Raw genomic sequence first — 144,179 nt, 5'->3', positions numbered from 1 at the left:
GTAGTTTTTCACCAGGTTTGCACACACTGCAGGAGGGATTTTGGCCCACTCCTCCACACAGATCTTCTCTAGATCAGTCAGGAAACACGGAGTTTGAGCTCCTCCAAAAATTCTCTATTGGGTTTAGGTCTGGAGACTGGCTAAGCCATGCCAGAACCTTGATATGCTTCTTACAGAGCCACTCCTTGGTTATCCTGGCTGTGTGCTTTGGGTCATTGTCATGTTGGAAGACCCAGCCTCGACCCATCTTCAATGCTCTAACTGAGGGAAGGAGGTTGTTCCCCAAAATCTCGCAATACATCCCGGTCATCCTCTCCTTAACACAGTGCAGTCGCCCTGTCCCATGTGCAGAAAAACACCCCCAAAGCATGATGCTACCACCCCCATGCTTCACAGTAGGGATGGTGTTCTTGGGATGGTACTCATCATTCTTCTTCCTCCAAACACGTTTAGTGGAATTATGACCCAAAAGTTCTATTTTGGTCTCATCTGACCACATGACTTTCTCCCATGACTCCTCTGGATCATCCAAATGGTCATTGGCAAACTTAAGACGTGCCTGGATATGTGCTGGTTTAAGCAGGGGAACCTTCTGTGCCATGCATGATTTCAAACCATGACGCCTTAGTGTATTACCAACAGTAACCTTGGAAACGGTGGTCCCAGCTCTTTTCAGGTCATTGACCAGCTCCTCCCGTGTAGTTCTGGGCTGATTTCTCACCTTCCTTAGGATCACTGAGACCCCACGAGGTGAGATCTTGCGTGGAGCCCCAGTCCGAGGGAGATTGACAGTCATGTTTAGCTTCTTCCATTTTCTAATGATTGCTCCAACAGTGGACCTTTTTTCACCAAGCTGCTTGGCAATTTCCCCGTAGCCCTTTCCAGCCTTGTGGAGGTGTACAATTTTGTCTCTAGTGTCTTTGGATAGCTCTTTGGTCTTGGCCGTGTTAGTAGTTGGATTCTTACTGATTGTATGGGGTGGACAGGTGTCTTTATGCAGCTAACGACCTCAAACAGGTGCATCTAATTTAGGATAAGAAATGTAGTGGAGGTGGTCTTTGAGGGTCAGAATTCTAGCTGATAGACAGGTGTTCAAATACTTATTTGCAGCTGTATCATACTAATAAATAGTTAAAAAATCATACATTGTGATTTCTGGATTTTTTTTTTATTATGTCTCTCACAGTGGACATGCAAAGCCGATGACAATTTCAGACCCCTCCATGATTTCTAAGTGGGAGAACTTGCAAAATAGCAGGGTGTTCAAATACTTATTTTCCTTACTGTATATATAGATAGGTATGTGGGTATGTGCATAACAAGTATAGACAGAAGTACGGAATAAAGTGTCCAAGTGTGATCGTCATTAAAGTGTCTACGTGCTGGTGTTAAAGTGACACTGTGCACATCATTGTGCAGCAAAGTATACATTATAAACTTAAAGTATATAATGTGTCTTCATATAATTAATGTCAATTAACAATATTAAAGTTAATGAAATTAAATAGTTATTTGACATGCTAAAATTAAGTAACCCTAATAATCCTGGGGAAGTAGTAGCTCAGTAGTTAAGGCTCTGGGATAATGATAAAAATTGGGCCCTTGTGCAGGCCCTTAACTCTCTGTGCTCCAGGTGCACATGACCCCAGCTTCAAAACATTTGATATGCGAAAAAATACTGTAATTTTCACTGTAATGTAAAAAGCAGCTTTTTATATATATATAAATGATTTGTAAAAAGATATTGGTTGTTTAAATGTCTGTATCGCCCCTGTGCCATGATCTGAACAAGAAATGCATGAATAATAATAGCTCAATGGTTAAAATGATGGAATTCTGATTGGAAGGTTGTGAGTTCAAATTCCAGAAACACAAAGCTTAGTTGTATGAATGAGATCAATATAAGTCACTCTGGATAAAGGCATCTAAACTTATACATTCATTGATACAACCGCTTTATATCTGTAAAGCTGCCTTGAGACAATGTCATTTGTTAAAATTTGAATTGACAAAATGCTATAAATTGAAATGTAAAACAGTAAATAAATAATAGGAATAGTTAATACTTTGTGAGTAGCTTAGGAAACGCCATCGAAATGGATTCTGATGTGTTAGTTAGAAGTGATGAAATCATGCTTTTTTCCATGAAGGCTGTAGATCTGGACATGTATAAAAGGTGCCAAAAGGCCATATTTGTGTTTAGCTATAATTGGCTGAACAGATAATAGACAAAATAATCATCTCAACCAGACATAATAAACATCTGCTATAGTTTATTAACACTTCAAGTTAACCGGTGTTTTGAAAGTGGTGTACAAGAAGTGGTATTTGTTTGACATTTATCTGAGCAGCATTGGCTGTTACGGCTGTTGCCTCAGGAAGATGAGTTGGGGGGGGAGTTGAGAGAAAATGAGAAAATATGGCTGGTCCTTTTCAAGGTCCCACACACATCTTTTTTAAACTGTAATATATGTTTTACAAGATGTTTACTGCCCTTTCTTTCTCCTTCCTTTCCCTCACTGCCTCTTAAGATTCAGCATAACTGCACTCGCGATCTCACATGCCTCGCGTCTCGCCACTCTCTTACTGGCTGTAAATGCATGAATGAATCATTAAAAAAAGCAACATTCATCCAAACCCTTTCCCAGCCTGCCTGTATGTCTTTTGATTTGCTCGGTTTGTTTATTTTTATCCTCAGCGTGACCGTAAAAGCCAGAATATTCTACGACCGTCACGAGCCGAGAAGGTTGCAGCTCCTTGGCTTGCTTTGGCCCTGTCTGAATTTGTCCGTATTAAATATGGATGAGCGATTACAGGTGAAGCAGGGACATGACGACTGAATTCGAAGCCACAACGTCGTTCCACCATGCTGGCAGGATTTTCCCTCTCTATTTTTTCCCCCCTCTACCTGTTCTGTTTGTCGTTTAGGATTAAGTGTTAGCACTTGCCAGATGCAGCCTGTTGTAATTATGAAACGTGTTTTGAGAGATCTTTCATCTCCAGCACTGGGAGATTAAAATATTTTTGCAAAGACATGATGGAGTTTGAGATGCTGGGGAATCATTTCGGCAGGAAAGAGAAAGTTTGTATTTCATTTTACACCACAGCACTGCCAAATTCTGGATCCTGATTGTTCAGAAGGTGTTATTATTATTGTAGCTATAGTAACATATTGTATATAGAAAGTATACCATTCATGAAATGAGTCTCTTATTAACAGTCAGCGGTTTAACTGTAACTTTACATTTTCAGCAACATGACAAGCTGATTTTTATTTTTGTCTTATAAACTTGAGTGAGCGAAACAAAAACAGAAAAAAAAACAGAAGTGTTAAGATAACAGTTGTTTATAGCCCAATTCCTGTTTGTAACAAACTGCCACATGTAACCATAAATGGAAAAAAGCGTAGGAGGTCTTTCAGAAATGAATTAAAGATTGTATTTGTTTGCAAATAGCTGTGGCATAAACCGAATGAAACACTTTAGGACATTCTTTAATGGAAAAATTATCCACTTCAAAATGGTAACAGTATCTCTGCCTTGTGTCTGGCTTTAGCACACCAGTCCATCACTGATTATTTTCCTATAACAGCACGCCCCAGGTGTTCTATCCCTTACTTAATCTCAACTCAATCTCTTACCTTAACATCATCTCTGTATATTTTAACCCCAACAGGACTTTTTGCTACGGTTAAATCCTGCACCGAGGAGAACTCGCACGCCAAAATGTAATTTCCCATCTCTGCTGTTGTTTAGCAGCTGTCGGTGGCCCTGAGCTACAGAAGCCCGTTTGGAGCCATTAGCAACTTCTCCAATGAGAAGCTTTTACTCCCCCCCCTCCTCCGTGACTCACTCAGAGACGAACGAGCACAGATCGAAAAGGTTCTTTTGAAGGTAATTTACAGTGCCTGAGGGTGGCCTCCATCAGGCCATGGTTGTTGGTTCTGCTGAGCTTCAACTATTCGAAGGGGAAATGTGTGGTTTGGTGTGTATGTGTGCAGTGAGGAAATCCAGATGGAGGTCAGAGCCAGAGAATTCCAGAGGCCTGATGTACCGGCCGACTGGGAGACAATGCTTTTCCCGCATCGTGTAAATAGCGCAGGCCGTCTTCCCTCCCACCTCATAAAAAATCTGGATGTGTTTATGCCCTGGACGGCTCAGCCAAAGCGAAAGTCTTGTCTCACGCTCCCCTTTTCTCTTTCCTCACTGTACGGTTCTCCAGAGACGGGGCACAACGGCACAAATGAGTTTGACAGACAGCCATGCTGAATAAAATGGGTCATGGCAAGAGATGCGAAAAATGGCGGGACGACACCACATGTAAAGTGCAGATAAAGTATGCTTAAGAGAATATGCAGATACACTATATACTTACTGGTCAATTTAATAGAGACGTTTGTGCCCATGCTTTTTTATGCGATTACCTAATTATTATTATCGTATGCAGATACAGATCAACAGCTATATGTTTTACATTAAACATTACAATAGGGCAAAAATAGCAGTGATGTCGATGACATTGTCACCTGTGCCTGAAACAAAAAATAAATAAAAATAATAATAATGTTGCAAAAAACATTCAGTGAGTGACAGTTCTGCTTTTATTTTATTACTGTATTAAAGTACATATTTTAAGTATTAGAGTATTTGTATTTTAAGAATTTTTTTTAAATGTGTAATATCTTACTCCACTACAATCTTCCCCTTGTGAAGTGAACACACAAACTGTGTTAATAGAGAAGCTGTGGCGAGAGCACCAGCGTAACCCCACAATTCTTGTGAAAGTGTGCAGTAGTGTGGAGTAAAGGTTCCCTTACTGTTTTTCTGTAATAATAGAAAACTTGTCCTTATGTGCAGTTGAATGGAATGTTAAATTGCATAAATAAATAATACACATTTAGTTCTCATAGATCGGTACATTAACTTTTGATACTTTAGTTGTTTCAAAAGCAATGTCCAACATGACTTTAATTTCAACAGCCACTGTTTGCAAATGTGGTTAGAAGACAAACATCTCGGAATGATACTAGAAGGATAATGTAGTAGAATATGGATAATCAATTATAAAAATTGAACTTTTGGGACATACAGTACGTCCCACAACAATTTTACCATATATACCACAACAACTTGTGCAATTTCTTTTTAATGGTACGTTTCAGGTAGAGTTTTCCATTTTTGATTATATAAACATTATGGTTGAATTTTTTCATGAAGTTAATAAAAAAAAAAAAAGTTTAAATCTTAAAGTGAAGTATAGTAAAAGGACCCACAATGCACAAATTGCCCTTCTCCTGAATACTTTCACATGTCAGGAAGCTTTACTTTACCTTCGACCTGTTACCTCTGAAGTGCTGACACTGGTGACTCCTTCAAAAAATGCTAAATAAATGTTCTTACAAAAAAAACAATATTTCAACAATTACAGACATTTTTCTAATCTGTTTATATGGAGTGTCTAGTATATAAATCGTTGTGCGAGTTGTTACTATAGAAACGATAACATATTAGAACAAGCAGCTGTCAGAACAAATGAATTCTGACCAATCAGAATGAAGCATTCAAACAGCACTGTGGAATATGTTTCCTTTGGCTCGAATCGGAGTACGGTTTTGGCAGGCTTGCGGCTCAAAACACTGGCTGCTGCTCTACATCAAGCCGGAGGGATTTCTTTCTCTTATTTTTCTTTTTTAACTCTTTGTCATTCGGCGTGTGTTTGAAAGTCTACAAACGAGTTTTAAATCTCGGTGGTGTGGCAGCGCTCCATGCCACCCTTCAGAAGCAATCTGAAAACAGATGGTTTCCAAAAGACTGAGAAGAATGGCAGGGGTTACTTCATAGCGGAGGAATCCGCTGGCTGGAGGGGTGGAGGAGTAGTAGCTCTGATTAAATAATTACACCTGAGGCTGTGAAGAAATGAGTATATTCAAACACCCAAGAGAAAGTGATTATTATGACTTATTATAGTCTCAAAATTCCAGTGTGATGATGATGATTATATTATTATCATCAGTAGTAGAAGAAAGTAGTAGAATAATTAGCGTTATTGTGTTTGTTGCTTTTGCCATAGTAACAATAATACGAAGCAAAACGTAATAACTATAATAAGTCAGCTTGACAAGTAATGTAATTTTTTTTGTTTGTTTGTTTTTCAGGTTTTGTGTCTGTCTCGTTTGCGAATTGCATTTGTCTTAGGTTGCCTGCATTACCTTTTCTGATTAGTTTTGTGCAACTGCTTTTATTACTGTTATCATTATTATTATTATAATTGCTAATTAAATTTTTTTATTATTATTATTACCACACATCTCTATCAGTGCAATACAGTTTTGCATTTGTACTCTCTCGAGAAAAAGAATAAAAAATCGCCAGCAATCTTGCGCAAAGAAGGCGGCCATTAATTATTAGGCCGAGCAGATGATGTGTTAAGACAAAGCGTCAGAATATTCCTCACATCTTTTTCCAGTCAAAGAGACCAACAGAGAAAAAGACATATGAGGCCATGAATTAAAGAAACTGAAGCGCTTGAGACGGGGGGAAAATACAGAGCTGACAGCCACATTATGAACTCCTAAAAGTGCGGATTAAGATACAGCGGCGTGACTGAGAGAGTCTGCGCCCAAAAGTGGCGGCGAGAAGGAAAGAACAAGAAAGGGAGGGAAAGGCAACACCTGCTTGGAATTAATAGAGCTGACATTCAGCATCTCCAGCATGCTCGGCCCATCTAGCTGCTCCTCATCCATTTCTGTAATCGCAGCCCTGCTAAATACATCATACTCGATTTCGGTAGGAACACGTCCTCGCCGTTCCCTCATTCATTTTCTTCTGGACATTTTCCTCTCTTTTCACCGTGCACCATGGCATTTCCCCCTCACTCCCCTTTCTCGCAGAGCACGAGGTGTGATCATGCTCTGCTGGAACAGATGGTGGTTTATAGGGACCTGCTTCCTATATAGCCTTCGAATTGGCTGTCAGAAAAGCGCTTTTTTATTTGTTTTAGCTGCGATATTCTGCTGTATTCTATGCCAGAGGAATGCTACTATTGCTTTGCAGTGTGTGTACAAGCTGTAAATGATGGTTATCCTCAATCAAAAGGTGAACATATAGTCTAGAGTGAAAAGGCCATGATTACTTTTCTTTAGGGCTTCAGAACAAAGGGGTACATTATTACTTTTTAAATGTAGATGTGGCATTGCATATACTTTAAATATTCATGCATTGCTTTTTATTATTATTATTATTACTATTATAATAATTATTATTATTATTATTGCTGCTAGTAGCGGTAACACTAGCAACAGTAATAATTCTTTTCAAGGTGGGAATTCCCTGAAGATTGTAGTAGTAGTCGAAGTATAAGTAGTAGTTGTATTATTATATAATTATTATATATTATTTATATATTTTTTTAATTTTTTAGTAGTAGTGTTTTTATTTGTAGTAGTATCAGTAGTATTTGCTGTAGTAGATTTAACTTTTTATTATTATTTCTACTAGTGGAAGTAGAAATAGTAGTAGCTGTTGTTTTTCTGCAGTGTTTTTGGATTTCTTATTATTATGATAGTTTTAGTATTGTAGTATTTGTAGTTTCATATTGTAGTAGTAATAGTAGTACAGCAAAGTGAAATACTTACTTCACATTTTCCAGTGATGTTAGGAAGTTGAGGTCAGAGCAAAGGTTTGGCCATGATAAAACAAGCCTATAGTACAGAGGTTTAAGGGCTCAAAGGGGGCAGTTTGGTGATTATTGGACTTAAACTTCTGACCTTCCAATCAATAAACATCAATAAGACCTAACCCTTGAGCTACAACTTCACAAGTAGTAGTAGTAGTTGTAGTTGTTATTACAGTAGTATTGTATTTATTAAAATAATTAAGGTACTTTTACCTGTCACAGGTGCATTACAGCACAGTGAAATTCTTTCTTCGCATATCCCAGTAATGTAGGAAGTTGGGATTAGACCACAGAGTCAGGGATGTTACACCTGTAGAACTGAGGGTTAGGGGCCTTGCTCAAGGGCCTAAAAGTGGCAGCCTGGTGATATTAGGGCTTGAACTCCTGACCTTGTGATCACTAACCCAGAGCTTCAACCACTGAAGTAGTTCCCTGTATTGTTGTATTACTGGCAATATTTTATTTGTAGTAGGAGCAGTGGTAGTGGTAGTGGTAGTAGAAATATGTATTATTCTAATTCTTATTACAGCATCACTTCAGTATTACTCTAGATTTTTTGTGGCGCTTTCATTAGTTACTCTGCCACCCTGCATTCACATCATAGAAGAGAGCTTTGGCCCACATTCTTTGTGCACTAACTTGATCTCATGCAAAATTCATCTCATGCAGAATTCGAGCGAATCACACTGGATTTCATACAAATTAACTCATTCATAAATGTCAATTGTTCTAGAGCTTAGAGCAAAACCCGACAGTGTGCTGCTGTCTCTTTCTCTCCTTGTGGCCTTAAATGATCACAAGGCAAATGACAATATGAATTTCAGGGCATGCCAAAGGACAGCGGGGTCGTTGCGTGATGCATTTCAGTGAAGTATAATTAGCTGATTGCTGATGATGTGCCTTTTATACAGGAAAAACCCCAAAGAGGTTCAAGCCGCTGTGAGAAAATCGAGGCCAGACAACCGGGCTTCTTATTCAAATCGTGAAATAAAGTGCTGTTGTAAATTATGCCAGCGTTTCTGAATTGTATGAATTCAAAAAATACTTTAGTGAAATTGTCGTCTGCAAAAATAATTTTGGCCCAGAAATGAGCTCCAAGCAAAGCAAATCAAATGAGGTGCGATTTGACTTGTAGGTAACAAAGGGATTGAGAAATGTACAATTTAATAAATTTGCATTTAAAATACATTTGTAGGTAAAATATTTGGATAAGGGTGCTGTAATAAGCCTATCCATTACCTATATGACCTATATTTGTAGGATAAATACGTGTTCGAATTGTCGGGTGTTGTATCGAGTACCTGTACCTTCATCCGTCCTTAGATTCCATGTTCAGTACAGAACCATTTAATTGTATACTTGTCCTTTTGTACTGCTGACCTGTCAGTAACACAGAATCTCATGATAACGGTGAAGTTTCTATGAGAGTGGGGCCCTTCAAGTGAACAAGACTCTAATTACACCGCCAAGTGAAGCCCACTTAATGAGCTCTCTGAAGGCAATCTCAGCCTATGGTTGCTAGCCAGGCTCACAGCACATCAATATTACAGTAATAGCTTCTTCTCAGCACCCTCTTCGAGCAAACTCTTGTGCTTGTCTCCAGCACCGGCGTGTAAAGTAATTGCTGTACAGTCTTACGAGCGCTCTCTATGCCGTACACTGCGGTGCGTTTCCTCTTAGAGATTTCACATTGAAAGCAGTTTGAAGAGGAAAAGGCACACTAATGCTTTCCCACCGGTCACATTCAGGTGCTGCAAGACTGCTGCATCTCATTTGCTACATACTGTTATTACACCATTTCCCCACTTAACTGTTTAATTGCCTAACTACAGAGCATTGTTAGGAGTTGGGTAGCGGTGGTCATGTGATCCATAAAAAACGATATCTGCGTTCGTTGAAAAACCCACCGGAGGCCGATCCTGCATGTGTAATTATCAAGCAAGTATGGAGAGACGATTTAAATCTGAGAGCACGCCGGTTTGCAAGCGATGTCAGACCTCCACACAATCAGCTAACACGATCATAATATGCATTAACTCGTCCCCTTTTGGTCTGTCAAACCCTCCTCATCGCTCCCCGACCTGAAAACCTGTTTACATGACAAATTGACGCCTAATGAAGTAGCAGTGGGGGTTTCAGGGCTGCGTGGCTGTTGCGGTCGCCTCCACATATCTGAAGCGTTAACTTTATTTCCTGTTGAACGGTGAGCACCGAGACTGGCCTCACAAATGGGTTTAATCAAGCCGGACCTAATGCAATTCGAACGCATGCATTGTTAGCCAAGACTTGGCAGGACTCACATGTCTCTGCCTTGTGGGGCTTAAGGCTGCTTATCGCTTCTAGAGCAGGAGAGTGTCAAGATGGATTCGATTTATCGCAGGTTCGCTTTAGCGCAGCCAAAGAAACGACACCAAGAGGAGCTCCTTTCACTCCCCGGTGGAAAAATAAAGGAATGTATGGAAGACGGAGGCACCAGCACGGGAGAGAACGCTGCAAGAATTCAGAGCTGTCAGCTGCTGAAAGGCTTGATCAAGCACTGCAGGGGGATTGCGGGATCCTACATATGATTTACATGCCAGAGTCGATTCTTGATTTAATTATGTAGTTTACAACTGCGTACGCACATATACGCACGTATGTCATTGTCATGTGTAATGAATTCCTGCGCTGTCAGATTTCTTCCCCCGAAATTGCTGTAGACAATTCCCAGTATAACCACCCTCTCCCAAGCATGTCGCACTCCAGCACAGAATACGGAGCTCATCACGCTATGCCTCGATTGATTTTACAGGCTGATGCTGTGTCTCTCAAGAGTCTGAACTGATTATCCAAAACATGGACAAGTAGTTGTTTTCCTGCCATTGACATCGAGTGAACACCATCAAGTAAGTCCATGAGACAAAGAGCGCTAGGGCCAAACATGACGCCTACATATCTGATACTCATTATTTATTTTTTCCCGAGCCTGGCTAGTGTGCTTTTCTTTTTGCAGACGTGACATACAATCCAAGTAGGTTATCCAAACTTACTTAGAAGTGAGACAGACTGAGGGTTAAGGGCCTTGTTCTTTGTCAGTCCTATGATTTAAACCATGGCTCATGAGAACTAAAGCCATGTTTGCATTATTAAAAATATTGGCCCCGGCTGTTTCTAGCTTCAGTTTCGGTGTGGAAAAAAAGACATATGACTCAAATATGACACTGATTGGCTGATTAGGAAGAACTGATTTTGGTTTTTAATTTTTTTATGTATCACAACAAAGAATTTTCAATGGCTACAGAAACTCTCCATGACAACTGACATAGTGCTACATATAATTTTTTTACTTATTCCAATGGTGTCAGCTGACAACAATAATGACAAATGGCATGGTTATTTCATGTCATATGTTATGACACCATCTGCCTGTCATGTAATTTCACACCAGACTGTGACATAACACAACCTTATGTCAACTAAAGAAATGCTTGTAAAAGAAGAACAGGAGTCAAACCGTTCCACATCAACTAATACGTAAGGATTGTGTTTGACCCATCATGTTATAAAGACTGATTTTGTCAACTCTGATGTTGGTATGTCATGTGACATAGATTTCTAGGTCGGGTTGGGGGTTTGAATGGCATAGCATGTTATGAAAGCTGACTTTGAAGTTAGACAGCATTATGACACAACCAAATGTCCCCAAAACAATTGACACCTATTGGAAGAACATGAAAATTGACACCTATTGATATAACGTGTTAGTTTGCACGTTTTGGAATAACATTACAATTGGAAGTTTTTTAAATGTTTGTGAAGGTTTATTTGCGAAGTTCTCATGCGGACGTCCGTGGTGTTACGAATACAGCCCTTCAGTAAAAAGAAAAAAGAAACAGCCACAGAAATGTCATTTTGGGAAAACGGTCCGAGCTAAATTGCTGCTAATTTTGTACAAGTATGTCAATGAGGAAATAATTTTATCTTTACTTGTTACATTCTTAAGCTCCAACTAACCGAACCCAACCCCCTCGGTGCGCAAAACGTTAACCACAGCACATACGATTCAGATATAGCTCCTTCTATGTGACTAACCATCACTTCAGTTAATGACATATCTGGAAAGTCTTCTGTATGTGCCAAGTTTGTGTCACCTCAGCTATGTCTCCATTTAGAGTGGCTTCCGCTCTCTCCCTCGGTCTATGCCTCTGGCTCTGAGTCAGAACACTCTCGGCTAGTGCATAATCCCACTGACAACCGAGCAGACATATTAATGAGAGCAGACAGGAAAAACACACAGTGCTCATCAGCTCAGGGATTCGGAGTGTAACCGCGAGCGTCCGGCTTTTCCACGAGTGTTTAACGTTAACACATCGCCTATACGTCCAACATGGAAAGCCCGACGGGGAGGTCACAGATATCAGCTATCGCTTTTTTATTGGATAGGAAGTGTACGAGGATTCACTGTATATATGAATATATATTCATGCAGATTTTTGCACTGTGCATAAGACAATGTGCTTTAAACGTCCTGAATAGATGATTGTTTTTAAAAAGTTTACAACTAAAAAAAAAAAATCTATAAATTAACACAATTTTTCTTTTTTTTGCCTTTTTCCTTTAATTTCCCAGTATCCTTTACTTCACGCTCACTCTCTTAAATACATAATTTTATATTGGATTCACTGTAGACACCGAATTATTCAACACCCTGTATTACAAGGGGTGAAAAATTTATTAGAGTACAATTTTTTTACTTATTATTATAGAATCGTATCTTTTTTTATTATTATCACATTTATACAAAAAAAAAACTATTATTTCAGGGGTTATTATTTAATTTTGGTTTTGCACCTCTTAATTTGAGTCAATATCTGTCTTGTCTCATTATATGCTTCGGGATTTGAGTTATTAATCATTATCTTTGGATTAATAACCCATTGTTTTGAGATATTATCTAATAGTGATGGCTTAATAAACTAGGGTGTATATAAGTTTATTATTTCATCATTAGCTCTGTTAAAATATTATCTATATTTATTTTGGTTTGATATCTTTTTACAGTTATTAACTCATTGTTTTGTCTCAATGGGACTTCATATCATTCATCTGTTTAATGCTTATTACTTAAGTTACTTCCTAAATTTTAAATCATGCTCTCATTATTTCTTGTCTCCGTTTGAGACAAGAAATCTCCGATCTCATTACTTCAATCTAATTAACTTATTTAATTTTTATATATTATATTATATTATATTATATTATATTATATTATATTATATTATATTATATTATATTATATTAGGGCTGCCAATCAATTAAAATATTTAATTGCGATTAATTGCATGATTGTCATGAGTTAACTCATGATTTATTGCAACTTAACCACACATTTTTATTTGTTCTAAATGTATCAAAAATTAATACCTTTCAAGTTTTTACTCTAATCAACATGCACATGGACAAATATTGATGCTTTATGCAAATGTATGTTTGTTATTAGTGAAACCGTACTCAACATAGAGCATGAAGACTAAAAATTCTTGTAAATGCTTTGAAGTAATTATAGTGTTTTAAATTACGTAAATCATCAGGACACCAAACATGAATATTTTTTTAATTGCTGGATCTGTGCATCAGGGCGGATTTTGCTGCTTGATTTTGGACTTGGAGCATCAATAAAATAAATATTTTCTGATTAAAAAAATTATTTATCAGTGAAGTTTTTTTATATCTCAGTTAAAAAATGATGTGAATACATGTGTTTAAATTTTGCCTCTTTTATATTAATTTATTTATATTTTGATTAAAAATGGTCAAACAAAAATGCAAACTTTTAAATCATATATATATATATATATATATATATATATATATATATATATATATATATATATATATATATATATATATCCTTATGTCTGCCATTTTCATTTTTTCATTTTACAGACAAAAACAAGTCATGATTTACATTTCACACTGCTGTCTTTAGAATCCTTGGTTATATAAGTAGTTCTGGGGAGAAGCATTGAATTATTAATCTGTGCTTGTCACTTCTGTACTCCTCATTTCAGATTTATTCCTAATACTTTTTATATATGAAGACCTCATTAACTCGCTCATTTAGTAAAGTCTAGCAGGCAGACAGTCCTCTGTGCATAAAGTTAAAGAGCCATAACAGAGTTTATAGGACTGTGACAGAGCTCCGGGGCTCTGAGTTACTGACAGGAAGGTTGTCGGTTCAACCAACTGCTACTGTTGAGCCCTTAAGCAAAGGTCCTGACTCTTCATCTGCTCAGCTGCTCATCATATCATAAAATATCCTTCCAAATGAGCTGTATTAAAATCTGCTGCTGTCACAATACAAAGAAAAATCTTTTTTTATGGATAGTGACAACTCGTTTAGAGTTACCTATTATTCAGCATAGTTACAAATGGCGAAATTGATATTTAGACATGTTTTATATATTAACAGTAAAAGCAAAAAATCTCAACAGTATCTGAACTGTTCACCTCAACATTGATCAGAGATTACAGGAGTGCACACATCCTTCACTCCAGTAGAAGTACAGATACTCATGTTTTAAAAGACTCTGATAAAAGTTGAAGTACTGACTACACTTTTTTACTCAATTTAAAGTAAAGTAGTTTGGCCTCTGACATGTACTTCAGTAAAAAGTGGTCATTATCACGACATGTTTTAGTGTCACGCTGGTAACTGGACCTCACATCATGTTAATATATTAATACAAAACAGTTGAATTTTGTTACCTAATGAATGTATTCAGGCTGAACAACCAACATAGAGAACATAATCAGAGAAAAGATGATGATCAGGAATGTCTCTGTTCTCAGTCATGTTTACATCACTGACTCCCTCTGTCTCATCCACGTTAACCCCAAACTTCTTGTTGCCTTCTGCCGTACTCATTGTTAGCTTCATAAACTTGCCTGGAAATGATACGAGTGGCAGACTGACAATGACAATGAAATAGGTTGATGGACTTAAAATGGCATGCAGTGAGAAGAAAAAATATATAGAACATGTCACCAAAACTAAAGTTTTTAGGTACTGATACCAGAAAAATCTACTTATGTACCAAAACACTTCATTACTTTACACCTCTGATACTGATGGAACTGTAATGAATATAATGAAATAGAGGAGGTGGTAGTTCATTGGGTAAAGAACCCTCAACTGCTCTGCTGTTAGTCGCTCTGGATAAGGTCGTCTGCCAAATACCGTAAATGTCAATGTAAATGAATGGACGTTTGGTGCCACCCAGATGAGTATGGATTCCCTTTTAAATCTGGTTCCTCTCAAGGTTTCGCCCTCATACCATCTCAGGGATTTTTTTCCTTGCCACTGTGGCCACTGGCTCACTCATTAGGAACAAACGTATACATTCTGGCTTTATAACCTCTTTAAAACTGCTTTTAGACAATGTCCATTGTTAAAAGCGCTCTAGAAACAAATATAAATGTAATTGAATGTTTTTTAAAGATTTACTCATTGCCTATTTTTAATCAGCCATCCCAGGTTAATAACCAAAAGCTATTTTTGAGTGTATCTTCTACAAGGTTATAAGTAATACACCATGTACTTCATGTACTTGCGTAAATGTACAAATCCCCTGCTTACATATTACTCCAGGAATAATAAAAGCTCATTTTACATTTCTGCTTGAGTAAAATTATAAAAGTACTTGCTTTTGAATGCCTCAAAATTCAAGAAACTGATCGATGAGAAATATATTAGAAATCTTTAGGCAATTCAACATTCCCTTCTTCTGCAAATTGTACCTTTTATAAGGAGGTTTACTATAGTAATATATACACACAGTAAAATAACCCTCTACACTCCACACACACACACACACACACACACACACACACACACACACACACACACACACACACACACACACAAACTCTCACAAAGACCATGGGGTTACATTTGTGCTCTTCTCATCTGCCACAATTTAAGTATTTGCTTAAAGGTAGTGATGTATTTTGCATGTATTTTTCTTAAATTAAATAGAATAAAAAGTAAGATATTGCGTATTAAAATGTAGTGAAGAAAAAGTTTCCTCAAATGAAAATACTGTACAAATATTTTTACAAAATGTACTTACAGTAAGAGTAAAAATACAGTAAGTGTAAATACAGTAAGAGTAAAAATACTTTCTCGTCCACTAATAAGGTGCTGTGTAACTATGCTTATTAACATATTTAGCACATTTCTTATCGTAGTGAAGCCACAGTGTTCTAGACAACATTAAAACCCTTGATTAAGTTGGCTGTGTTTCCTGCGCACAGCATTGTAGTTCCTGCAGAGATCCTTTCACAATAGGTGTAATCTCTCCTATTTTTCTCTCCTTCTGTAGTCTGACACTGGTTGTATTTGCACAAACAAAGCCCTGGAACGACATAAAATTGCATTACGTTTCAGGAATATTCAGTCCCACGATATCACCTCGGCTTACGACGAGTAACGTACACACACATGTGCAACGTCAGCTCTGGATCTAATTCTCCACGTTTGGTTTGCCATATTGAACCCCTTGTATGTGATGAATGCACAATTCATCAGGATATGGCGCATCCCCCCAAAGAGTCAGTCGGAGTGCACTTGCTGATGCAACACATAGCGCAGTAAAACACGGTATATTCTAACCGCATATTGGACACCTCAATTTGTTTGCATGTGATGAGATTCTGTAGTCACACGAAACAAGTTTAATGACATTACGCTCTCATGTGCATTAAATTATATGAAGCTCTTTTTTTTTTTTTATATATATTTTCAACCTCTTCATGGAGCTGGGAATACGAAAGCCTGCCAGGCAGCATGAAAAGTTTGTTTATTACTGTCATAAAATTAAATAAAATCATTCGCCCCGACTGAATACGGTTGAGCATATAATTCAATTGTTTCTTTTTCCCTTCTTATCTCAGAAGGGGGCAGCAGAAGGTCAGCCAAATAATTTGACTGAAATTTTCACCTATTTTATCAAATTAAAACGTAAAAAAATCTGGTTTGCCCGCAGCCATGAACTCGTGATCCATGTGCGCGATGTGACGACGGCTTTAAAAATGGCCACTCCGTCTTCATTATGGATGCTTATGGATTCCAGTGTTTTGTCTCTCTAAACAACAGAGGGAAATTTTTTATTCAAGTGCAAAGATAAATAAAGCAATGAACATTTATAGTGTCCATGAACATCAGGTGATATAGTGTTTTTTTACCTCTCTCTCTTTCTGTGTCTCGCTCTCTCTTTTCCTGAATCTACACCATGCCAAATTCCGAAATCCATCACAGGCATCCCTGGACTATTTCAAATTCTCTAAGATTAGCTAATTCCATTGCTGTGTAATCTGCATCTGTTGACCTTTTCCTGCAGCACTGGATCCCTTGAGACGGATTAAGCCTGGGATTAAGAGCTGTCACTGAAGATGTATTATCAATGTAATACAGTCCTGGATGCCCAGAGTACAGTGTTTAATACACTCCGAAGCCTGGTTTATACTTGACTTGCACGACTTTGTTCACTCTCACCCGGAACACCTGAAGGATTAGAAGTGCCATCCATTAGATGCTTCTGACGAGCCTTGTAAAATCTTTAGCGATTATACACCAGCTGCTTTTAACACTTCCAGGATATTTGCAGCCATGTTGAGGTTTTTTCTTCTCTTTAAATTTTCACCGACATCCTGACTCTTCTCATGAGCACCGTATCACAGTGCATGCTCTTTCAAAGTGCAAAATCTTCACACACACACACACACACACACACACACATATATATATATATATATATATATATATATATATATATATATATATATATATATATATATATATATATAAGATACAGATTTATGGGTACATTTGAAGGTAATGTGAGAGCTTTATATAAATTTAAAACACTAACCACAATGCAGTGGAATTACTATTAATGCAAAAAAAAAGCTAAAATAAATACTAGAAAAGAACCTAAATACAGGATTTAATAAATAACTCTAGTGTGTTTAGTCTGTTTAAGATCATCAGTTGGCATTTGCCTATTCTACACTCCCATCTCAACATAGTTTACACTAGTTCACTCGAATACAAGAACAGCAATATCTATACACATAGTAAACTATGTACGGATACACACACATACAGTATATGTTTATATATAGTGTAGCCTTTCCTCAAATCTATACAACAATCCTAACAACAATTTTCTTTACCCCATGGCCTGTTTTTTTGCTCTAATATACATTGTCAGCGGTGAGGCCTGCTGCAGAGAGGTGTGTGCCTTTTCAAATCATGTCCAATCACTAAACCATTCCACAAGTTGACTCTGATCAATGTGCTGAAACATCTCAATAACAATCAAGAGTAACAGAAGGCAAAGAAGCTCATTTTCAATTGCTGTTGCAAAGAGTGTGAATACTTATGTACATGCAATGTTTCGGGGTTTTTTATTTAAACTAATTTAGAGACATTTCTAGAATTCTGCCTTCACTTAGACATAATGGGATACTAAGTAGTGTAGATACATGAGAAATCAATCTGGACGATTGTAGTATCAAGTTGCAGCATAACAAAAAGGAAAAAATGTGAAAGGGGTTCTGAATGCACTGTATATTTTATGTTTGTCAAGCTTAATGTGACTTATTTTCATTGATTTAATTAAATAGTAATTTCTATACAATGTTTAAAGTAGCTATTGTGAGGATGAAGAATTGTGTTCAGAACTGAATTATGACCAATTTTATAAATCATCTAGTTCAATTACATCCACTACATTTTCTAGCTCCGCCTCTGTTCTCCATTTTTATTTTATATAATCTGTTTGTCCAGATAAAAACAAAATCATAAAAGGCAGGTGTCGTCTAAAAAGAGAATAGAAAGTGTTCCACTTCTAGTTCTACTCCTGGTTTCCATATTTGAAAGCATGCCACTATGATGAAAGTGATGCCTGGCCACTTCACATAAAATTACATCTAAAACAGCTACCAGAAACTGAGGTACAAATATATATATATATATATATATATATATATATATATATATATATATATATATATATATATATATATATATATATTCTTTTTTCCCAGACATTCAGTTGTAGATTTGCTGGTGTGCTTGGGATCATTGTCCTGTTCCATAATCAAATTTGAGCCAAGTTTTAGCTGTCAGACAGATGGCCTCACATTTGACTATAGAATACTTTGGTATGTAGAGGACTTCATGGTTTACTCAATGACTGCAAGGTGTCCAGAGAGCTGTGCTTGAGAGCTGGTATGGGGCACTGTGTTCATTTTTTTTCCAAACATGGCACTGTGAATTAGTGCCAAATATCTCCACTTTGGTCTTGTTTGTCCAAAGGACCTTGTACCAGACGTCTTGCGTTTTGTTCACACAACAAGACTTATCATGCTGCCATGGATTTTTAGAGACCATGGCAACCCTCCAAACAAACCATATTTGTTCATTTTTTTCTGTACAGTCATGAACATTTTCCATGAGGCCTGTATGTCTTTTTCTTCTCTTTTTTTTTTAAATAATTTCTCTGAGTATTGCAGTCTGACCTTGGTGTGAATTTGCTGGGATGCACTCTGGGGAAAATTGGCAAATGCTTTAAATGTTTTCCACTTGTAATCTTCCTTACTGTAGAATGATGAGTTTTAAATAGTTTGGTAATGGCCTTACAACCCATTCCCAGATTGATGGGCAGCAACAGTTGCTTGTCTATGTTAATTGCTGATATCTTCTTTCTTGGCTCATGGATTTTAAATATGGGCTTTATTTTTGTATCATTAAATAAATAGATCCATTCCATGTAACATGTCATGTATTGTTCATCTAGTTTAGAGATGTGTTTGTTTAAATTTAAGGCTAGCTAAGGACCCGACTAAATCCTGATACATTAAACCTTAGAATTCCAAAAAGGTTGTATACATGACTGTATATATCCAGTTTAAAGCTGCCATTTAGATGTGTGTGGGATTGTTTAGCTATGCCTACATAAATAGATTATCAATCTTGTCATCTCAGTGTCTTTGATGCAGCCGAGGTAGGAGAGGTCTTGCTGATCTTAAACATGGAAACTTCTCTTTTGCCAAGTAAGCTACCTTAATGATAACAGCAGTGCAGTACATTTATATATCCTCAAAACAGACGCTAAATATATATTCTGCCAATATTTGTTTGCTGCAGTAAACATTCAGACGTTACCACTTGAGTAAACAAGCTAAAGAATCCTTGTTACAGGTAACATGTACAAAATTATACATTTCTTTTAAAAGTCTGTTTACATTTTGTTAGTGACTTCTGCTAAACCCACCTGAGTGATGGGAGGTCTGGAAAGATCAGCTCCTTGGAATAGATTAAGGCTGTATTTATAGCTAACAGTAAAATGATTTGTTGTTTGTTAAAGCTTGTGTTCTTCATAAAGCAGTGTTGCAGGTAAACACATCTAACTGTAACACCTCATAACTGCAATGCTCCATAATTGGAATGCCTTACAACTAATATGTTTCATAAATGGAATGCTTTACACCTGTATTGCTTCATTATTGTAACCCCTCAAAACTGTAAAGCTTCATAGATGAAACGCATCACAGTTGTACTGCTTCCTAAATGATCACCTAACAACTGTACCACTTCATTTCTGTAACACCTCACAACTGTAATGTTCCATAATTGTAACGCCTCATAACAGTAACAGATTATAACTGTAATGCTTCATAACTGTAACACCGTATAATTGTAATACTTCATTACTGTAACATCTCACACTTGTTATGGTTCATAATTGTAACACCTGACAGCTGTTATGCATCATAAATGTAACACCTCACATCTGTACCACTGCATAATTATAATGCTTAATAATTGTAATGCCTCATAACTGTAACACCTTAAAACTGTAACGTTTCATAATTGTAACACCTCACAAGTGTTATGCTTCATCATTGTAACGCCTCACAACTTTTGATTTTCATCACTTCAACAACTAATAATACATTTTAACTTTAAAGTGAATAACATGTAGCCAACTTTAAGCTTTATTTCATTACATGATTTGAATACTGTATATGTAAATTTATGCCACAAGGGTTTTGCTAGTTGTTAGATCTCAGTGTTTGGATTAACGTATGCTCATAGTGCATTAAGTCAAAACATATAGAGTACATTCACCCTTAAAATGAATTATTATAAAGCAGAAAGTGGACTCTATGCTTGTGTAAACACATGAAGTTCTAGTAAGGACATTAGCCTGGTATGATTTGTTGCATTTGGACAAGAGACTCTGTTTGGTTTTGTATCTTAATTGGATTTGTTTAGCTCTGAGTGTTGCTTGGATTTTGGTGTATGAACTCATACTTGGATAGAGATTTGGATGGAGTTCATTTCCCTTATTGTTAATAAACATTGCACGCTGCACTTGGGTCCAACTTCCTGAGCTGTATCATGGCAACATTTATGAGTTTGAAAGCTGGATTTGATTAATCTGTAATTATTGTTTAATTGTGAAATCTTGCTGAATTGTGCACACCTAGCTCTTCCGCATGTTCTAATTGGGAGGGTTTAACAAAATGTGCATCCTTTTTTATCATGCACGAAGAATGTTTTTCTATTCTCCTGATATTGGCCAGTTATAATCTCTGGATAGCGGAAAATATCCTCCTTTCTGAAGACTTTCCTGTGGTGGAAAACCCCTTACAATCAGAAAAGAGAATTCATTAAAAAGTAAATAATGTACAAGTGGAGGAGTGATAGTTGACACAATGGTTATGGCTCTTCCCTTACCCTGCTTGTTCCATCATCAATCACTTTACATTCAACATTTAATTTGTACAAAATTAATAATAAAATCTTCTGTGAATGCAAGCTCTTTTAAGTATATAAGCTCTTTTGTCCCAGTCTTCCATGACAGTTACATCTGATAAGAATAAAAACATGATTAAGGTCTTTCAGTAAACCAAAAGAGCATGTTCCCTGTGAATCTCTGAAGTCCTCTGCCTCGTAAATTAATCATAGTATGTTCTACGTGGCTGTCTCCACACTTTACTGATCGGATATAGATGCGCTTTGCAGATGTTACGCACATGCCACGTGCTTTTAGCGCATTCCAAAGTGCATTTCATCACTCTGCCATCATATCATTTAGGGTATGGATGTGCACATCTTTTTTCTCTCTCTCGCTTTCTTCATGTCTGAACTGAAAATGTGATATTTATGTTCCAAAAGAAATGAACAACAGACTGTTGGTTTGAATCCCTTGGGAATTTAAGTCTTTTCCAGAAGAAAGTTCTACAATCTGTGGATGGCAGCAATTTCCACAAACTCTGCATTTATTTTAAAACAATAACATGCTGTTTGTCTTTTTTTTTTATTCTAAACTCTACTTTTATTCTTACTGAAAAACAGATAAGAAATGCTGATAATAACTGAATGTGAAGTTGTTTTTCAACAGAATTCAAGATTATTATTATTATTATTATTATTATTATTATTATTATTATTATTATTATTATTATACTATTACATGATGCTTGCTATGTATTTATTGTAGGTTTTCAATAAATATATTTCAAAAGCAGAAAGTTGACAAGTTGAACACTTCCCAATATATATCCTTGATTCCTCGTACCTTTAACACCTTAAAACTATAATACCTGTTACTCATAACTGTTACACCTCAAAACTGTAACGTCTGAAAATTTTACTGCCTCACAACTGTAACACACCAACCTGTAAAACCTATTTGCATTAACACTATAGAATGTAACATCTCTCACAACTCTTACGACTGTAACACCTCATGACTGTAACGTTTCAAATCTGTAACACATTACAACTGTTACACCTCATAACTGTAACACCTCACAACTGTAACATGTCATAACTGTAACACATTACAACTGTAACACCTCATAACTGTAACATGCCATAACTGTAACACATTACAACTGTAACACCTCACAACTGTAACATGTCATAACTGTAACACATTACAACTGTAACACCTCATAACTGTAACACCTCATAACTGTAACACCTAACCAATAAAACACCTGAAAAATGGACTGCCTTACAAGTCTAACACCTCACAACTTTAACAACTTATAACAGCAACACCTCACTACAGGTCTAACACCTCACAACTTTAACAACTTATAACTGCAACACCTCACTACAGGTCTAACACCTCACAACTGTCACATCTCATAACTGTTTCACCACATAACTGTAAGGCCTCACAACTGTAAAATCTCATAACTGTAACATCTGATAACTGTAACACATTACAACTGTAACATCTCACCAATAGAACACTGAAAAATTGACTGTCTTACAAGTGTAACACCTTGTAACTGTAAAATCTCACAACAGTAACATTGCACAACTGTGACATCTCCTAATTGTTAAACCTTCTAACTGTAACACATTACAAATGCAACATCTCACAATTGTTACACTTTATAACTAACTGTAACACATCACAACTGTAACATCTCACAACTGTAACACCTCACAACTGTAAAACCTCATAACCGTAACAGCTCAACTGAAATATCTGATAACTGTCTCATAACTGTAACACCTCACAACTGTAACATCTCATAACTAACATTTCATAACTGTTACGCCTCAACTGTAACACCTGAAAACTCTAATGCCTTACAACTATAACAACTCACAACAATAACATTTCACAATCATTCACAAAGTCTAAAGCTCATAAATGTTAATGCCCCACAAATTTAACACCTCACAGATTTAATGCCTCATAAATATTACACCTCAAAACTCTAATGTCTTACAATTCTAACACTTCATAACTCTAATTCCCCACAACTCTAATGTGCATTGTGCCTGTGCGCAATGCCACACAGCCACAGCTGTGCACCATTAGAATTCTGCACAAACCTAATAAGTGTGAATCCAGTCTATATTTCTTCATCTAAATTTCCCCTTCGTGTTCAAACAGCAGCCGGTGTGCTCCTTCTGACTGTTTGTGATGAATAAATTGGTACCTACATTGCCAAATAGAAGGAGGCTGCATACATCAGAATGTACCGAAATTTCAAACAAGCTTTATTTTCTTTCTCTCTCACCATTCTCTCTCATATTCTGTCTTTCTTTTTTGAGTCAAAATGGCGTTTGGAGCTTCGGCCACACTGACTTGGGTCTCGCAAATAAAATTTCAGAATGCTTTATGTCTGTGTGTGTTAGCGAGACATCTGGGTTTGAATTCAGATTTTTTTTTTCAAATAAAAAAAGGTTAAACATGCTGTATTCAGCTTATACAAGCCATGAGAGATGGCAAGCTGTGTATATGAAGGAGGAATGCGAAGCGACGTGAGCGGATTACCACACTCCTCATCAGAGAGCGCTCAGGTTTCAGCTCATGTGGCTAGCTGCTGTTCTGCATGCCAAATCCGTAAATGAACCTGTGCATCATATACCAGTACAATATCATGAAGTGGATTGTCATGTGCAGAAGATATTCAGCTCAGAGCTGCAGCTTGAAGATATTACATGATCAAGTCAAAGGCTTTTACTTTGGTTTGTTCCGTATGCAGCTTGTGTCTTTGTCTTTCTTTCATTTGGACGTGTACAGTACACACAACACAGTTAATCAATTATGCTTAGTCATTAATTTTTTTTAATACATATTTGAGTACTTTCAAGTTCTTTTTTTTTCTTCCACTTTTACTTCAGTATATTTCTAGAAGCAAAATGTAAACTAATTTGTAACCTTCATTGGGTTCAGCCGTTTTCTTTTTTATTATTTTAATATTTTGCATTTGTTCACTAGTGCTTTTTTCTTCTTCCTTTTTTATTAAAAAATTTATTACAAAATTTATTACAAAATAAAAATTATATTATTGGTTGCTTATTACACTCTTACATTTTTTTACTTTGACATTACCTTCACAGAAAGAATATAATTTATTTATAGATTGATAGATACAATAGAAAAGATGTTACCCCATGTTATGTCCAGCAATTGCACATGTAATCCTAAACTAAATAAATAAATAAACATAATTTACTACATTTTCAATTAAACAAGAAAGTTGATCATACCATCTGCCATACATATGTGGGGGGGAAATCCCTTTGCGAAAAAAAAACACGTGTAAATGTGTAAATAATCAAGTTGTGCTGAATAGAATCACAGCTGAAAATATAACCAGATGCGCTACACTTGAAAAAAGAATTAGTCACAAAAATTCCAAATGAAAATCAAAGCACTACATTTGGAAAAATAAATTGCACATTCGCTATATTCCCAAAATAAAATACAAACACATGCACTATACTTGGAAAAATGAATGGTCACAAAATTCTCTAATAAAAATAAATGTAAAAAAGATAAAGAATGTAAAACCATGTGTACCGCACGGCAAAAATTTTCCTTTCCAAAATTCCCAATCAAAAAGAAAAATTAAAACAGATGCACCATATTTCTAAATGAAAATAAAAGAATATGTACTCAATAAAAAAAAAAACAATGCAAAAGGACAAAAAAGTCCTACTGAAATTTCACTACATGTAAAAAAAGAAAAAAAGAAAAGTCTCCATCAGTGAACAGTAATAACCTCAACAATAATTGAACTATACTGAATGGGCATTTGGTGTCACCCAAATGAGGACGGGTTCCTTTTTAATCTGGTTCCTCCCAAGGTTTCTTCTCAGTGAGTTATTCCTTGCCATTATTACCACTGGCTCACTCATTAGAGATAAGCGTTTATGGGAAGAATGTATGACATTAATATGTACATTTTTAATCTTTTTAATTCTGTAAGCTGCTTTAGGACGATATCCATTGGTAATAGTGCTCTAAAAATAAAGTTGAATTGAATTAAATGGTGTCATTTTTCTGCCTGTATAAACCACTGGCTGAAAAGAGACTGAATATGAGCAATTTTAGACAATTTTAAATCTATCTGGACAAGCGTGCAGTTTCCTGTGTAATCTGTTTTTTTTTCTAAAGGGCAATGAATTAAAGCGAGTGCTTTAATATAAATAAATATCATGTAGAGTCGTATATTATTATAATTATAATGTAATGAGTTTGCAGTTCAACAGGTGGAACCAGACATCAGGTTTTAAGGATTATTAAAAGGTCTTCTTGGCAATCGCAGCCACTGGAATGATAGAGAAGAAGCACTACAGGTGGGTTTTTCATTCTCCTGAAGTAGCTGTTATACATATGAAAGGTATTTGCAAGTCTGGAATCATATCAGTCCTCTAAAGCAATGCAGTGGCAAAATGGCTCAGTGAATCTCTGATATTTCAATACAAACCAGAATTCCAGAGAGAAATGCATCTGAGAATGAAGATTACGAAAGAGTGGATGTGTAGCCTTAGGAAGGATAAAAGTATCATCTGCTATTATGCGTTTAGTTTAAATGAAATAGAAATGGTCAGTAACGCCGGTACATGAACACAAACTCTGCAGATGTGTAGATTTGATGGATACGCAATCCGAGTGAAGACTTTCTATGAATGAATATATAAATGTTATGTAAAAGCAAACCGAAATTAAATCCAGATGAAAAACAAGTATGAAAAAAAAAGGAAAAAAGGAGCTGTACAGTGGCTAGTGTTGCTTCCTCACAGCTCCAGGGTAAAGGGTTCGAGTCTGAGTTCAGGATTTGGTCTGTGTGCAGTTTCACATGTTTCTCCGGTTCTCTGGTTTCCTCTTACCTTCCAAAAACATGCTAGTTGGCTAGTGACTCTAAATCATTTCTGTGTGTGTGTGTGTGTGTGTGTGTGTGTGTGTGTGTGTGTGTGTGTGTACGTATAATGGCCCACGAGGGACTATTGCCTCATCCAGGGTGTATTCCTTCCTTATGATTTTCCCAGGGTAGTCTTCCGATCCACCACGACCTTGACCAAAATAAAGCTCTTACTGAATTAGAAGATTAGTCGTCCCTACAAAAAAAGACATCAACAATAAACAGCAGGATTGGCTGAAGTCGGCCACTTTTCATCAGCTGTGCAGATAAACCAAAGGTGATTTATAGGCAACTTCAAAACGCAGCTCATCCAGCAGTTGTGTTTAGAGGGTAAAAGACCTTCAGAATCTGATGGTTTAAACACACATGCAGAGTCTGCTCTTTTTTGCTTTTTTGAACAGCTGGGTTTTGTCCTGAGAAGTACCGCACGTAGCTACGAGCTGTGTCACATCCGAGCCTCGGTGCTTTACGGTCCTAGCAATTACCATTATTTGTTTACAATGATTGTTTGTTTATTGGAATGATTTATGAGTAGATACTGTATGCTGTATAATTCATTACCTTTAATGGGTTTTTTGGCAGATTGTGATGATGGAATCGAGTAGGACATAAAAACGTATATGAATTGTGTTGTACAAGTTATTTATTTGGTAGCGCTTTTGAGAAACTTGTCCAGTTTAACATTTACAGGAAATATATAGTCAAATAGTCATGGAGTCCTTATATTGATTGATTTTGGTTGAAAAATATGATTTATTTTTGCTGGCTTAAGATTTCCAACACTCTCGACAAATATGAAGCTTTAAACAAAGAAATTGGCAGTTTAGTGTTTATGGTGCTGGACTTCTGATTGGAAGGTTGTGAGTTCCAAAATCCAGCACCAACAAGCTGCCACTGCTGGGCCCTTGAGCAAGGTTCTTAATGCTCACCAGCTCGGTTATATAAATGAGTAATCAGTGTTAGTTTAATTCAATTTCCGTTTTTTTTGTGTAGACCTTTTAACAATGGACATTGTCTCGAAGCAGCTTTACACAGATAAAACAGTAATAAAGAATGAATAAGTTTGTTACTTATAATTGTACATTTTGTCCCTAATGAGTAAACCAGTGGCGACTGTGACAAGATAAATCTCCCTGAGATAGAATAAGGAAGAGACCTTGTAAGGAACCAGACTCAAGAGGAAACCCATCCTCAACTGGGTAGCACCGAATGACCATTTATTATAGTTCATTGTTGTTAAGGTGTCACTATGGACTGCCAATTACTATAAATGTAAAAGTTTTAGGTAATAATAAATACACTCACTGCAATACCTTTACCCATATTTATTCATAAGTATCCATTTATAAAAGTAGAGCATAACATATGTTCATGCAGAGGTACAGATTAAGATCTTCAGTTCATGTTCAAACATCAGAATAGGGAATAAATGTGATCTCAGTTATCTTGACTGTGGGATGGTGTTGGTGCCAGACAGGCTGAAACTGCTGATCTCCCGGGATTGTCATTTACATCAATTTCTAGGGTACATATAAAGGAGTAAAAACAAGCAGAAACACCTTCATGATAAGAGGCTGGAGAATGACCAGGCAATTATGGTTCCAGTTCTAGAAAGCCATCTACAGTTACACATTCACTTTTGTTGCTTTTTTTATGCTTTTTGCATGCACTTCACAGCACAGTGACATTTTTTTTGCATATCCCAGCGATGTTAGGAAACTGTGGTCAGAGCACAGGGTCAGTGCCCCTGGAGCATAGAAGTTTAAGGGCCTTGCTCAAGGACCCCAAAAGCGGCAGCTTGTCAATGCCAGGGCTTGAACCTCCGACCTTCAGATCAGTAATTCAGGACGCCTTTAACCAAAATGAAAAATGCTTTAAATCCATTCTGATACTGATTCATTAGGACTCAGATTAAGTCCACCATCAATTCATAAAATTCTTAGAAAGAAACGTGTTAATTGAAGTAAGAGTTTGGTCTTTAAATGTCATTTAAAGACTGCTTTAAACTCAGCTGTTCTGATATTAAGTAGAAGATTGTTCCACCACCTTGGTGCCAGAACAGAGAAGCAGTTTTGAAGCAGGTCTTTCTTGTACCCTAAGAAATTGAGGGATCAGTCAAGTGGTGATTAAGGATTGGAAGGAGCGGGATGCAGTGCAAAGTGAGATAAGTGCTGTGAGGTAGAAGTGAGCGCAAGCATCAGTGCTTTTAAATCTGGTGCTGGCAGTGACAGAAAGCCATTTGGGGGTAGTATAGAAATGGGGTGATGTGAGAGAAGGAATGATTTATTTTTAAACAAAAATGCATTTCTTATTGTATTACTTTCAATCAAAGTTATTAAACTGATGGTATTCTTAGTTCCTGACCTAATGCAAAAGATTCAGCATAAATTGTTTTGACTATAAAGCAATAAAGATGAGGATATCTCCCAAATTCCATAAATGTGAACGATTATGATAATTCAAATAATCAATCATTACAACTGTGGTGTACAGAAAAGCATCTTGTACAGAGGTGGCAAAAGTACACACATCCTTTACTTACGAAGAAGTACAGATAGTTATATTTACCATTTTCTGCTAAAAGTAAAGAAGTTTGGGGTCTGATTATGTGCTTAAGTAAAAAAGTAGCCATTACTACTACCTGTTTAAGTGTCACACTGGTAACTGGACCTCACAGTATATTAAAATTAGTGCTGTCCAATCAACTAAAATATTTAATCACAATTAATCACATGATTGTCATGAGTTAACTTGTTTTATCTGTTCTAAATGTACCTTAAATTAATACTTTTCAAGTTTGTAATACTCTAATCAACATAGGCATAAACAAATATTGCTGCTTTATGCAGATGTATGTTTATTATCAGTGAAACCAAATTAACATAGAGCATCAAGACAAAATATTCTTGTAAATGTTTTAATTTAATTATGGTGCTTCAAATTATCATCAGGACAACAAACGGAACTTTTGTTGTTTCCACACGGACGGTTAATGAGGTGATACCGGCAAAACTGTAACTAACTTTCACACGGATTACAAAATCATAGAATATTTGTTTTTGTGAATTTGTTCATTTAAAATGAGACATTCAAGCTTTCTATTCATATATTTATTATGTCTGTGAGACAAGTATTCACTGAGATTCAGGTTGTTTTATTTACGTGTCTGTGAAGAGAGATGACAGACGACAGAGAGCGCCCCCTGTCTGTTTTCTTTGTTTTACAAATACAAATAAATGTAGACTCTTTACAGATTCGAATGATGTATTGCTCTGATCTGTACGATCAAAAAAAGACAGAATAATTGAATTTGTTTCTGCGTTATGAGGAAAAAAATAGCCACAAAACTCTCTGCTGCGTTTGTCGACTCCAGAGGGTTCATTGCCGGATCATCATGGCTGATTTTGGTGCTTGATTTGTGAATTGGCGCAATGTTTACTGATAAAAAATAATTTCTATGTGTAGTCGGGTTTTTTTTATATCTAAATGTTGCATTGAAGGTTTTAGTGTTTGATGTGAAAACAAACTGTAACATGTATCTACAACAATTTCATGCATTTTTCATCTTGTTTTGTCTGAATGTGTTACAAGTGTTCCTAATAAAGTGGCCGGGGAGTGTATATGCTTACATAAATGTCTATTATATTTCATTGTGATTGGTTGTGAAATGTGTAACAATGCAACATGCTCAGTACAATATCATAATATATTTAGACCGCATATGATGTTTGTGTTTGTTTGTGTGTGTGTGTGTGTGTGTGTGCGTGTGTGTGTGTGTGTGTGTGTGTGTGTGTTAGTGTCATTTTTCTGATTGTAATTCGTCTTTTTTTCTTCACTTCATTATAAGCACAGTGGGATTCACCATCACTGCTCAGTCTAATGAGTATCAGATGAAGTCCAGCGCGTGCGAGACTGATTCATTTCGCAACACAGTCTGAGAGCGACACCATGTGGTATAACATGAAATAACAGCAATACTTTTTATTTTAATTAATACAATTATTTGTACTTTGCACTTTTCTGGCCACAAGTTTCAGGATCTTGAATGCTGCAGTCTGGTCTTTTTTATTATATTTGTATGTGTCAATTTTCAGCAAGAAATCCAACTTTTTGGATATGTCTAAGTTCACACGGTAAAATATAATAAAACCAAAAAATAAAAAACTCCTTTTTTTTTTACATACATTTAAAAACACCATTTTCACATTGCTGTTTTTGGCTGAAGCTTCATACGTTTTTGTTTTTTTTTTGTTTTTTTTTTACAGAGCAGCGTTATAGACATGTAAGCATTTTCAGATGTGGAATGCATTTTCAGATTGTGAAAATCTGAAAAAATTGAAAATGCAAATTGAAAACAGAATTGCAAGTTTAGTGAAACATAATACTGAATCCCAATGAGCTTTCTAGAACAAAAACATGAATTTGATCAAAAAAAATATTAAACAATTTTATCTGTAATAGTTTTTTATTTACATAGCTGTATTTAATTTATTTAAATAATCCAGTCAACATATAAACCAATAGACCATCACCAGTCTGTTAGTTGACTGCTAATCACTGGCCTAAGTCAACAATGATTGTTGATAGTCATCTATAAACTCTAAAACTTTCATTTGTCTTCACTTTAGTTCAGTTCCTTGTCCTCTTCAGCTTAATTGGATAACCCAATGAAGTGTTTTGTTGAAAAATTTCACAGTGAGTAAGTGAAGTAATCTCACTGTAGCTGTGTTCTGTCATCTGACATGTTGGTGAAATGTCTTCTTTCTGTGAAAATAGGCACTTGAGACATTTACTGATGAATCGTTCCAGACTCCCTGCAGGGTGCTAGAAAGTCTGGCTTGCAAGATGTAAAGGCCATTGCTTCAGAAAAAAGGTTCTACTTGAAACCACAAAAAAGAGACCCTTAAGCCTAACATGTCACTGTAGTTCATGAAAAGTCGTCGTCGATGCTGCATTGTAATGCATTTTTCAACCGAATATATAAATGATCTTTTTTTGATCTAAGATTCTGAGGTTTTGGAAAGAATTACAGACTTCCTTGTGTAACTGATTCTCTTCTTTTTGTTTTATTCTTCAGTTTATAACTTTTTGAAGAGCTAATACTAGTAAAATACTAGTCACTGCATTAGTCTTGTAGGTTTATGTTTTGACACTAGAGGGCATCGTTGTTCCCTCATATAGTTTTCATGACCAGTTTACTAATCATGTTATTGCTGCCACCTGTGTCTCAGTCATTGTATTTTTAAGATTACCTGAATTGTAGTCTTATTGTTTGGTGTTTAGTTGTGCTAAGACCAGCCTCAACCTAGACCTAGTAAAGAGATTAAATTTTACATCAATTCATGACACGTTCAGACCCACGTTCTGTCGCTAATGGTAGCTAGCAGCGAACAAAAACAACTCTGTAGCGTTAAATCTGTTAATGACATGCCTTGAAAATGAAAAAAATGTCATACAAACTCTAATTTTTCCTCAAAATCTCAATACATTTCTCTTGCTGTACTGCCCTCCTGACTCATTTCGACATTATCCCTGAGGTGGCTTGCGTTCATCATGTTAATTGGTTAATATTTAATATTGGTTCTCGGTTTGATGGTTGTCGTAGGAGAAGTCACACTGCAGGAAAGTGTCTGAAATCTTCAAAAATGGCTAGAATTAAATTTTTTCAGAGGAAAAAATATGATTGCGATGTCCAATAATCGGCTGTCGCGATCAAAAACTACAGATTTTAGCCTAGGATTAACTTGTCTTTTAGGATTTAAAAAAATTCATCTCAGACGACCAAATCATGGCTAAAATCACAAAGTGTGCACCGCGCTCAAGGCTGACAACACACCAGACTTTCACTGTGTGAAATTTGTTCTGCTAATACAGACAGGTGTTCAAAATATTTTATTGTGTATGCATTATTTTGATTTTAGCGCCTTTTAAAAAGGTTTCCATTGACACATAAGAAAACACCAAACTTAAACTTAGGAAGAAGATCCCCATTGCAATGCGAATTTGGTCTCCATCATTGGCATTCAATGCATTGGCATTCATAGACACTGAAATAAGTTTGTTATTCTTGCCAGTTGGACTGTTGTTTTTTGTGTTGTTGTTGGTGGGTCTTCTTCTGTTGGATTATTTTTATAGGAGATCATTTGCTTTGCGATATTTATTTGGATTGATTTACCGCACATTGTAGAGAACCTTCACGTCTTGTCTTTTGTAAAATTATGAAACTAAATTCTGCCATATTGAGTTTATCTCCTCAGTTTTTTTAATAACAAATTTTATTTTTAGAACAATTTTGTCCCAAAACAGATTTTGAGAGATAAACTGAATAAGAATATACATTTTTATTAAATTAATATGTCTTGGCTATGATATACATAATAATAATAATAACATAATAATATTGTATATGTAATTTATTCATACTACCCTCCATTATACTGAACTGGTTTGTCTCTCTTTTGTACCAAACCTATAATAATCAAAGCCCGGATTGGGTAATGCGTCCATTTATATAGTGAATGAAATGTTCTTGTTGTAATGAGTTTACAGTTTACATGTTGAAGAATGTCTGAGGAATAAGTCTGTTTCTGTTAAAGCAGCTGTAAACAGCCTTTTCCTTCACCAACCTCTCAACTTTATTTGGAAAGTCTGCCATACAATTTCCTGTGTACACTGCTGCTTTGAAATGGCAAAAGCGAGTGCATTAATATAAATTAAATATCATGTAAAGATTAATCTGAATCTCAGTCATGCATGTTACAAAGTTTGTATGCTATTTGTTATTATGATGATGATGTAATGCATCTGTTTTTTTTGATCTGGTGGAACCAGGTGTCAGGATTTAAGGTTTATTGGGAGGTTTTTCCTGGCACTGTGTTGATAGGGAAGATGCACTACAGCTGGGCTTTTCATCCTCTTGAACTAGCTGCTATACATATGAAAGGTATTTGCATGTCTGGACTCACATCAATCCTCTGATAAAATGTACCAGCAAAATGACTCTGTGATTCGGTGATATTTCCAAATTCAACGGGAAAGAAAATTCCAGTAGTGCAGCTGACAGAGCTGATTCTGTGGCTCAGAATCCTTAGTTTAAAGTGAATGAACTGGATCATTAATGCCATTTATATGAACACAATCTGAGCTTTTCCTTAGCCTTGTCGTTGATCCTGGTCTCTGTAACACTCTGGTATTTCATTTCTGAAAGTTTTACAGACTGTTAGATATGTGTGTTTGATCCATTAAGAGCTTTGAGGGCTTTTTAAGTAATAGAACGATCAAAGACGACTGTCTCCCTAAATGTAAATGTAATTTGTGTGCTGTATGGCTTGTGTCAAAGAATTTATGTGCAAAACGAAAGACAGGAAAGATGTGTTTTTAGAGCTGTGGAAAAGTGCCAACAAAAATCAATGTGAGAACTTCTTTAAAGCATTGTGAATGTTACAGTGCCCTTCAAAAGCACTGGAATGGCAAGATCACTTTTCTTCCATAGACAGCTCTTTGGTCTTTGTGATGGTCTGTCCATTTTAACAACAAATGCAGCCTATATATACAAAACCCAAGACTCAAAACCAGTCAGTTATTAAATATTTCAACATCTAACTACACAGCTTGGCAACAAGAAACATGTCGGATCACATCGTAAAAATTCACTGGCCAAATGACTCAACAATTCACACATATTTCAATACAAATTAAACTTTCACAGTATAAAATCCGTCTGGGAGTGCAGATTATAATAAGACTCCTGTCAGTGGCTTTGAATCCTTACGTAGGATAAAAGTAGCATAATCAGCCATTACGTCTTTAGTTCAAAGTGAATGAATTGGGTCATTAATGTCATTTATATACATGCTAACCCTGCTGATGTGTCTCTTCAGGGATATCTATAACCTGACAAACATGGAGGCCTGAATTTCCTCATAGTAGGTCAACAGCAAAAATCTGGCATACAGTAAAATATCAGGAACAGTCCAGATTTAGGGAAAGAGGCAGATTTAATTGAATATATGTTTGAAAATAATCAGTAATAGGGTGATATGTTTTTTTGTCAATGGTATAAAATATTGTATAATAATAAACAGGCAGCCGTGTTGTTCCAGTCAACAAGTTACATTACTATAACATTACCAGGAAGTGCTGTTATTATATGCTGTTTATTATATATTATAACACAGCACTGTCACATGGTAGAGCTTTCTATGTTTAGGATGGACTTTGAACTTTTTACAGTTTCTTGAACATCTTAATGTTTTTTGTCTTTTTCTGTCGAGTGACTAACAGTAGGGACAGTTTAGTCACTGTAACTATGCGACTGTAATATACAGGCGTTCTGCATTAAACCATTCTGTATTTCAGTAAATGCGTAAAGTAAATCAGCTTAAGTATTAATTCAATATAAATAAAACTACTTTCCCTTCTACTTGAGTAAAAGTACTTGCTTTTGAGTGGATTTAGTATCCAAAGTTAAAGTATCGATCCTTCAGAACTATATTTTAATAATGGATGCAGTTCAGCGTTCTGTTCCCGCACACATCAGACTTTTATAAAGCAAGTTTCTGTATTTTCACAAAGTGAACTCCACACACACTCTCACCAGAACCATAGGAGTTACGCTTGTTCTCTCCCCACAGCTTCTCATTTAACACACTGTACTGTATGGGATTTCTTCAAAATAGAGAGGAACGGCATGTTTTTCTGAAATGTAAAAGTAAGATACAGTATTAAGCATTATAATATACTGACAAAAGTTTTTCAACATTTAAAAATTTTTGAAGTTCCTTACTTAAGAACAGTAACAAAATACAACCCAATTCCAAAGAAAAGTTGAACGCTGTTTAAAATGTAAATAAAAACATAATCTCATAAATCCATATTTTATTCATAATAAAAAGATTTGTCTGGCTGCAGAACAGCTTTCCCCTATTGCCTCGGTTCATTTTAACTGAGCCTAGTTTTAGAAGAAGGCCATGTTTCTGAATCATGCTCACATATGGCTTCTTCTTTGCATAATTGATGAGTCCATGCAGTGATTTTCATTAAAGAATCATGTTTGAAAAACATGTCTCAATAGCAACAACACACAGTAACCAGTTTTTTTTATACATTTATAGTAGCACATTTAATTATTTGATTAGAATTAAAATGAGACTTTCAGTGTTGAGCAGGAAATTACCATATTAATATAGAACATACATTTCCATGATGGTTCAATGCAGTTCAATTTAATTCAGTAAATTTTTAAAAGATTATACTGTTCTATAATAAAATGTATACACTTGGGGCCTACAAGTTTGTTCATTATAATTTTAAGTTTGTCCCTTATGAACACTCAGTGGTGACTGTGGTAAAGTGAACATTTTCCCCTGAGACTGTATTAGGAAGAAACCTTGAGAAGAACCAGACTCAAAATGGAACCCATTCTCATCTGGGTGGCACCAAATGTCCATTTATTACAGTTCCATCATTGTTGAAATGTACTGTTCAGTGATGTGTCCTGGTTCTAATAAACAATTATTCGAAGTGTCTGAGATTATTTATGAGGATAATCTGTGTGTGTGTGTGTGTGTGTGTGTGTGTGTGTGTGTGTGTGTGTGTGTGTGTGTGTGTGTGTGTGTGTATGAATGGTGGCAAATTGAACATAATTGATAGACAAACATTGATAGATTGGTGTTGCATGATTCCTTCTCAGGCTGCTTGTCATGTTTTCTTTCATCTGGTGTTTAAGGGTCAGAGTTGCTTGAGCTTGTACTGTGCTCTTCTTCTTCTTCATTTTCTTTTTCTTTTTCTTCTTTATTTCTAGAATCTAACATGTAGAAGCAGCATACACTAAGCAAGTAAAGCAGGAAGTTAAGAGCAGTCAAAACAACCACAACTATCAGTCTAGTCTTAGGCCAGAGTCTCAGAGTATCAGTCTCATCCTGGCATGACCCAGTGCAGCCGATTTGACCCTGGCTGACTTGGACTACAGGCCAGCAGGCACTTAAGTACGTGACCCCAGCAAACAGATTAAATCCTTTCACCCATATTTCATTGTGTTTGTTTTGAAACGCACAGTGTATGATGCTGATGAATGTGCATATGAAGCACGTGCAATACACAGCCAAGCTCCATATCACAGCTGGATGGTCTTCGAATGACACGCTATTGGCGAGGAGGAAAATGATGGCACTTGCCGTGTACGTCTGAGACACCTGTAACAGACCTGGTCCAGAGGCCATATAGCATTTCGACTCGATTAGCATGATCCAAACTTTCCCCAAGTGCCCCAGCGAAGCCACACAGGAGAAGATCTCGGCAACTACGCTGTGGCTGTAGAACTCGTCGTTTTCCCGGCCTTTTAAAAAGTAGTCCGGAAAAACGATTGACGCGTTAAGACAGAACAATGCTGCATAAATGGAGATTGTTGTGTGAAGATTGCACCAAAATATCGTCCTGACACACTTGAGGAACATGAACATCTCTATCAGTAGGATCAGAAGACTGCTCATGAGGCTGAAGGTCCAGCAAAACATGCACAATACACCGACTTCTCCATCCCATCTGCGACTCCATGTTATGAGGGTAAAGGATACACAAGATGATAGCAGAGCAGCTATATGTGCCGTGTGGGTATACACCATGATCCAACAGCAAAATGGAACAATCGATGAAGGTCGGGTCAGTGCGCTTAGAGTTAATTCAGGTGTATTATGATTTTTCCACGGAAAAGCTTCACGCTACGCATACAAGATAGCATTGTTTAAATCAAACCTGAAAGACTTTTTTTGCTGTAAGAAAAACATACAAAGCAATTATGTGCCTGGATTAAATAGCTAGTGTATTTTTATCACATAGCCTACACATTATCCATTAAAATGCAAAACCTAACAAGCTGCACAATACTATAGTTATATTTTATATAGTTTTATAAGATATAGTTTATCATTCATATATCATAGTCATATTCTTTTATTATGTGTGAATGAATTATAGACTACACTATACTGTATTGCAAACATGGGTTAATATGAAACCGGTGTGAATAAAATGATGTTTATTCAGAAGTCTAAAAATTGAACAAGAACTTTTATTTCTTAAGTGTGAAAGGGTATTGTTTCATCATGTTCCTTATTTTTAGTTTTTGCTTGCAAGTGTATTTGATTAACACACAAAAACACTCTTCATTAGTCTATCAAAACTGAGTTTAATTAAGCATTTTGTGTATTTTCAATTGATCCTGGTACCGATAGCATTTTTTTTTTCGTGTTTTACAAACTGTGAAGATGTGCGTTTGATATATATTTATATTATTGAGTGCTTTGAGGGATTTTTAAGGGACTGGCTAATCGTGTTCTATATGGCAAATCTTAAACTTTGTAGGTGAGATAAACTTCATTTAGTTGTTAGCTCAATTTTTTCAAGGAATTATTAGATTTACAGTCCCTTCTTTAAGGACTGAAATGGCAATACGTGTTCTTTTCTGCTCTTCTCATATATACAGCTTTTTGATCTTAATGTCTTAATGTTGATTTTAACAATAAATTACACAATACATTTTCACATGTCACAAGAGTAGACATTCAGAGCTATTAAGTATTTAAACATGCAATTGAACCGCACACAACTGTGCAACTAGAAACATATTTAGCCACCTGTTCCAATATTTTTGATCAGTTTAAAATGAATGGATTTAATAAAAAAGCTTTGATGTTCTAAGTTGATTAAACATGTAGATGTAATTACCAGTAAATGAAAGCTTCCAGTCTGTTGTTTCAATCTTTTTTTTTTATCTGCACCTCCCATGTTTGTACATGAAATACAAAAGAACCTGCCTTACTGTTCCAATACTTTTGAAGAGGATTATTTGGCTTAATTACAAAGATAAAACAAGTTATTACTAGTATACAAGAACGTTTTAATGATGGACTCTTTTGGTGGCAGGAATTCTTATCCTTTTCTACCTTTCGGTTTGTATATTAATAAGTCAGTCTGGTTGGAGGATTAAGTTATTCTGCTTTCATAGCTGTGGGACTGCCTTTCTTTAATTTTGCTTCCTATATCTCTATTCATTTTATTCAGTCAATGACTATAATGTGGTAAAAGCACTACAATATTACATACTGAAACATATTACAGATATCTCTGATAAGCTTTCCTTCATTTTAAGGATATTACATTAGCTTGAGAATGTTTTAAAAGACACTATAGCTACGTTTGTTTAGGAATACTCACTTTTTTGCAGGCGAGGTTTGAGAAGTCAGGTTTCCCCAATCCAGACTTTTTAGTCCCCACCCATAACTAGCAATATAACACTTCTACATCATATGATCTCCTCTCCACCCAGTGTAATTAAATAAAAGAAAATCACAGCAATAACACTGTCTAATGTAATAATGCATCAATTTTGAATCATGTTTTGGATGAAAGATCAGAGGTAGAATATATGTTTGCTGTTATTAAACCCTCCACAAGTGTGTTAGTAAAGTCAGGTTCTGATAGTTGAGGTGAGGAGGTCTGAGGTGCGGGCAGTATTCACATTTATCCCAAAGCATTACATTTTTCCTTCACTTGAACTAGGACACTTAAACCTGTATGTAAAGCATAGCAATGCCTATGTGCACAAAGCCAGCTTCATGAAGTTCTTGAGTGGCCTGCTGTAGAGCTGTGATCTCAACCCTATTAAACACCTTTGGGATGATTATGAATGTTGACTGCACCCCAGGCCTTCTCACCTCACCTACATCAGTGCCTGAATTTACTAACACTATTGTGGCTGATGAAGACAAATGTCCACAAGCACACTCTTAAATGTAGTGGAACATCTTTCCAGATGATGTGGAGCAAATCATAAAAGCAAAATTGGGACTAAATGTGGAATGTGATGCTTAAAAAGCACATAACACACTTTGTGTCTGCAAACTTTGGAAATATAGTATATGTTGGTCTGCAAATACTTTAAAAAGAAAATGAAAGAAACACACACACACACACACACACACACACACACAATCCAAATGCAAAACTTTATGACAGTTATATATTTAATTATATAAATGGAGCAAAGGGCCACAAGTTAAAATGTGACATTTCAATTCACTTAACACTGAAACAAACAAGACCCTACTGGGAATAAAATGGTCTGAATACATTTATGGTGGTGTGTAATGGTAGTTTAATGGATAGAGATGTCTCTAATAGTATTGGAAATCTTATTTAATATTATTCTAATGGTGATCATTTGTATATTAAAGGCACAATATGTTTTCTGTTGGCACTTTGTAGTAACCCAAAACGGAGCCTTTCAGGAAAATAAGGAAACTCGTTGAAATCCCATTATTAAGGTCCATTACTGTAAGGAAACCATAAACACTTTTCTAATCCTAATGTGTTGTTTTTCCCAGCAGGGTAGTGCATAGGATGAATACAAAATTTTAAATTCAGTCACTGAATACTGGTTATTAAGCACAAAACTTGTGTTTATGATAATTATTATAGGTACAGGGTTCAGTTTCTGACAGCACACCGATGTGTAAATCTCTCACGTAAAGGTAACAGTGAAAAAAAGCAACATTGTGAGGCAAAGATATATGACGAGAGATAGATATAGATTTTCGCATCAAAACAGCACAAATACACACAGGCACAGTTAATCATGTGGATCTTTCACAAAAGGCAACAGTGGTTGACAGTGGTAGGCAATTCACTAATAATTAATTCGATCACGATATTTAAAGGCACACAATACATGGGAAAATATACGGTGACATCCAGAAAGGGACAAATGCTGGGAATTATCTTGTGAAACAATGATAATTTTAGTAACATTCTCGCTAGGCAGTTCCTGCTAGCTTGAGCGCAGTTTAAATCTGAGAAAGAATCTTGCTTAGTTGTGGCATTCGACATCATTTTGGCAAAATTTGGTGTTTAAAAAACTGCCAGGAAAAGGCACAAATGTATATTGACTAGAAATGAGGTGTGACTGACATGCTAAAGGTGCCTAGCTAGCAGCCTAATGGCACGCTAGTAACAAGGTAAACTAGCCTGCTTATGCCAGATTCCTAGCTTCATATATTGAAGCTGTACTATTAGAAGTAAGCTAAATAGCAATGAAATTAATTAAAAAATAAACTAATTATTTTTTAGTTAGATTGAAATGACAACACGTTGCCAGATTTACCGATTTACTGAAAATGTGTCTCAGATATATGTTTTTTCCTTCACAAGCTTGAGAAGGAATCATTTATATCTACAGCTTTTTTGGACTGGAATAAAAAAACACAAACATTACAAACATTATTCAAATTTATCAGCAGATATGTTTTTTAATAACCATCCAATGTCTTGTTTTTATTTTCTTTCCCTATTTTTGGCCAAATTTCCACTCAGATGCCATCATTCCAATTTGTTTTATAGAGGAAATTTCGTGATATGGAAATTGACTACTGGAACATCCCATTTTTGAAAAGATAAAACATTCACTGGTTCTTCTTGTCGTTTCGACCTTTCAAGTACGGACAAACACGAGACGTGCTGAGTACACAAGGTCTGCCAAATAGAGCAGGAAGTTAAGACCTGTCAGAACAGCTATGATCACTAGTTTATCCCAGCTGCAGGGTTCCTGAGTGTAACCACAATCTCGTGGCCTTTGAGACTGTCTGTTGTATTTACTATCGAACTGGAACACGGGCCAGATGATGGTAGCGCTGAGGTACATTACAACGGCCAAAAAGGCGTAAGCAGAGAGGAAACGGGCGAACGGGAACGGAAGGAAGCCGGTACACTCTCCGACGCACATCACTACAATAGCGGCGGATATGATGAAACAGATACAGTACACAGCCATGCACCATTTCAATCCTGGGTGATGATCGTACGACATGGGATTACTGATAAACACAAAAATAACACTGGCTACGAAGGTCTCGCAGACTTTCAGGAGGCCGGGCACTGTCGCCATGTAGGCAGCCACTTCACCAGGCCGTGCCCGCGTCATGCTCACCTCCACTAGGTACGCCACTGTAGCCAGGCAGGAGAAAACAGTGCTGACGATCCTGTAATCACGTGTATCACTGGTATAGCCGGAGTAGGTATTCTTTAGGAAGTACATTGGGAAGATGATGGAAGCGGAAAGGCACAGTAGACCTGCATAACATGCCAGCGTGATAGGAAAGTTGGTCCATGAGACAGGCATCCGCGCTTGAAGGCTCATGATTTCCACGAGTAGCACCAACAGTGTGCCCACGAAGCTGAACACCCAGCAGAACATGCACCAGTCAAACATGCCGCCACGTGCATACGCCCCGTGAGCAGCTACGCTGAATGCCACACATGTGAACACCAGCGCAGCCAGACGGGACCACATCAGGCGTGAGGTCTGCAGCACTACCAAAGGCATGATTGGAAATGGATAATGATTTCTTTCAAGCAATAAGATTTAATCAAATAAGTTGGCCCAATGCTCCAATGGTGTGCAGGGTGGAAATCATAAATGCCTTTCACTGATTGGTGCAGGAAAACACGCCTGGTCTTCCTAGTTCTTGGAAACCTGCAATCCAAAAAAAAAAGGCAACAAGGTCAACATTAAGTAATAAATCTGTGGTCAATTGTAATTCAAGTCACATCGGTGTTTATACAATTAACATTCAAGTAGACTTAATTCAAACATGTACAAGATCAGCTCAAGCTTCGACTGAGGAACCACATTGGAGATCATCAATGACCACAATCATCCAAATAACTATTTGTTCAGTCTGAGAAAATCTGTTACTGTTTTTGTTATTGTCATATTACATTTCACTTCAAGTTGTATTCTGTATATAACTATGTTTGTGAACATTTTACAAATCCTGCAAAATTAGAAGAACGAGGAAGCTGCTTTAAAGCTACAATCTGTATTGTATAAAGTGCTATATAGATAAAGGTGACTTGACTTCTTACTTTCAGGTTCACCAACATTAACATTTGCGGGCCAACATGACACACGTGTGTTGAACCGTGATATTTTATAGAATATCAAAGGAAGGTGGAGGGGTTTTGAGTGATGACGCTGTCTGGAATGTGTTTACATTACACTGAGATTGGATCACAATGCGCCCTCGACTACCTCTGCCTGGGATCCAGAACAGGCTAATCGGATAACATTCTGATCAAAAGCACATTTACACCTTTCTCTTCCCTTGTGCACGTGTACAACATCTGGATACAGGTCACGTGGTAATGCCAAGTGTAAACGCAGCCTTAGATTGGTCACTTCAGTACTTGTTTTGTGCACAGTTTCATGTGCACCCTCACGGTGGAGAGCAAGAATATGCCAGGCGTATTAACCAAACAGGGCGCTAGGGGGTGCCATATCACCAGTTTAGAATTTTTTATACTTATGATCATTAATATTATTGAATAAACGTAGTTGTGTTTTACCTTTTTATGTCTGGAAAAGGTTTAGGATAAAATGCTTAATATATTAGGATACTTCCTGTAATGTCTTACAACCCAGAGGAATAGGAAGGAAAACTGTAGACTACGAGTAGAGTAGTAATGAATATATTTTCTTAAATAATATCAATTATTTTATTTTATTACAAAATGAATAAATAAACATAAAACCTTTAGAAATCCTATCTTCCATAGTCGCTATGTGACCCTGGGTGCACTTTACACTTAAGTTATGTTTTGACTAGCAGTAGTGTGCAGAAAAGTCATAGCTCAACAAGTATTTTTTTCTTTTAGAAGCCAATCAGCAACTAAGGCTGCACGATTTGGGGAAAATGTCATGTTTGCGAATATTGTGTTCAATACTGCGATAAATCTCAACTGGACAAAATGGACTTACATTTTTGTGTGTTTAATTAAGCTAGTTTGTATCAAATTTGACTTAAGACGGTTTATTTTTGAGTTTATTAACTCGAACATGGTTTCTTTACCCATAAAAGCCTATAATAAGTTTAATAAGTTCAACTAGTGGTACCAGCTGCTAACTACTAAAAACCACTGACCCTGTGATAAGCGCTGAATCATCGCAGAAACCATGTGCACTAAGAAACACCACATCACACACCCTATATCCTTAGATGGAGAAGCCTTATTTTATCCTGCTTTCATTTGTATGATTAGTAGCCACGAGCTTCCACTTTAATTTGTCTCTTGATTGTGGTTTAAAAAGTTACTATGCGCAAACACGCCATCTTTATTGACAGAGCTGTTCATATTTACACCTGAACTTCCTCTCAAACGTTGCACAACTCGGTGAGAGTCATGAACATGTCAGTGCAGTGCAGTGAAGTGCAGTGTCACTTCCTCTTTGAGCCTGGAATGAGTACCTCGTGATGTTGAGAATCTATCTGAGCACTATCAAATGCGGTGGAACGGACGAACCCAATCTAGGAATTGATAATTAGACAATTACATGAATGTAATTATGGTGTAGAATCACAGCAGAGATGTTTACAGCTGATTGGGTCTCTACACTACAGGTAGCTTAATACAGGGTCCTGATTATGTACAATCTACAATTGGGCTTTAAGGTCTAATTGTGTATACTGATGATGTTTCTCTCCATTAAACAAAAAACAACTGGATCCTTGTGGGTTTGTAAAGTAGCCTGTATGCAGCTGTGACACCTTTATGTACTTATTTGTAGCTTACATTTATACCTTCATATTACTTCTTTACTGAGCAGCTCAAGAACTTTGAGGATGATTTTTAATTGTAATTAATATTAAGTCTACCACAATGGGTCAGGACCACAGGTTGCAGTTAATCACAGCACAACAACAACACAATGATGGAACTGAAACGAATGGAGATTCGGATGGGGATGGGTTGCGTTTTGAGTCTGGTTCATCTCAAGGTTTCTTTCCTGTTGCATCTCAGGTAGTTTTTCTTCACCATAGTTGCCACTGGTTTGCTCCTTAGTGACAAACTTCCAATCATAAGAAACAAACTTGCAGATTCTTTATAACTGCTTTATCTCTGTAAAGCTGCTTCGAGACATTCATTCGACTTCAACTTCATTGAATTGAACTTCTGAAGATTGCAAGTCATTCTCTTGTTTCATCAGCGATTTCCTGCTCTTTTTAAATTTTGTTATTACGCATATATTGTAAAGGCCCTGGGATGATTTATCGACTTCAAATGACTTATTTTTTTAGGTTTCCATGAACTCCAAAAGAATGTGCACCATAGTCAAAAGTTGACCTTCATCACAAGCAGTTTTAATACCATACTCAGTCTGCATATTGTATTCTGATTGGCTGGATGGGGAGTGTTCAAACCACAGGAAATGCCTCTTCATTTATTCATCACTCTATATGAATGCACTTCCGTATAAACAACTGTAGCCATAGAAACATAGTGTTGCAGTTGCCTAGAGAGAGACACAGATTGTAAACATTTCCTACTGAACTTAACGACCTAAGTGGGTGATTTTTTTTTTTTTTTTCGTTTGACTTTTATAGTGAATACGGAAAATTCTGATAACGGCGCAAGACAAGTGAGAGTCAAAGTGGGAACTGTAAAGGACACAAGGAATTAATATCCAGCTTGATTATTAGTACGGACATCACACAGAAAATCCACACATGCACAATCCACAATCTTTCTCTCACATCCTCCTTATTCAATTTCATTTATTAAAATATGAGTTTTAACTATGAATACGATTTCGCACGGGCAGGATAACAACCTGTAGATTAGACTCATACCTTGATTTATTCAACTTTATAACCGCTTTATTTATGTAAAGCTGCTCTGAGACAATGTCCATTGTTAAAAGCACTCTACAAATGAATTGAGCTGAGGAAGGGGTTGTCCGGTGATAAGATGGACTTCTAATAGGAAGGAAATGGCTTTAAATACCATCACCATCAAGCTGCCACTGCTGGGCCCTTGAGCAAGGCCCTTAACCCTCAATTAATCAGCTGTATAACTGAGATAACTGTACTGTAAGTCATTCTGGATAAGGGAGTCTGCCAAATGCCATAAATGTTAAAGCGAATGCTGTAACTTAATGACTCTGGAATGAATGGAATGAGACATGCATCTGGTGGTTATTCAGTCGTCCATATCCTGCATTACATGCAATTCAATTCAATTCAATGTATATTTGCCAGACAGAATATTTGACAGTTCAGTGGTTAAAGCGACCCTAAACTCTTTCTCTTTCAACGGTGATGCATAATGGCGGACCCCAACCTCCTAACAAGCTTTGCAAGAAAAAAAAACGATTGATAACATATTAAGGATGCTTTTTCCTTCAGGACGGGTATCTCATATGTTAAGGATCTGTATATTATGTTCATAGTACATATATATTCATCTGTATATTATATTTATAGTACATACATCTGTAAATTACTGTTTATAGTCCTATAATACCATTTTATTTAATTTATGTAAATCATGTAAACACAATATATCCTGCTCTGGTTACACCCAAACTGCATTTTGTTGCCTAGTACTCTTACATGTGTAATAACAATAAAGTGGACTCTAATCTAATCTAATCTACATGGTGGGTTGTGATTTGACTAAGGACCTTCTGTAATGTAAACCATGAGAAATATTAACAATTTCATGTGCATCTATTTTCTTTATCTTGGTGTGTCAGTGTGTGCATGGATGATGTGATTGAAAGCGGATGTGGTGAAGGTGTGGCTGAAAAAGCAGGGTCATGGAAACGGTGAAGGAAAGGGTGGGGGGTTATGGGCAAGGCTTGTGTGTGTGTGTGTGTGTGTGTGTGTGTGTGTGTGTGTGTGTGTGTGTGTGTGCGCGCACCCGGGTGTGGTTGATGCACAGGGTCCTGCGAGAAAACCAGAAACCATAAAACTGTTTCATTCCGCTATTCAAATTAGGAGGTCGAGTCAAATTTAGTAGAATAGGTGTGTGTGTGTGCGTGTGTGTGTGTGTGTGTGTATGTGTGTTAAAATGTTTCATTCCTAAAGCTGATACTCATGCGCCTCCCTGTGTAACGGTGACAGCAGTTACAGTAAAAGTTTTTCTCACCTTTTTTCTTAAAAAAAAAAAAAAAATTCACAGAAATAACACAGAAAAAAGGATAAATCTTACCCCTTTTCCGTCTGTCTTTCTTCTCTAGTGGGCTTTTCTTCAGCAGGAGATCGGTGTGGTATGTGAGAGAAGATATTTTCCCCCAGACTCTGCTGCTCTGCTTCTCTTCCTTTCCAGGACTGTTAGAGGTCCACGCCCAGCAAGACCAAATTAGGTTTGCGCGCACACACTCACACACACACTCACACACACAAACGAGAGCACTTCTGCTCTCTGCCATTCTCTTCCCCAGACATGTTTGGATAAGTCATGACCCTGTGCATTACTTCTGTATTTTACATGCAGTGGTGAAATCTGCATTCTCATTGCTCAGAAGGTATTGATCCATCTTCTGCAGAAGCAGATCTGACGTCACTCCGTGCTTCAAGTGTTTTCTTTTCCACTAGTATTTTATTAATGCATGGTGAGGGGGATGGTAGTTTCCATGTTTAACTCACACCTCTGGGGTTGGGGGAATTTTGGTTTGATGCCTCCTGTTTTCTCCTAATGCTTTGGGGGTTTCCTCGGGATACTCAGGTTTCATCCTATAGTCTGAGGACAATTGTTGTAGATTGGTGTTTTCAAGTGGTAGTGTTTGAATGATTGTGGAGCCTCAATTTACTTGGGAAAGGATCCAGGATTCTGACATAAATTTCATGACAAGAAAGAGATCTGTGCATGTTCCTCTGTTTAATGGTATGAAGATTGACGTACTGAGTTATTTTACAAGAAGTAGGTTCCCTAGTTTGTGTGACTTCATCTCACGAGGTGGTATTATAAAAGTTTTGAGACTAATGGTGCTATTCTGATCACGTGTGTTACCACTGCGATTTCATCATGGACAGCAAGTTAAACCAAAGAGCAAATGTGAAATTCTATGTGAAACTGGGCAAATCTGCCACATAGATGTTTGACATGACATACATTTGGCATCATTTTGAGTGGCACATGTGCTTCAAGAGCTTAAGAACAACACTAGAAGAGGACAAGAAATCAGGAAGACCTTCAACAGGATCAATTTCCCAAAATAATCCCTGAAACCGTTCAGCAACTTGTGCATGATGATCATCGGAGAACAATCCACGTGATCTCACTTCCGAATAAACCATTTGGCTCCACTCACCAGATTTGGCTCCTGCGGACTTCCCCCTCTGTCGGCGTTTTGACAACGTTGCGGAGATCCATTGCAGATTGCAATAGCTGCTTCGAAAAGAAGACTTCCAGGACACATTCCGGAAGTGGCATGAATGCTGGGACCGCTGTATTTCTGTGCAAGGGGGACTATTTTGAAGGTGATAGTGTGTAAATGTAGATAAATAAAGTACCTTCTTGTAAATAGAGCCAGACTCGAAGCCTTTTAATATCACCTCGTATTATCTTTCCTTGCAGCTAGCTCAGAGACAAACCCAACACATACGTATGAATGTACAGAAACTTTCTTTTCATTGAAAAATCCTTCCTTAGCATAAATATCAGCTTTATTTCACACTCTTGGTCTCTGGACAGTTAAAATACTTTGCCATGCCTATAGTAAAACTCACCAGAAGTGTTCTTAACTAATTAAAGATTTCTTTCTAATAGATAATATTCCAGCCGACTGTTTGTTCTCCAAATAACACTTGAATAGCTTGGATGTACTCTTTGTTAGGTTTGAAGCAGGAGCATACGGTGACTGCCAAAAGATTGGAAACCACAGCAATTCCATCTGGACTGAGGCTCATAAGAACTTCACCATACGATAGCAATTAGCCACAGTCCAGAGAAAATTGCATGGATTTCCAATATTTTGGCAGGCACTGTATCCTCCTGTTTTGAATAATAAGCCTATTAAGAATCGTTTTAAGCGTCATTAGACAACAGCATCATTTGTTGGTAGAGCAGATATAATCAAAGGATATTAACATTTGTGGAAGGAGTCTCCAGTGTCAGTGTTTTTTCTGCTATGGGAAAATTAGTTCAGTGTTTTTGCATTGTTTTTCAGAAAATTAATGATTGTTGTTTAAAGATGCTTACTGCTGCTTTAATGTATGTATCAGTTCATAGACATGAAAAAAAATTATAAATGGTAAAACAACTTATAATAACAATCCAAGTCCATTGTATTAACTTAATAAACTGCTGTAATATAAGAGAAATAAAAGACTTCTGTTAAAGAAAGTATTCAACTTCGTAATTATTTTGCTTTGCGCCAAGCTTCATCGTACCATCGGTTAAATATTTTTTGCTTTGTTCCTTAATTATTTATTCCTCTCTCATTGCTCTTTGCACACACATTTATATGATTTATTTCAATTCTTTTATTGGCCAGCTTCTATTGCGATGGTGCTTCACAAATGAAGTAGATTTGCTTGTAGAAGCTGTTAAAGGATCCGTTTCCATTTAAACCCCTGTTCATTCAGGAAGTAACAGAGTGCTTCAACAATACATTGAGTGCTGCAAGATTTTGTGAAGAAAAAGCACATTTCCGATGAGCAATAAATGAGTTTCACTTCAGGCTCTTCATCCTCCTGCTCTGCTTTGCATGCACAGCTGAAACAGCAAAGACTATTTGTGTTACATGTTGTTAGCATACCTGGTTTGTGATGCTTGGTACATATTTTAGGAAAAATGCTTAGACTCTTAATTAGTCAGCTGTTGATATGGAAAAAAAGAATCTACACCAACAGAAGTTGGGGTTTAACTGAAAAGATGACTGGAATAATCACAGTTTGTGCATTATTTTGACCTTTATATTTAGTTTAGGTTACTTTGGTCCTAAATAAAACATTTACATTGAGATATTTTTACTCCTAGGTTTCTGCTGACTACGAACTGCTCATAGTGTCTGATGAAAAGCTAACAAAATCACTCCTAGACTTTAGATACCACACAAGACCACACAAAAGTGCTTTCCACATTCCACTATTATTGTAGTGTCCTGCCACAAACAGGCTAAAGAACAATGTAGGCTAATAGGTGCCACCAAATTGCTTTCCATTCCACGTATACATCATTTTTACATTTACATCATCGCCAACTCCAGTCGTGTCCCACCTCATGAAGATTATGGACCTTCAAAAAAGTAGATGCCGACCCCGCGAACATCCTGAACCATCTAGAGACGTACCGGTGCCATTTGGATTACAACTCGTGCAGTTTGGACATTGGACCTCTTTGCGTGTTTAAAGGCTCTGGCAGGAAACTGGTGTTGTATAAATGATGATCTCAAATGTTGAGCTACTTTATGAGTTGCTCAGTAGCTCCTGGTTCCATAATCTCAAATGACTGTATAAGACTGTGGAAAGGACATTACTCATAATCTTATACTCCAGTGCTCGTGTTAGTTCTCACTCTCCAGTGTTCTGTATTGTTTAAAGTCTATAATCACACTCTTGATATTACACAAATAAGGATGGGTTACCCTTTTGAGTCTGGTTTCTCTCAATGTTTCTTCATATTATCTAAAGGAGTTTTTCCTTGCCACAGTCACCATGGCTGCTCATCAGGAATAAATACACATCGTTCACCTTAAGTGTTAAATTCTCTAAAGCTGCTTTGAGACAATGTCCATTGTGAAAAGCGCAATAGAAATAAACTTGACTTTTTCCCCCTACTTACTCATACTGTGTTTTTTTGTACATCGTTGTCAGAGCCAGGACACAAATTTGCATCATCATCATGAGACTCAGACACTCCCTATTGGAGCCACAGGAAAGGTCACTTGCAAAGACAAATTAGAAAAGTTGTAAAACGTAAAAATGTTTTAATAAAAACCCAAATAAAAAAAATACAAAATTATTAAAAAAAAAAAAAAAGAAAAGGAAAATAAAAACTAAAAAACCCATACTCATGGTTCAGGAGTTTAACCTTCTACAGCAACCTCATGTTCCTGTTGAAGCATCCACAGGAATGTGGATGAGTGGTCTCCAACTAAAGAGAGCAATGAGTTGTCTCCAACTAAAGAGAACTCCATCCAATAGTAAAGACCAGCAAAATTTGATTATAAACGGCTCTATGTTCATGCCGTCTTCAACATTCTGCATGGGGCACAAGATGATCTTGGCAAACGTTCAGCCACGGTCACAAGAATTTAATATCCAAGAGTAGCAGCAGTGCCGATCAAACAGATGCACACACGTACACATGACTGCCAGGTGGAAGTACATCAGATTAAACCCAGTACACCTTGAATCTCCTCCAGTGCTCGAATTGAGTCAATTTGTATGGGGGTCCCCAGTTGTTGTGTAATTCATATACTTTTTTACTAAAATAATCTTGGGGACCCCCTAAGTCTATTTTTTTACTTGTTATGGGGGGTCCCAAATGCCTTATGGGGGACCCAGATCCCCCTAGCCCCCCTCAATTCGAGCACTAATCTCCTCCATTAACGAACCAAAATGGCTGCCTGTGTCACTACATTACACACACACACACACACACACACACACACACACACACACACACACGTCCTTTCTCAAAGTCATCAGCTGTCTCCAGCACTCAGGGCCACGACATGGATGGCTGGCCTTAACACAACTAAACACCAGGAAAAGAAACCAGACACTCGACACAAGTCAAAACCACTATGGAATGAAACACAAGAGCAATGACACTAATGTCAGCCAAAGCTCAATGGACGTAGGCAACAATGGCGGCCTCTACTGGCAGAAACGCGAAAATAACCAGACCATTAATGACATTGTATCCTTAATAGACGTGTGTGTGTGTGTGTGTGTGTGTGTGTGTGTGTGTGTGTGTGTGTGTGTGTGTGTGTGTGTGAGGTATTTTTGTGCCTTATGTTTAATGGTGTAAAATTATTTGAGTAAATGTACTTTGTTACTGTACTTAAGTTATCTTTTGCTCTTTATTTTATCTCTGTTTAAGATGTCATTCAGCTTCAAAACTCCCCTACGCACATCTGAGCAACTTTTTACTTCTGCAGCCTCATTTTCAGACCAAAAATAAAATTCCAAAAACTTTGAGAACCAGCTTTGGTTGAGGATGAATAAAAACATTGCCCATCTCTGAGACTGAGAGGTGCATCACATCACAGTCAGCTCTGAATATTTGGTTTTATTTGATCTAAAATTATTTACTTTTATTTGTCCATTAAATACTGATGTTTCTTCCACTTTGTGACATGAGACATTGAAATTGCTGACTTTAAATAATAATTGAAGTTTTGCATTAAGGTATCTATACATTTACTCAAGTATGATTTTAAAGGCGCTCTTTAAACCTCGTCTTATGTTTTTATATAATGCCATGTGCATCTTAGTATCTTTTTTGTTGTCAACATGTGCTTTCTTCATGTTCTCCTATTTTCACATACCTCCCAAAAAAAAGGAATCCCCCAAGATGGACAGAAATACTAACCAAAAAAAATTATATATTGTAAATATACTGGAGCCTACTGACATTCTTATTATTAAAAGCAAAGACTTGTCATGTATAATATTGATTGCTATTGTTTCACTTATTACACAGAATATTTATTTACTCCTGCATAGACTGGGACCCTATGTGTGCTCACCACATACTGTAAGTCCACCTGACCTTCTTTAAAATATATGCTAATATGTAATATCTTCTTTGTCAGGATCTGAAAGCTTTCATCTAGGGTTTTGTTAATTTTTCCGTTTTCCTCCACCAGATGTCGCCATTTTGTTCTTGAGTCTCACATCAGCTTCTATTGTTTCCATCCGAGTAAACATGCGGTCCCTTAGTTACTATTGTCCAACTTACTTTTTCTCGATCTTATAATGATGATAGCGATATGGCAAAATTGTAAAAATATCAAAAGTTTCGTACAGCAGGCAAACCTTCGACTCTCAGTTTTCAAATTACGATGGGGTACGCAATGCTTCTCCATCGCCTTTGTCTTTGAGAAAGGCTTTATTTAAGATTAAGTTCCCAATTTTTTTTTCTTTTTGGAATTGTGGACTTTCTGTTGCCCTGAATCTTTTATTTATTTTTTAGGAATTATATTTTGCCATTTTCTGACTAATGGATGTTTAAAGAAAAAGAAAATGGATTTCCCCACATTTCCGAGTGTGTTTCTGAATGTGGGTTCATGCGCCCCCCTGTGGTAGACTGCTAGAACTCCTACCTCTTGTTTAGTTGACGCAAGTTTGAGCCCTGTCATACTATGCATGGACATTTAGTTTCATGTCTAGTGGTGGTGTGTAATTGTGGTTGTCTTTGTCTTGTAATAGCTTGCCAATGTGCATTATGCTTCTGTAACCGCTACACAGTTATGCCACTGTCTGTCATCGAACCCGTCTTCTATGCTTCGCCTTTCAGCTGGGTTTGTTGTGAATCATGTTTGTATTAGTCTTTGTCTTGTTTCAGCCAGTGACTGTATGTTAATTCTGCACTGTTGGTTTACTCTAAACCCAAAACATCGGAAACCTTCTTTTTCTTTTTCTTTTGTGGAAATTCTATGGGAAGAAAAAAAAAAAAAAAAACGCAAGAGAATAAATTGTTCATGAAAAAGCCAAACAACTGTTTTGGACTGTTTCGGCTGATTTTTCATCACAATGTCCAGCTTTTCTTGAAAAAGTTCGTCTTGTGAATCTTCTTTTAAGTGTATCTGTGACCAAATCGATTTCTTCTCCTCTGTCAGTCATTCTGGAATGAAGAAAACATCTATTTAATCCATAGTTGATCTTGTGCAGTTTGCTACAGAGGTGATTTGAAAGCTTTGACTAGTCTGACCATTGAAATCGAAGGACGTGAAAATGGTGACGTGATTGGATGTCTTCTAGATGGCCTTGGAGTGACCAAATCTCAATCTGATTGGTTAAAGCAACATATATTTAAATCTAACAAGAGTTCCTTACAGCAATACATGATGTAATGGCTAAAATCTGATTGGATAGAAACTCTGACCAAGAGAAACACTATGAAATGAAGAGAATAGACTATTGGGAATAACTTTATACATATTCATGGACAAAAATATATTAAAACAGTCTGTGATTCTAATATAGATGTTAGGCCAGCTGAGACAACCTTGCTGTCCCTGTCAGTGTAAAGTATCGAAATCAAAAATGAAAATTGTAATGATTTTTTAAATATTTGTCACAATTAAATAATTGAGATCATCAAGCACAAAGATAACCCGATAATTTTAAAAAACGAAGATGGTTTAATTTTATAATGCTGTCCAAGAGACCTACTTGGTCCTTGTGAAAAAGTTATTACCCCCACATCTATTTAAGTCATAAAAAAATCACTTAAATAGAACCTGCCTGCCGATGATCTCAAAAAGCAACAAATCTAACAAAAATCAAGGACAGGGGAGAACCGAAGTTCTTGTCATGTATCAGTCTGGAAAGGGTTACAAAGCCATTACAAAAAGGCTTCAGGACTCCAGCAAATAACAGTGATAGCCATAATGAAACAAATCTACTCGGCCATCATTAAGTCTGTCCTGTGTAGAGGTATGATTGTCTGGTTTTACCAAATCAATCATGCAGAGGTTCCAGCGGACAGTCACGATTATTGGTGCCCTACTGCCCAATCTCCAAGATCTTTACTCATCCAGAGTGGAGAAAAGGGCTAAGAAAATCACTTTGGACCCCACACACCGAACCACACTCTCTCTTCCAACTGTTTTTCCCACAGGCTCTAATCAGCCTGGACAATTAAAATATTCACAACTACACATTGTTCATCATAACTGACACATTTATACATAGAATCCAATGGTCCATTTGTAAACAGCACACTTCTAAATAACATCTGAACATTCATTTGAACAACATTTTTACTCTGTATATAATTGCATTATTTATTTATTATATTATGTCTGTACTTTCTCCTGCACTGGAAGCTCCTGACACCAAGTCAGATTCCTTGTGTGTGTAAGCATTCTTGGTAATAAAGCAATTTCTGATTCTGATTCTGATAATGCACAAAACTTGGTGTGAACCTTCCAAAGAGTGATCAACCTACCAATCATGATTCCAGTTGTTGCTGAAAAGAGTGGCACAACCAGATGTTAGGTTCAGGGGGCAATTACTTTTTCACATGTTTGGACATCTTATTTTAAAACGATGATGATCTGCTTGATCTGAATCGCTCATCCCTGCACCACCACTGACTCTCCTGCAGTTCCTGTGTCCCACAGTAAGATGGAGACTGTGAGTCTGTTTGTCTCCACTCCAAGTGTCCAAACATAAATCTCACTGTGATGGTGCTGGTATGAATTCTGGAGCAGGCAGGAGAATGTAAAACCCTGTGCTGCTTTCACTTCTCTCCAATGAAGCGCACGGATCTGCACGGTGATGCTGAGTGGATCCTGCTGGAGATCGAGTCCTGAAAGTCGGATGTGTCCAGCACAATGGAGGGTGATTCTGCGTAATGGATCAGTTTCAGGATCTCATGAAGCTCCATGACTGGCTTGGTTTTAGGAATTTTACCAGCGATTGTATCACGTGAATCATTTTTTTTATTATTATATTTTATTTTTTTGCAAAAAAAAGTCTGCTTAACTAAACGCAGACCTCGCATTCATTGATTTTGAGCTAGATCTCCTAGACCAGATTCCCCCGGGCCTGCCAGGGTTTCAACCCAGACCTAGCCGGCACAGGAGTGCTGCATTCCGGCAACGTTTTAACGCAACACCGTGGATTTGCCCACGGCCTGCAAAAATCTGGACACTCCGCCCGGAGAGATCTGTTGTTTTTTTTATTTTTAAATCTTGTTACACGTTTTATTTTTCCACCGATTGCGTCTATAATCAAACGCAAATTAGCGTAAAAGCTTATTTCTTGCCATATTTGTTTACTTATTTTTTATTAACAGCCCTGGTTGGAGCTCGCTAACACTACATGCAAATTGCTGGTTTGTTGTGCAGCAAAATATAAACACATCTACGTTGTTTTGTTACTTAGTGCAAAAAAAACAAACAAACATTTTTTCTTATTCTTATGCACTTTAGAAACTAATGGGTTTAATCGATCTGGTTTTTGTTCAGTCACTCAGTCACCTTGGTTTGTTTACAGCATTGTCACTGGTTGGCTGAAGCTTCAGGGCAAAGCAGAGTTCAGTGACATTTAATAAGGATTAATTATTTTTTTATATCTATATTTTCCTTCTTAAAAAATCTTTACCTACTGATTTAAAGATGCACTAATGCTTAACTTTACTTTAAAACTACTAAAATATTTATTAATAGTAATTCCCCGCAGTGATGGTCATGTTCTCTGAATGAAAAACATCTCAAAGGCTCAAACTACTTTACTAAATTTACCCTAAAAAAGATAAAAATGCACAATTCGAAGCATTAAACCGAGCGGCCTGTAGTTAAGTCTCCAGGCCTGGACCTTACCAGATCCCTCATCTCTTCTGAATGAGAAGATGCGTACCAGGACCATCGCCGTGGCCTGAAAATCCAAATACAGTAAGAACTACTGATAGTTTTTCCTGGTGGATGAATCGAGATCGAGGAAGAAGCTGAGACGGACTCTTTTGTCTAAGGAGATGACCACACGCTGAACACAATTTCACTACAGAGACTAGTGGTTGGGCTTCGGGAGCTGCGTAGACATGAGTGTTCGGCCTCCAACCTCGACTCTGGACAGGTACGAACCATCAGTCACTCTTGGGTATGTTGAGCAAAAAAAAATGCGAAACATCACGACATAGTTGTGTGTAAACTTTGAAAAGGCCGTATCTCATAACATAAAGCTTAGGTTGTGTATGATTTTTCCTGCACTTCAGATCCAAGTCATGAAATAATCAGTGATATGACATGAGACACAAGTCCACCATGGAGGTTCAGTACATTTTCATACTACAACAGATTTATTTTATTTATTTATTTTTTTATTTTATTTGTTTGTACAGGTTATCGCTTATGTTATAGCAGCTATAAACAGTTTCATTGTCTCTTGAAACCAATAAGATCATCTGCACAGGATTTCGTCGATTTGTACAGTATCGTTGCAGTTTTTTTGATTTTGTTGCCTTTTATTCCTCCAATATTTGTGATACAACTTGTGGAGATTTTCTTTCACGTTGAAAATTGCTTGGATGGGGGAAATTCGTAAGCTACTTTTAATATCAGCTACATTCAGCACACATTCATAATTGCGTTTTTGGACCCCAAAAACCATTGTACTTTCTAATAAATAATAAATGTCTAATGAAATTAATATTCTAATTCAAATTTAACACCAAATAATAGTCAGTGGATTTGTTGGTGAGTTTTCATTTAAAAACGGTCATTTGGATGTAGTTTGCATGCAAAACAATGTTTTTCGCCGGGATCTTTGTTAGTAAATGAGGTCTTTTTAGCTGTTAGCAAATCAAAGCATTGATTTAGGATTCCTGGCCCAAATCTGTAGTTAATTTGTTATTGTATTTGTAAAATTTAAAGCTGCTCAGAATAAATTTTTTATTTTATTTTTTAATTGTGAAATCCTGGACAGACTCGCAAGCCAGAAAATAAAAAAACTGACCGTTACTCAGAACCGGAGAGTCTGGTGAAATAAACGTCTCTTCACAGAAATCGTCTCCACATTATAGGACATTCTGAGCACGTTAATAGCAAACCTGCTAACTTTTAAAAAGGTGCTGAGACCAGCGAGTTTTATATCAACTCCTTGCAGGAACTGTGACCAGTTGCATTAGAGACAATAGAGAGTTATTAATAGGAAGTTAAGTTAATGGTGTGGTAATGCAACAGTCGTGTGGACGCAGGTCAGTGTAACTATAAATGGATAAGTGTCCTTTTGGTTTTTAGTAAACTAAATGTTGGCGAAAGAGGACACAGGAGGGTACAGGAAAGGAATCCATGTCACAGTAACTCTCCTGTTGAATATTTTCTTTTTCTTACGCCACTTATTGTAGCTAAAACCTGTGCGACGTGCAGCAGCCCAGTACTGAGAACTGCTGTATCACTGGTTTTTCCACTTTCTTGCCGTCGCCGCTCACCGGTTCGCCGGTTTTCCCCCTCGGCGTATGTTACAATAGTGTGTTTGTGTGAAGCAGACGGTCTTGTGGCACATTCAGGGACTGCCACGATAACATCTATCCATCAGATGTCCCCCTTTACTTTTATCACACATACCCGAGGGCCACAATGTCTCTCTGTCTTTTTTTTTTTTTTGTCTCCTTCTCCTTTCTTTATCTCCATTTCTCTGTCTATTCCTCTTTTGTCTTTTTTATTATCTTGTCCATCTCGTGCGCCCGCTTTACCTGTGCATCCTGTCTTCAGACACAGAGAGGGTCCAAGTAATGCTACTGTAGCTCGCAACCTCGAGGTCAGAGGCCAGCCGAACCTCCAGACGTCTGCGTGTACGGACGCTTCAGCCTTCCAGCTGATAGATAGGAATGCGAACGACGATGTAGTCGTTCCCTGTGGGAAACATGGTCCTCTCTCTCCGATACGCATTAGATGTAGGCGATAAGAAATAAACGCCTCCCTGAGACGTTTATCATTGAGCGAGGAAAAGGATCAGACAATTATCAAAGTATAAATGAATCATTAAACTGTTAATACTATGATTTAACACCCAGTGACTTATGATTATCACCCCAGAACATTACTTGCCATATTGTATGGACCCTTAGGACCAGGCTGTGGATTATTTGGTCGTGCAGAAAAATCTTATTTATTATTTTCAGTTTTCATTATATTTGTAATAACTAAAACCCGCCCACGGTGCAAAAAAACACAAAACAAAAAAAAAAAAAAGGGTCGGGATGGATGATATCAATCATACCAGTGTTTGGATTAAAACAGGAAGTGGCTTGTGTTTGATCAGATCGGATATTGTGACATGGTCTTGTGTTCTTTATCTATAAGAGCGTGTTCTTTTCCTCTTATACCAGCAAGTTGCCAACAATGTTTTTTTTTTTAAATGATTAATTAATAATTTATCCATTTATAGTTACATTAAAACAAATGTGTGTGTGTGTTTGTATGTATGTGTATGTATATATGCATGTATATACATACATATATATATATATATATATATATATATATATATATATATATATATATATATATATATATATATATATATATATATAATGATTCACCCATGTTGGAGCAATTCTTAACAATCATTCCCTCAACTGTTTCAGCTTCTTCTCTTCTTCAAGTCTAGAAATTATTTTCTTTTTTCCTCCTCAATTATGATTTTTATTGACCAATCAGATTTGAGAAATAAACAGCTGTAGTTCTTGGTTCTTATGTCAATATACTGTGTGTATATATATATATATATATATATATATATATATATATATATATATATATATATATATATATATATATATATATATACATACATACAGGGGTGCAGAATTATTAGGCAAGTTGTATTTTGAGGATTAATTTTATTTGAGGATTTAATTTGAACAACAACCATGTTCTCAATGAACACAAAAACTCATTAATATCAAAGCTGAATATTTTTGGAAGTAGTTTTAGTTTTAGCTATTTTAGGGGATATCTGTGTGTGCAGGTGACTATTACTGTGCATAATTATTAGGCAACAACAAAAACAAATTCATACCCATTTCAATTATTTATTTTACCAGTGAAACCAATATAACATCTCAACATTCACAAATATACATTTCTGACATTCAAAACCAAACAAAAACAAATCAGTGACCAATATAGCCACCTTTCTTTGCAAGGACACTCAAAAGCCTGCCATCCATGGATTCTGTCAGTGTTTTGATCTGTTCACCATCAACATTGCGTGCAGCAGCAACCACAACCTCCCAGACACTGTTCAGAGAGGTGTACTGTTTTCCTCCTTGTAAATCGCACATTTGATGATGGACCACAGGTTCTCAATGGGGTTCAGATCAGGTGAACAAGGAGGCCATATCATTAGATTTTCTTCTTTTATACCCTTTCTTGCCAGCCACGCTGTGGAGTACTTGGGCGTGTGTGATGGAGCATTGTCCTGCATGAAAATCATGTTTTTCTTGAAGGATGCAGACTTCTTCCTGTACCACTGCTTGAAGAAGGTGTCTTCCAGAAACTGGCAGTAGGACTGGGAGTTCAGCTTGACTCCATCCTCAACCCGAAAAGGCCCCACAAGCTCATCTTTGATGATACCAGCCCAAACCAGTACTCCACCTCCACCTTGCTGGCGTCTGAGTCGGACTGGAGCTCTCTGCCCTTTACCAATCCAGCCACGGGCCCATCCATCTGGCCCATCAAGACTCACTCTCATTTCATCAGTCCATAAAACCTTAGAAAAATCAGTCTTGAGATATTTCTTGGCCCAGTCTTGACGTTTCAGCTTGTGTGTCTTGTTCAGTGGTGGTCGACTTTCTGCCTTTCTTACCTTGGCCATGTCTCTGAGTATTGCACACCTTGTGCTTTTGGGCACTCAGTGATGTTGCAGCTCTGAAATATGGCCAAACTGGTGGCAAGTGGCATCTTGGCAGCTGCACGCTTGACTTTTCTCAGTTCACGGGCAGTTATTTTGCGCCTTGGTTTTTCCACACGCTTCTTGCGACCCTGTCGACTATTTTGAATGAAACGCTTGATTGTTCGATGATCACGCTCAGAAGCTTGGCTATTTTAAGACTGCTGCATCCCTCTGCAATATATCTCACTATTTTTGACTTTTCTGAGCCTGTCAAGTCCTTCTTTTGACCCATTTGCCAAAGGAAAGGAAGTTGCCTAATAATTATGCACACCTGATATAGGGTGTTGATGTCATTAGACCACACCCTTCTCATTACAGAGATGCACATCACCTAATATGCTTAATTGGTAGTAGGCTTTCCAGCCTATACAGCTTGGAGTAAGACAACATGCATAACGAGGATGATGTGGTCAAAATACTCATTTGCCTAATAATTCTGCACTCCTGTATATATATATATATATATATATATATATATATATATATATATATATATATATAATTTTATTTTTTTAAATGCTTGTTTAATGTCTTATATAATGGACATTGTTCAAGTTACTTTACTGATCACATGCCATGGAAGGTACAAAGAAATAAATGCGTGATGGCACTTTTTCGCAACTGTAACTGCATTTTACTGCAACTGAACTCGCATTTTATCAGTTCATTTACAATGGCAGAACTTTGCAGTTACACTGATACAACTCAAAATCGCTCACGTTGAAAATACAGAGGACGATAAATCTAAAATGAATTGCAAAAAAATCTTGTTTTCCTTTATATGGATCTAAATATAAAGATATAAAGTAATTTTTTTTTCTTTATACATATGTATATGGTAATAGAATGAATCAATAATAAATATATTGTGCAATATTATTTGGCTATATGGAAATGCACAATGTTTTCTAGTATTTCTATGAAAGTATGGATCTGAATATAAAGAAATAATTTTTTTTCGAGAGAGAGAATATTTTCATATAATTTTTTTTATTATCCAAATCCAATAGTTTTTCCTGATATTCGATCCACCTTTTTTTTTTTCATGCTGTGGTTATAGATGTTTATGATCGACGTGTCTCAGTGTAATTACGTGTTTGCTGTGTGTTTCTCTGTTTTAGCCTCACTCTTCTTTCTCTCTGTCGTTCATGCCTTCTCTTAGTCCGTTCGCTGCTTGGTGAGTTGTCGGATATATTCTGCCTCTGCTTGTCGATTTGAAGGTTGCAGGGAGTCGGATCGTAACGATGAAGCAGGATTGAAGGATGATGTGAAAACTGTGTGGGTTTTAATGCGAGCGTTTACAGGAAAGGGAATTGTGTTTCAACCGGTTCACGAGTCAGATCATTATGACATCAGATGAGGGACTTTCCTGAAGTATCTTTATCTTTCTGGGTTTCGGAACAGATTATCCTGTTCACATCAAATCGTACCGCGTCTAGACGCAGCACAAAAAAAAGTCATCGCTTATGTATAAAACAATAGATACCATTTTATATTGTGTAGATGTTCATTTGTCCCACGTTGCTCGAATTAATACAAGGATGGACAAATCAAGTCTGGTGTCCAGGCCGGGCAGATGATGTCTCCAACAACTCGAAAAGCAAATATTCCATATTCCCATTCCTTTGGTTTATATGTAGCTACATTATATGGAGAAAAGTGTTGGGGGACCAGACTTTTTCAACCTGATGTGTTGCTTTCACAACCATGAAGTTGGAGACACACAATTGTATATGGGATGCATTTGAATTTCCCCTTTGAGCAAGGAGACCCAAACCTGTTCCAGCACAGAGCCATCTCCATGAAGATAAGGTTCACCTGGGTAGGAGTGGAAGATCTCGTGAGTCCTGCTATTGAGCTTCAAATCGGACCGCTGACCGCACCCCTCACCCTTGTGTCTAAATGAGCACTGATCTTAATGAGCACACTCCAGAAATCCAGCAGAACATCTTCCCAGAAGAGTGGAGGTTATTAGAAGAGCAAAAATGGTGACCAAATGTGGAATGGGATGTTGAAAAAGCACCAATTTTCTGTCCTTTGTCCTTCATGCTGATGAGATGCATCTCGATGACGTCGCAGCAGGTGATGGATTCGAGTTCAACTCGTAGTTCAACTCTGAATTTCCGACCTAAGACTCGACCAAAACCGAGCGTTAACCGGAAAATAACAATTTTTTTTATTTTTCAACTCAGAGTTCAGCAGGCGCCATCAAATCATCATGGCTGCTCACGTCATCGTCAGTATTTCCAAGCAAGAACTTTTTTACCAACCAACTTTTAGACATTATTGCATGTTAACTCTATTACGCTAACTGTACTCATTAGTTAGCTTTCTAACGTGAATTTGGTTTGATGTCATTTCTGCTTCTGAGGTAATTCTCATTCACGAGTGTGAAGAAACTGAGCAAAATAAATTCCAGCCCAGATCTGTCCTATAACTCTGCTAGCGTAGCACCTCATGGTTAAAGAAATCCAGAGATAAAGACGCTAACAAGGGTGGAGTAGTCATTTTTAACTGTAGCTTCCTATCGTTTAGTTTTGAGGGCAGAAACCTACGCTTTCTTGTTGTGTGTAATGTCAATCAGCCGTGGATTATCCCTCAGTTACTTGACTCGGCTAGCGACCTAGCTTAACGCTTAATAGAGATCGTTTTTGTTTCAGGCTCGTCAATGAATTTATGATTCATTTATCCCTGTAATGGCGCCTAACAAAACATTTGAATCTCCCTTCAGTTGTTTATAGAGGATTTTACAGGAAGAGGCTGCTGTAATAAGCAAATCAGTGTTCCAGTGATGATAAATAAAAAGACGCCCCCTCCTGCTAGTGGACCGAAACTGCTACAGATTATGAGCACTGTGTTTTATTGATGATTTGTCCCTGATAGCGTCAACATGCATCTTAGTGATATCCTTTATGCCCTTAATATACGCAGGAAAGTCAATGAAACAAGAAATCGATCACACAGGTGACCACGCCCACTTGAAAGCCAGTGTGTTTTAGAGTCGTCTTTTCTGCTCCCTGCACTCTTTCAAATGCCTGCCTTCAAAACTGGGAATGTCTCGGGCTGTTCCTGTCAAAACCTTGTTCTTGCGGATAATTTTACTTTGTTATTTCTTATCCCCCCGCCCCCATACCTTTTTTTTTTTTTTATCACGTTTTCTGCATTATCGATCTGCTCTCATTTGGCTGCACGTCCTCGCTCTCGTCCTCCTTTATGCTTTCAGCGTGTATACATACGATGCAGAGGTTTGACCCTGGCACTTATACACTTTTATTAAATGTTCTCTATTTAGGTTGAGCAGCCTGACGCTGGGGGACTCGAAGTCTTCTCTTGGCCAGCAGAGAGACTCTTTGGCTTCGGAGTACTCCTCTGACGGTGCAGGTAACATCCCCAGAAAACAAAACACCAGACAAAACACCAGACCACGTCTCAGCAGTGACAACATTGACTTTCATTTCAGCGAGTGTTTATCATTATTTGTCTTTGCATGTTATTTGATATTTACTTAATAACTAATGAATTCAAACCATGTTTTCAGTGATCACACATTTTATCAAGTGGTGCAACAAAGACTTTTGCCCCCTATGGGTCAACTTGAGTTTAAACGATATCCGAGTGAGTGATTTAGTGGACAGTGTTTAGTGCTCTCTAGGTTTTTATTTTTTTAAGAAAGGGAAGAGAATAATCAGATTTGTTGTCTTTTGTAATTGTGTTTAAAGTTTGCTATATACAGGTAGCGCACTTTCTTGGAGCATATCAAATAAAAAATGTATTACATATGTCTATTCATTGATGAAAATGTAGCTGTGAGATATCGAATTGAATCGGATCGTTGACACGATGATCGTAATCGAATCATGCGACCAGTGAAGATTCACACCCACAGCGCATGTATGTGAATGAGGTCAGATTTTCCTCACGTGTGGGTTGCACCACTGTAAAGCTGCGTTACATAAAAATTGTCAAAAAGCATGCTTCAGATCCCAGCACCTGCTGTATATGCTGCTGGGCCCTTCAGCAAGGCCCTTAACCCTCAACTGCTCAGTTGAATTAAATGAGATCAGTCACTCTGGATGAGGGCAAATGGAAATGATTGAACAGTGAAATTGAGGAATTTGAGGAATATCATGCTGTGGTTTCCAGCTGCAGGCCTGGTGCATAGATGCGTGGTCGTACAGAAGGACAATCTGGGCTTCGGCTTCACCGTGTGTGGAGAACGAATAAAACTGGTGCAGAATGTCCGTCCAGGTACCAACCCAGAATCGTGTTGCGTTTATCTCCTTTATTCATTTATGTGTTTTATTTTTTTTTGCCGACTCATTGTTTTCCTTTTCCCACACACAGGTGGAGCAGCGGTAAAGGCCGGAGTGCAGGAAGGAGACCGGATCATTAAGGTGCTTTTTGATTGCTGTTTTGCTCTCGAGAACGTGTAACTCGTACAGCTTTACCTCACACGCACTGTCTCGTCTCGCAGGTCAACGGCTCCTTCGTGTCTTCCATGTCTCATCAGGAAGTCGTGAAGATGATCAAATGTGGGTGTTAAGACCTTACACGCAAACAGTGTTTGAGCTTAATTGCATTGTGACCTCATTTTTATTTTTTTTTTCCTTTCTCGTCCTGTTCCTCGCAGCTGGAACGTACGTGGCGCTGACGCTCCAGGGCCCACCGCCTTCAGTAGCCGCTGTCCCTCTTCAGCCCCTTCTATCAGACCTCCCAACCAATCACAGGACGCAGACAGGGGATGAAACCACGCCTCCACCTCCACCTCCACCTCTGCCAGCTTCAGTAATAGGCACACCGTCGCAGAGAATCACAGGCCCCAAACCACTACAGGTGTGTGACGGCGTTTCAGTGTTTGCCTCGTGTCCTCGTTTAAATCCCAGTGTGAATTTTAGTGTGTCTTGAGATGCTTTTCTGCTCAGCACGGAAGCTCAAAGCAGGAAAGACACGAATGGGTAGATGAAGGGTAGATCTTACTGTCATTTATGTAATACAGCTACATTAGGCTCTGACATGCACATGTTTAGGGAACGCCCAGTGGTGCTTCCCTTCTTTCTGATTTCCTGGATTAAGATGAACCTTGTGATCCCCTGCTTTTTCTATCGTTAGACGATTCCGCTCTCAAAAAGCTCATCAAAAAAAGAACTATATCAGCTACAAGTACTGCTGAAATTATGGACAGAACCATTCACTCCCACGACTTTTACTTGACTATCATACTTCAGAGACATTGTCTTGTTGGAGGTAGCAAAGGGTGCAAAGGACAACATTATTCACCACAAGAAAAAGTACCACTATACCTTTCGGACTTTCTTTTACTTCTTTATACAAGCGGTTGCCTTCATGGCATCTGTTTTCTACATAGTTCTTTCAGACTGCGATCTGGAACATGTTTCTGAAGCGAAACTAAATTTGAATAAAAATGTTGATTCGCCATAAAAAAAAAAAAAAAAAAACTGCTTGGACTGGTACCATGTCTCTGACAATCTAATTGGCATCAGGGTTTGTTATATATCTCGTCATCTCTTGCTTTTTTTTTTTGTCGCACAGAAATTTCTCGCTAAACGATTCAGGCAAAATTTGTTGCATTTTGTTTTTCCGGGTTGTTACAGTCGTCTATTGACTAGCATGGAGGAGGTTTGATTTTGGAATGGTCAGATGTGATGACGGTCCACGTCTGAAAATGAATTTGAATGCGTAGATTGTGAGGCGTTTGGTGTTCGTTGTTCTTCTCCTCTCACGGTTACTTCGTTCATTATAACTTAACAGTAAATTCACGATTGCTTCTAGCAGCGATTTGATTGGTTAACGAAAACGAGTGACCTATTCGATAATATTTGCATGTTGTTAAATCAATGATTATGCTATTATCAAACACCCCTAATCACACGCCACGTTCTGGACCCAAAGACGTCATACAGTCTGATAGGACGTTAGTGAAAATGTTCATCCGTCTTTTCATTGGCTGAAAAACAGCTCAGAGCGGTGACATCATTATTTACTGTATATACCATAATGAAGCAAGAATGGTATAGTGTTATGCAATTGTTTTGAATTTTTCTGTTTCTCTTCTGTTTTTTTTCCCCTCCATTTTAGGACCCAGAAGTCCAGAAACACGCCACGCAGATCCTGCGAAAGATGCTGGAGCAGGAAGAGGCAGAACTACAGGTATAACCGACCTCAGATTCGTGGATTTTCTTCAAAATGAATCTATCATGTGAGCCGTCCTAGATTTCATTGCTCTCTTTCGTCCTCCAATGTACAGGACCTGCTGGAGGAACAGTCACGCAACCCGTCGTCTTCTCTGGAAGAGAGAATAGAAAGCGCGAAGCGGCGCGCTCATCAAGTGCGAGTGAAAATGCAGAAAGACCTGGTAAAGAGCTGTTTCGCTGACTGACTGAAATTTGTTTCTATTTTCAGTTCCCTAAAGTGCTGTTTATTTAGATGTGCACTAAATGAGTGGCTGAGCCGGTGGTCAGAGTTTTATTTGCTTTGTGCAGGACGGAACGCGCTCGGAAACAGCAAGCACCTACGTGACCGCCGGAGAAGGTGAGCGTCTGAGCTACTCATTTGTCCGTGAAAACACACCCTTTCAATTGCAAGTTGCTGTAATCATACCCACTCTGATGGCGTGCGTTCACATGTATCCAGCGTGTAGTTGGTTGTGGTCGAACCCTCAGGGGCGATTGTGCAAAAGGTCTGAAAATGGTTTCGGTACCACCATTTCAACTCAAATGCAGCTTCGAAAGCGTTTAGATCCCAAACTTGACCAAATACAGGAAGCAACACAAACTGGTAGTGTGGTTTTGATTTGAGTGAAGTGTCTGTTGAAATGTGTTCATTTCCTAAAGACTTTTAACCAACAACCAAAAACTGTGTGTGTGTGTGTATAATTTTTTATATATATAATACACACACAAACAAACACACAGTTGAATTGTTGGTCTTCTGGAAAGTATGTTCATTTACTGTATATGTACTCAATAATTGGTAGAGGCTCCTTATGCTTTAATTACTGCCTCATTAGGGCGAGGCATGGAGGTGATCACTCTGTGGCACTGCTGAGGTGGCCTGGAAGCCCAGGTTTCTTTGACAGTGGCCTTCAGCTCCTTTGCATTTTTTTGGTCTTTTGTTTCTCCTCATTTTCCTCTTGAAGATACACCAGAGATTCTCTATGAGGTTCAGGTCTGGTGAGTTTGCTGGCCAGTCAAGCACACCAACACCATGGTCATTAAACCAACTTTTGGTGCTTTTGGCAGTGTGGGCAGGTGTTAAATCCTGCTGGGAAATAAAATTAGCATCTCCATAAAGCTGGTCAGCAGAGGGAAGCATGAAGTGCTCTAAAACTTCCTGGTAGACAGCTGTGCTGACCTTGGACTTGATAAAACATAGTGGACCGACAGCAGCACATGACATGACTCCCCAAACCACCACTGACTGTGCAAACTTTACACTGGACCTCAAGCAACTTGGATTCTGTGCCTCTCCTCTCTAATTCCAGACTCTGAGACCTTGATTTCCAAATGAAATACTAAAATGTATTTCCTTTTATCTGAAAAGACGACTTTGGCCCACTGAGCAACAGTCCAGTCCTTTTTGTCCTTTGCCCAGGTAAGACACCTCTGACATTGTCTCTGGTTCTGGAGTGGCTCGACACAAGGAATGCTTCAGTTGAAACCCATGGATACATCTGTGCGTAGTGGCTCTTGAAACACTGACTCCTGCTACAGTCCACTCTTTATGAATTTCCCCAAATTCTTGAATGGGCTTCGTTTCACCTTTTTCTACCACATTATTCCTTCCATTCAACGTTCCATTAATGTGCTTGGATACAGCACTCCGTGAACAGCAGCTCTTTTAGCAATGACCTTTTGTGTCTTAACCTCCATGTGCAGGGTGTCAATGATCATCTTCTGGATAACTGTCAAGTCAGCAGTCAGCAGTCTTCCCCCATGATTGTGTAGCCTGAACCAGACTGAGACACCATTTAAAGGCTCAGGAAACCTTTGCAGGTGTTTGGATTTAATGAGCTGATTAGAGTGTGACATCACAAGTCTCCAATATTGCACTTTTTCACAATATTAAAATTTTTGAGATACTGAATTTTGGGTTTTCATTAGCTGTAAGCCAAAATTCTTCAAATGAAAAGAAATAAACACTTGAAATATATCCATCTGTGTGTGATGAATCTATATAATATACGAGTTTCACTTTTTGTATTGAATTACTGTTTCATTATTCGAATTATTTTTTAACATTTTAACATTTAATCCTGGAAAATCATGAACATATTGAAATAAATTCAAAACACAAATAATTATTTAATTATTTATCATCGGCATATATTTTTTAGCATTTTACGTTGGCATTATGGGGAAACAAAAAAAAACAAAAACTTATTTTTCAGGACTAATTGAGGATAATTTTATCATTCGCTTAAGCCCCTCCCCACCCCACCCCTGTTGTGGTGTACTGTACCTCAGCCAAGTATTTTTATTTGTTTGTGGTTTTAATTTTTATTACTCCATTATTTATTTATTAAATAACCCACATAAAACTATTCATTCAGTTCACTCCCTTTCAGACTTGGCAGCCGGACTAAAGCCTTGACAGTGCTGCCTCCAGGGTATATTTCCTCTCGCACAAGCCATGTGTTAGTTCAGTGCCTCGCTGATAAGGGGTGTGTTTGTTTACAATTCGGCGCGCGAATGAACGAACCCGTCGGTCGGCATCATTTCAGATGAATGCTGTATGGAAACTTGGTTCTTGAAGGCATGCATTCAATAGAAGAGTCCTTATTTATTTCAGTCTGTTTACTGCACGTTCACGCCTTGACAAAACTCCATTTCTGTTCCTGACTGTAGGACATCATTCACATATTCGTGTTTATAGGAACAACTCCCTCAATTCACCCACTGTCTAGTGTCATTATCTGAAATGGGGGAGGGTGTGTTCCTTCATATGTGTGTGTATCTATATATATATATATATATATATATATATATATATATATATATATATATATATATATATATATATATAATATATAATATGTATGTATATATGTAGTGTGTGTGTGTGTGTGTATGTATATATGTATGTATGTGTGTATGTAGTGTATACATTGCTCATATGATTCCATCCACTCTTCTGGGAAGATGTTCTACTAGATTGTGCTTGTGGACATTTGTGTTCATCAGACACAAGTGTGTTAGTAAAGGCAGGTAGTGGTGTAGGTTGGAGGTCTGGGGTGCAGTCAGTGTCCACATTCATCCCAAAGGTGTTCAGTAGGTGTTAAGGTCAGAGCTCTAAAGCAGGCCACTCAAGATGTTCCTCTGCAAGCGAGTGCAAAGTTTGATTATTTCCCATCGAAAGACGTCCTATACATATCCTGTGTGACTAAAGCTTGGTAATAGTTTGGAGAAGAACCGCATATGGCAGGAAGTGTCAATTGTCTCAATATTTTGTCCATATGTGTGTGTGTGTGTGTGTGGTGTTATATATTTAAAAAGCTGCTTTGTGCATTATCGATTAGTTAACTAGCTGAAATAGTATCATTTTTATTGACTCATCCTGTATGTTCCCGCAGGTCGATTGTCCATGGATGCGGGTGATGGGGACTATGAAGTAAGGTTTTTTGTTGATTTTTTTTTTTCTTTTTCATTTTGTGTTATCTTTTTTCAATACGTTTTCGAAAAATTCTGTACATATCTATATTATAGTGTTCTTCACCAAAGTTTGTGAACACGTGACCACAACATTAGTGTGTGTGTTCTTTGTTAGTCCCCATTTGCAGTTATAAAAAGCTCCTCCACTCTTCCAGGAAGATGTTTCACTAGATTTGGATTGTGCTTGTGGAGTTTTGTGTTTGTTCATCCACAAGGATGGTAGTAAAGTCAAATACTGATTACTGGTGTAGGTGAGGAGACTTGAGGGTGCGGTCAGCGTTCACATTCATCCCAAAGGTGTTTATTAAGGTTGGAGCTCTATAGCAGGAGATCTTCCACGCTAACCCATGGAGCTGTTTGTGCACAGGGGCATCGTCGTCATGCTGGAACAGGTTTGGGTCTCTAGTTAAAGTGAAAATGTAATCCTACTGCATCCAAAGGCATCCTGCACAATGTGTGCCTCCGACTTTGTGGAAACACTTTATGGAAGACTGGACCTGGACAGTATATGAAGATGTTAAGCAATTTGTGATGTCATAATGAACATTTGTATAATTTCACACCCATTAAATGCTTTTAGTGAATGCTAGAGAAAAGAATGTCCCTATAGTGGCCCAAATACACACCGTGTATCCTGAAGTGTTATTAATGCGTTAACCATACAATCAATTAGGGGGGAAAACCATTAGATTTATGGCATTTGGCAGACCTCCTTATCCAGAGCAACTTTCTCATTCATACAGCTAAAAGGTTGGGGGGGGCTTGCTTAAGGGCCCAGGAGTGGCAGCTTGGTGTGACTCGGACTCAAACTCATGACCTTCAGATCCATGATCAGTTGTCAGAAAAGTGCAGTCTTTTTGGAGAAACCACAGGGGTTTTTTTTGTTCAGCTTCCCAGCATTACTCGAACAGTGGATGCTGTTTGTATTTCCGTGGTATTTTGTTTTGTTCCTGTCATTTCTTTAGCCCCGCCCACGACATGCCATCCTGGAACTCGGCTGTTTCCCCGGAGAGAAGCGTAAAGTAGTATATGTCCCTTTTTATAAACCCGATAAAACCAGAGACTCTTCTGAGATATAAGAAGGACACAGTTCTACTCGACAAGTGCTCAAGATTTAACGCCAGATTGGCCGAATCTGTGATTCTAGATAGCGTCAGGAAGATGTTCATGATCTATCTCGAAAGCTTGGTTTCAACATAAAACGATTTGTATTCGATTTTCGTGTGTGTGTGTGTGTGTGTGTGTGTGTGTGTGTGTGCGCTGCTATTACTTTGTATGTATGTTACAATATTTTGTTTCATACTAATGTTTTTTGTGCTTTTCTCTGTATCACTTTGTTTTAGACATGCGAGAGTCCTTTCTCCTCTCCGTCCTCCTCATTCAGGATTCCCCAACACCGCAGACACGGCTCTGGCACACTTGACTCAGTGAGACACACACACACACACTCTCTTATCTTTTTAAAGGAATGTACTGTGTTCCTCATACCACAAATTTGGCCGATTAACCAAGACACATTTGGCGAATGACGCACCTTTCTTCAGGAGATAACAAGAAAGAGTTTCTCTTTTGGCTGCTACACTTACTGAACACACACACACACACACACACACACACACACACTCACACTGTAAGAGTGAGAGAGAAATGAGACATTTTCATTCTGTATTTGTAGACGTTGTGTGTCGGAAATGACCTGAATAAAGGTCGACTCTGATGGTACAATTTGCAGATTATTCTGATATTTCTTACACAATTCACTTTGTGGCTTCTGTGCAACTGCAGGCGGGGAAAACACAAATAATCGGTCCTGAGGAAGAAGACGACGACTATGACGGCTACATGACAAATGACGTGAGTCTTTCAGTACGCTACAGTATAGCGCTTGTTTTTTTTATTTTTATTTTTTTTCTCTTCAAGCTTGGAAAAAAAGCATTTTTCAAATGTGTGTTTTTGTTGTCCTTTTTTCTTCCCCCTCACATCTCTCTCACTGATTCTCTCGCTTTCTGCTCAGATGGACGGCCCGTTTCAAGACTTCGAGCTGCTGAAGGCACGACCGGCTCACATGACCGTTTTTATGAGATACATATTCAGTCAGCTGCAGGACCCAAACCCACTGGTTTGTCCTTTTCTTCTTTCTTTACATACAATAAATATCACTGGATATAATAATCCAGTAACATTTTCTTAGATTTTATTATCAATGGATGAACATTATTTTGATGAACTAAGTGACCTTTCAAGCCAAACATGGGTTTTGTGTGTGTGTCCTATAGCTGTTCTATCTCTCTGTTGAGGCCTACCTTGGGTCGAGCCCTAAAGACGCCCGTGCCATCGCGCCCCAGATCTGTTCTCACTTCCTGGACCCCGATGCTGTGAGTTTGCATCAAAACCTACAAATTGTCGCTGTTAATAGCAAAAGCACTTAAATGTATTCCCTACATCATTCGGATAGAATTTTAGAAGAAAAACAGTCACCTTGAACTCGCTTTCTCTTAACTGCATTCCTCGCCTTGATCCGAGTCGGTGATTACAGCCACAATGAATGCCACTTCTTTCCCTTTAACCATTAATCATTATATTCAGTGTTGTGGAACACCAGTGACAAGCTAATTCCTTCTATCCATTTATTTTCTGCAGCATTAAACAAACGTTCCCTTTCTAGTCCCAATCTTTTTTCAGTGCTCTTCTGGTGTTTATAACAAAAACACATCTTACAGTTAAACACAAAGTCCTGATGATCTCATCTATCTATCTATCTATCTATCTATCTATCTATCTATCTATCTATCTATCTATCTATCTATCTATCTATCTATCTATCTATCTATTTTGTGTGTGTATGTGTGTGTGTGTGTGTGTGTATATATATATATATATATATATATATATATATATATATATATATATATATATATATATATATATATATCTTTATGTACAGTAGATAGTAACAGTGGTATAGTTGAGAAAAAGCTTTTACTATAGGAATGTTTTAGAACGAGAATGTGGCGGAATCAAGTCAGAAAATCGATCATGTTTGGATTTGAGCTCAAGCGTCACTGAGCAGGAAATGAACACTTTGGTGGAAAAAAGAAAAGAAAAAAAAACGATGTACACTAATATTGTTGTTGTCCACAGTAGTGTTTATTACAGTTTGGAATGTACCTCAGTTTTAAATCACAGTTTCGTTTCAATGCATAAAATAAAATTGTTTGGTTTTTTTTTTAACGTATAGTATAGTTTAAAGTATAACAATAATTAACGTAGTTTATTATTGTTAACGTTTGTGACCAGCAACAGTTTAAAATGTTTGAAATAATTTTAAATAAAATGGCTGCTCGGTTTGAATAAAAAATAAATAAATATTCAGTAGAATGAATCATAGTTCTCTAATATACAGAATAATTCTCTAATAAATATAAAATCTACTAAAAAATTAAATAAATGTGTAAATAACTACCGATCACAGTGCAGCATTAACGATTCCAGCCTGTAGACCTGCTCAGGTTGACTGTTTTTTATCAGAAAAATGAACTACACTAGAGTAAGGGCAGATCTTTTGGAGGTCACAATATGCTGTAGAAAATCCTCTCACTAGGGACAGAAGGTACAGCAAGGTAGAACTTTGCTAACTTGGCATTACGGAATATGTGGACTCGTTGTTCACAAGAAAATAAGTTCTTGTTCACAGCTCTTGACACTTGTTTTTTCCTCATAGCACCGATATTCACGTTTGCGTGGTGGCGTTTCAAACGAGTTCTTAAGTATGACGTGTTGCCAGAAACGTACCCAATCACGGCTGACCAATGTCTGCATGCTGCTTCCGTCTTTTTTCGCTTGTCTCTGTCCATCGTCGTAATTCTATAGGGAACCAAAGTGTTCCCTGAATGATGAGGTCTTGAAGCTCTGGCTTCTTATTCGTATTGTCCGTGATGACGTTCACCATTCAGAGTCTACACAAACTCGCGGTCCACCATGTAATATGTTCGTGAGGGAGCTCAGATTTTAACTTTGTTCTGAAAAAATGATTGCATTCAGTACTGAAACGTTTCGGTACATTTACATTTGCTGAATGATGTCAGTGTAAATGTACAGAAATGGTTCAGTACAAAAATGTGTATCGTTACACTCCTATTCCACAGTGATTTATTTCAGTATCCAAATATTTCCCTACTGATCTGTTTGTTTCACGTGTCTCCTCTTCCTTCTCCTCAGGCTCTGAAGATTAAAGTCAGAGACGAGTATATGAACGATATAGGTAAGTTCTACTTATTCCAGGTTTATCTGGGGACTTGAAAAACACTTCACCTTGTGGAAATCCTTTCCATTATCCCTCTATCTTCTGTGTGAATCTTTTTAATTGAATCGCCTTTCAAAACGCACTCTAATATGAACGTGTATGTGGAAGATACCCAAAGTTTAGAACCTTATCTGCTTATGGAAAAAAAAACAAGATGGCCAATCAGTTTTATTGAGTTTTTATTGGAAATGAGTTCTTTTTGTCATCATTCTCAGTTTCTGAGGTAAAAGTTTCTCACATCGTTCAAACTCGAGTCTCGCGGTCGTCTCTCTGCTCCATGAAGCTCTGTTCGAGGTAATCTGACTAAGGAAATATTCACAGATATGTTCTTTCTCCTGTTCTACCAGCTGAACTTATAAGTGTTGATGGTTGATGAGCAGCACAGACATTTTGACAGCCAGAATCTGATCAGAGAATAATGATTAGACTTAATATTAATTTCCACGATATCCGACTCTTTACATGAACCGATCTCGCAAAGGGAAGAAGAGAATGTGAGGTACATCTCATATATTTTGGGGATATTAAGTAAGGTCCAAAAGTCTGAGAGCACTCGTGAAAATCCTTCTGATTTCTCTCTATATTTTCCCAAGAATTTTCATTACAAAGGATTATATTGACAGCATCCTGGGTGAAAAGTGGAAACTTCTTAATATTTTCTTTGTACAGACTCCTTTTTGGTAGAAAATCTTACGAGCCATTCTTAGAAAAGATTAGACACGAGGAAATCTGAGACGTGGGCAAAAAAAAAAGGTTGATCAACGTCGCACATTTGGTAACATTTAATTCAACACTATATGGAGAAAAATTTGTGATAGAAAAGTATCTGTAAGAGTGAAAGGGAAAGTTTATAATACTGTGGTGAGACCTGAGATGTTGTATAGTTTAGAGACAGTGGCATTGGGTAAAAGACAGGAGGTGGAGCTGGAGGTGGCAGATGAAGCAGTGAAGATGTTGAGGTTTTCAGGATGGACATGTTTGGACATGTGCAGAGGAGGGACATGGGGTATATTGGTAGGAGAATGCTGAGGATGGAGCCACCAGGAAGGGGGAAAAGAAGAAGACCAAGGAGGAGGTTTATTGATGTGGTGAGGGAGGACATGTAGGTAGTTGGTGTGAAAGAGGCAGATATAGAGGACATGGGGGTATGGAGACAGATGATCTGCTGTGGTGACCCCTAATGGGAGAAGCCAAAAGAAGAAGACTACGTTAACTGTTATGGCAATTTGTGTGTGTGTGCATAGAGAGTCGCCTTCATGCTCAGGAGGACATCAGAGGACCGCTCTCCGAGCTCCAGCAGCTGGTGCTTCCAGAGATCCAAAACCAGTTACAGGATTACAGGTACACGCACTTCCTTCATCAGCTGGACTGAGTATCTCAGTAATGCTGACATTACATTTATTTTGGCTGAGCGTCCTTGGTTTTTGTGGAATAAAACGTAATCAAAAAGTTTAAGAAGAAGTGCTTTAAAAGTTAAGTCGTTAGTTGTATTTGAACTGTATATGAATTCTAGAGGATTCTTGTAGAATCTACTGATGCAGCGTATGTGATTATTAATGCTCTATAACGCAGGAATAAGCAGCTCATGGGGCTGGGCTCCTTGTTCGGGGAGAGCGATCTTCAGCAGCTGGACGGGGACTCTGTGAAAGAGAGACAGGTGGTGGACAGACAGGTCACGGCGCTGTGGGAACTACTGTAAGAAGAGCTTCTTTGAAATGATCATCTATTGGTGTGCATTGTTGAATATTTGAACGTAGAATACGGAAAGCAAACATAATATTAAAATACAAATGAAGTGATTTAAAAAATCTTGATTTGAGAGAAAATTAGGTGAAGGAAGACCCAAGGTAATGTGTAAGTAAGACAATAGGCTAATAAAACAGCCTCGTAGATGGGGGAGGAGTCATTCTGGAAGAAACCACGCCCACTCAAGTGTTAATTTGCACTCATGGTTCAGTCAAAGTGTGGAGACTGGACGTGGGAGCAAAAGTTTGGAACCCGCTGAAGGCATTTCCTTCCAAGCTAATAAAATACCCTGTAAACGATTTCTCCGCTCCAGACCCAGAGATGTCGGATCATATAACAAAATTAGAGTATGGAGGTACAAAGGTCACATCTAGTAAAAAAAAAACTCCACACACCTCAGTGTGCACTCACATGATGTCCCACATATAAACATGAACTCGGTCACACAGGCAGGTGCACACAAGGTCACATGACCGCTTCACCAGTTCAGGCACTCGGACGTACAACGGACAGCTGTTTTCGGGGAAAAGCTCCGAGAAGAAACGGAGATTGCATTATAGTGTGGTTTGTGAAGGTAGTAAACGATGTAACCTTTGATATCCTTTTGTTTTATTCGCAGCTCCAAGCACGAAGAGGAGAGAAGGTAGGACCGGGTGCTTACTCAACATCTCCGCATTGTGTTCGAACCTTTTTTTTTTTTTTAACGTGGATAAAACACGTCTTGTTTACGTTTTTCTCAGCACCCCGTTAGCTTCAGTGATCACTCTGTACCTGCGACACGCCGGGATCAAACTGCGGGATTCCAAGGTTTTCCCAGGACTCAGCACGGAGAAGGAAAAGTGGCTCGCGTTCTTCCCCAAGACCAAGAGGGTATACTCATACACTCCCCAGCTTACTCTTTCTGCTCTATTACTTTTTACACCATCATGCTGAGTCATGGGTTTGAGTTTCATGACTAGAGATGTTTTGTTTCACTGTATAGTGAATGGAAATCTTAGTAGTCTTTCTGCAAACAGTAAATTAAAGAAGTCAAGAACTGCAATTTTCCTGCCCAGTGTTCTGTTTTCCTCAATTCAACAGACATAATAGACCATTATTTCTAATAGAACTAACAATAAAATAACAATCATTAGATCAGTACTTTTATTATAGTTTGTGGACACCTGATCTTATAAACAGCAAATAGGGACTAAATGTGGAATACTTTTCTTGGAAGATGTTCTAGATTCTGTGGAGATTTGTGCTCATTCAGCAAAAATTTTGAGTTCCAATCGATCCCAAAGGTGTTAAATAGGGTTTGAGCTCTACAGCAAGGAGATCTTCCACTTGAAACCCATGTAAAGCAGATCCAGTGTCATACTGGAACAGGTTTTGGTCTTCTAGTTTAATAAAACACATGGCTGGACAAGTCAGGTGTCTCAATTCCTTTGTTGATTTAGTATGTATGTCATTACCCTGTGACCAAACAAACAACCTGTTTTTGTTGTGTTTTGTTTTTTACTCCAAATGCGTGCTATAATAAAGTTCTTACTCGGATTTGGAGGACAGTTTAATTAGACTTGTGTTTCTTGTGTTCCAGCAATTGAGCAGCACAAAGCGAGAGAAAGATGGAGAAGACAGAAAGAGGAACCCGATCTTGAAGTACATCGGCAAACCCAGAAGCACATCACAATCAAGTAAACACACACACACACACACACACACATTATCCTTCATCACTCAGTGACTAGTGTTCATCCTTTACCATTGTCTGATATCTTGTGTTCTCAGAATTTCGTTTGGGAGTTTTATTTACCCTTTTTTTTTTTTGTTTCCCCGCATGTGATTTATTATTATTTTTTCTTCCAGCGTTCCATGTCCCGTTATCCCCTACAGAAGGTACACGTGTTTCCCTCTGCATTCCTATCATTCCCATTTCCCAGTCTTGGTTACGTTGTTGTTGTTTTTTTGTTTTTTTTTAATCCTCTCATTAATTTTTTTTTTTTAACTTACTGCTTTTGTTTTTTTCGTGCTTGTGCACGCTTTCTTTGTCTCTTTCTCTGTCTCATTGTGTCACTCTGTGCGGCGGAGCCAGTGCGTGCAGGTAACGTGCGGAACATCATACAGCAGTTCGAGAACCATACAGACGGTGAGGAGGGGGAGAACGGAGACCAGAGACTGTCCACTGGCAGCCTCGGGGACGAGAGTATGGACAGGTGTGTGTTAGTGTGTTTTTTCTATTGCCATTATGTCTGAGATACGGATACAAAAAAGGACAACGTGGAGTCTGGAACAGGCAAGCGACAGGTTCATCACTGAACCACTCTCTCTATCTCCCTCTCCCTCTCCCTCTCCCTCCCTCTCTCTCTCTCTCTCTCTCTCTCTCTCTCTCTCTCTCTCTCTCTGTAGGGAGCCTTACAAACCTTCATTAATGTCTAAAAGGTAGACAAATAAATTAGTAGATAAAATACCAGATAATTATATACATTTAACACCTAGTTAAAGCAACGAATAAAACCAGGATCCAGACTCGTAATTTTAGTGTCAAGAAACTCGTAGACGTGTGTGTGTGTGTGTGTGTGTGTGTGTGTGTGTGTGTGTGTGTGTGGCGGAGTAGCGCCATATAGAGGTCGAACCGATATTACAGATAGATGTGTTGGATCGCACTTACCGATTACTCAACTTGCAGTTTTTAAAATGTGTACTAGATTAAAAAATAAACAAACAGTATCTCATAAAAGTAAGTGCACCCCTCACATTACAGCAGCTTTAGTATCTTCTCGAGGGACAAAACTATAGAAATGAAACTTGGATATATATTAGAGTTGTCAATGTGCAGCTTGTGTAGCAGTACAGATTTACTGTTTTCTGAAGAATAATTCAACATGCAGCCATTCAGACAGAATCATTTAAAATTGTAAATAAATATCATTACGGTTCTTAAAGGGATATGGTGTTATCCTGATTTGTTTCTTGTTTGTATTAAATAAATGTGCGTATTTCTTTCTCTCTCTCTCTCTCTCTCTCTCTCTCTCTCTCTCTCTCTCTCTCTCTCTCTCTCTCTCAGTCCTACCGTGTCTGTGCGTTTGGCTCGCAGCGAGTCCTTGAAGGCCCAGGGTGAGGGGCGTCGTCGTGGAGGTGGATCGGGGGCGGAGTCGGTTCCCCGTTCTCGAAGCGACGTTGACATGGAAGACTGCGACGAAAGGGAAGGACCAGGACTTCGCCTGTTACATCACAGCGCTTCTTCCTCGGCGTCCAGCAGCTCAGCGAGGTCAGAAATGCGCGCGCGCGCGCGCACACACACACATTCGTGTGATTTGTATCACTATGTGTAATAAGAAGATTGGCATCATTGCAGGTTTGCAAAGCTTTAAATGTTCACTCATCAGACGCCTTAACAATCTCTTATTTTTCTAGTATTATTTCAGAACTTTCGTGAGGGCTGTATTACCACAGAATTTATCTAGAATCATTTGAGATCATGATTTTGGGTGTAAAATCTTGAAAATCTCAGTTTCGGACTGTATCTGACGTCTAACAAATTGCCATTTTCTGACTCTGCAAAACTAAGTACAGGGAATTTAACATTAAGAATCTCTAACCCATCTATTTAAAAAAAAAAAAAAAAAATGGTTTCTTCCATTTCCAGGTCACTCGAGAATCCCACACCGCCTTACACTCCTCGGTCCAGGCGCAGGTATGAAACCTTCTACACAAAACGTTTTTTTTCATGTTGTTCATGCTTTTGTTTTCTGACTGATCCTCATCTCTGATTGGCTGTTAGGAGTGTGGACACGCCGGTGGTGTTATTACCGGATGCGCCTCCTCTGGAAGAGGATGTCGTCGACTCGCAAAACTGGCAGGAGACTGTTGATCCGCATACCCTCCTCTCCCTCAGCTCGCGGGAGATCGACCGTCAGGCCGTCATATACGGTAAAAAAACAGACTTGTCTTATGCACGTAAAATTAATCAACATTAATAAGTAAAAACACAACAAACAGTAACACTTCCATAATTTGCTACAAATCAGGAAGTCATATTTCATCGCCATGTGGAATCACATATTTTAATATAAGCTTTTAAAATGTATAAAAAGAACATATTAGTCCAACCAGTGATACTGAACGTCACCAACGGGTGCCTTTTTCAGATTTTCCCACAAGCCATTGCTTTCAATAACATCCCTGAGTCTTATTATATGATCTTCCTGGTTCATGGGCTCTGTGAACCAAAAAAAAAAACAACCTGCAGAAAACTCGTTTTCCCCATTTTCAGAGTTATTCACGACGGAGGCATCTCATCTGCGGATACTCAGGGTTCTGGATCAGGTGTTCTTCCAGAAAATGAGAAACCTTCTGACGACCGAGGAGCTCGCCTGCATCTTCCCAAACCTGCCTGAGGTCTACGAGCTGCATGGTAAGTTTTTTTTTTTTTTTTTTTTTTTTTTCTTCCCTTTTCCTTTTTTCTTCCCCCTCTTTCTTCTTCTTAATAGTGTGGTGCACAGATTCATAGGGGAGGGTGCCAATACTATTGACTACTGCTGGCGTTATTAGTGTTGAAGAGGTCAGAGTTTGTTAGAGAACACATCTAACAGAATCATGTAAAAACAAAGTGGGAGAAAATGATCAGTTCTCATTTCTAGGCTTTTTTCAGCGGTTCCTGCTTCCTTCTGCTTCTCTTTTTGTCATTTATCTTGTTATAATACCACAAAACTAAAGCTAAATAAACAGAGATTGTTTGTACTTGACAAACATAATACACTGTGTTTTGCAAAAAAATGTTCTACAGACATTAAGAGGTTATAAAGCTGGAATTCATAGGTTTGGTGATTGTAAGTTTGTTATATTTTATTCCTAATGATTAAGCCTGTGGTATCTGTGGCATGGAAAAAATTCCTGAGGTGGTATGAGGAAAAAACCTTGAGAGCAACCAAACTCGAAAAGGGAATCTTCCTCATCTGGGTGGCACCGAATGTTGACGTTTAGATGCAGACCCTGCGAGGATCCTGGGCAATCTAGAGATGTTCCAGCGCCAGTTGGATCCCACAACATGAAGGTTTCAGACCTTAGACTTCAAGGTCTTTTGGACAACAACCTCCTAAAAAATACTCAGAAACATTCTACATATGATGTTTGTTGATCATTGAGCACTTAAAGGTTCTGTCATGGAGGAGTTGGTGTTAAATCTATAATGATTTCAGATGATGAGCTAATTTATTGCGCAGGAGCTCCTGGTTCCACAACTCCAAATGCCTTGATAAGACTGTAAAAGGGACATTACTCATTATCACACACTCTGATGCTAATGATATCTTACTCTCCATTGTTTGTAATGTTTTAATGATTTATAATATCAATAATATAATATTTATACTTGGTGTGACCCAAATGAGGATGGTTTCTCTCAAGGTTTCTTTCTCCATACCATCTTAGGGAGTTTTTCCTCGCCACAGTCGCCCCAGGCTTCATCATCAGGGATTAATACACATAATTCACTTCTACATAGATTTTTTTGTTCTGTAATTTGTAGAGAAGAGAAGAAAGGGACAGGAAGACTGACCACTGGTACCCCACATTCATATTGTTTCATAAAGGTTAAAGTCACTGTACAGTGTAATCAGGGTAGAAGTAGGGACTCGGGCAAGACTCGCTATGGCCGCATAACTATAAGGGAAACCCAGAATTTAACGCAGACACGAGGGATCTCTGGGACCACCACACCACTATCAACAAACATGAGTGAACGTGTGAGAATGGGGGGACGACAACATCCACACACAATCCCTCCAGATCTGTTCCTTTACCCAAGAAAAACCTTCTGGGAAAAGACTTGACAAAATAAACGTTTTCAGCCTCGACTTAAACACTGAGACTGTGTCTGAGTCCCGGACACAAATTGAAAGGCTGTTGCATAACTGTGGCGCTTGTAAGAGTAAAATCTGCCACCTGCTGTTGCCTTTATTATTTGAGGTACCAACAAAGAGCCTGCACCATTTGAACTAAGTAGAGAATAAAAATCTAACAAAGTTTCTTTGGCATGAATCCCTTCAGTGCTTCATAGGTCAGTAGTAGTATTTTGTCATCAGTGCGAGAGTTAAACCTGACTGTAATGGTTTCAATGTTTTGCAGCGAGTCTCTGTGAATCCATGAAGAAGCTGAGGGAATCTCCTATAGTCCAAGGCATCGGGGACCTCATGCTCGCTAGAGTGGGTGCTGTTCTTAAATAATAAGTAATGATGTTTCTCCAAATACGTTGCTTAATAAATGTTTGTGTGTGTTAGTTTGAAGATGCCGCAGGAGAGGAATTTCTGGAGCAGGTGTCCCAACTGTGCAGTCAGCAGAGTCAGGCGCTGGAGCTCATCAAGAACAAACAGCGCAAAGACCCTCGCTTCGCTCACCTTATCCTGGTAAAACTTTTTGTAGTGTGAACTCGTGCGAGTCGCATTTAATGTCCAGAACGGCGCATTTGACCGTGTCGCGTTTTGTTAGGAGTGCGAGGCGAGTCCTCACTGCCGCCGGCTCCAGCTCAAGGACCTGCTGGTGTCCGAGACGCAGAGACTCACCAAGTACCCCCTCTTGCTAGATAACATCATCAAACACACAGAAGGTACGCACTGAGACACAACACCCCCATCTCCAGCCTTTATCACACACCAGGTCTAAAATACTCCTGTCCAGACGTATATCACCAGATGTCAGCTGTGAAATCATTTAAACATGCCCCACTGTAGCTCCTCCCATCCACAACACAACACCAAACACTGTGCCGTTTCTCCCCACTACAGCCGGTTCTCCAGACCTGCAGCCGCTGCTGAGGGCGCAGGCGTGTTGCCGTGGGATCCTGCAGGCCGTCAACGAGGTCGTCCGGGAGACGGAGCACCGGCAGCTGCTCAGCCAGTACCAGCGCAGGCTTGATTTGTCTCCTCTGGAGAGACAGACCAACCCTGCTGCAGCACCATTCAAGGTCCCACATCAGCCATATGTCTCCATGTTGGAGGATCATATATCCATTATTCCAAGGGCTCACACCTCCCGAGCTTAAACTGACACCCTCGTTGTCTCTCTTTGTCTCTTTAGAATCTGGACTTGACCACGAAGAGGATGATTCATGAAGGTCCTCTTACATGGAAAGTCAGTAAAGACAAAGCTATAGGTAAAGATATAAAAAAAAGGAAAAAAGACTAATAGTAATTCAAACGATAGATATTAAGCATATACTGTCCCTCACTCTTTTTATTCATCGACCGCTTTATTCATTTTATTTGCCACAGTTTTTCTGAATTGCTTGACTCCTCCCAAGTGATCGTACAGCAATTACCAGCACTTTAATCCTGAAAAAAAGACTTTTTACTTGTCATGTACTTTAAAGCACTGTGAAATTCTTTCTTCACATATCCCAGTGATGTTAGGAAGTTGTTGACGAAGTACAGCAAGGGTAGCCAACCAGTCAGAGACCGAGCGCCACATTTTTGACTGTGTTACCGCAAAGAGCCACATCATACACATGGGCACACATGAACATCACCCATCCCTTTCTCTTACACACACACACACACACACACACACACACACACACACCTCTGCTCAGCCAGATTTATTGTAAATGTCACACACCAACATAATGACAGAAATTGACTCCTACAGTTTTAAGACCACAGGACAGTCATTTTCACCAATGAACATTGTGTGCACTGTCTCACACACAAACTCTGTTTAACCAAGTCCACAAACAAAAATATAATAATTTACAATAGTGTTTTTCTTTTACTATGCATGTTACTTAGTGGGGCTTTTGGCATTCCTTGCCTTGAACAATTCCCTTCAAATCTGCCTCGTATTCCGTTGTTGCCACTCGAAGCAATTCTTTCACGTGTGTGTCAGTCAGAACAGATCGATGCGTTGATTTCACGTGTTTCAGGGTAGAAAACAAGGACTTTGTGTGTTTTTATGTGCGTGTTTACTTCGCTTGAGTTCAACACGGTATTTTCGTCAAATGCGCATGTGCGTGAGATGAATATACCGCAGGGGTGGGCAATTAATTTTTTACAAGGGGCCACATGAGAAACCTGAATTGTGTCAGAGGGCCACACCAACGATAATATTTTAGGGATGCACCGAAATAAAAATTCAATTCAAAAGTCAATGAAATCCATAATTTTTTGTGTTATGCCTTTTGCCTTGGCACCATCACTGGAAAACTTTCCTGCCTTTTCAAAAACGTCCACTACAGACGGAGTGCACATGCTCGGATTGACTTTACTTTTCTGCGCCGCGTTCTTCTCATATTTAGAATGGCAATCGGGATGTTTGGATTTCAGGTGATAAATTAAACCCGACTTGGAGAAACTCTTTGCAGATACACCCCCTCTTGAAATTTCAGCATTGCATGTTTTGCAAATCGCTCTCCGCACACCGCAGACATGTTGCTCTTATCCAGATAACCGTGTGCGTCATTACAATTGTGTTTCTGCCGTGTTGTTTCGGTGATTTAGGTATTTCCGAAAATTCTTGGTGCATCCCTGTAATTTATGATTGGCCTCTTGCCAAGGTCTGATATACCGCAAAGTTTCCCAGTGGGGGGAAAGCTCATTTAAGTCTTAAAAATACCGTGTTGAACTTAAGCAAAGCGAACACGCACATTAAAAATTAAACACACACAAACTTAGAAAGGAACGCAAGAGGAAACCAGTTAAAGAGCCGCATGTGGCTCACGAGCCGCGGGTTGGCCACCCCTGAAGTACAGGGACAGCTATGATACAGAGTCTCTGGAGCACAGAGGGTTAAGGGCCATGCCTAAGGGCCCCAAAAGAGGCTTTGAAGATTCTGAGACTTCCATCCTCTTGAATAGTACCCCAGAGTTTTAACTGCTGAGCTAGCATTTCTGAGGGAACTTCTTAGATTAAAGCCATGTGTTCCACTGGGAGATGTCACCTACTTTGGTAAAATATCGACGATATGTAAAATCATTCCTCGCTTGATGTGTGTGTTTTCAGAGGTGCAAGCGCTTCTCCTCTCAGACCTGCTGGTGCTCCTCCAGAGAGGTCCAGATGACCGCTTGATCCTCCGATGTCCGTCGCGCTCGCTGGGCGGAGTCGGAACACGGACCATAAAACGCCATTTTGCCCCGTAGTCCGGCTCAACTCGTCCCTCGTCAGGTCGAACGCCACAGGTGTGTGCAAGCGTCTGTAGGTCGCTCTTTCAGGCCGGGGAAATGCTCGTGTTGTTTGATCACTGTGTTTTGTGTTCTTCAGATAACAAAGCCCTTTACGTAGTGAGCACGTCTGAGACTCAGATGTACGAGCTGGTAGCCGGAACGTCCTCAGAGAGAAACACGTAAGTGCGAAGACTTTTGAATGTTTTGACTTCTGGGATATAATTAGATAACATTCTGGACAGAATGTTCCCCAAAACCTTGTTGCATTAAAGTGGCTGCTCACTTGGGGGTGCTGTTGAGCAAGAGCAGGCAGAATTCTCACCTGTTACCTCATCCTGATGGTCTGGGTTTTGCTGAAAAAGTGGTATTTTAGCATTCTCAGTCTAGACATGATGTTCAGATCGAATTATGTTTATGAAGGTCACATTTGCAGCATTTGGTGCTTTAAGGTCAGTGGTCTTCAAACCTTTTTTTCTGCCATTCCCCACTTTAGAGGGTGGGGGTGAATATTGTCAAAGCTCCACCTGTCCATCACCCCAAAAAATAGTAATGAATTACTTTGTTTAAAATGTCCAATATATTGGAATATCAAGTTCTAAATCAACATCAAATAGAATCAAGTTCAAAGAATAGTGAAAATAAAAGTGTAGTTGTGTTTAGTATCCCAGCTAATGTTGTTTTCATTGACTTGCGTTAATGACATAGATGTTTGTGTTTGCTTTGAGTGTATTTTTTTAATAGATTTTTTATAAATGAAATTAATGAAAAACACAAAAAAAAAATATATATATATATATATATATATATATATATATATATATATATATATATATATATATATATATATATATATATATATATATATATATATTAATCATGCTGTTCCATTTCACTCCACCTGTCATGTCTTTATCCTCCACTAGAGGGGGATATCACATTTTGAGAATCACTGGCATAGTCAAGTCAAGTTTATTTCTATTGCGCTTTTCACAACGGACATTGTCTGAAAGCAGCTTTGATGAGCAGCCATGGTGACTGTGGCAAGAAAAAAACTCCCTTAGATGTTATGAGAGAGAAACCTTGAGAGGAACCAGACTCAAAAGAGGATCCCATCCTCTTTTGTGTGATATCAAGAGTGTGATTATAGACTTTAAACAATACAGAACACTGAAGAGTGAGAACTAATATGAGCACTGGAGTGTATGATTATGAGTAATGTCCTTTCTACAGTCTTATACAGTCATTTGAGATTATGGAACCAAAAGCTACTGAGCAACTCATAAAATCTCAACATCTGAGATCATCACAGATCCAACACCAGGTTCTTCATACCACTCAAAGGGGTCTAATGTTAAAACTCCACATGAAGTGGGATCCAAATGGCGCTGTAACGTCTCTAGATAGTTCGAGATGTTTGCGGGGTCGACATCTTGTTTAAAGGTCGAGGAAGTGAAGCATGGTCCTCATAATCTTCAGACTTATAGAAATATAAAATCAATAATACAGCAGGTAAAATATGACTCCAGTAAAAGTAAGTGTTCCTTTAAACTTTCAGTAAAAGTACAAAAGTATTTGCCTTCAAATGTACTTAAGTATCCAAAGTACTATGATTTATTATATCTATAATGTTCATATTATCATGTGCCACAAGACTCCTAATAATAGAATATGAGTCAAACACTGATTAATATCTATTAAAATTATCATGAACCCAAAAACCTTTTCAACTACTTAAGAAAAAATAAATCACACATCAGGTCTGGAGTTTCTTCATCACTTATTCCTCTCTAAATGTTCTGTTTGCTGTTGAACCGATGCTGAACTGTATGTTGGTGATGAGTAGGTTCCACCAAGCGGCAATCAAAAAAGCAGAGCGAGCGCTCGACTCTGATTGGTGGATTGCTGCGTTTGAACAGTTACCACATAAATATAAAAGGCTGAACGACCGATTTCGTAAAATCTAGTTGAGTAAAAATTAACATATTTGCATGTAGTGAAGTTAAAAGTCTCCCCAAATGGAAACATTACAGTAAAGTACAGATACACAAAAAACCTACTTACATACAATTGCAATTGTTGCCCCAATAAAATAAATGGAATCAGTCAACTTTACCAGTCATATTTCCTTCTTCCTCAAAGTTTTACTACAAAGTTGGAGGCACACAATCATATTAAAGGTTTTTAAATGCAGTAGCATTCAATTTTCCCTTCACTTGAATCTTAAGACCCAAAGAATATGTGGAATGAAAATTGTGCCAATCGGTTGATGACTTTGAAAAAACAGACCGTGAGAAAGATGATCCATCCTCAGAAACCTGTCAACACGAAATGTTTATTTTTTTTGTCACCGAGTTCATTTTTCGAAGTTTCCTTTTCGAAACCACTCCTGTGCTCAGGTTTGGATCGACTAACCACTCCTGGGAAGTTTGAAGGAAATTTGGAGCGCGTCCAAGATTTTGGAAAACGTTCTCAAAAAAGTGCGGTTCAATGCTTCTGCCACAAATGTAATTGCATTACTGTGTTTGCACAGCTGGAAGGACCTGTTGGAAAAGACAATCGCATCGGCTTCTGAAGGTGCTTCGCTCACTAAACAAGGATCACCCGCTCAGTAAGTCACTCTAAACTTGTTTTCTGGGCGTTCTTTCTATGAAACTAGTTTAAAAATGCAAACAATAATCGTTCCCTTTCTTCACGTCTTCTCCAGATCCTGTGTTCGACGGTTACACGACAGTCATGTCAATCAAGGTAAGCGCACCGCGACGCTAGCGCGAGGAATTCGCTCTTTTTCAGGCCGGCGTTTCTCACAACCGCTGCTTTTCTTGTCTTCAGACGGTTTGCTTGCGGAAGAGACGAGTTCGGTGGAGAAAGAGTCACAGAGCGATGATGAAAGTGCTCTCGCTTCCAACACCCCAACCAACCAGTCAGAAGCCTTCCTCCATCAAGAAGCCCACAATAACCTGGAACCTCGGCCCGAACTTTCAGACGCTGCTCTTCAGGACGGTGAGGAGGGAAAAAATATACAGTCGTCTTCGTTTATCGCAGAAGTCATGTGTCAAAACCGACTGCAGAAAAATTCTGCGATAAATTGACGAGACTCCAGTCGTATGATGTAGATCTTCGGCATCCCAGCATCGCTTTCGCTTATCTTTGTTTTTGTGTAAATGTATGAGACACATTGTATGGTATTTTAGGTATACCTTTATTACCTTTTAAAATTAATAATTATATTTGTATTTATTAATTACCTTATTTCATAAAACTCCGTAAAAACAATTCACTACAAATTATCGATTATTCGCGATAAAATTTGCAGAACAAATTGTTACGTGCCAAATTGAAAAAGCACAATAAAGTGCGAACGTGAGATCCGAAGTGCGATAAACCGAGGGACGACTTTAATGGACTGGGGCTGGCTGATTATTTATTTTTTTTTATTAAAAGTTTTGATGAATGCATCCAATCAAACACGTAGTCATTGCACCAATGACAGAATAATTAAGAGAAAATATTGTCCGACCAGATTAACCGCTCACGTGCGAGAGCACTCTATGAACGTCATTGAGGCGGACAGCTGTTCACGTCATTATAAAGAAAAGGCAGTAACGTTACTTTTTGCGCTTTTGTCCGGATTCGAAAAGTCAGACATCGAACAAACTTTTACCAAATGCAAAATAAGCCGAGAGTCAGTCTGAACCGGTAGCTGCAGCACCGATAATTTCTTCCAACATTCGCGACAAAGACGGCAAGCTGAATGGGAAGAATAATAAAGTATAAAAAGAAATATAAAACCGCTCATTTGAATTTGCTTGATTGATTTTTTCCGAGTTGACCGAGATAATTGTTCGCGTTGGTTCAATTTATTTTCTCGCTGCATGTTCAGAAATATTAGTTTACTTCAAATTGCATATTTGCTTTCATGTTTCGTTCAAACACACATCTATATTGTAATTTCAGTGATAGACAGGAAGTTGTGTTACTGTTTTTGTTTTTTTTTGGTTGGTTTGTTTGTTTTTTGGAAAAAGCATATTCTTTTACTCCTCTTATAGTCGAGACCCTCAGACAATTAATCTTCAGAGACCTTGAAGATGGGTGGAGCCAAGATTCCGATGACACGCCTACAAACGAAACCGCCAACGAAAGAAGCCCGTTCACAGATCGCCCCGGATCAGAGGGGTCTGTGGGTAGCATTATTGAAAGCCCCAATCCAACGATTCTTCAAGATCAGGTCGATGCTCCGCCCCTGGAGTTGGAGCAATCGACTGTTCAGGTCAAGAGGAAAGGTGAGCGCGGAACCGCTTTTCCCTGATTGGTTTAGCTGATTAAGCAAAAATAAATTTTTGAGAACTTCATAATACATTTGCAGACGAGCACATTTTGTGATATCACTATGAGGGGGCGATATGCAAATTGATAATGTTTTAATGACATGCTAATCGAATTGAGGATGTGAATAAGTGTACATCTGTGACATTTCGGTTCAGGTGTTCTGATGCATCAACAGATCCAGATGTTAGCGGACCAACATCTGCATTGACAGGTTTTTTTTTTTCATGTGTGGTCGGGCATTTGGGTGCACCTGATTTGCATATATTTGCATATTCATTTTTAATAAGGGTAAAAGTATAGAGAAAGTCCTCAGACATTTTAAATACATAAGACATTACATTATGAATCATGGATTTCTGTACATAGCGTTTTTTTGTTTTTTTTTTAAATAATGTGAAAAATTTAGATGTGTGTAATTTTCTTTTTTCTTCCCAATGTCTGTCTTACATTTTCCTCCCTCCCTCTCTCCCCCTCTCTCTCTCTCTCTCCCTCCCTCCCTCTCCCTCTCTCTCTCTCTCTCTCTCTCTCTCTCTCTCTCTCTCTGCATGGGCTCAGAGCTGGCTATAATGAAGCTGATATGATCTTAATACACTTTTTCCTTGTTTTTCCTTCTCACCTTTCTGTAACACACACACACACACACACACACCTCCGATATTCTCATTCACGGTGACTTTCTGCATTGCTTCGTATATAAATATTTCCTCCTCGTTTGCACAACCTTTGATCATTCCGGTGATCTGATTTTACCACACGCACTTTTCTCTCACCTTCACGCACGTTTTACAAATGCACTTCGACACACACACACACACACACACACACACACACACACACACACACACACACACACATGCGCGTACATTGTGTCTCTTCCTGTCCTTCGTGCACAGCTGTGGGTGTGGTCTCTTCTTCTATTCCTGATGACATCCCTGATGTCACCTCCATCCAATCTTCTGAATCAAAAGGTGGGATCATCCACAGATTCTAGATTAGGGATGCACTAATCGCTTTCTTCTTTCTTTTTTTTTTTCTTTTTCATTATTAAAAAAAAACAAACAAAAAAAAAACGTTTTTTCTTTATTTCCCTTCCTTTTATCTTTCTGTGGAGAAATAAAAGTCAGGTCAGTGAACCTCAGGCTTCCTTGAGTTCTACAGTAACCTCAGAACGCATCACGTGAAATAGTGTGCGAGTAAAAATATGCGCGAATGCGACACGCATGCACGTCTGAAGCAGCGCTGTGGCACACTTGCAAGAATCATTAAGCGGTAGAGAGAGCATTATTTTGAACTCTTTTTTTTTTTATCTCTGTCTTTAGACTCTGTATTGAAAATTATCTTGAATTTGCAGTGTGTTTGAGGGGAAACCTGTAGATCTTTGGGAAGTTCTTAGCTCTGTGCTCTCTCTGTCCATTGCTTCTCTCTTTGGTTTCTCTCATTTCATACCTTTCTCCTAGGGGCTTACCAATTCCTCATGGGCTCTCGTCTGATTTCTTGGCTGTATTGTCCACAGTTTTTCCGCTGCACATTCGAGGACGAGCCCAAACAGCCAATTGAGCCTGAGCATGTCGTTTATTTGCCTCCACTGTAAATCAAACACCAGAGAAAGAATTAAAGAGCATCTGCATCACTTCAGTGCTCGAGCTAACTGTCAGCTGAATCACACAATGTTTTTACTTTTATAAAAAAAGGTTTTAAAATGTGTAAATATAACAGCCAGTAGAGGTTGACTGGTCAATCAGGCAATTTTTTAATGCGCAGGAACATCTGCACCTTACAGACTGAAGTCAACGGCCAATGAGTATGTCCGTTCTCCGCTTGCGTGAATTCTCAAAAACCAGCAGGGGGCGGTAATGTGTATTCGGCATCCAAACCGAGAAATCGGAAGCGCTTGAACTGTGACGATATAAAGCGTGCACAATCGCTAAGCTGAATAGCTAATCGGAGCTCTTTATCTCGCTGTTGAGCTCCGCCTCCAATTCCACACACCGATTCGGCCAATGAGCTGCCGTCTGACTAGAGCCAATGGCAGAAAACTAAAGCCTTTTTATTAGTTAAATATGATGCGACTTTTGGAATGAGTAACAGTTGGAGAGAGAACATGAGGCCTTTTGGAACGGTATTGTTCTTTAGGCTACAGGAAGACTTAGGGACCAAAACATGATAACCAGTGCACTGATTGGAGAACCTTGTGGTGTTCAATGTTTAATTTAAGATGTATCATGTCTTATTAATGAACTTGTATGTAATGAGATAAACGAGGGGCGGGATTCTGCTGCTAGTTTGTTAGTTGAGATCAATTTCTGGTGTTTCCTGCGAGAACTCGTGCCACGTAGAGACGTAATTATTGCTACCGCTATAATCTGAGAAAACCATTCAATAGTGTCAGACGTGAGCTTGTTTATGTCCTTGCTACGTCCCATTAATGTCCAGTGTGGAAGGAGTAGAACAAACATTATTCCCAGAATGCATTGCGGAATGTGGCAGTAGATTTTGGTATTGGTATGAATGGGTCTGAGCAGAGCACTGAAGATCACATGTTTATTATAAACAAATGAGACTAGTATTTTAATGTGTAACTTGCGGTTTCGGCTTGTTCTCACGTCTCTGTCTCTAGGGAACGTGTTCTACCTGGTGATGCCCAAAGACCAGATGGGAGCTCTGACGGAAGAGAGCAGCACAGACGACCCGAATTATCCGAGTCCTTCAGAAGCACATGAAGCCGTATCACTATTCCCACAGCAAAACCATGAACTGCAGGAAACCCCACACCGGTCACATCCAGAGGCGCCGAGTAACAACACGGGGCTCAGCCAATCACGGGCCGTCACGCAGCGACATGTGATAAAGAACACGGACGAGATTTTCCAGACGATGGACGAGTTGATGAAGAAACTGCACCGGCTCAGGGTGAACATGATCTCACAAACCACTATATTTATACACACACACACATGCTTTCATTTCTCTTTGTAATTGATCTTTAATTAGAGTATTTCATTTGATTTCTTTATTTTTACTCTGTGAAGGAGATCGAAGCCGACCATTACAGACTCGTCAAGAAAGAACAGAAGAAATCTCTCGTCAGGATGAATTCAGGGGACGTCTTAGACTCCTCCGCTTCTGTCATCAGGATGCCGTCTATGGACAGAGAGTCAGGAGATGGTAAGTGGGTCAAAGGGGAACCATATACCTGCTCTGCCATACCCCCTGTCCTCTACATTTGTTTTTTACATCTGCTCTGTCCATACTACCCTGTCCTCTACATCTGCTCTGTCCATACTACCCTGTCCTCTACATCTGCTCTGTCCACACCTCCAGTCCTTTACATCTGCTCTGTCCATACTACCCTGTCCTCTACATCTGCTCTGTCCATACTACCCTGTCCTCTACATCTGCTCTGTCCATACTACCCTGTCCTCTACATCTGCTCTGTCCATACTACCCTGTCCTTTACATCTGCTCTGTCCATACTACCCTGTCCTTTACATCTGCTCTGTCCACACCCTCTGTCCTCTACATTTGTTTTTACATCTGCCCTGTCCATACTACCCTGTCTTCTACATCTGCTCTGTCCATACCCCTCTGTCTTCTGCATCTGCCCCATCCATACTACCCTGTCCTCTAGATCTGCTCTGTCCATACCACCCTGTCCTCTACAACTGTTCTGTACATAACACCCTGTCCTCTACATCTGCTCTGTCTATAACCCCTGTTCTCTATATCTGCCAATTTCAAACCAACTACCTGCATGTCTTTCATCACCACATCCATAAACCATGAACTATGCTTGTAGTTTGGATTATACTATTTATATATATATATATATATATATATATATATATATATATATATATATATATATATATATATATATATACAGTACAGACCAAAAGTTTGGACACACCTGCTCAATCAAAGAGTTTTCTTTATTTTCATGACTATGAAAATTGTAGATTCACACTGAAGGCATCAAAACTATGAATTAACACGTGTGGAATTATATACATAACAAACAAGTGAACTGAAAATATGTCATATTGTAGGTTCTTCAAAGTAGGCTTCAAGAGAATGCCAAAAGTGTGCAAAGCAGTAATCTAAGCAAAAGGTGGCTACTTTGAAGAACCTACAATATGACACATTTTCAGTTGTTTCACACTTTTTGTTATGTATATAATTCCATATATAATTCCACACGTGTTAATTCATAGTTTTGATGCCTTCAGTGTGACTCTACAATTTTCATAGTCATGTAAATAAAGAAAACTCAGGTGTGTCCAAACTTTTGGTCTGTACTGTGTGTATATATATATATATATATATATATATATATATATATATATATATATATATATATAATGTGTGTGTGTGTGTATATATATGTATGTATGTATGTGTATATATATAATATGTTTATATATATATATATATATATATATATATATATATATATATATATATATATATATATATATATATATATATATATATATATATATATATATATATATATATATAATGTATATATATATATATACATATATATAATGTGTTTATTACATCCATGTCGCATGTCCTGTAGAAGAAATAAAGTTTTCTTTTGTAGTACTAATTTGGGGTAATTTCACTCCCTGGGCTTTGATTCCTGAACCTGACTTGTGATGTGCATGTAATAATACAGATGCTGTATGTTCCTTTAATTCACCAAATTGTCTGTAAAGTGTAATTGAAATGTTTAGATGACTGACTACGTTTTTTTTTTCTGCAGGGAAAGAAGGAGATGCCGCAGAAGCCGCTCAGCCTGTGTTGCAGTCCACAGGATTCTGACATCTTTCTCTCACACACACACACACACACATTTACACGCATATAATGTGCTGAAGGATTTTTTTTTTTAATAAACTCGCACAAAAAAAAAAAAAAGGGACTGGCACATTTCGGTCATCTTTTACATCGTATGTAGCTCCTTCCTCCAATCCCAGCATGCTTTGCTCCTGGGAGAATCCGGGAATATGGTGTATGTTGTTCATGCCCTGTGTTTAAGGAAGTGAAAGAAAGCGAGGACAGACGAAGCTTCAGCGCACAAAGGCTGGAAAGCAGGAAGACGAAAGAAGGAAATGAAAAAGTAAAAGGTTTTTGCGAAACGGCGCACGAGAGAAGAAGGCGAGGCGTAAAGTCGACGAGCGGAACGGACGGACGGTCACGCTCGAACGGGATTGGCTGAGGAAATGACTCCGCCCTCTGAAGGAAGCCCCCCCCAGCACTTTACCTGCTGTATGTATTATATAATCTGTCTTTACGTTCAGGCGATCGTTCACCTCATCGGTCAGAAAACGAAAGGGAACTCCCTAAACGGGGTTCGTATCCCATAATGCACCTGTGTCCGCTATGACTGTGTGCTCCACCACTACTCGGCTTATACAATGTGTGTGTGGAAACACAAACTTCAGGTTGTTTTGCACTGTGGTCCCAAGTCCTAAGGATGTCGCTTTACCGTCGTCGTGTACCGTGTTGTAGCGTCTGGGTTTTTTTTTCTTGCAAAAACGAACACCGTGCGAGAGGAAGCAATGGAAGGCGGGTCTCGGGGTGTGGTTTTTGTTCGTTCGCGTTCTATCTGCATCTCTACGCACAACGTTTAACGCAGGACTTTATCGCTACGCCGTTCCTTGTCACTGGGGGCAACTTTTAGTGTGTTTAAGTGTGCAAAATATCACTACATTAAAGGTATAACAGAGGTCCTTAGGGTCCAGCTGTGCACCTTAAATCTGATCGAAAGTACACTATGCTGGCAATATCGCCTCCTACAGGTATGGCAGTGGAAGTTATTGCACCAGTGACAACGAAAAGGTTCGGTTTAGTGGATTTTCTTCTTCCTTTTTTCCCCTCCTCTCCCTCTGGCGCACCACCACCACTGCTGCACACTACTGTATTGATGTTCATGCAGATTGTTACTGTTGAGAGGGACTAATTTATGTTAAAAAATAAATTTAAAAAACGTAGCCTAACATGTTACCTGTGACGACTTTACGTCTGCGTGGTGTACATACTGTGAAGTCTGTCCCTCAAGCTCAGCAAAGAACACATGAAGGGATGCGATCCAGCCTGAGATCTGAGATCATACCGGGTGCGATCTTCCGCGACCCGAGATCATCCTTAACCCCAGAGTTTACAACCTGATTTTTTGACCGGTGATGGATGTCGGTGGGTAAAGTTCAGAAATCTGTACTGTAGAAGCAAATGTCTAATTTGTGGAGCTGGACAGGATCTGTCGTCTCTTGTAGGACTAATTCTCAACCAACACTGAGCTATGAGAGACGAGAAATAGACCGAGTTGGCCCCACCCCCATCTTGGAGTTTGGTTTGAATCTATTTAAGTGGGAGGGGTTTAATCAGGTATGACTCCACACCTAGAGTTTTATTTCAACTCTTTCTGGATGGGAGGAGTTGAATAAGCTCCACTTCTACCCCTGAAGTGTTGTGGGAGGAGCTGGATCCAAATTTAGAGGATTGGGAGTGGACAGATCTGATCAGATCTGACTCCACCCCCTGGATTTTAGTTCAGTTTCACCTTCTCAAAAGGAGATGGATCCAATTTGAATTTGAGTGATGTTTTTAATCCACCCATGTATCAGGAGTTGGATTAGGTCTGACTCCAACCTCTTGGTAGGTGAGGAGAGCTGTATCCGATCTACCATTTAGATTCATCATCTAGATTGTAATGTTTGGGGGGCAATCACCTGCTGAAGTTCCTTCACACTTAGGTGGGTATATTTGGATCAGATCAGACTTCATCCCCAGGCCCTTTGGTTCATTTCCACCCTAGGAGGTTAATTTGGTTGGAGTTTCCGATCCATCCAGTTAGCAAGAGCTAGATTAGATCCAACTCTACTTCTTGGACTTTTGCTTCTGCAGGAAGTGGTGCTTAAGTATTTGTTTCATGGTCAACCATCTAATCGTACTCTTGCTCACAGGACATCACTACAATCTTGTGCTTAATGCCACTAAGAAACAGTATTTAATGCTAAGCACAACATCTACCTGAGAAACTTAAACATGTAACTGAACACTGATGTCCTGATGAGGGTTCTGTAATCGGTTGATCAGTAACCTGAGTTCTGCCCTTGTTGCTCAAAGATGTCCATCACTGAGAAAGATCTGATTTGCTTAAACACTTGGTTAAACCTCTGTAGTGTTTAGCCTTTAAAACGTAACACACAAAATTGAAAAGGAAGGTGGAGAAAGGTGTATTTTTCCACTGCTGAGGTTTATTGTGTGTCTAACTACTGTGTAACTCAGGTGGAGAAATCTTGACCCTATTTCTCTTCTTAGCTTTAACTTATGCACCATTTTTTTCATCTCCCTTTTTTTTTATACTTTACATTTCAATCCTTCCCTCCCCCCATCCCTCTCTCTCTCTCTTTCCATCTCCACTTGTTCACGCTTTTTTTGTGTACAAAATTGAATGCACGATGTGGGGAAAAGCAACCTGCAAGAGCCAGAGCTTGTGGAAACTACTGTGTGCATATAATTCTTTATTCTTTTATTATTGTTATTATTATTATTATTATTCTCAATCCTGTTTTTTTTTCCATGTAATATAGACAACACACTTGTTTTATAAGTTTTGTTTTATGTAAAGCTCTAGTTATGACTTGGTTTTATTTTATTTTATTTTTTTGTAGATATGGGACAAATTAAATTATTTTATCTCCCTGTTTAAAAAAAAAAAAAGGAAAAAAAAGGCAAGATTGTTAGCTGCACAGAAGGAAACTGTATAAATGATTGCGACTCATTTGTTTTGTGATGTAAAAAAGTTTCAAATAAATAATTAATGTGTTGCAGTTATCAAAGCTACGCTGAGGTGATGTTTTTATTGTAAACCACTGCAAAAAATTAAAATTAAAATTAAAATTAAAATTAAAATACATTTTAAAAAAATCCAGGATTCATCCAATGTCCATACCATAATATGATCTATTCTTGATTCTGATTGGTCAGAAGGCCTTGATGACCTTGGTGCATGTACGGTGGACTCTTCATCCTAGTGTTGTCCATGCACGTCAAAACATGACAACAAAATAGTCACTTTCACTCTAGCAGCAGTCTAATCTTAAAATCATAACAGTACAACTATAGTAATGATCCAATTATATAAGGGCAGTATATGATTAGTCACAGCGGATGTAGGACGTTTTGGAGACAAGGTGAGGGAGGTGAGATTGAGATGGTTTGGACATGTGCAGAGGAGGGACATGGGGTATATCAGTAGGAGAATGCAGAGGATGGAGACACCAGGAGGGGGAGAAAAAGAGGAAGACCAAGAAGAAAGGTTTATGGATGTGGTGAGGAAGACATGCAGGTAGTTGGTGTGAAGGAGGCAGATGTAGAGAACGGGTTATGGAGACGGATGATCTGCTGTGGAGACCCCTAATAGGAGAAGCCGAAAGAAGAAGAAGATATGATTACTGGGCTGCTACAAAATATGGTAGTGATGATGGCAAACCATAAAAATCTTATCCTAAATTATATGAGGGTTTATGTATTATTGATTGTGTCTATATCAGTCTATATCTATTATATGGACAGTGTATGTGTATGCTTACAGTGCATGTGAAAAGTTTGGAAAATCAGTCTTTCGTGGTTTTTAGATACAGCATGATGCATCAACAAACTCGGAAAAAGGCAAAAAAATAACAACAACTGGACAATGACAGATGTGTCCAAACTGGACATTTTTGTGTCTAAGAGAAGAACTTGTGTAAGACAGAGAACAGGAGAGATGATGTTTAGTGGACTGCCTCACCCCCACAGTCAAACATGGAGGTGGAAGCTTAATGGTTTTGGAGCAGGGAGGGTTGAAGACCAGGTGAAAGGAAAGCCAACATGGTTACCGTTCCTTTCTTCGAAACCAGAGGTGCCCAAAATTCACTGAGGTCTGTGGAATGAAAATAAATGTCGCATTATACCAAAGATTAAATTAAAATTTAAGTCGTCATGGTTCCTTTTATATTCAATTTAATTGTAATAAATAAATAAATAAATAGAAAACAACTGTAATCTGTCTAACTAATGAAGTTTTATTTGAAAGGTTTTAGTTCAAATAAGAAACAACTGCATTTATTATATAATAGAGTTCAATGCCTAATACAACTATTCTGTGATCTTTGGTCAGAAATATGATGCTGTAATCATTTATTTATTATTATTACTTTCTGTTCTCATATATGGCAGGGTGGGTCAAATTAAAGGTCACCACAGGGCAAGTTTAGCCCAAGGGCTCTAGTTTGAACATCTTTGTCCTATTGAACAGCTCTGGGATGAACTGGATCAGAAGGTCAGAAAGAAATCCCTAACTAGTGAAGAATAAAAAGAATTTCACCTGAAAGTTTGGAAAAAAGAACTGCCAAGCATGTATAAATCTGTCAATAAAAATAAAGTGGAACATCTGGACATGTATTTATTGGGTCAAAGTAAATCTTCATATCATTAAATCACTTTGGCTAGAAACAAACGAAACACGTGTTTCTCCAAAAAACATGAAACTCTGGGTGTTTCCAATTTGTTTGACCGAGAGCATTATGCAACAACTACAATACTAAACAAAAACAGAAGCATTGTGTCTGATGCATTTTCTTTTATGGAGGATGAAAAATCCCATGAATGTGTACATACATTTGTGTCAATTATAATGGCGCAATTTAATTCATGCATTTAATTTATTTGAACATTTACATTATTTGGACTCTATCTATCTATCTATCTATCTATCTATCTATCTATCTATCTATCTATCTATCTATCTATCTATCAACACTTTATGGGGATCTATCTATCTATCTATCTATCTATCTATCTATCTATCTATCTATCTATCTATCTATCTATCTATCTAACACTTTATGGGGATCTATCTATCTATCTATCTATCTATCTATCTATCTATCTATCTATCTATCTATCTATCTATCTATCTATCATTTATTCATTTATTACATTGCTTTTTTTCTCATTTCTGATCATTTTTATGCGACAAATTAATTAACACAGTTTTGCGTCTGTGAGTCGGTTCTTCCAGTCGACTCTTTTTTCAGGAGTCGGTCTCTGTCTGGAGCAGGAACATGGGGGAGGAGAATCCGCGGCTCGGGGCGTAGTCGGTCCAAGAGCCACGGGTTTGAATGAAAGGAGACGGAAATAGGGGGAAAAGGAAACTAGAACGGGGAGAAACTGTTCCCGAAAGGAAATCGACTCGGAACCGTTTTCTGATCGGATCGGAACCGAGAAAGCGCACGACTCCATTTTTATCTTTCTAATTTTGTTTACAGTTTTGTGATCTCCAGATATTATAAAAGGGGGTCGTTTTTGTTTTGTTTGTTTGGAAGAAATGGGACAAATCCTTGTGCACAGAGACATGGTGCCTGAACCCGTGTTTTTCCCTCGGAACCGGTCCAGTTTTAGAGTGCAGCGTGTTTGAGTCGCTCCCATCCTGGTGCTGTGTTGATGAATGGGAGAGCACACACACACACACTCTCAATGATCTGGGAACATCTCCTGGATGGTGGTTTTTGTGTGCATTCCAACAATCCCTGATCTCCTGCAATACTTCAGCATCATCTTTCCCCTCTGTTATAAACCTGGAAAAGGCGTGAAAACACGTCTGATCTCAGTCTCTTTCAGGAGGAAAACAAAAAGCTGCGATTTGTGATTTTATTGCGTTTTTTTTCCGGCATCTCTTTGTGTTGTGATCCTCAAGAGTCCCTCCTGAAGAAAGGTAAGGGCCTTTTTCCTTCTCCTTTTTTCTTCTTCTCTTTCTCTTTTTTCTTCCCGTTTTCTTTCCCCACACTTGTGCATGTTTATTAGTAAGTTTGTGTGTGTTTTTACTCCTTTTTTCAATTAATGCAAGCATGCATTTATATGTATAGATACATTTTCCCATCACGTCTTGTCCAAACATTGAAAAACTTGGAGAAATTAAAGAAAAAGTTGAATAGTTTTATTTATTTTTGCATATAAATGTTTAATAATGATGATCTGATCTTCTTTTGTCCCAGGGGTTTGAACAGTTTTGCGTAGAAACTCATTTTCTCATTGACCGTTTTTTTTTTGTATTCATTTTCCTATCCTGTTTATTTTTTAGTTTACTTGTTTATTTATTTACATCTATTTTGCAAACACACACACACTCACACACTGACTCACACACTGTATCCGTCTCGTGTAGTTTTTCGTTTTAGATTTCGGTCCGGTTGCGTTGTTTCAATGTGGGTGGTCTCTTTATATATTTTAAACAAAATATATATAAAAATAAAGTAAAATACGTGTCATTTTCTTTAGAAAGACGATCCAGTGCATCGTACGTGACATGCACGTGTATTTAGCTCACGCAAAGTATTGTTTCTGTAGTTTTTAAAGCGCAGGCCGCAAAGCAGGCCTCGGGTTTTCGTTGAGTGGGTGGCGGGGGCGTCGTGTGACCCTCCCCCGCTATCAGCACTACTACTACCCCGGTGCTTTTAGGCCTTCCGTTTGTTCCTGCTTTATTCGAACCAGCAGTAACCTGAGAGCTTTATTTCTCACCATGACAATAGGTTACTTCCAGTATGATGATTTTTTTATGCATTTTCTTTTTCATATAATCATGTTGATAGGTTCATCATTCATTTTGAAAACTTGTGTTCTTTGCGAATGATCATCTTACAGTTGTGTTTTGTCTTTAACACATCAGGAATAATAGGTAACTCAATATCCCAACCATAACAACCACCTGTGAGACTTCTTCAGGTTATAAATCAAACCCACCACACCTCTCGCATCTCTCACACACACACACACACACACACACCTCATTCTGTAAGTTGCATTTATCATTTACTCCCTGAATGCATCATGAGGCCAAGATGACGGTATTGGATACGTCCCAAACCTCACACTACTTCACTACATAGTATAGTATGTTGAAACACGGCACCACTAATGGATTGTACAGTTGATATATTAACATTGATAATGTGCGCTCATGAGCGAACCTGATGCTCACGTTGATACGCGAGGAGAAACGTAAAACAGTAAAGCTACACCGATCCGATACTGAGATTCTGAACGTTTCAGGGCCAATATCGATCCTGAGTCATTTATTTAATAAGCAGGCATCGGGTGTGTTAGATTCTTTCCGGGATTTGTCGATACTCATGAATCCGATATTGGATTCGTCGTATGGAAAAGTGATATTGAAGAGCCGTACTTATCGAGTTTTGAAGTTTGAAGTTCTCGGGCATAATTTGAGACCATCGGATATTGTTTCATTTTTTTTTTACTTTGTCATTAATGCTGTGGTGGTGGTTTTTTTCTTGTGAGTCCCTTTAGATTGATAGGTGGCACGTGTTGGAATCGGCTCTCGACAAATGGTGACTCTGACTCGTCTGATCAGCTTTGTAAACAATTCCTGACGAGTGTGGTTGTGTGTGTGTGTGTCTGTAGGGTTGTGTGTGTGGGTGAGGGTGAGACAGAAATGCACAAAAAAAGCAGAGGTTTTCTTAGCGAGAAGATATGCAGTCTTCTCGCATGAAACGAATTGGGTCCAGCGAGAGAAAATATACCACGGTGAATCCTTCAAAACTTCAAGCTTGTTCCTTTTGAGCGTTAGTTCAGGGGTTGACCGCTTTCTGACACACACACACACACACACACACACAGAACTGTACACAAACGGATCTGAGACATTTGGTGTTCATAGTGATTTAGGCCTGTGTGGTCAAAGGTCACATGACCATGGAAACGCAGCCCCCATGTTATTCCCAGCCCTTGTACCCCTTTATTCATTCCCATGGCAATAGCCAAGCTCGGTCACCCCGGATACGACAACCGATGACTGGGGAATGTGTGTGTGTGTGTGTGTGTGTGTGTGTGTGTGTGTGTGTGTGTGTGTGTGTGTGTGTGTGTGTGTGTGTGTAAGAGAGAATGATGAGACCTTTCAGTGAGTGTGTGGATTGGAAACGTCCAGGCGTATTTTTTTTATTTATTTTTATTTCGAGTGTGTGAGAGAAAAAGTTTCTATACATTAGATATTTTTTTTTTTTAGTTCATGTTCAGGAAGTTTCTGTTGTTTGGATGTAAAGTATATGTGAGCGTAGCTTTGAAATCATAAACTTGATTTGTTGCCGTTGTTGAATGCCCAGATAAGTTTGTTGTTTTTAACGCTATTGTGTCGCTGTTAGAGTTTCACAGTGTGCTGAGAGTTTCTGAAATCGTTTCCTTTCAGAGCTCTTTGTCTAAACCTCCCCTGGTTTAACCCCCCGGCAGCTTTTAGAGCAATTCCACTCAGTTGTAACAGTATCTGTGATTTTTTTATTTTTTTTTTTTTATTTCCCTCCTCTTTTTTTAGTTTTTAATAACTGTAGTACTTTTGTTCATACCAGCACATGGACACTTTATGACAATTACATCACACTGAGACACTTTAATCTGTACTTCTGTCATACATATCTGTCATAAATACCCATCCACCCATTGTGTCTAAATCATGTATATGTATATACAGTACATATATACTTTTTTCTAGTGTGTGTGTGTGTGTGTGTGTATATATATATATATATATATTTTTATATATATATATATATATATATATATATATATATTTTTATATATATATATATCATACTGTAGTACTCTGTATGAACGTGTATTGTGACAAATAAATTTTAATTTACATACCGAAAAAAGCTAAATCCATCAGAAATTCTTAATGGTAAAATTAAAACTCATTCCAGTGGCATTTTCTATGGTTTCGATAAAATTGGGGTGTAATTGCCTAAAACCCCATACAAACCCAGGCTGAACAAATCATACATTTATTTCTTAATGGAAAGTCTAAGATTCAGTGTTTCCCGGTCTCATCATTTGATTGGATGAAAACTAAGTAGATAAATAATGGTAGCTGGAGTAATATAACTAAATGTATGTAGTTAGTTAGGCTATATAAGTGCAATAATACAGCAAGTTTTACATGGTACAGTTTAACATTCGTCGCGCTCGCATTCCAGCATTGAACTATGGTCTTCTGTCTTTACATCTCATCTAGAAGACATCTGAGACTTTGACACTGTATTAATTATGCATTAATACTGTGCTTCGCTTCAAACTATCTACGCATACCAGATTCCCAAAGATCTCCTGTGTGTGTGCTAGTTAACTAGCCCACCGACATTTCCCGCTCTAAGGGTGTCTCAGATAATACAAACGATCGTATGAGAATCGATAACATGCCCTGAGGTGGAGTTACTGAGTGTGTGGAGAAAAATCCAGTGCAACTGCTAATACAAAATGTTTCTACCTCAGGTTTATAGATATGTCGAAGAAAACCAGACGCTACTCTCGAATACTGTGTTTTTTTTATTAGTCAGGTGCACGTGTGATGCCAGTAAAGTTATGACATGCTGGTGTGAACCTGACAGGCTGCAATCATCCTAATTCCTCAAGGTTGAAGGTGATGACCAAAAATGCACATGTTGGTTTATGTGTAAATGATTTATAAATGGACCTTTTTTCCCTATAATAGTAATCACAATCTAATCTAAGCATTAATATGGATTTTTCTGTAAAATAAAAAATAAACCTGAGGTCAAGAGGTACCACGGGTGAAGAAAACACTAAATGTGTCATTTCAAGTCGTGCATGAATATGAAGCAGGAGAGCTTTAAGATGCGATGATCCAGGATTTGTGAAAGTGACTTCCTGAAGTTTGTAAGAGCAAGAAATCTCCTACGGGAAGTGTTTCATTATCAGACTGTAGTAGACGGGATGAGTGCAGGATTAAATAAGCTGCAGAAGCGAGGTGTTTGTTCTGCGTGTGTGCGACAGCCCTGAAGGCAGGAAGCTAGCAGGAGTTGATGTGATCTGTGCATGTTGTGGCAGGTTGAAGTCTTTTTCAGCTTCTGCGTTTCAAAACATTTTCCAGCCAGACTTTCTTTAAATATTAAAAAATTTCACTATATTTGTGTGTATTGTCATGAGTTGAATCGTGACTCAATCGCACATTTATATCTGATCTAAATGTGCTTTTAAATGAATACGTTTCAAGTTTTTAATACTCATTTGCATGGATGTAAAATACTTGCATGCAAATGTATGTTTGTTATTAGTGAAACCAAATTCGACATGGAGACACGATATTCTTGTAAATGTCTGAAAGCTATTATGGTGTTTTTAAACGACGTAAATCATAAGGACACCAAATGGAACTTTTGCTACGTTTCCACACGGACGGTTTTAATTGCCGGATCTGTGCATCACGACTGATTTTGGTGCTGATTTAAGACTCATCAATAAAACAAATGTTTTGTCTATTTACCCTGAGTAAAGAAAGGAGACATTATTTATTTATATTTTTTGAGTACCGTTAAAAACGGATTCGCGATTCGCTGTGAAAAAAACTTGTACCCTGTCTAATAAGATCAGCTAAATCTCACTTCTTTGTTTTTCCCCTTCCTCTCTCCCCTCTAGAGATTAGTCTTCCCTCATCTCTCCAGCCTCCAAAATAGATTCTCTCAGGAGTAAAGTTGAGCTCCTGAAGCTGCCTCTCGCTCTCTCGTCCAAATCCATCTCGGAGCGTAAAACCCAGCTGGCCGGAGCAACAGAGCGGCACAGGGGCGGAGCTGGGGTCCACAAACCCCGCCCACTGGCCCCCGACATGGACAACGAGTCGCAGTACTCGGGCTATTCCTACAAGTCGTCGCATTCTCGTAGCTCTCGCAAGCACAGGTGTGTGTACACACACACACACACACACACACACACACTTGTAGATTAACATTCCTCCCATTTGTCTTCAGAAACACCTTCAGTGTCCTAATAGCACCAAATTTTCTCTAAATATTTGAGTCATTACATTGATGGCTGTATGCTGAGCACCTTTTATTTTTGATTATATACAGTGAAACTATGAGGAAAATCTAGTACAACTCGAGAGCTTTAAATAAATAGGTTACTCATATCGAAAGCGAAAAGCCTGGTCTGTAAACAATGGATGGCCTTTAGGCCTGGGGGCTGTAGACCACATTTAAAAAAAAAAAAACCTAAGTGGGCACCTCTCAACAACAGGTGGAAGGTTTCGGTATGATTCGTTTGTGGTAGAACCACGATGAAAAAATTATCTCCAGTTTCTCATTTGTAGCCTACCCCTCATCCTCCATCCACTACTAGTGGTCTCTCTCCAGTCAGTTATTGAGAAGCATGGCTATGATTCTTAACAATACATGAGAAAGCAAACACACACATATATATATATATATATATATATATATATATATATATATATATATATATATATATATATATATATATATTTTTTTTTTTTTTTTTTTTTTTTTTAAAGCCCTTAAGCCTCAACTGTTCAGATGTAGTAAATAATTTAAATGAGAACTGTGAATCTGCCAAATGTCGTAAATGTGCGTGCGGACAACTGCAACGTTCACAAACCACAAAACTTCGTCCTGATAAAATAGCGTTATGAGAATTGTTTTTTGTCATGAGGGGAAAGAAAATAGGCCATGACCTACTGGGGCTTCCGTACAACCCACATTTCTTTCAAACAATTCATTACTCTAAGACCTGTGGTTGAAGCTGTAATTTTGGTTAAAGTCTGATGTGATTTTAAAAGTTTTATAATGGAAATGAAATGCTCCTCTGGATCCTTTGAAATGATCATTTTTGCATGTACATTTACACGTGTGGTCCTTTGCGCCACATTTATACGCAAAGCGACTTGCAGATAATAAAACTAGGCAGCTTTGTGCTTCAGCTCAGTAACTTTAGCACCGAATCACCGCTGCACCTGAACATGCATTTTTAAAAAAAGTGTATATTAAACTAAAAGTTGTGTAAAAGAATGCATAAATTTATATAAGTTTGTTCCCGATAATTGTACGTTTGTCCAAGACGGGCGAGCCAGTGGTGAATGTGGCGAGGAAAAAGTCCCCAAAAGGGCATTATGAAGAAACCTCGAGACTCAAACCCACTGTCCATTCATTACAGTTTTTATCGTTGTTGTGGTGTTCGGTGATAAACGCAAACCTGTCCATACAAACTGTGGTCCTGAGCCGTTGTAGAAGAAATGTTATATACTGATATTAAATACAGCACTGGTGCACCGAAAAAACATAATTATCATTATAGGCTGTCACTAATTCAGGGAGAACACCGGTAGTTCTCTGTGAACTCAGTCATTGAGCACCCCCATAAATCCAAAATGGTATCATCCTCGTTTTATAGCACATCTGCAAAGAATCGACTCAGGAAGAACCCGAGTCGACTACCAATCGATTCATCTGAGTCAGGGTGTGTGTTGAGTGTTTTTCATATAAGGCTCCATTGACTATTAAACACATCTTGTTGGACTGTACTTTTTTACGATACTGTTAGGAAACTATTTCAGTTAGAAGCATGTTTACAAAAGATCTTTCATAATGTATCCCCTGAAGGTGTTTTAAGTTTTTTTTTGCCTCATGTAAATCTGAAATGTCTTTAATTTTAGATTTGACGGTGTCAAGAAACAAAGATGTATTTCACTCAGTAACACAATGCGGCGCTCTTGATGTGATGTTGAACGTTTGTTTTTATTTTTCAGGGATCGCAGAGACAGACACCGCTCTAAGAGCAGAGACAGCAGAGGGGACAAATCGGTCACAATCCAGGCTCCCGGAGAGCCGCTACTCGACACAGAGTCCACTCGTGGAGATGACCGGGTGAGTCAAGTGTTCAGACCAACAAAATGCACTACAAGGACATAAATCATCCCTGTTTGTAGGTTTAATGAATCTTGTGTTCAATTAGCCGACGTTGGGGCCTGAACTTAAACCCCTTTGGCACTTTCAGACATACAGTGTCATTTTTACCTGGTGTCTGTTCCCCATTGTGTTTCTTGCGGTAACGTTTCAGCATTCGTGCTTGGGGTGGTTTTAGCGTGACTAAAAAAGGGAATCCTAGTTCATTTTTAGTGTGAAAGTTTTCAGTTCTGCATCAGTTACCTTGAGGGAAGTGAATCAAACATCAAACCACATATGCTAACGACTCGGACAAAAATTATTCAAAGCTGGAGGCGATATAAAAATTGTTGGAGAGATGGCGCTGTGTTCACCTGCCCGGACTTGCTTATCTTTGCTTGTCGCTCAATCCTCAACTAGTAAATAGGACTGGAAGTTTACACTGGGACAGTTTGCGCAAAAGGAATGTTGATACGAACGCCGTCATGCCGACTATGGAGCCGCTCGAGATTCCATGTGCGCTGGAACCCTGCCACGATTGTGCCTGTGAATGTAAACGTAACTCATGTTCATGTCTGCACTCGTTCAAAGGACCAAAGTAACCCCCATGTTGTAATAGGCTTCGGTTTCCACAACACAGCCGCCCATGAATTCTTTGGACTCGGATGTATCCTCAAAAAAGCCACCAAAGTGAAGAACGTCGACGTGAGTTTATTATAGCAGCAAAAGCGGCGAGTGTTTTTCTCTGCTTGATTTTGGTGTCGTAAAATGGCCGCATAAGCAACAGGTTTCCTTAGAATCAAGCCAGACTGAAGCAGAAGTGACACCGAAAACCACTTTTTCTTTTTAAAAGGTCAACACTGTTTTTGTGCCATAGTGAAAATAGACTCGGCAAACAGACTGACTTGTTGAAGCATATTTGAAATTCTATTTTTGACAGTTGAGACTGCGAGGAGCTTGAAAAACCTTCAGTGATGTCTAAAAAAAGAAGACACGGGTGTATAAAGTGCCAGATAATTATATGCATTTAACACCTACTTGAACCAAAGAAACTGTTCGACTGAAGTGTGTGTGAATAGATGTAGTGGAGTTGCACCATGTAGAGGTCGAACAATAGTTGATTTTACTGATAGCTAGGTTGGATCGTACTTGCCGATAACCGATAAATCAATCAGTAGATTTTAAAATGTATACTGGATAAAAAAAAACAACCGCTTCATGTACAATTGGACTGAATTTTTATTACAAAAAACCTCAAATAAATAAAAAAAAAACACTACTGAATGGTGAAAATGTGCCTAATAAAATAAACATGACTATAGTCATTTTAATAAATATTGAGGGAAGTAACACTTGTAATAGATAAAAAGTAATAAATGAAAAGTTCTATCCAAAATTAATATAAAAAAACACGACACTTTAAATAAATTGCAGATGGCATCAGTGATTCGCCTCTAGGGGCCGCTTTCGTACTATATAACACGACCCGGAAAAACTATTGATATGGATTTTTGCAGGTAGTTTGTTGTCGATTAATCAGCAAAACCGGCAAATTGATTTAGTGTCAAATCTTGATATTCTTACTGGCTAACTGTCCTTACCCTAAATTTATCAGATGATCACATTAAAACAATGAAAATGTGGATTTTCACTAGTGATCTGATCTCCTTGCAGGATGATAACTGGGGTGAGACGACTACAGTCGTCACCGGAACGTCCGAGCACAGCGTCTCCAACGAAGACTTGACACGAGCTTCCAAAGAGCTAGAGGACTCGTCTCCGCTGCAGTGCAAGCGTTTCGCGGGGCCGATTCTGAGCGGCGTGCTGGGTCTCTTCGCCCTGCTCACGCCCCTCGCCTTCCTGCTGCTGCCTCAGGCGCTGTGGCGTGACACGCTGGAGCCTTGCGGCACGCCCTGCGAAGGCCTGTACGTCTCGCTCGCTTTCAAGCTGCTGGTGCTGGCCATCTCGACGTGGGCTCTGTTCCTGAAGGCCCCGCGTGCCACCCTGCCACGCTTCTTTGTCTTTCGCTGCCTGCTGCTGGCGCTTGTTTTCCTCTTTGTGGCCTCTTACTGGCTGTTCTACGGCGTCCGTGTGCTGGAGCCTCGGGAGCGGGATTACCGCGGCATCGTGGGATACGCCGTGTCTCTGGTGGATGCTCTGCTCTTTATTCAATACCTGGCGCTGGTCCTGCTGGAGGTGCGGCACCTGCGGCCCGCTTTCTGCCTCAAGGTCGTGCGCACTACAGATGGCGCCAGCCGCTTTTACAACATCGGCCATCTTAGGTACGTGTTTGGTTGTTTTAAGGAGAAAAACAGGTCCTAGATCATTGGAGAAGGATGCAGTCTGATATTAAATAGCAGTCTGATATATCAAATTAGACTTTTCTTTTTTACTCTGATGTATAAGTGGGCACCCAAATTTCCATGAATGACTGGTAGACTTACGCTTAGTCACTGAGGAAGATATAGATTTTGTTGCCACATGTTAATGTATAAAAGTGTACTGACAGTGTTTAAATCCCACTTTAAAGCAGTCAGAGTTTTAGTTACCAACTAGAAAACAATATCTGCATTTTAGAAATATATAATAATAGTAATAAGTTTTTATTTTATGTAGCGCTTTTAAAGTTTCATCTCAAAGCGCTTTCCAAGCATAAAAGAAATAGAAATACTGACATAAAATAATGACAAATACTGCTAATAATAAATATTAGTATTAAAATCTAAATAGATAAATAAAAAAAGATCACATAAAAGCTATCCTGAAAAAGTAAGTTTTAAGAGCAGGTTTTAAAACGCTGAAAGGTTCTCGGCGAGCCTAATCTCAGTGTGGAGGGAAATGTCCACAGGATCGGTTCATGCGAGGAAAAAGCCTGATCACCCATAAAGGGTAGGAGGAACAACTAAAATCGGAGGAGCGGAGATCACTCCTTGGAGTGCAGACAGTTTAAATTTGTCAAATAATAATGTGCCATCCCATGTAGCATAAGAATTTTAAAACCTGTACAGACTCCAAAACCGGAAAAATATGCTCACAAGACCTAGTCTTTTTCCGAATCCTGGCATCTGGTCATTGGAAATGGAATGTTTGGAGCACTACTGAAACCTATTCCTGTCTTTTTATATTCTCATTGGCTCACTACATTAAAGAAATTATTAGTGTATAAAGGATCTTCACTGCAATTCACTCTCTGACCACTGGAGGGAGTATACAACCACTTATATCTCACTTATGTGACACACTCGATCAACGTTATAAACTTTATGTTCATGATAAGGAGACCTTCTGATGATGATGATGATGATTTTTTTTTTTTTTTTTTTTTTTTTATTGTAAATGTGTTCTGTTCCAGTATCCAGCGAGCTGCAGTGTGGGTATTGGATCAATACTACAGTGACTTTCCCGTCTATAATCCAGCTCTCCTAAACCTGCCCAAGTCTATCCTCTCCAAAAAGATGTCTGGCTTCAAGGTGTATTCCCTTGAAGGTGAGCAAACATGAGCAGATTTTTTTTTTAAGGATCTGTGTAATTGGTTGTGTGTAAGACATCTCATGGAAATGAACTGGTTTTACTCTTAGCACCACATTAGCCCAAAAAAAATGGTTTTGACGTAATGTTTAATTGTAAAATAACCGCTTTTCTGAAGAAACCGACATTTCTTAACTCTTGTGGTTTTTAGTTGTAACGGCAGTTATCAATAGCTACATTTTGTGCAACTGCCACACTTTCATCACAGGAAGTTTATTTATATATATATATATATATATATATATATATATATATATATATATATATATATATATATATATAGATGGGTGGGGGTGTGCATATATACACATGTTTCAGTTAAATTACATGGCACTTGTGTATCTTGTGAACATATTGATGATAGTTTTCACATGCTTTCATCATGTACCAATATTTCACACTTAAGTTTCCGTACACATCCTACACAGCTCATTCTACCACATGGCATTTACTCTGCATTGCTATTGCAAGATTTTTATAGAAGGTTTCAGTTGAACATGAGCACATTTCGTGGTAAGAGTTCAGTGGACTTCTCCCCCCAGCCCACCACGGAAGTGTGTTTCGGCATGCGGCTTAGAACAGAAAACGTGCGTTTAAAATTATCTATAAGGTTCTTTGGCGAGAAAATGGTGGTAAAAATAGTGTACAAATCATTAGACCCACCCTCACAAGCTGGAAAAAAAAGATCCAAAAAGTCCCAGTGTGCCTTCTATATTATCAGTAAGTGCAATGACGCTTCAGAAAATGTGGATGTGAGACAGCAATTTGTCATTTCCCCAAAACCAGACTCTCTTTTTTTACATGTGGTAAAGTGTGTGTTCTCTACCGATTAAACACTAAATTAACATTGCTGTCTGTGCAGGAAATGGTGGCTTATTATTTATTATGAATAAAATGTGTTTCAGCAGTAAATATGAGGGCTACAAGTACCACTGTACCGTCTTGCTCTTGTTCATTATTATCTCAATCTCTTAAGTGATCACACTACATCTCAGTTTAGAGACAAACTAATACATTTTTTGCTCCTTCACAGAAAACAGCACCAATAACTCGACCGGCCAATCCCGGGCGATGATCGCAGCAGCCGCACGCAGACGTGACAACTCCCATAACGAGTACTATTACGAGGAAGCCGAGATGGAGCGGCGGATCCGCAAACGCAAGGCCAGGTGAGGGTCGTTCCGCCTTCCGACTCTTAATTACGGCCTGATGCGGTGGTTATTGCTCCGTGATCAGCCCCGCTTAAGAGCATGCTTGTGTGTTTGGTGCATTAGGCTGGTAGTGGCCGTAGAGGAAGCCTTCACACACATCAGGCGACTCCAGGAGGACGAGGCGGCCGTGACCCCTAAGCACCCGCGCGAGGTGATGGACCCCCGCGAAGCTGCCCAGGCCATCTTCGCACCCATGGCACGTGCCATGCAGAAGTACCTGCGCACCACACGGCAGCAGCCTTATCACAGCATGGAGAGCATCATCTCGCACCTGCAGTTCTGCATCACGCACAACATGACGCCCAAAGTGAGTCTATTATAATAATAATAATAATAATAATAATGAAACCCATTTGTATACAGAATTCCGACTATAGAAATGTGGGAATTCTATAGAATATAGAATGATCAAAAGAATTCAACATATAAAGGAGAGGTAGTTTATCAATACCCATCAGCATGATTACACGTGTTCATACAAAAGTTCATAAACAAGAAGTTCATATTTAGAGACGTGTGGTTTTGAAACCTCATCGCCTGTTTTCTGTCTCCGAGCAACACGATGGCGTTTGATGGCGTTTCGTTCCCTAATGAATCAACCCTTTAAAAAGATTCTGTATCATCTCAGTGACTCGCTTATCAGCGCTGACTTGCTGCTTGCGGTTTTAATTTCACACTTAAAGCATCCTCTCGTTTTACTCAACCGTTAAATTTCACGATTAAACTTATGTTCAAAACGATATTCATGCATTTGTAACTGCAGGTTAAAGCATCACGTCCCTCCGAGCTGCGTTAAACGGTGTGTGAGTGCGTCTAAATGCCACTTCACCTTCTGTTTTCTCTTCGTTGCAAAGATGATCGAGATATTGTCAATATCGCACCCCTTTACTGTCATGTGGCAGCACTGTGTGTGTGTGTGTGTGTGTGTGTGTGTGTGTGTATATATTATATATATAATTTATTTATTTATTTTGTCCCACTATATTTCCAGAAGTATTGGGTCACCTGACCTTTCCTGCCATATGTGGTTCTTTCCAAACTGTCTAATGCGCTATAATAAAATTTTGCATTCGCTCCAACTTGGAAACCGAAACCTGTTCTAGCATGACAATGCCCCTGTGCACAAAGTGAGCTCCTTGAAGATCTGGTCTACATGCTTTGGAGAGGAAGATCTCTGCTATAAAGCACTGATCTCATCCCTACTGAACACCTTTGTGATGAATGTCAAGTCAAGTCAAGTCAAGTTTATTTGTATAGCGCTTTTCACAACAGACATTGTCTCAAAGCAGCTTTACACAAATCAACAGTGATGGTGAATAGTGTGAATTTGTCCCTGATGAGCAAGCCGTGGCGACTGTGGCAAGGAAAAACTCCCTTAGATGTTATGAGGAAGAAACCTTGAGAGGAACCAGACTCAAAAGGGGAACCCATCCTCATCTGGGTGACATCAAGAGTTTGATCATAAATCTTTCAACAATACAGAACACTGGACAGTGAGAACTAACATGATTACTGGAGTATAAGATTATAAGTGATGTTCTTTCTGCAGTCTTATACAGTCTATATGGTTAGTAGCTCCGAGTTTTATGAGCTCAGCATTTGTGGTCACCACAGATCCAGCATCAGCTTCTCCATGCCAGAGCCTTTAAACACTCCAGGAGGTCCAATGTCAAAACTCCACACATGTAGCGGGATCCAAATGGCAATGGTACGTCTCTAGATGGTTCGGGATGTTTGTGAGTTCGGCATCTACTTCTTCAAAGGTCCGTAATCATCACGAGGTGGGAGGTGACTGGAGCTGGCCAAACCTCAGGGTGTCTCGGGATGGGGAGAGAAAGAGAAGCAGTGGAGAGGAATTAGCGTAGCTGCTGTTCATGATATTAACAGCACAAGTTGATAATGTGCATGTGATCAGATGTTCTGGAGCACAAGGTTATGATGTGATGTGTGTTATGTGTAGGCTTTGCTAAAAAGATATGTTTTTAATCTACACTTAAACTGGGAGAGTGTGTCTGAGCCCCGAACACCATCAGGAAGACTATTCCAGAGTTTAGGAGCTAAATGTGAAAATGCTCTACCACCTTTAGTGGACTTTGCTATTCTAGGAACTACTAGAAGCCCAGAGTTTTGAGATCTCAGGGAGCGTGGCGGATTGTAGTTAAAAGACTGGAGAGATACATGGGAGCCAAACCATTTAGTGCTTTATATGTGAGTAGTAGTAGTTTGTAGTCTATTCGAAACTTAACAGGAAGCCAATGTAGGGACGATAAGATCGGGGTTATGTGATCATATTTTTTTGACCTTGTAAGAACTCTGTCTGCTGCATTCTGGACTAACTGAAGCTTGTTTATTAATGATGCAGGACATCCACCTAGTAACGCATTACAGTAGTCTATTCTGGAGGTCATGAACGCATGGACAAGCTTCTCTGCATCGGATATAGACAACATATTTCTTAGCTTAGAAATATTTCTAAGGTGAAAGAAGGCTGTTTTTGTAACTTGATTGATGTGATTTTTGAAAGACAAGTCGCTGTCTAAAATAACACCCAGATCTTTTACCGTTGAACTAGCGGTTACAGAACATCCGTCTAAATGCAGGTTGAGATGCTGGAGCGTCTGTATACTAGTTTTTGGGCCGATGAGCAAAATCTCAGTCTTATCAGAATTTAAAAGTAGAAAGTTATGGGTCATCCAATCTCTTAGTTCCTTAACACACTCAGTTATCCGGGTTAATTGAGCTGTATCGCCTGGTTTAGATGAAATATATAGCTGAGTATCATCAGCATAACAATGGAAGCTAATTCCATGCCTTCTAATAATATTTCCTAACGGAAGCATGTATATTGTGAAGAGCAGGGGTCCTAGAACTGAACCTTGCGGCACGCCATAATTTACTTGCATGAATGTGAACGCTGACAGCACCCCAGGTCTCCTCGCCTACATCAGTACCTGCCTTTCATAACACCCTTGTGGCTGATGAACACAAAAATCCATAATCTAGTGGAACATCTTCCCAGAAGAGTGGAGGGAATTATAAGAGTAAATTGGGATTAAATATGGAATGCAATGCACCAAAATCACATACCGTACTTATGACCAGGTGTCCCAATACTTTTGGAAATATATACACACTTTGTAGAAATTTATTTTGGCAGCTATAAACCTGTTCCTCTTTTATGTGTAATGCTGTAACTGAAAGTTTTATTACAGGCCAATTCTACAGATTTTTATCAGCCATGACACTCTAACATCCCATAAAGATGCTTAAAACGTATCAGAGCTCACAGGCAGATTGCATGGTCTTCTGTGATGTAACGCTGAACGTTCTTCATTCTTCTCGCCATGCTTCAGGCCTTTTTGGAGCGTTACCTGATGGCCGGTCCCACCATGCAGTACCAGCGGGAGAACGGCAGGGGACGCCAGTGGACCCTGGTCAGCGAGGAACCTGTGACGTCGTCCCTGCGTCAGGGCCTCGTGTTTTCTCTCCGACGCCTCGACTTCTCCCTCGTCGTCACGGTGACCGCTCTTCCCTTTTTGACGTTGGGAGAAGAGTTCATTGATCCCAAGAGTCACAAATTTGTTATGAGGCTGCAGTCTGAGACGTCCGTGTAGGAGGTGTACAAAGTGAAGAGGAAGAAGGCTCATGGTCAAAAGGGGAAAGCACCACTTCTTATTTTTTTTTTTTTTTTTTTATCTCTGAGCCTTTTTTTTTGTTATTATTATTCTCTTTTTGTTTTATTTGTTTCTAACAGTTCGTAGACATTTCAGATTTGAGTTCCTGCAAACCCGCATTTCCTACGACGACACCAAGATGGTGTCACTGTGCAGAGCTGAGGGCCTTCAGAAAAGAAGTTGCTTAATAGAGATGTTTTTGCAACACCCACAGTGAAACTGCTGATCTTGCTGAGCTGTGGGGGCAAAGTGTCAAATCCCCAGACCAAGTGTCCTTTATTTCAGCAACAAGTTTGCAAACACTTTTTTCTTTTTTTATATATAGGTCAAACGCACTGCGGACTGTAGATGCATCAGTTTATAGCTGTAAAGACTTTATATCGGTGATCGAGTTTGCTGTTTGGTTTGGATTCACTCTGCATACGATTAAACAAAACGAACGCTAAAATTAACGTCTTTAAAACGTCGTTTTTATATCGTTTAGTCGCCAGGCAGAAACGAGCCGAAAACACTCACTGGGGTTTTTTTTTTTGTTGCCGATTTTGTTTTCTTGTCGAAAAAACCAGAAACATGTTTTTGCAATACTCCAGATCTGTGCTTCACCTCACTTAAACAGCTCACATCTGAAATTTAAGTCTCGATGTGATTCATTTCTTGCAGACGAGGCGATTAAAAGTTTCCCGCTGCAGTCAAACGCCTTTATTCTCACGTGCTGATATACTAGGATTCTATTCAAATACACTCAACACTTGTGTGTGTGTGTGTCTGTGTAAAAAGAAAAAATGTGCCGTCAGAAAATGAATCATCGAACGTTCAAGCAGCTCTGTTTTCCTGCCACAGGTTGCCAATGGCAACAGTGTAGTGAATATAAAGTGAAACATAAAAGCTAAACCGTTTTTCCCGAGTAATCGAGTGAATCAAGGCGGGCGGTTGGTTGGTTGGTTGGTTGGTTGGAATCAGCTGCTTCCTAGACCTCAATGGCAGCGAATCGTAGCCTCTCTTTTTTAACACTACTGTAATGATGAACCTCTCTACTGTGCTTTACATCAAACTTGTCTACAGATTCATCATTACAACTAATATGTTTACTCTCACGTTTACTCTTCTCATGAACTGGAAACACTCCATACGTCGCCCATGTGTGTAAATAGCAGCCCCGTGTCACAGGGGCTCATAAAAAACGCGTCTGTCCTCTAGAGAACGTGTTCACCCTCGAAACGCCGACGCTGCTACTCTTAGCATTATGCAAATGAGATCAGGACTGCGTTCGCCTTCACTCCTAATGACTCAATGTTTTAGAGTGGGTTTTTTCATCTAAATAAATAAAGGGGCCTTTTTTTGTTGTTGGGGAAAAAAAAAACGAAACAGTGCTTCATGCAACTACTAAAGATTCCTCCGAATAAGGAAGGAAAGTGTTGGGTAATTTTTGTAAGTCAGAAGGTTGTCAATCATGTGACTTCTGTTTGTGTAAAACTACAGCTCAGGTCCGTGTGTGTCAGAGCGGAAATTCACGTCACGTTCGTTTTGGACACAGAGGAGCAAGAAACTTGTGCTGGTCTGCCTTACAATTCAAACAAATCCCTTTACCAGCCTCGCACCGCATGCTGAGGCCTTTAGCACACACTACACTTTTTATACATGTATTTTGGCAGCTGTAAACCTGTTCCTCTTTTTTTGTACATAAATAAAATGTCCATTTCTTTTTATTTTTTTTTAAAGAACATTTTTATTGCTGTGGGAGACTGAAAGTTTTATTACATGTAGGTTGTTTTTAAAAGAACCTCAGAGTTCTTCTTTAGGCCTAATGCATGCACATAGGTAATGAAGTTTTGTAACATTTGTACTCTTCACCTTGTTCTTTTAAAATGAAGCTAAGCCTTTAACCCTTTTTTTTTTTTTTACATTTCCCAAAAGAAAAACAGAAAATCCTGAAATAGTGTGTTGTAAAGAGATTTGTAGATTTTGTTATTGTGTGAATTTTCTTTTTGTATTATTTTGATAATTTTAGAACTAAAAATGTTACAGGCTTTTTAAATAAATGATCTTGACTTGGTTTACAAATTTGGTATTTATTAGTGTTTCTTTTTTTTTTTTAATGGACCCTAAATTTTGGTCAATGGATTTCAGATGTGTGTGTGTGTGTGTGTGTGTGTGTGTGTGTGTGTGTGTGTGTGTGTGTGTGTGTGTGTGTGTGTTTTATATATATATATATATATATATATATATATATATATATATATAATATAACAACAGTTTTATCTGTAAGAATCGCTCACTAGTACAAGATGGAGTTCTCTCAGTAACACTTGCTCTATAGTTTGTGTGTAACTGTGGTCCTCTACCCACATCCTCATCTTCACTTCCGCTGCAAATTGAGGTCCATCTAGGGGCAACAGTTCGAAGTGTCTTGACAGAACACCTAAAATTGCCTTATTTGTCGATGGTGAATACATGGTTGTATATTTGATCTATTTTGCACCTGTTAATAAAAGGCTCAAGTAGCTGAACAATAGTCAAAAGGTTATTTGCAGTGTACTTTGATACATTGTGTAGTCTGGAGTAGACATACGTGCACTGTAGGTAGTTCCTTTCTGAAACTCTTCTAACGGGTGCTATAACTGGGTGTTCCCTACTGCAAACGACGCAGATCTGTTTGTGCAACATCCGTTTTTGACACCATTTCGTTTTTCAATCTGTAACATTTTCTTACGTTTCATTGCACATCGACTTTCCAACATTTAAGAATTTGTGCCCGTAAATGTCAGTTCACTACTCATCTGTTTGCACGATTCTTTTTCTTAATTACTTAACTGTTTAGTTATAATGACAAATTCATCTCGATTTTGTACACTGCATTAATCAGGACCTGCTTTAAAGTTTGGATGCGGTGCTGCTATGACTTTAATGAGATGTAACTAGTCATTTAATATGATTGCCTTTCTGTCTTTTTACATCTCGGTGCAGTCTCGTCTTCCCTTCATTCATTTCTCATAAAATAAGGGTGTTTTCCTAGTGTGTCCAAGACCCATGGTTGAGCCTGAGGCATTTTGAGACGTAACTTTTGTTATGACTAACAATGCCTTTGCTCTTTACAGTGTTGTGTATGGTGGTGATTTTCCATGAGGGTATGTTAAACATTATATTTTAAAATCTGTAAGTAGCTACTTTAAAATTAATAAAATATAGCAGAAAGATAGAACCATAAATATTGCGTCGGTTGCCGTATCAAATAAGAAACCTTTTTTTGATTCATGACTATATTTAGTAACCGACATATTGCTGACATCAAATAAATTGGAATATTTTGAGCTCAGTCCACAACAGCTAGTCAAAAACAGAAGTAATAGCACATTGCAACCCTACTGTGGGCATGCATGACCAAAAAAAACGTTGCTCCCAAATCATATACATAATAATAATAATAATAGCTTCCCAGCAAAAGGAAACTCGAGTCAACCATGACTCAAAGCTCAATCTTTTTCTGTCAATGTTAACTTGCATATACTTCTTCTTCTTCTTTTGGCTGCTCCCATTAGGGGTCACCACAGCGGATCATCCGTCTCCATACCACCCTGTCCTTCCTCTTTCACACCAACTACCTGCATGTCTTCCCTCACCACATCCATTAACCTTTCCTCCTACCTGGTGGCTCCATCCTCAGCATTCTCCTACCAATATAACTCATGTCCCTCCTCTGCACATGTCCAAACCATCTCAATCTCGCCTCTCTCACCTTGTCACCAAAACATCCTACATGCGCTGTCTCTCTAATAAACTCATTTCTAATCTTGTCCATCCTCGTCACTCCCAACGAAAACCTCAACATCTTCAGCTCTGCTACCTCCAGCTCCACCTCCTGTCTTTTACTCAATACCACTGTTTTTAAACCATACAACATCGCAGGTCCCACCACAGTCCTATAAACTTTTCCTTTCATTCTTGCAGATACCCTACTATCACACATCACTCATGCCACTCTTCTCCACCCACTCCACCCTGCCTGCACTCTTTTCTTTACTTCTCTAACACACTCTCCATTACTTTGCACTGTTGACCCCAGGTACCTGAACTCCTCCACCTTCTCCACCTCTTCTCCTGCAACCGCACCACTTCACTGCCCTCCCTCTCATTCACACACATGTACTCTGTCTTACTCCTACTGACTTTCATTCCCCTTCTCTCCAGGGCATATCTCCACCTCTCCAGGCTCTTCTCAACCTGCTCCTACTCTCACCACAAATCACAATATCATCCGCAAACATCATAGTCAGGAGACTCCTGTCTGACCTCGTCCGTCAACCTGTCCATCACCACTGCAAACAGGAAAGGGCTCAGGGCCGATCCTTGACGCAGTCCAACCTTCACCCTGAACAAGTCTGTCCTTCCTACTGCACACTTCACTGCTGTCACACTGTCTTCATACATGTCCTACATGACCCTCACATACTTCTCTGACACAACTGACTTCCTCATACAATACCACAACTCCTCTCTTGGCACCCTGTCATACGCTTTCTCCAAATCCACAAATACACAATGCAATTCCTTCTGTCCTTCTCTATACTTCTCCATCAACATCCTTAAAGCAAATAAGGCATCTGTGGTGCTCTTCCTCGGCATTAAACCATACTGTTGCTCACAGATGGTCACCTCTTCTCTCAGCCTGGCTTCCACTACTCTTTTCCATAACTTCATGGTGTGACTGATCAACTTAATTCCCCTGTAGTTACTGCAGGTCTGAACACCTCCCTTATGCTTAAAGATAAAAAACTCCACTGCCATCTCTCCTAAACATCTCCACGTATCTACAGGTATGTCATCTGCTCCAGCCGACTTACCCCTCTTCATCCTCTTAATCGCTGCTCTCACTTCCCCATTACTAACCTTATCCACTTCCTGCTTTACTAACTCTACATCATCCAACCTTCTCTCTCTCTGATTTTCCTCGTTCATCAGCTGCTCAAAATACTCCTCCACCTTCCCAACACACTCTCCTCACTAGTCAACACATTTCCATCTCCATCCTTTATAACTTGCAGCACATCCTTCCCAGCTCTGTCTCTCTGTCTGGCTAATCAGTATAAATCCTTTTCTCCTTCCTTAGTGTCCAACCTCTTATACAGCTCCTCATATGCCTTTTCCTTGGCTTTCGCCACATCCTCTTTACCTGCTGCCGCATCTCCTTGTACTCCTGCCTACTTTTCTCATCACTCTGTCTATCCCACTTCTGTTTTGCCAACCTCTTTCTCCTTATGCTCTCCTGCACTTCCTCATTCCACCACCACATCTCCTTGTCTTGCTTTCTATTTCCAGATGTCACACCAAGTACTTTTCTAGCTGCCTCCCTCATCACTCCTGCAGTAGTTTCCCAATCACTCAACACCTCTTCACCACCACCGAGCCCCTGTCAGACCTCTTCCCTGAACCTCACACTACACTCTTCCTCCTTCAGTTTCCACCATCTTATTCTTCTTTCAGTCCTCACTCTCCTCCCTTCTTCTTTGCCTCCAAAACCATCCTACAGACCACCATCCGATGCTGTCTAGCTACACTGTCCCCTGCCAACACCTTACAGTCTCAATCTCCTTCAGGTTGCATCTCCTGCATAGCACATAGTCCACCTGTGTGCACCTTCCTCCACTCTTATCGTCACCCTATGATCCTCCTTCTTCTTAAAATAAGTGTTCACCACTGCCATTTCCATCCTTTTAGCAAAATCTACCACCATCTGCCCTTCCACATTCCTCTCCTTAAAACCATACCTACCTCATCACCTCTGTTCCCTTCACCTACATGCCCATTAAAGTCTGCCCCAATCACCAATTGTTCTTTCCTAGGTATACTATCTACCACTTCATCTAATTCACTCCAGAATCTTTCCTTCTCCTCCATCTCACAGCCAACTTGTGGAGCATAGGCACTGATGACATTTATCATCATCCTTCAACTTCCACCTTCACGATCATCAGAAACTCTCTTCACCTCCACTACACTCTTACTGTACTCTTCCTTCAGAATCACCCCTACACCATTTCTCTTTCCATCCACACCATGATAGAACAGTTTGAACCCACCTCCTATGTTCCTGGCCTTACTCCCTTTCCACTTGGTCTCCTGCTCACACAACATATCTACCTTTCTCCTCTCATATCATATCATATCATATCATATCAGCTACCTCTCTCCCTTTACCAGTCATAGTACCAACATTTAAAGTACCAACCCGAACCTCCACTCTCCTACACACTCTCCTTTCCCTGCCGTCTCTGTAGACTTCTTCCTCCTCTTCTCCTCCTTCGGGCCAACAGTAGCCCAATTTCCATCGGTACCCTGTCAGCTAATGATACCTGTGGCGGTCGTTGTTAACCCGGGCATCGACCGATCCGGTATGAAATTTTCATTTGTCATCCGCATATTTGATTTGGCACATGTTTTACGCTGGATGCCCTTCCTAACGCAACCATCCCCATTTATCTGGGCTTGGGACCGGCACTAAGAGTGAACTGGCTTGTGCCTCCCTAATGGCTGGGTTGTTAACTTGCATATACAATTTTCCATATTTTCCATAATTTGTAAAGCTGTACCTGTCAGTCTAAAGCAGGGGTCACCAACCTTTTTGAAACAGAGCTATTTCTTGGGTACCGATTAATGGGAAGGGCTACCAGTTTGATACACACTTCTGAAATAACAAATTTGATCAATTTACCTTTAATTATATGTTATTATTAATAATTCATTATATTAATCTATAAATAGTCATCTATATTTTAATATTGTCATTTTTAAATTCATACCAATGCAAGTGTGATTTTGTCAGGGAGCCACCAGCCACGCCTTCCTCCAAGGCTCTAGCTCTCACTCAGCCCCTCCCTGCTCTAATCACCTTCACCTGTTCCCATTACCTTTCCCCTTTATAAGGTCCCGATTTCACCTCACTCACAGTCGGATTGACTCATTGCCATAAGAGATCTACCAGACTTCCATGCGCCTGGCTCCACCTCGTAGTAAGCGCTCAAGATAGGTTTGCTTTAAACGGTTCACATTGACGATCATCCCTGGACTACCCGCGGTACGGATTCTAGCCACGTTACGGATTCTACCCGCTCTCCGATTTGTACTTCTCCACAAGCTTCTGCCTTGTATATATTCAGACTAAATAAAGACAAGGTGTTTAACCATACTCCGGTTTTCGACTCTTGGTCTATCCGTGACAGATTAAAAAAAGAATAGCAACAGCTCACTGGTAAGTGGTGCTATGGTGAGCTATTCTTAGAAAAGGCCTGTTGGTGACCCCTGCTCTAAAGACTGTTTCTTGTGAAGACTGTGTTATAAGATGATGTGAATTAGGCTTAACAAATACCGTGCTGTGGAAAAGGCATCTTGGATCTTCTAAATCACATTTGGCATTTAAGTATTCTTAAATCACTGTCTAATAACCAGCTTCATTGTTGGTCTTTTATGTCCATGATTTGCAAATGACCAGATGGGGAGAGAGAGAGAAAACCATAATATTAAATCCATGTATAATCTATGTCAAAATGGTTGATCTCTCTTTTTGGTTGATTTAATCTAATGTATTAGATACCCTAAAATTAGTAGAACACAATAATGTAAGAGTAGCCCAATCTCTTTGCCTCCACCTGCATTATAAACCATTAACTAATAACTTTCAAAATTCATACTAATATTTTTATAATATATGAACTCATACAGATAAATCTACAGCTAGCTACATCTTTATATTTGCTGAATAAACAGGGATTGTGAACAGGTGTGGCAGTAATCAGGCCTGGGTGTGACTAGCGAAATTGAATTCAGGTGTGATAAACCAGTTTTAACAGGGGGGAAAACACTTTTTTTTTTTTACATAGGACCATGTAGTTTTGGATTTTGTTTTTCCTCAATATCAAAAACTTGTTCACTTTTACTAATATTTAAATTAGTAATTAGTCTGATGATCGGAAACATTAAAGTGTGACAAACATGCAAAGAAAACAAAGAAGGGGGCAAACACTTTTTCACACCACTGTATGTAATGAAGTTTTGTAACATTTGTACTCCTCACCTTGTTTTTTTTAAGTGAGGCTAAGCCTTTAATCTTTTTGGGGGTTCCCCCCCAAAAAAAGAAAAAAGAAAATCCTAAAAAATACCTTCTCCCCACACAGGCACTCTTGTTTTTGCTCAAATCTACATGTCTGCTATAAGTGTACAAGACTGCATCTAACATATAGAATAAATAGGTTGTTATTCAAATTGCACCAGTTAAAACTTAAAACGTCACAAACTTTCAGAGGAAAAACAAATCAAGTCAACAAATACTTCATAAAAAATCCACCTGTTTGAACATCTGCAATTTTGCAACACTGGTGATGCTTCCCCTAACATATGACAATTACATAACCAGACAGCATGAGAGGTAACACGTGTATGCATATTTATTAACTTCACATTTAAACCCAATATTTTCCTAACAAAAAGTTTCTAAAGTAAACACGTTATTTTTATTTGATTTGCTGCAGGTTTAAGAAAAAATAACTAAATACATATTACAATAACAGAGCAAAAACCAAATCAAATGGAAAAACATCTTGAAAATAATCTTTGTATCCTGGGCAAATTTCTCATCCAGTTCATACATATCGTAGGATTAGCTTTAAAAGAAGATATAAAAACAATTAGCAATCTAAAAATTATATAAAAGATATAACATTTCAAAATATATATGCATTTATCTCTCACCTTTACACCAGCGGTATAACAGTAACACTATGGGGATAGCTATGAGAGCTATGATGAACAATGCAAGCCAAATGCAACTGCAGCAGCTGGTATTTGGATCTAGAATTAAAAGACATCACATTTTTAAACACTGTATTTACAGAGTATCTGTTAACCTTATACACAATATTTTAATTTGAAATTGTCTATACAGTAGCTATACATTGCTGTCCAAATGAAATTGGATGCAAGCTTCAAAATAAGCACACTTGCATGGCAAATTGTACATGTACATTGCGGTTATTTGTGCATGTTATCCTCTTTTTATTATAGTGTAAGTCTATATCATTTATAAACTGTGAAAATTAGATTTAAAATGGAAACCATCTACTGTATGGATGTTAGATACATTTCTAATGTTACGTACATGATGTAAAACTGTTTATATAAGAAATGGAAAGTATAAGAAAAGCATTAAGGAAAACCCGATATTTTTGTGATAAATGTAGAAATTGTACCTAGACATTGTAAATTCCTCTGGCTCGACTTATTGTGATTTCCATCTGTAGCAATGCAGGAGAAGTTTACGGATCTGTTGCTGAAGGATGTCCACATCACAGACTCTCCGGTGGCATTAGCACTACTACTATAGAAGTGCTCACTGAAGCCATGCTCAGGTTTCCACAAGAGAGAAATGTGAATGCTAAGTATTGAACACTTCAGTGAGATTATGCATTTGCCTTTATCCATACAACTGTGCAGCACTGTTATTTCAGGCTCAGGGATTTGTTCTGCATATAAAAACACAAAAATTCAGAATCTGATATCAAATATCTATTAGCCAGCACAAAGGTCAGTTAAATTCTTTTGAAAAGCCTCTTACATCAACTGTTGTTTATTTATTTTTGTTGTTAATTTTGATTTAACGCAAAACCTTCTAGCTATCTTTTAATGGCCCTTGCAATGCATATTCAGCCAGAATAATAAATTCATGTTTGTGTAACTTTTATAAGTTATAATGTATATTGTAAACTTATGGCATGTATAGTGATAATAGTGATTATGATTCTTCTATCTTGCACCAGAATGTGTTTGTGAAATATTGAGATGACAGGGTGGTTAGCAAACTGATTATATTTAACTTCAGGCTAATGAATTCTGTGGCCTAACAGGCCTAGTACAGTTTCAGTACTAGAAAAGTTTGAAACTTATTTGTGTGGATGTGTTCAGATGTCTTGCTCCTTTGTCGGTGTACTAATGCAGTTTTCAAAAAATGACATTTTCCTTTAACCTTCAGAGGTTACAAAGCCAGTGACCTCTATATCAAAAATACATACTGTATGGCGCTAGAGAGAGAGCAAAATGTGTGAAATTGAATCGAATTTAAACCTGACAGTATGTATTGGGCAGATTCACAGGATTCTATTGTGAATTATATAGTGTGCCATAGACCCTATTCACATAGTCCAAAACCTAGGAGGAGAATCACCTCTGGCTGATGTACAAAAGGCATAAACTGCTGTGTACAGCTCACACTATTGCCACAGTGGTGCTAACAAAAATTGCAATTTTAGCACTACCTTTGTGGACCACTGGAAAGCACATGGCCACAGTGAAGAGTGTAAGAATGAAGCACAGATTAAAAACAGATAATCACTATGGCTCCTATCTTTATCAGAGGAGATGGGATAGGACAAACAAGGTGTTGTGTTCATTCTACAAACAAAGTAAGCTGAAAATTACAGACAGCAAAGGAATAGGCTAACAATTAACCACAGAGTAAAACAACACACTTATTGCAGTCTTGAAGAGATAATGGATATCTGTGACTAACTTTGGAGGATAGGTTACCCTTAGCTACAACCTTAGTTATAAGTAGAGGTGGACTGTAACAAAGTTGTTTCAAGTATTTGTACTTTACTGAAGTATTTCCATTTGGGGAGACTTTCACTTTTACTTCTCTACATTTCAAAGTCAAATATTTCACTTTTTACTTAACTACATTTCACAAAATCAGTTGTTCCTATTTATAAGTGAATAAAAACTTGTGAAGCACACAGCAAGCCACCAATTAGGATGAGCGCACGCTGTGTTTTAAACTGCTTTTGATTGCTGCTTGGCAGTGGCGGATTTAAGTGACATGGGCAGACGCCCAGAGCGGCATCTTGCCGTGGGGTGGCACGGGGTATAAAAAAAATCAATTGTAATTTATATATATTGTATGTATGTATTTTTTTTTTTACCACTCATTTGCACAGTTGCATCAAAAAAACAGCTATAAACCCTAAGGAATCCAAGTCAGAAAAAGGAAATAAGTGTGTGTGTGTGTGTGTGTGTGTGTGTGTGTGTGTGTGTGTGTGTGTTTTATTAACAAATTGGTGTGCTGAGCTTGCCAGGTTACTAATAAAGATACAATTAAGGTGAAATATTTACTATTAATATGGACTTTAAGCAGCACCACATTTTTCATTGTAAAACTGACAGTTAAGATAATAATTCTTACCTCGAACAGAAAGCCTGACTCTGCTGGTGTTGTCATTGTTTTCACTGTTTTCAATGTGAACGGTGTATTCCATTGAATCAGTAGCTTTTAACTTTGTAATTTTTAAATCTCCTGACTTTATGTTGAGCTCAAGTCGACCTTTGAATTGTGCCACCCTTTCAACTTTCAGGACATTGTTTTCAAAGGTTGCAATTAGGGTAGAATTCTTATAAATTGACCACTGAATATTTTTTATATCCCATGATGGATCAACATGTGGTCTCAGGAAAACTGACTCGCCTATATAGCCAATAACACTGTTCACATCCTCACCACTGGCTGTGGAAAAAAACATGAAATCCAACATAAAAAACTTACTTAAGTTTGAGGAAATCACAGTAGTAAGACAAATATTAAAAGCTTAGCTTGTTTTACTCAGTAGTTCATACATCTCTTCAGCATCCACTCTTCCACATTAATTATAAACTATTGTCAATCATACATTTGGTAAATAAGAAAAGTTAATAACAACAATGTTCATTATAATATTTACCCTACCTTGCTGGAAAAACACCACCATACAGATTAACTGAAAGGCCACACCTTGAAGCATTACTTATTAAAAACTTAGATAACACAGGCTAACTCTGTACACCACCAGTCGCATTTCCGACTCGTCACTCGATTTTAAAATCAAACATAGACAAATATCATATTAACTATGTTCTTTAAATGACTGCTTTTTTTTCCTACTAAACAAATTTTATATTTTAGAACTGCAAATATCAAGCCAAAAAAGAGAAATGCTTTCCGTCTCTTAGTGTGACTAAAAACAGGAAATCGTTTGCTTCCTTTTTTTTTTTAAAAAAAATGTTGACTTGTTATAGGCTGTTGAGACATGTGACGTGTCATGTAGTTTCTTGTTATGAGCGACTTCCAATGAAGGGGCTCAAAATCAGCAGCAAAAATTTCCGAACAACAAGGCCTCTGGAGCTGAAGGACCTGGACAACTTGCCATAATTAATGCAACAATGAATTCTGCACTCTACCAGGAAATCCTGAAGGAGAATGACATGCCATCAGTTCATGACCTTATTCCCAAATACACTTGTGTTATGCAGTAGGACAATGATTTACACACCAGTAGGTTCATCTCTGAACCATGCAAATTGTTACAGTATCTAAACTACAGTACAGTTACAGTAACTAAAACTCTCTGGGGTCTTATACCAGGGGTCTTCAACAAAAATTGCTTGAGCTCCAGTGAATGAACCCTCTTCGCCAGATGAGATCCATGCAAAAACATGAATTGATGCTTTTTTTGCCAGACTAAAGAAATGAGTGTAGACAACATTTTTATTGGACACATTATAAATGAATAAAAAAAGGAAAAATAAAAGATAAAGAAAAGAAAAAGCTAAAGTGCTTTTGTTTCTGCTGAACTGAGATTAGGGATAATAAGTAATGAATGCATGCCTCACTGGGAAAAAACCCAACAACAACTGGAAAGCTTATATCACATTTTAACTTCACACATAATGTTTCTTCCTAACTAAATGTATCTAGTGTTTAATATTGCTCTCGTCTATGCTTCAAGTTGCATTTTTAAAATATCATCAGCAATATCATTCAGAAACAAAAATAAAGTGCCAGTGTTGGAAAAGTGCAAGAAACCCTTTAGTTGTTCATTTTGTACAGTTCTTTTGGGTCCATAATGGGTCCATTGGGTCCAAATATAATTAACCTAAAATTAAAATAAAATAAAATAATCGGTTAGGCTGAACTAAGTTGAAATTAAAAGATGGAAGCATCTCGAAAAACTTTTTTAGCATTGTTTTTAGAATCAACTTTCCTTATTTTTGAGAATGCCATTGTTTTTCACTCATTAATTTATTTGCACATCGCTCCCTGCTGCCTTCAATGCATTCGCAACTGCACGTCCGTATCTATCGTACCACCAGTGAGCATTGTAACTGCAGTAGCGACCTGTGATGCCGTAGCGACCTAAACGGTGATCTTGATGTGCCTGATATAAATTAGATTTTATTACAATATGCGTTACGTATATAGTTATTTCATATATATATATATATATATATATATATATATATATATATATATATATATATATATATATATATATATGCGCACCAAAAAATCGCAGGCAAGTTGGTCGCAGGCCACCCACGCTCTATCCACGCGTATCAAGATACGAACTTTTCAGGTTACGAATAAAGTACCGGAATGAATTAAATTCGTAACCGGTTCCACTGTATGTATATATCAGTAACCCAGCAATCAGGGTTGCACAAGCCAGTGCACTCTTAGTGCCGGTCCCAAGCCCGGGTAAATTAGGAGGGTTGCGTTAGGAAGGACATCCAGCGTAAAACATGCGCCAAATCAAATATGCTGTTCACGAAAGAGAAATTCATACCGGATCGGTCGAGGCCCGGGTTACCAACGACCGCCACAGGTATCGTTAGCCAACAGGGGACCGGTGGAAATTGGGCTACCGTTGGCCAAAGGAGGAAAAAGAGAAGAGGAAGACGTCTACAGAGACAGAAGGGAAAGGAGAAGTGTAGGAGAGTGGAGGTTCAGGTTGGTACTTTAAATGTTGATACTATGACTGGTAAAGGGAGAGAGGTAGCTGATATGATGGAGAGGAGAAAAGTAGATATGTTGTGTGTTCAGGAGACCAAGTGGAAAGAGAGTAAGGAAGAGAAAGAAAGAGAAATGGCATAGGGGTGATTCTGAAGGAAGAGTACAGTAAGTGCATAGTGGAGGTGAAGAGAGTTTCTGATAGGGTGATGATTGTGAAGCTGGAATTTGAAGGGATGATGATAAATGTCATCAGTCCTTATGCTCCACAAGTGGCTTGTGAGATGGATGAGAAGGAAAGATTCTGCAGTGAGTTAGATGAAGTGGTAGAAGGTGTACCTAGGAATGAAAGATTGGTGATTGGGGTGGATTTCAATGGGCATGTAGGTGAAGGGAACAGAGGTGATGGTAGGTATGGCTTCAAGGAGAGAAATGTGGAAGGGCAGATGGTGGTAGATTTTGCTAAAAGGATGGAAATGGCAGTGGTAAACACTTATTACTTAAGAAGGAGGATCATAGGATGACGTATAAGAGTGGAGGAGGGTGCACACAGGTGGACTATGTTCTATGTAAGAGATGCAACATGAAGGAGATTGGAGACTGTTAGGTGTTGGCGGGGGACAGTGTAGCTAGACAGCATCGGATGGTGGTCTGTTGGAGGAGAGTGAGGACTGAAAGAAGAATAAGATGGTGGAAACTGAAGGAGAAAAACTGTAGTGTGAATTTCAGACAGGAGCCTCCATAGACTATGATGTTTGCGGATGATATTGTTATTTTTGTTGAGAGTAGGGAGCAGGTTGAGAAGAGCATAGAGAGGTGGAGGTATGTGCTGGAGAGAAGGGGAATGAAAGTCAGTAGGAGTAAGACAGAGTACATATTCACATGTGTAAATAAGAGGGAGGGCAGTGGAGGGGTGTGGTTACAAGGAGAAGAGGTGGAGAAGGTGGAGGAGTTCAGGTACCTGAGGTCCACAGTGCAAAGTAATGGGGAGTGTGTTAGACAGAGGTGGCAAAAGTACACACATCCTTTACTTAAGTAGACGTACAGATACTCATGTTTTAAAATACGCAGGTAAAAGTTGAAGTACTGATTATACATTTTTACTCAAGTGAAAGCAAAGAAGTCTTGTCTCTGACATGTAATTGAGTAAAAAATTGTTATTATTTTACCTGTTTTAGTTTCACACTGGTAACTGGACCTCACATCATGATAGATAGATAGATAGATAGATAGATAGATAGATAGATAGATAGATAGATAGATAGATAGATAGATAGATAGATAGATAGATAGATAGATAGATAGATAGATAGATAGATAGATAGATAGATAGATAGATAGATAGATAGATAGATAGATAGATAGTCGTTGCACTGTACAACAAAATGCTGTTTGATCTACCAGAATTGCAAAAAGTAGCAATCGTGCAAATAGTGATGATAAATATGTAGCATATGTACAGCATGTGAATAAATATAAAGGCTATAACAGTGCAGAGATGTGTGGACATCATTAAGAAGTACAGATAAATGTTCTAAGGCTGGAGAAGAGTGATAGCCGGAGTGATTTGTGATAGAAGAGTATCTGCAAGAGTGAAAGGGAAAGTTAATAGAACTATGGTGAGACCTCCTGACTAGGATAGACAGAATTAGAAACGAGTTTATTAGAGGGACAGCGCATGTAGGATGTTTTGGAAACAAGGTGAGGGAGGGGAGATTAAGATGGTCTGGACATGTGCAGAGGAGTGACATGGGGTATATTGGTAGGAGAATGCTGAGGATGGAGACACCAGGAAGGAGGAAAAGAGGAGTTTCATGGATGTGGTGAGGGAAGACATGCAAGTAGTCGGGTTGAAAGAGGCAGATGTAGAGGACAGGGGGGGGTATGGAGACGGATGATCCGCTGTGGCTACCCCTAATGGGAGAAGCTGAAAGAAGAAGAAGAAGATATACATATATATCAGTGGCGGGCCGTGCATTTGGTACCTGGGCCTTCAATGGGGACTTACCCGACTTAATCCACCTCTTGATACCACCACTATCACATCACAATTATAGAAACCAGCAATACTGTACAAAAATGCAATATAACAACGCGTGGCATTACAGAGAGAGAGGCATCTCGCATATGGAGGGTAAATACCATTTTACTAAAGCAAGAAACCCAGTTAAGACACCTACATCATCTGGAGCAGTTTAGAATCAATTTTTGTCTAACATGACAAAAACATAATAAAATATAAATAAAATACAACCTACTCACCAGAGATGCAAACTCACAATGTGCACCACTCTTTAGAGGCTGTAATCCAGTGGTACCGCTCGCATTTACTGGTCTGGAAGTGGTGAACAAACCCTTTTGGGGCTGAGACAAGCTAGCTAGCTTTGGGTGTTGGCTGACCTCCTCACGATGTCTAGCTTTTCTTGAAAATGGATTTTAAAGTATTTTCGAGACCAAATAAATTTCTCTTCCTCCGTAGGCATAAAAAAGTCTAACTCAGATGTATTAATGTGTGCAGAGCGTTACAGATGTGTTTTGCCAGTCTAACTTGGCTGTAACAATTTCCCTCTGACTAACCAATCAGAGGACAGAAAAATGCTGACGCTATTCTGGGCCAGCTAGCTGCCCTGTGAGGAGAATATGAAATCTGATTGGTTAGAGACTATGGTAAAAAGGCCAGCAGTACAGACTTTGAAGGCAGACTAGATTGACATGGCAGCACATAGAGCCTGAAATCTGATTGGACAAAAAAAATCTAACATCCACACATATATATTAAAAAAATAGTAACTAGTTACAGTTACTCGTTACTTCATTCAAAAAGTAACTCTGTTACTTTGTTGATGACCAAAAAATAATGCGTTATTATTAAAAGTAACTTTTTAGTTAAAGAACACTCTTTAATGTTCCCATTAATGCCCTTTTATGCGTTATGGTCTATACAAACACAAAACTGACTTAAACACAAAGTAATTTTTAAACACTATTTTATTTAAGTCAGACCAGTAAAAACTGAATATATCCCAAGGATTTCTCAAATAAATAACAAATCAAGCTGAATAATATATTCACAATCAAAAACTAAAGTGGCTTCTGCTGTTGTGTTTAGCTCCTAAACATGTTTCTTTCACAGCTGAAGTATGAAAACTATCAACAATGTAGAACAGAACACCGGGTTAGTTTCTAGCTTCTAGCTCTGTCAAGGCATGGAGTTTCTGGAGTTGCTGTTTATCGCAGTAGATACGAGCTTCGAACCAGAAAGACACAGCTTACATTAGACTAAAAAGTTTTTGTCTTTATACTCAACTAAAGTGAAATAATGAGCATATTTCCACTTTGGAAATATCTCTCTCTCGCCTCGACTCGCCATTACTGCCGCCCAGACCTGAATAAATGGAGACATATATATATATATATATATATATATATATATATATATATATATATATATATATATATAAATATTATCCTGTTGAGGAAAAAATTGTCCTGGCGTGTTTGTGGCTCCATTGAGAGCGTGAGAATAGAAGAAAAAGACAGTGAAACAAATGTTTAAAGAAATATTTAAAAATAAAATTTAGTGTGGAGATGGGAATTGTTGTAAACGTATGATAAAAACATGTACTTTGTTAAGTTCTTATACAAATCAAAGGGGGGCTGTAAAAATGTTGGGCAGCGCAGGATAAAGACCAAGAGAGATAGACGATGTCAAATAATACTGAGTTGAATTGTATGGTAAAGGTGGGTGTTTATTGTTTATGGAATTTTGTATTTATTGTTTATGGATATTTTTATGGAGTTACCTCTTTCTATACCAGAACTGTTTCATTTTTACTCATATTATTATTATTATTATTATTATTATTATTATTATTACTATTATAGTTCTCATGCATATAAGTGTAGTCCCAATTCAGATTGAAACACAACCACCGTTCAACATAGAATAGCCATTTTCTATATCATGTCTTATAAATATCAAACCTCCAGGACAATTATCTACTTGTGACATGCTTTTACTTCATCCTGTCTAATTGTCTAAATAAGGACTAGCCCAAAACTGGCAATATCTCTATACATCTAATCTTTAGGACTTTCATCCAGCAATGGGTGAGAGATGACTTGATCTTAACAGAGAACGCAGAACAGACTCAATTACAACACTTAACACTTCATCCAATACAGCTGCAGAGATGAACACCAAGGAGGTTGTAGTTTTCAAACCAAAATGTAATCCAGTATCTGTTTTGATTAGTTAGTAATTGGAAGAAAAGTAGACTACAAAACCTAATTATAAGAATTCAAGTCTTTACAATATTTCCTTGTTTTCCTTGTACTAATGATGTTGCTTTGCCTCCCTGTTGACCTCAAGAAAAGCACTGCTCCCCCCTCTGGCTTTGCCTTGAACTTCATTCTCTCTGTGTGCTTCATGTGGGCAACAACTTGCTTCTAGGCCTGGCTGTGACTTCCCAAAAGAAATTATTTCTTTCTTTCTTTTGTTTGTTTAAATACAACTTCTCTGATCTTCTCACTGCTCTTTGTGTGACAAGATGTTTAGATCTATAATATTTGTTTACTATCTGAAAGCAAACAACTTTTCAAATGCTGCATAGCAGAAATGATTTAGACATCAATGCATGACTGCATGTACACTTCTCTAACACTGGAGAGGATCATAAAGGAAACATGAAGTAGGTTAATTCCTAGATATTATATTCATAAGGACACAGGTGAGACTCAGATGGGCCTTCCAGCCCAGCAGGACCATGATTACAAAAATACTGCTAAGAAGACTGTAAGTTACTTCTTGTGTAATAAAGTGAAGATCAATAAATATAATTATTATATTTTGTTAACTGTCTAGATTTATTGTGTTTATGGTTATGTTTGATTTATATTTGTGGCAGCAGGCTCGTGGTCGAGTGCCAGTTCGTGAAGTGGAAGCAAACGGTAAGGAACACACAAACATAAGTCATTTAATTTTGTTAAAGGAGCCTCAAGAGCGAGACAAGACAAGGGCTGGCAATCTTTTCTCTTTTCATTCTCATCCTTTCTCTCCAGGTGCCCCCACTCTCGCTCCTGGTAAATAGGGATCAATTCCCAAAGACTAACCCTCTTCTGTCTGGATGCTGTGTCTGATTGAGTAAAGACTGAGCGACATACTAGCAAAGTCAAGGCTAACGTGAGCAGCACTCATCTCTGCCTTTTGTGTCTATTGCTCTCCTCTGTGAAGCACCTGCTGGGAAAGAGCTCTGGTTATAGGAAACTCTATTCTGAGGCATTTGAAATTAGCTAGGCCTTTAGAGGCACCAGCAGCACAGGTTAGGTGTATACTGGGAGCCAGGGCACTGGACATAGCAGGTCAGAAAAGATTTATACGCAATCATAATTTCTCTAAGATAGTTTCTCTCTTTTTTTTTTAACAAAAAGTAACATTACAGAGGTAATGTCTGATGCCATAATATACTTTGGCCCCGTCCCAATGTGGCATGGTGATATAGCTTACAGAAGGTTATGGTCACTGAACTGCTGGATGTCTTCCTGGGTATAGTTACATACACCAGCCATGTCTAGATGGCAGAGGAAGTGGCATCACAGTTATTTATAATAATAATAATAATAATAATAATAATAATAATAATAATAATAATAATAAAAATAATAATAACACAAATAAAAACTTAAACATAAATTTAACACATTTGAAGGTCATTAAACCAACTTTTGAATTTGCTGATTTCATTTCACACCTACCTACTTCTTTAGACAATGTGCCTATTAACAGTGATTTTAATATTCATTTTGATAATAAAGAATGCTCCTAAATATAGTCATAATTCCACAGGCTAAAGTTATTTTGAGTCATTATCTCACCTCCTTTAAAATTTGCCTTAGTCATAGCATACTTACCTTGCAACATTACCATGTTAAACATACATTCATTTCAGCTATTGCAGTTAATAATAATAATAATAATGATCACACGCACACACCTTAAAACAGTGCACTCTGAAACTAGAACATAAATGGCATAAGTAAATTTATAAATAAGTAAAATAAATTGAAACAGCATGGCAGGAGAGCCTCTTGAGTTACAGAACATTTATAGAAAATGCTATAGACAGTGATGATTTCATGTACCCTTTAATGATAATATTAAAAATATTAGGCAGAAAATCCAGAATTGTAATTTAAACAAACACTGTAGATAGAAATGTAATTATAAAAGTTTTACTCCCATTCAAGCTGAGCAAATGAATTTATTTCTATAACATCTGTTCTAGATTCTTTACCTACATGTTTTTTTAATCAGATAATTCCAGAAGCATTTGAACCTGTTCTAAAAATAAAGAAATTCTTCACTTAGGACTAGTTATGTGCTTTAATCATTTAAGCTGTCAGTTATCAAATGCCTAAGTTAAAAACCTTGACCTGAACCACTGTTAGCTGTCCAACTATAGGCTAATATCAAACTTCCCTGTTATTTCAAAAAGCATAGAAAGTTTTTTATCCCAGCAGTCATGCTCCTACCTGCATAAGAATAATGCTGGTATGTATCAGTCATCAGAAGTATTCAGGATTCAGGTCTCACCATAGCACAGAGACACCGCTGATTAAAGTGGTAAATTACCTTCTGTCAGGGCTGTGTCTTCTTGCTTGTGTTGCTTGCACTTAGTGCAGCTTTTGACACCACTGATCATAATATTTTTATTGCTAGACTAGAAAATGTTGGAATTAAGTGAACTGCACTCTCTTAGCTCAGGTCTTATCTCACTGATTGTTATCAGTTTGTTGATGCAAATAGTGAGTTCTCTACACTTGTACACTTTTACATTTGTTGGTACCTCAAATAATGGAGACTACAGCAGGGTGCAGACATTTTTCTTACAAAGCTCCACAGTTATAGAACAGCCCTCAAATTAGTGTTTGGGACTTTGACTCAGTCTCAGGGTTTAAGGTTGAAAACCTTTGTTTTGTCAAAACATTTGTCAGTAGCTTTTTCTTGGGTAAAGTAGCAGATCTGAACGTATCATGGATATAGAGTGTTTTGGTGGACTTTTTTGGGTGTTGTTTTGTATGCTGTCACACCCCACTCTCACATGTTCTCTCAGGTTTGTTGACGGTGGTGTGGCAGGCCGTCTCTTATCCCAGAGCTCCCTCTTGTCTGTTATCCTCTGGCTCAGAGCTCATAATGGCCAAAAATTTCCCAGGTCAGAGTCGGTGGAAGGGGTAAGTGTCAGTGGGCATGTGGCAGAGTGCCAGTTTGTCAATGGAGAGCAAAGCCAGAGAAAGTTCAAACACCCATACCTGATGTTGTAATGTTGTAATGTTCACACACCCATACCTGATGTAACTGATGAATGATTTCTGTTGCACTAAGCGACGGCAAGGACAAAAAGGCAGAGAGCAGAAAAGAGTTGTATGTGTGTATTTGCTAATTTAGAGTAAAAATAATATTTTGAATATTTATTTAAAATGCACGGTGAAAAATAAACATCTAAATATACTGTAAGAAATAAATGCATGGTTTAAGAAGATACAGACTAGAAACAAGTCAAATTATCTGCCAGTGCTGTAAGATAATTACACTGGTAAGATTTCTTGAAACAAGAAAACATATCTAGGCAAAAGAAAAGAACAAAATATCTTAAAATATGCATTAAAACACTTATTCCAATTTAACTTTGAAAGTTTTGTGAAGTTAACTTTAAACTAGCTTTAAAGATTTTTTTTTATTAATTTTTTAAACAGAATAGGTTTTTTTTTTTTTTTTTTAGCTTTTTTCCAATCTTAAAACCAAAGCTACTTAACAAGAAAATCCTCTTTATTTAAGAATTGTCATCATTATATATTCTGTCTTAAAGTGAGACAAAGCATTTGAACTAAAAAACAGTTAGAAATCTCTGCAATGAATACAGTACATGGATATTGTAAACTATTATTTATTTAAAAGAAGACAACACAGTAGTTACCATGCAAAATACATAAGCTCAAAATACTTACAATTTTTGCAACATAAAACATTATTGAATGTAATTTGTCATTACTGTACACTGAAAGATGTTAAATATAAGAAATTAAAATGAAACTGCAGAGCAACTTATTAAAAATCCATAAATTGTAGAATTGGGTAACAAATCTTTAATACATATTTCTTTAAAGGACTGATGGATGGGGAACACTCGCCCAGGTACAGCCAAACTTGCTTCCTTTTTGAGTTAAAACAATAAAACGTTTGGATGAGTGTGTGGTCTGCAAACCATAAATAACATTTACATGGTTCTATCATGGTGTGGATGGAAAGAGAAATGGTTTAAGGGTGATTCTGAAGGAAGAGTACAGTAAGAGTGTAGTGGAGGTGAAGAGAGTTTCTGATAGGATGATAATTGTGAAGCTGGAAGTTGAAGGAGTGATGATAAATGTGTTGTGAGATGGAGGCGAAGGAAAAATTCTGGTGTCAGTTAGATGAAGTGGTAGAAGTTGTACCTAGGAATGAACGACTGGTGATTGAGGCAGACTTTAATAGGCATGTAGGTGAAGGGAACAGAGGTGATGAAGAGATGATGGGTATGTATGGCCTTAAAGAAAGGAATGTGGAAGGAAGATGGTGGTAGATTTTGCTAAAGAAGGAAATGGCAGTGGTAAATACTTATTTAAAGAAGAAGGAGGATCACAGTGTGATGTATAAGAGTGGAGGAAGGTGCACACAGGTGGACTATGTGCTATGTAGGAAATGCAACCTGAAGGAGATTGAAGACTATAAGGTGGTAGGGGACAGTGTAGCTAGACAGTATTGGATGGTGGTCTGTAGGATAGCTTTGGAGGTAAAAAAGAAAAGGAGAGTGAGGACTGAAAGAAGAATAAGATAGTGGAAGATAGTGGCGCTGTATGATTGAATACTTGGTGTGACACCTGGAAAGAGAAGAAAGACAAAGAGACATGGTAGTGGAATGAGGAAGAGCAGGAAAGCATAAGTAGAAAGAGATTGGTGAAACAGGATTTGGATCAGCAAAGAGATGAGAAAAGGAGGCAGGAGTACAAGGAGATGCGGCAGCAGGTAAGGAGGGATGTAGGGAAAAGCCAAGGAAAAGGCATATGAGGAGCTGTATGAGAATTTGAACACTAAGGAAGGAGAAAAGGATTTGTACCGATTGGCCACGCAGAGGGACTGAGCTGGGAAGGATGTGCTGCAAGTTAGAGCAATAAAGGATGGAGATGGAAATGTGTTGACTAGTGAGAAGAGTGTGATGAGAAGGTGGAGGAGTATTTTGAGCAGCTGCTGAATAAGGAAAATGAGAGAGAGAGAAGGTTGGATGGTGTGGAGATGGTTAAGCAGGAAGTGGATAGGATTAGTAAAGAGGAAGTAAGCAGCGATTAAGAGGATGAAGAGTGGAAAGTCAGTTGGTCGAGATGAGATATCGGTAGAAGCATGGAGATGTTTAGGAGAGATGCAGTGGAATTTTTGATTCATGCCGAGAAAGAGCATGGTTGATGAAAAAGTATAGAGAAGGTCAGAAGGAGTTGCATTGTTTTTGTGGATTTAGAGTAAGTGTACGACAGGGTGCCGAGAGAAAAGATATGGTATTGTATGAGGATGTCAGGTGTGTCAGAGCAGTATGTGAGGGTGGTGCAGGACATGTATTAGGAGAGGGTGACAGCAGTGAAGTGTGCAGTAGGAACAACAGACTGGTTAAAGGTGAAGGTTGGACTGCATCAAGGATCTACTTAGAGATCTTTCCTGTTTGTAGTGGTGATGGACAAGTTGACGGACAAGGTCAGAAAGGAGTCTCTCTGGACTATGATGTTTGCGGATGATATTGTGATTTGTGGTGAGAGTAGAGAGAAGGTTGAGAAGAGCCTGGAGAGCTGAAATTAGGCACTAGAGAAGGGGAATGAAAGTTAGTAGGAGTAAGACAGAGTACATGTGTGTGAGTGAGAGGGAGGGCAGTGGAGTTGTGCGGTAGCAGGGAAAAGAGGTGGAGAAGGTGGAGGAGTTCAGGTACCTGGGGTCAACAGTGCAATGTAATGGAGAGTGTGTTAGAGAAGTGAAGAAAAGAGTGCAGGCAGGGTGGAGTGGGTAGCAGAGCTGAAGATGTTGAGTTTTATGTTGGAAGTGACGAGGATGGACAGTATTGGAACGAGTTTATTAGAGGGAGAGCACATGTAGGCTGTTTTGGAAACAAGGTGAGGGAGGTGAGATTGAGATGGTTTGGACATGTGCAGAGGAGGGACATGGGGTACATCGGTAGGAGAATGCTGAGGATGGAGACACTAGGAAGGAGAAATAGAGGAACACCAAGGAGGAGGTTTATGGATGTGGTAAGTTAAGACATGCAGGTAGTTGGTTTGAAACAAACTTGTTTCGTCTCCTTCAGAAATGATTGTTAGACATAGAGGACTATTTTAGGCATGGTTTGACTAACTGTGATCTTGTTGTTACTGGAAGAATCTCATGGTATTAAACTAAGCCTCCGTTCCCTGGAGAGAACTCTGTATAACAATCAGCTCTGGAGGAGACGGAACAAGACAGATGAAGCAGAGGAGCCTTGTTAATACACAAACAGCTTCACACTTCAGGCTGATAACATGGTTCCGGTGGATTCACCAGAAATGTTTACAAGAAATAAAGTTGAAATTGCGAGAAATAAAGGAAGAATTACGAGACATAAAGTTAGAATTGCGAGGAAAAATGTCGGAATCAGTCAAATTTTTGGTGGCTACCAAATGGTTACGATGGTTACATCTGTGTGTTATTTTATCTGTGCCAGATTATGCAACCATCGCATTTTGTGACCTTAGAGGACACTATTGCTCAAATATGTAAATGAGTCTTTTCTGTACAGTTCAATAAGTGCATCTGTTTCTTAGCAGGACAACAACAAACTGTTCTCCAAGTGTTTTCAATGTTTTTGCATGGAATCTTAATGAACAGTTTCCACTTACATTTGAATTTACCATGCTTGCATAGCAAACCTTTCAGGGTCATCCATTTTAAGCTATATTTAAGCAATAGCACCTTCAAAGGTTAAAAAATACAATGGTTACAGAATCTGGTGTACTTCAGCCTAACAACATTATTCTCGAAATGCTACAAATTTATACTCGTACTCTTGGATCTTTTTTTTTATGTGGCACTAAAATGCTGTCATACATTATACTGTCAGAATCTTATAATTTGTTATTAGGTTGTAAATAAATGTGCTTGTGTATACACAAAACAAGCATTTGGAATAAACAATACTAATAAAAGTGCTAAGAGTGATTATTAAATGTTTTTTACTGTGCAACCTTAAAACCTGTTATTACAGCTAAAACAATTTCAAAAGATACAAGACCTCAAATGATGTCTCTGATGGTAATTAAGCTCAATTTGCATGTAAAATATCTAACTAAGCCTTACTAACTATGTTAGAAAAAATTTAATAAATAACCTTAAAACAATCAGAATAATCTGCTTTTGCGTAGTATTTTGTTCTTAAACTAAGATCAATAAGATTTTTATGGCTAGAAATAAGATTGTACAGTTGTGTTCAAAATTATTCAACCCCCACTGAAATTGATTGTTTTGGTCGGTTTGACATTGATTATGATCATTCAGTCATCCTGCTTACAATTAAATCAAAGAGGCACGTGTAGGTCAGACAAATATAACATAACATTTATAATGAAATAACCACAAATGTCTTTTCTGAGCTCACATCATTATCAGTTTTATTCAACCCCCAAGTGACATTCAATCTTAGTACTTAGTACAACATCCTTTTACAGTTATAACAGCTTTTAAACGTGAAGCATAGCTTGACACAAGTGTCTTGCAGCGATCTACGGGTATCTTCGCCCATTCATCATGAGCAAAAGCCTCCAGTTCAGTCACATTCTTAGGCTTGCGCACTGCAACTGCTTTCTTTAAGTCCCACCAGAGGTTCTCAATCGGATTTAAGTCTGGTGACTGCGATGGCCACTTCAAAATGTTCCAGCCTTTAATCTGCAACCATGCTCTAGTGGACTTGGAGGTATGCTTGGGATCATTGTCCTGTTGAAAGGTCCAACGTCTTCCAAGCCTCAGGTTTGTGACGGACTGCATCACATTGTCATCCAATATCTCCTGGTACTGAAGAGAATTCATGGTACCTTGCACACGCTGAAGCTTCCCAGTACCTGCAGAAGCAAAACAGCCCCAAAGCATGATTGACCCCCCGCCATGCTTCACAGTAGGCAAGGTGTTCTTTTCTTCATAGGCCTTGTTCTTCCTCCTCCAAACATAGCGTTGATCCATGGGCCCAAACAGTTCTAATTTTGTTTCATCAGTCCACAGAACACTATCCCAAAACTTCTGTGGTTTGTCCACATGACTTTTGGCATACTGCAGTCGACTCTTCTTATTCTTTGGGGACAGCAAGGGGGTGCGCCTGGGAGTTCTGGCATGGAGGCCTTCATTACGCAGGGTGCGCCGTATTGTCTGAGCAGAAACTTCAGTACCCACATCTGACAAATCTTTTCTCAGTTCCTCAGCAGTCACACGGGGACTTTTCTCCACTCAACGCTTCAGGTAGCGCACAGCAGTCAAGTCAGCATCTTCTTTCTGCCACGACCAGGTAGCGTTTCAACAGTGCCCTTTGCCTTGAATTTGCGAATGATGCTTCCTATGGTGTCTCTTGGTATGTTTAACATCTTTGCAATCTTCTTATAGCCATTGCCCTTCCTGTGAAGAGTAATCACCTGTTCTCTTGTCTTCCTGGACCATTCTCTTGACCTCACCATGTTTGTAACCACACCAGTAAATGTCTAGAAGGAGCTGAGTATCACAGTCATTTTAAAGCTGCCTAATTGGTGCTTATTAGGCTTTATTGCTGCTCCCTGATATCCACAGGTGTTTTCAATACCTGATTGAAAACACTTCATTGAACCTCTGTTCTTCAGAGTGGTAGTCTTTAAGGGGTTGAATAATTATGTCAATGAAGAATTCACAAAAGAAACATTCACTACTGTATTACAAAACTAATTGATGTCATTTTAGTTGCATATGGTTCTTTAAGAAGTCCTTGTAGGATTTCATTCTGAATACAATTACAAATGTACACTAAATTCCCTAAAACCATTTACAGCATTGGGGGTTGAATAATTTTGAACACAACTGTAAGTCTTGATTAGATGAGGAGTTTTTGCAGTGTGACTGTCTAGACTGCCTTAATGTACAATAATTCACACAATTACTCACGAAATTATATGACGTATAATAGAAAGGTTCCCGCAACAAAAAGTAAAAAAAAAAAAAAAAAAAAATGTTTTTGATGTCTTTATTGTTCAGCAAACTTTCTGGTATGGTGAGGACGAGGTAGCGCTGACCGTTTTATGCTGAGGAAGAGTCACTTTAGCATAAATAGTCTGCGTAGAGAGGAATAAGTACAAAAAGAATTTAAAGAATATTCTGACCTGCAGTAATGTATTTAAAGCAATCAAGAAAAGTACATTTGTACAAATCATTAAAAACCTTATGTGGCCTTTATTGCACATGGTATTTTTAAATAAAAAATAGACTGTGTTAAAATCAAATCACAAACAAGCAGTTACAAATAGTTTACCTTAAAAAAAAATTATTTTATTTATTTATTTAGTCTGACCTTTCCTAGCATAAAAGACAATACAAATTTGTCACCGCTATAAACTACATCATTTAGTTGTGTATTCCAGGTTGCTGTTTGCTGCAGCATTTTTTAAAAATGTTTACCAAACACCAATAAATAAGTTCCATAACTTGAACCATTGTTTCAACAAAGGCTTTTAATGTAACTGTATGAATTTATATTTAACAGCACCTACCATTTCTGGGTTCATTCTGAATTCATCGACCGTTTCATAAACCGTCGTTCCATTAGTAACACTTTGTGATCGATTCTGTTTTGTAGAAGGAGGCTCATATTACACAGACATCATAATTGGTCACATTTTATATAACTTAATTCAAACATACCCACCATAACAATAAAATTTACAAAATAATTAAGGTACGCAACCAGTCAAATGTATAATACATACTTTATTCTGAGCAATGGTTTCACTGCTGACATCTGCATACACTGTCGTTCCGCTATCTGCAACACTGCCACCTGTCAGCAAGATTATAAAAATCTGTTAGACAAATAGTCATTTGTTGTGTTTACAGTAACCCCCCCTCTTTACTGCGGTTCAAATCTGGCGCCCCGGTTTATCGTGGCATTGCATTTGCCACATAACTAATTAGTTTGGCTAATTTTCCCGGTCTCTTGCAGAGAGCACGATAGACCAAAACATTTATAGTGAATTGTTTTTAATGGAGTTTTATGTTAAAATAATGACATTTATTAATAAAAATATAATTATAAATTCTAAAATGAAGTAAAATGTTAATACAGTACAGTACTGTATACATAAAATAGCATTTTTAGGGCGGCGTCCGTTTATTGCGGTTTTTCATTTATCGTGGGTGGTTTTGGAACGTAACCAACGCAATAAATGGGGGATTACTGTATACTGTCATACTGTAATAGAGCATACATTGTATTATTATGTTTGTGTTAACAAGAAATTAACACACCTTTGTAAGATCTCCACCAACAGCAAATGGCGGCAAGAACAGCAAGAACCAAAAGAAGAGCAACTGTTCCTGCTACTGCAATCCACAGAATTTTGATTTCTGCAAATATATCACCGTAGTATCACCATCTTTTTCACACCGTAGTTTATAATTAAAAATTTATTCAATATTCCAATGATTATAATATAATTAAATAATATTAAAAAATGTTTTTGACCACACTAATGAGGCATTATTATATATTATATAAATAGGTCATAAGTGATATATAACCATGCTAAACCATGCTAACTGGATGAAGGTAAACACATGTTCTTAGACACTATGTTTTATCAACCATGCTGACTGACTGAACCAAGCTAATGTAGCTTCTAAGAGCCATTCTTTTGGAACAATGCGCTCTGTTGTTCTTAGATTTTGAGACACCAGTGTGCAATACCTGCTCACTTACAGGCTAGGTACAACCCCACACTGCTTTCTGGGAGAATAAGATGAGAGATCTAGAATAACCCATAGATCCCAATGCACCATCATGCCAGTCATATTGGTCTGCCTAAGTACATTCTATATATTTGTCTTCCTTTACTAAGTGAACAAGCCAAGATCAAAGCACAATTTGCTGCAATAACCAGCATTAAAAAA

General features: G+C 38.4%; 5 protein-coding genes across 5 annotated transcripts in view; 2 read left to right on the top strand and 3 right to left on the bottom strand.

Moving 5' to 3' along the window:
- Positions 1–39,399: 39,399 nt before the first annotated feature.
- myadma (myeloid associated differentiation marker a) lies at positions 39,400–46,604 on the bottom strand. The gene is made up of 2 exons (XM_046852803.1): positions 46,453–46,604; positions 39,400–41,935 (listed from the first exon to the last, which is right to left on the bottom strand). The coding sequence occupies exon 2, from the start codon at positions 41,783–41,785 to the stop codon at positions 40,895–40,897; it is 891 nt and encodes a 296-aa protein (XP_046708759.1). The 5' UTR covers positions 41,786–41,935; positions 46,453–46,604; the 3' UTR covers positions 39,400–40,894.
- A 7,971-nt stretch (positions 46,605–54,575) lies between these two features.
- Positions 54,576–96,848, top strand: arhgef11 (Rho guanine nucleotide exchange factor (GEF) 11). The gene is given in 43 exon segments (XM_046851043.1): positions 54,576–56,000; positions 60,985–60,999; positions 63,115–63,203; positions 63,966–64,070; positions 64,167–64,216; positions 64,297–64,354; positions 64,453–64,655; positions 65,919–65,990; positions 66,088–66,195; positions 66,323–66,371; positions 69,412–69,449; positions 70,834–70,917; positions 71,276–71,344; positions 71,505–71,609; positions 71,767–71,865; positions 73,709–73,751; positions 75,038–75,134; positions 75,366–75,488; positions 76,159–76,182; positions 76,280–76,409; positions 77,119–77,215; positions 77,388–77,417; positions 77,614–77,734; positions 78,586–78,789; positions 79,168–79,215; positions 79,303–79,451; positions 79,795–79,935; positions 81,648–81,724; positions 81,800–81,925; positions 82,008–82,125; positions 82,304–82,482; positions 82,596–82,671; positions 84,512–84,613; positions 84,616–84,687; positions 84,770–84,851; positions 87,203–87,280; positions 87,377–87,417; positions 87,502–87,672; positions 88,719–88,952; positions 89,892–89,966; positions 91,616–91,908; positions 92,028–92,163; positions 93,767–96,848. Coding segments are annotated over 43 exon segments (4,305 nt in total). The 5' UTR covers positions 54,576–55,965; the 3' UTR covers positions 93,826–96,848.
- A 2,291-nt stretch (positions 96,849–99,139) lies between these two features.
- vangl2 (VANGL planar cell polarity protein 2) lies at positions 99,140–117,225 on the top strand. The gene is made up of 8 exons (XM_046852518.1): positions 99,140–99,766; positions 104,494–104,751; positions 106,616–106,733; positions 108,426–109,033; positions 110,104–110,237; positions 111,313–111,448; positions 111,554–111,797; positions 114,844–117,225. Exons 2-8 carry the CDS (start codon positions 104,681–104,683, stop codon positions 115,102–115,104), a joined length of 1,572 nt encoding a protein of 523 aa, XP_046708474.1. The 5' UTR covers positions 99,140–99,766; positions 104,494–104,680; the 3' UTR covers positions 115,105–117,225.
- A 6,349-nt stretch (positions 117,226–123,574) lies between these two features.
- si:cabz01074946.1 (SLAM family member 5) lies at positions 123,575–127,192 on the bottom strand. Its single transcript, XM_046852007.1, has 5 exons — positions 126,923–127,192; positions 126,386–126,703; positions 124,401–124,673; positions 123,904–124,002; positions 123,575–123,815 (listed from the first exon to the last, which is right to left on the bottom strand). The coding sequence occupies exons 1-5, from the start codon at positions 126,975–126,977 to the stop codon at positions 123,736–123,738; spliced, it is 825 nt and encodes a 274-aa protein (XP_046707963.1). The 5' UTR covers positions 126,978–127,192; the 3' UTR covers positions 123,575–123,735.
- A 14,807-nt stretch (positions 127,193–141,999) lies between these two features.
- Positions 142,000–144,179, bottom strand: part of LOC124387761 (SLAM family member 8-like) — a 4,677-nt gene continuing 2,497 nt past the window's right edge. Inside the window, exons 4-7 of the mRNA XM_046852313.1 lie at positions 143,538–143,636; positions 143,000–143,070; positions 142,784–142,858; positions 142,000–142,348 (exon numbers count right to left, since the gene is read on the bottom strand). Of these exons, the coding sequence (XP_046708269.1) occupies positions 142,268–142,348; positions 142,784–142,858; positions 143,000–143,070; positions 143,538–143,636 (326 nt within the window). The 3' untranslated portion in view covers positions 142,000–142,267. The remainder of the gene's footprint in view (positions 142,349–142,783; positions 142,859–142,999; positions 143,071–143,537; positions 143,637–144,179) is intronic.

Source organism: Silurus meridionalis, chromosome 6, assembly GCF_014805685.1.
Source record: "Silurus meridionalis isolate SWU-2019-XX chromosome 6, ASM1480568v1, whole genome shotgun sequence".
Taxonomy (NCBI): domain Eukaryota; kingdom Metazoa; phylum Chordata; class Actinopteri; order Siluriformes; family Siluridae; genus Silurus; species Silurus meridionalis.
Note: the sequence above shows the minus strand (reverse complement) of the source record. Positions and strands in the feature narration are given on the sequence as shown.

Bases quoted from the DNA above. Each gene is read 5' to 3' on its own strand.
- myadma (XM_046852803.1), bottom strand. From the start codon at position 41,785: ATGCCTTTGGTAGTGCTGCAGACCTCACGCCTGATGTGGTCCCGTCTG.
- vangl2 (XM_046852518.1), top strand. From the start codon at position 104,681: ATGGACAACGAGTCGCAGTACTCGGGCTATTCCTACAAGTCGTCGCAT. The intron at 106,734-108,425 runs GTGAGTCAAGTG...ATCTCCTTGCAG, and splicing joins CCACTCGTGGAGATGACCGG to GATGATAACTGGGGTGAGAC. The intron at 109,034-110,103 runs GTACGTGTTTGG...GTTCTGTTCCAG, and splicing joins TACAACATCGGCCATCTTAG to TATCCAGCGAGCTGCAGTGT.
- si:cabz01074946.1 (XM_046852007.1), bottom strand. From the start codon at position 126,977: ATGCTTCAAGGTGTGGCCTTTCAGTTAATCTGTATGGTGGTGTTTTTC. The intron at 126,704-126,922 runs GTAGGGTAAATA...TTTTTTCCACAG, and splicing joins GGTGGTGTTTTTCCAGCAAG to CCAGTGGTGAGGATGTGAAC. The intron at 124,003-124,400 runs GTACAATTTCTA...TTTTAATTCTAG, and splicing joins GAGGAATTTACAATGTCTAG to ATCCAAATACCAGCTGCTGC.